General features: G+C 41.8%; 8 protein-coding genes and 1 long non-coding RNA gene across 16 annotated transcripts; 5 read left to right on the top strand and 4 right to left on the bottom strand.

The window, feature by feature from the left end:
* The first annotated feature begins 5,960 nt into the window (after positions 1–5,960).
* LOC131883274 (uncharacterized) lies at positions 5,961–9,808 on the top strand. The gene is made up of 4 exons (XM_059230709.1): positions 5,961–6,224; positions 6,436–6,553; positions 7,648–7,779; positions 7,856–9,808. Exons 1-4 carry the CDS (start codon positions 6,199–6,201, stop codon positions 9,665–9,667), a joined length of 2,088 nt encoding a protein of 695 aa, XP_059086692.1. The 5' UTR covers positions 5,961–6,198; the 3' UTR covers positions 9,668–9,808.
* Positions 9,809–10,936: 1,128 nt separating this feature from the next.
* LOC131883280 (probable dimethyladenosine transferase) lies at positions 10,937–12,564 on the top strand. Its single transcript, XM_059230718.1, has 4 exons — positions 10,937–11,193; positions 11,576–11,734; positions 11,834–12,124; positions 12,194–12,564. Exons 1-4 carry the CDS (start codon positions 11,017–11,019, stop codon positions 12,530–12,532), a joined length of 966 nt encoding a protein of 321 aa, XP_059086701.1. The 5' UTR covers positions 10,937–11,016; the 3' UTR covers positions 12,533–12,564.
* A 48-nt stretch (positions 12,565–12,612) lies between these two features.
* LOC131883271 (uncharacterized) lies at positions 12,613–16,904 on the bottom strand. Of its 2 annotated transcripts, XM_059230706.1 has the most exons (8): positions 16,768–16,904; positions 16,333–16,685; positions 15,879–16,191; positions 14,838–15,814; positions 14,218–14,356; positions 13,275–13,515; positions 12,946–13,086; positions 12,613–12,880 (listed from the first exon to the last, which is right to left on the bottom strand). In XM_059230706.1, the coding sequence occupies exons 2-8, from the start codon at positions 16,609–16,611 to the stop codon at positions 12,613–12,615; spliced, it is 2,358 nt and encodes a 785-aa protein (XP_059086689.1). In that variant the 5' UTR covers positions 16,612–16,685; positions 16,768–16,904. The 2 variants fall into 2 exon arrangements, with proteins under 2 accessions (XP_059086689.1, XP_059086690.1); XM_059230707.1 differs by lacking the exon at positions 16,768–16,904 and having other exon boundaries at positions 16,333–16,727.
* On the top strand, positions 15,595–20,077 carry LOC131883282 (uncharacterized). The gene is made up of 3 exons (XR_009373603.1): positions 15,595–16,627; positions 16,708–16,901; positions 19,582–20,077. It is a non-coding gene; the product is annotated as an uncharacterized LOC131883282 (long non-coding RNA).
* Positions 20,078–34,156: 14,079 nt separating this feature from the next.
* LOC131883926 (uncharacterized) lies at positions 34,157–47,408 on the bottom strand. The gene is made up of 12 exons (XM_059231534.1): positions 47,210–47,408; positions 47,061–47,121; positions 46,855–46,944; positions 46,590–46,732; positions 44,899–45,008; positions 44,733–44,787; positions 42,530–42,662; positions 42,360–42,458; positions 40,804–40,964; positions 34,855–34,962; positions 34,378–34,467; positions 34,157–34,273 (listed from the first exon to the last, which is right to left on the bottom strand). Exons 1-12 carry the CDS (start codon positions 47,358–47,360, stop codon positions 34,236–34,238), a joined length of 1,239 nt encoding a protein of 412 aa, XP_059087517.1. The 5' UTR covers positions 47,361–47,408; the 3' UTR covers positions 34,157–34,235.
* On the top strand, positions 43,803–55,775 carry LOC131883927 (uncharacterized). Its single transcript, XM_059231535.1, has 14 exons — positions 43,803–44,275; positions 49,001–49,179; positions 49,480–49,682; positions 49,748–49,841; positions 49,965–49,986; positions 50,568–50,692; positions 51,018–51,133; positions 53,217–53,427; positions 54,071–54,314; positions 54,378–54,398; positions 55,093–55,136; positions 55,228–55,256; positions 55,324–55,504; positions 55,578–55,775. Exons 4-14 carry the CDS (start codon positions 49,760–49,762, stop codon positions 55,700–55,702), a joined length of 1,200 nt encoding a protein of 399 aa, XP_059087518.1. The 5' UTR covers positions 43,803–44,275; positions 49,001–49,179; positions 49,480–49,682; positions 49,748–49,759; the 3' UTR covers positions 55,703–55,775.
* Positions 55,776–60,984: 5,209 nt separating this feature from the next.
* On the bottom strand, positions 60,985–64,349 carry LOC131883819 (transient receptor potential channel pyrexia-like). Of its 4 annotated transcripts, XM_059231397.1 has the most exons (5): positions 64,191–64,348; positions 63,630–63,747; positions 63,401–63,531; positions 62,981–63,145; positions 60,985–62,806 (listed from the first exon to the last, which is right to left on the bottom strand). In XM_059231397.1, exons 3-5 carry the CDS (start codon positions 63,438–63,440, stop codon positions 61,245–61,247), a joined length of 1,767 nt encoding a protein of 588 aa, XP_059087380.1. In that variant the 5' UTR covers positions 63,441–63,531; positions 63,630–63,747; positions 64,191–64,348; the 3' UTR covers positions 60,985–61,244. The 4 variants fall into 4 exon arrangements, with proteins under 4 accessions (XP_059087380.1, XP_059087381.1, XP_059087383.1 ...); XM_059231398.1 differs by lacking the exon at positions 63,401–63,531; XM_059231400.1 differs by lacking the exons at positions 63,401–63,531; positions 63,630–63,747 and having other exon boundaries at positions 64,191–64,349.
* A 7,887-nt stretch (positions 64,350–72,236) lies between these two features.
* On the bottom strand, positions 72,237–79,816 carry LOC131884378 (GATOR complex protein WDR59-like). Of its 3 annotated transcripts, XM_059232132.1 has the most exons (9): positions 79,660–79,816; positions 79,272–79,410; positions 76,986–77,536; positions 76,588–76,822; positions 76,025–76,146; positions 74,384–75,944; positions 74,165–74,314; positions 73,682–74,019; positions 72,237–73,611 (listed from the first exon to the last, which is right to left on the bottom strand). In XM_059232132.1, the coding sequence occupies exons 3-9, from the start codon at positions 77,303–77,305 to the stop codon at positions 72,453–72,455; spliced, it is 3,885 nt and encodes a 1,294-aa protein (XP_059088115.1). In that variant the 5' UTR covers positions 77,306–77,536; positions 79,272–79,410; positions 79,660–79,816; the 3' UTR covers positions 72,237–72,452. The 3 variants fall into 3 exon arrangements, with proteins under 3 accessions (XP_059088115.1, XP_059088114.1, XP_059088116.1); XM_059232131.1 differs by lacking the exons at positions 79,272–79,410; positions 79,660–79,816 and adding an exon at positions 77,618–78,002; XM_059232133.1 differs by lacking the exons at positions 79,272–79,410; positions 79,660–79,816 and adding an exon at positions 77,701–78,002.
* A 6,256-nt stretch (positions 79,817–86,072) lies between these two features.
* LOC131884376 (CD109 antigen-like) lies at positions 86,073–99,870 on the top strand. Of its 2 annotated transcripts, none has more exons than XM_059232128.1 (15): positions 86,073–86,932; positions 88,372–88,839; positions 88,940–89,473; positions 90,846–91,001; positions 91,129–92,061; positions 92,843–93,123; positions 93,222–93,464; positions 93,579–94,002; positions 97,328–97,747; positions 97,838–98,029; positions 98,088–98,311; positions 98,374–98,629; positions 98,707–98,801; positions 98,886–99,297; positions 99,496–99,870. In XM_059232128.1, exons 1-15 carry the CDS (start codon positions 86,594–86,596, stop codon positions 99,745–99,747), a joined length of 5,229 nt encoding a protein of 1,742 aa, XP_059088111.1. In that variant the 5' UTR covers positions 86,073–86,593; the 3' UTR covers positions 99,748–99,870. The 2 variants fall into 2 exon arrangements, with proteins under 2 accessions (XP_059088111.1, XP_059088112.1); XM_059232129.1 differs by having other exon boundaries at positions 86,077–86,381.
* The last annotated feature ends 4,623 nt before the right edge of the window (positions 99,871–104,493 follow it).

Raw genomic sequence — 104,493 nt, 5'->3', positions numbered from 1 at the left:
ACTTTGGACTCGCATCAAGATGAAATCATGTGACTTCTGTGCTCGGGAGTGGGCGAGTTGTACAGGGTATGTCAGCAAAAACGTCACAACAAGCATTGGGTAAAACTGTGAAACTCTTTTGAAATTTTTGGTGCCGACAAGACCAGTCCACCTCTGGTGAGTAGAACACCACCATGAACATCCTTTGGTGGTAACAATATTGCTCCACGACAATTCTCTATTGCAAATACGACAAACAAGAGTCTGTCACCTAATGGCTGGATGCATGTTGAGAAATGCTAATGCTGATGATTGAGAAGATATAATGTCCTTGATTTCTTGAAAACTTATTATGAAGGAGAGGAGTAAATGAGGTACTATTCTACTATCCAGTGCATTGGGACTATGGGGACGTTTAGGCAAGCTCTGGCAGGTTCGTTTGTTTGCTGGTACCAGTGTCAGTGATGCAAGTTTGGGGCTTTAAACACGTTTTTGAAAAGCTGACCCTTCTTTCGCATTGCTATATGAGGAAAGGTCAGCTTCGTTAAAACCAGTTTGAAACGCCAATTTTGCATCACTTGCATTGGCAGGCAAGTTTGTTTGCTGGTACCAGCGCTTGCCTAAATGTCCGAATTTTCTTTCTTGATGATGATGATATTTTATTTCGGGGACTTTGTTGATATGGTGTGAACGGGAATGATAATAATGACAAGAATTCATATAATATGAAAGAAGAGAAGAAGAGAAAAAGAAAAAAAAAGAAACAACAGTAGTGTCCCCTGGTAACCCTTAAGCCGCGCGGCTTTTTTTCAAGGGCACCAACTCTCATTTGATTTTGCTAGGGATGCATTGAGAGATTTTCCGATTTTGGGCTGGTTGGTGATGTCATGTTAAAGTACTGTCAGGAGATGGAGCGTGATTTGTTGATTTCCTTCGGCTTATCTATGGACCTTGGCAAGAATAACAGTTCTTCGTGTTACATATTGTTTGGTACGTTGAGGTAATTGATTTCGTTAAATGAGAGGTCCAATTGTGTACTGAGTTGCTAAAATCAAAGGTCGTTTTGGTTGAAGTAATAAAATCATTCCAAGTTTTTGGGAACGAAAACCCTGGCAGTTTTTGAAACCAAGTTAGTCTGACTAATGGTAAGTTGAAAACTATTTTTCCGCTTCTTCCTTCTCTATAATGAAACCAGTTTAGACTCGCTGGAAGAGCGCCTTTCACAAACTTGAACATAAACTGGATTATCTTCGTTTTCGCTAAATCTTTAACTTTGAGGATTCGCCATTTCCTAAATAAATCATCCGTATGCGCTCGGGTGTTACTCCCCTCTATCCATCGAACGCTTCGCTTTTGAAGAACGACAAGCTTTTCAATGTCTGAAGACGTCCCGTAATATTCAAGCCCATATATTAGTCTACTTTTCACTAACGCATTATATACCATATGTTTGAGATTTTTTGGAACTGTGTGTTTGGCTAAGAAGAGCGTAAACATTATTTTCCTAACGTTTAAACATACCTGACGAACGTGTTCCTTCCAATTTAGTTGGTCATCAAGATGTAATCCTAAAAACTTCAGGCTTTTTTCTTCATGTTTTGCTCCCACTTGGCGAATAGGGATATCCTTTAAAGATATATTTATATCCGGATCGGATTGGCGAGGTCTAAATACGATGAATTTAGTCTTAGATAAGTTTAGAGTTAGTCTATTTTCTTTGAAATATTTTGCCAGTTCTCCTAACCATTGCGTGGATTCTTGTTCAAGTTTATTCAAGTCAGTACCGTGATGCTGCAAAGTGGTATCATCTGCAAACATTGTAATTTTAAAATTTGTCGTCAGAGGTAAGTCGTTAATGTAGATTAGAAATAACAGAGGGCCCAAGATACTGCCCTGCGGTACGCCACAAGTAATTGCTTTCAGTTGCGATACAGTCCCATCTAACTCTACGTATTGCTTTCGATCTGACAAATAGTTTTGAACCCATCTAATGACATTACTACTGAAACCATATTTTTTTAGTTTGAGCAGAAGAATCCTATGATTCACTGTGTCGAAAGCTTTTCTTAAGTCGAGAAATATTGCTATGGAATAAGCGTCCTGGTTATTAAAGATGTTTTTTAAGAAATTATGCACTGCATCCATCGTAGAATAGCTTGGTCGGAAACCGAACTGAAGGTCACTCAAATGATCACTGCAAAAAGGCGCAAACATTTGTTGATAAACTATCTTTTATAAAACTTTTGACAATGACGATAGTATACTTATTGGCCTATAGTTACTCATATCTTCCCTACAACCCCCCTTATGCAATGGTATCACTTTGGCAATTTTCCAGTCAGCTGGGATATAACCCGTGATTAAAGAGATATTTACAAGCTGAGACAAAGGAGTGGCAATCTCCATTTTGATGCTTTTTAGGACTTTGTTTGATAATTCGTCAAAACCACGACTAGATTTGAAAGCCAGTTTGTTAATTGTTTTTAAAATATCGAGACGGGAAACAGCTTTGAAATAATAATATCGTTGGTGATGAACAGTAGGGATGTGAGCTAAGAAGTCAGTGCTTAAATTACCATTGTTTTGTTCGTTACTAAAACTTTCTCCTATTGAAGCAAAGTAGGAATTAAAAGAGGATGCCATATCCTGTTTGTCGCTCTTGATTGTATCCCCGACATTTAATGAGGAGGGTCTTCCAGTTGTTTCTCTTTCGTAACCCAGTAAATCTTTGGTCCCATTCCAAATTTGCCGCGAATTGCAATGGTTTCTTTCAAAATAGTTATGCCAAAATTCCGTTTTTGCTTTCTTAATCAAAGAGTGATACATATTAGAAAACTTCGTTAGGTTTTGTTTATTCATATGAGACGGATGCTTATGATATTGGGCCATAAGCTTTTGCTTTTGTTTTTTTTTATTTTAATAGGCCTTCGGTCATCCAAGGGTTTCTCCTGATCTTGTCAGTGATATTCTTTGATTGTCTCAAAGGACAAGCTTGTTCAAAAGCATTTTCAAGTTCGGACTTAAAATTCAAAAATGATCCGGCTGGATCTGTCTCGGATATGTTCCAGTTTACGTATCTTAGCATAATGCTCAACTTCTGCAAGTTTTTCGGTCCAGTGCATCGGTGTAGATTTGAAGTTTTATCTGTCGAAGGCACAGAATTCCTGCCCAAGGAGACAAAAGGGGCAAGATGATCGCTGACATCACAGATGAGAATTCCACATTTTAGTTGAATTGAACAATTTGTAAAAATATTGTCAATAAGAGTTTTTGAAAAAGGGGTTATTCTGGTCGATTGATGTAAAAGAGGGACAAGTTCTTGTTTAAGCATAAAGTCATTAAAGCTGGATGTTCTTGGTTTATCAAAATGAAAGTCAATATTAAAATCGCCACATAAAAACAGTTTTTTACTTTTGCAAGTGGTAAGTAAGTGGTCAAGACATGTAATTACTTCCTTAATGATAGCTTTCGGGGGTAAGTATAAAGAAAGTATAAAGAAATTTGTAGTTTCGATTCCGATTATCTCAAGATGATCAGAAATCATGCTAAGATCGTTCCTTTTTTTGTATGGAAGTGAATTGTGTATTAGGAAACATACTCCGCCTACCCTCTTATCGATCCGAGTTTCAAATTCTAAACTATATTCTTCAAAAGCTAAATTTACTCTGTCTACTTGCCAAACTTCTTGCATTGCCAATATTTTTGGATTTTGTGTGGAAAGAAGTTCTTCAATTTTAAATCTATTTGACACAACCGACCTGACATTATTCGACACCAACCAACTCTCACCCGCTTCCAATTTCTCGACGTATCCTTGTTGGTTCAAAGTAGGCCCATAATCACACCAGTGGTCTCCTTTTAAGTCACGCATCCAACCACCAAAATCAAGTAATTCAAGCCATTCCACACGTTCCAGCCCTCTATCAGAAAAAATTGCAAAGAAAACCCGCACATAATAATACAGACCATAGAAATATAAATATGGGCAATTGTTGAATCGAAGGTACGCTTTGCAAACCTAACTTCAACCTATTTCAGGCTCCTCACACCGTATTGGGATCATCGAGAACCTCTTTCCTTTCCTCTCGACAATTATTCCTTGCCAATGGGACGCCTTGAGTAGATGGAGATTTTCCTCGTGTTGTCATCGTATGAGCCGAAATATCGACCATTTTCTTCTTTCTTGGTAGTGTGCTCTTTTTTTCAGGATTGTCCTTAGACGTAGACAGACCGATAGGCCCTGCAGGTGACAGATTTGCGTCCGTATGATCAAAGTTTTTTTGTATGGTGGGTCTCGATGTTCTTTCCCCAATTTCCCTAGTATCTGGTTGCAAGGCGGCCCCGGTACTTGAGAGTTCAATATATTCTTGTTCACTTGAAGCCGCTAAGACGTTTTCTGTGGCTTCCGAGGTCTCATCTGGATTTGATTTTTCTGGGGGATCTTCTGCCTCTCCTTTTGATTCCTCCTGGAGTAGCTTTGCCAATGGACAGTCAGTCATAAAATGTCCTTCTTTCTGACATTTAAAGCATTTCAGGGTCTGATCCCTGTGGATCACGCGGACCTTTCTCCCGCGAATTGTAATATAATCAGGGATATCTCCAGTGGGTAAAAACAAAGCCCTCATATTTCCATTCGGAATTCCGCTCAGGCGTGGATCGTTCCTATCACTGAAAGTCTCTTCCTCTATGACTGACTTGAGATTACCAAAAGGCATGGTACACTTGGCCAGGTCATCCACAGATATATCGTCCGGCACGTTTAGGAACCGGATGGGTGCGAAACGTTGAGCACCCCTGACGACGCATCGCCAAGTTTTATCCCCATAAGAACTCTGGAACTCGAAGTTGCTTTCAAAGCGATCCTTAACACGAATTTCCTTGTAGGTCCTCAATCTCACAGTGGTTGATGAGCTTCCTCTCATCGTGAGGATTCCAGACAATTCAGATTTGCGGAAATCCAATTTCTCGAAGATAAAGTCGGCCAATTCGGTTGAGGTGAGATAGCCTCGCTCATGATTGCAGAAGAAGTCCACATAGACAAACGGATATTTTTTGACGGAGTCCTGCTCCTTCATCAAGTTCAGCGCATTGGCATAAGATGAAGTCGGACTGCTTTCAGTTCTTCCAGGATTGGTCACATTTTCGAACCCATTAGATTTGGGCGGAGGAGACCTCATTGTCGCCATGGCTCTTTCTAGGCCCTGTTGGCCTAGAAACGCCTCAGAACGATCACTGTTTGGCACCGGGGATGGTTATCACGCCCCAGAAACCAAGATTCACGGATGGAACTGGTTAGTTCTTGCCTAATTGAAAATTCGATTCGCCACACGAACAAGGACACATGTATCAACTTTGCCGAAGGGTGACGACGATGTAAGACCAGTATTTAAATTAGTGAAACAGGCCAAGCTGGAATTTCTCAGAATTGTTTGTAAATGTGACAAGCACCACCCACTATCTTTGTGAATTTACTTCAATGAAATTTTACTTACTTCACAAATTTAGATAGTGTTATTTATAGCTTATGAAAGATCATTGACCATTCCTACATGGGCAAACATCTCTGAAGACCTTTGCCTTAGCAACGAGGTGACCAAAGCCTTTTTTTATAAGTCCACAGGGCATTTTATTTGGCTGAACAAGCCATCTTCAGCTTTAAACAAAACAACTGTCCATAATCATGGAACAAGTTATTGACCCTTCAGTTCCTTTTAGCCTGTTGCTGGTTTGGCTTGGTCTTGTAATATTAAAAGTAACAAAGGTGGGGCTTCATGAAAACTGTCAGGGTGTGCATCAAAACCATCCATCCAACGTAATGCCATGTTTTTGTAATCACGCAACAAAAGTACCAAAATCGGACGCTGAAAGTCCGTTTGATATTTTATTACAACGGGATGTTGGTCACTTGCACTCAAGCAACCTCATCTGCTGCTGGGAGAGTTTCTTAAAGGGCTTACCTCCAAGTTTGGTGCTTGGACGTTATTCAGTATAAAAATACGCTAAGGGAAGTGCCCAATAGATGCACATTCTGAGTAACGGCCAAGCCTTAAATCCGAGATAGAAGAGCGTTTCAAAAACAGGCCTCCGGCAACTCAAGTTTAAGATTACCGGGGAAAGCCTTTCCGGGGAAATTGGTCCTCATCTATTTCCTCGCCCGTCATCTCTAATCCATCCATCAACTGGACGGAAAAAGCTGTCGATACCACGACCTCCGACGTTATGGCTCCAAGGCAATTGATTCAAAGGTAATTGGTAAGGATGGGTCCTAGGAGTCCTTGGCTCTCTCTTTGATCATCTTGCATTCAACAAACCCAATAAATCAAGATGATTTTCACGAGGACGAACTCGTCAAGTCTAGTACCTATGGGACTTCTCGCAATTGAGTGGAGGATAGAGGACGGACCAATGCTTCGCAATGTGTAAATAGCTTTAACCTAATCGAACTCTTGTTTTTAGGGGTTGGCAGACAGAGTGCTCATTGGTCGAGTCCATTGCTGCCTTAAGTCATCCGTCTTTAACTGACCTGGCCGATCTGGAGATCCGATGTCGCGATGGCTGCATTCGAGCTCATCAGGTAAGAACAAATATTATATCCAGGACAATGTCATGGTCATCAATGTCATGTCATGCCATGTCATTTGAGCGAGTTACAGTATAGCTAATCATTTAGTTATTTCGGAACAATATTTTTTGATGAGATATTTTTCCTCAGAAGCACCCCAAAAATATGTCACATAAACGTACCTACCTCCTCGAATCAAAGAGAATGGCCCTTACCTTGCCCTAAAACGCCCTAACATGCCCTTGCCCTAAAAGCAGTTTGTCACATATTTGATTGCATTTTCATGGTATGTACTGAGCTTTACATGCAGTTTTGGGAGTTATATGGCTTATTGAACCTACCAAACAGGACAAAACCACAGAAACGCGTCGTTAACCATTTATTATTATGTAATTATTCTGAATACAAATCGTATGTAAAATAATGGGAGGATGTTTCTTCGTATCCATCTTTTGAACGTGTTAAAAATCTCATTGGGTTTGGCCTGATTGCATAGCTCCAAAGCATAATCCTTTATTTCAATCGAGTCCTTTAATCGATTTCGTTAATATAACATATTAAATACCCGTTGCTTTCTTTTGCAAGTTTCTTCAACATTCCGTTTTGTTATATTTTGGACAGTAGTCAATATTATTTTTTGAATCATTTGTCTGTTGCTTAATAAAGTTACGTCATAAATATCTGCAAATCGAAACTGAACCTAATGTAAAACTTTCAACCAATGTGCAGTACTTGTTGTATTATTCTTCGTACAGGCAATGATACCACCAATAAATCAAATGAATTAAAAAGAATCGTCACAACAGGTGCTCAGATTATTTAATGAAAGAAAATCATGTGATATATTGGGTTGATATGAATATGACTTACTGATGCAAACTCACGTTCTACTGACTTCCATTGGTCAAGAATTACATAATTATATTCAGCAGCTAATTTTTCTCACCATTTGCAACTTCTTTTTGTTTTCAAAACATCACAGTCATGCAACATCACTCTTTGATTTGAACAGACCTTTTTCTAAAACTTTGAACTTTATGAATATGAATTTAAGCAACAATGCTCATCAAACGCTTTGATTCATTAGTCATGGCCAAATGTTTCAGGTGATATTCGGCCAACATTCCACGTTTTTGAAGCGCTTATTTGCCACTCGACAAACTCCCGAACTTCAATTTGTATCATTGCAAGATCAAGCTATGGTAGCCGATTTTTGGGGCTCACGCAAAGATGATTCGGTGAGATTACTCTAGAAGTTCCCTGGGTTGACATAAATAAGTGAATGGCTTTTTGTTCAGAGTATTTTTTTTTCAGATCACAATTGTCTTGCCCGATTTTTGTACAAAGGAAGTTAAGTTACTCGTACATTTGTTCTATCACGGCCAATGTATGGTTGAAGGCTCCAGCTCAGATGCCATGCCCGAACTCCTCAATCAATTATGTCGCAGCCTATCCATTGACTCATTTTCCTGCAAGGATCTCAAAGTGTCCATGCATTCCGTCCCTCCGATTCATTCTCCATCCACCAACACTCACCCAAACCTACCTTCGATAAGTCATTCCGAATCGAATACCCCGGCCAAAATCTACCTAAACCCTCTGTTAGATTCAGACAACGTTAGCACCACTTATAGGAAACAACAGACATCTGGAAATGAATCGAGTTGCACCCTGCACACGGAAGCAAACTCACCCCTGGAGAAGATGAGAAGAAAATGTCAATTGAAAACTGATCAATCATGCTCGGCTAAGTCAGGGCGAACGGACGAATCTTGCAATAGATACGCATGTGAATTTTGCGATAAAGTCATTGTCTTCCGACCTCTTCCAGGTGGAAGGCAATTTAATTGTCGTGTGTTCCTCACCCATGCCCTATCGCATTTTGTTGAGACCCAGTATGCCGATGTTCCCTGGTTGGACACATGGTTTTGTCCTTATCAAAATTGTCAGAAACAATTTAGTCAGAGTCGATACCTTTTCTTCCATTTGGCTAAAACGCACCATGAATTCGTCTTGCGCATTGATCGTCGCTTAACCGAGTTGCGGCAAAACCGTGCTCGGGTTGATGGCATGAGCAATGTGACCAAGCGAGATGAAGAGAACAGCCTGAAGAGAATTCTGTATTTTGCTCAACATAAATTGGGACTACCTCTCCCAAAAGGCAGGTTGCTTTTGCGTGATATAGAAAAAGATGTGTTGAAACAGTTCGAGCTCAAGACCAAAGATACCAGTTATGTGGAGTGCGGCATTTGCAATCGTGGCGAGTCTAAATTCACACTACACGCTTTCGCACTTTTGCATTACTTTTTAGAGCACGTTGCCAAAAATTTGCCGGGTGTCGAAGCTCTGCATCTGTCACCCGATGGCTCCCGGTTCATGCCGCACTATCAGTGTGGCGTAGACACCAACTGCAACTTCAGCACAAGTTTAAGAACGGCTTTGGTTTATCACTTAGGCAACAAACATGGATTTTTCAACAAGCTCTCCGTCACTGAACGAATACCGGGAATATCTGTGCATGATGTGAAGCCAATCGTCCAACCTGCAATGGGTAATGAGAAGAAATCCCCTTCCGTATTTATTTGTTGTTCTATAACTTGTGATTACCATCAAATGTTGGAGCATTTTCAAACTGATCACGGCCAGGATCGAGCTATCCTGGTCCAATGTGGATTGTGCAAAAACTATTTGGAATCTGCCACGCCTGAAATGTTCAAGCATGAGAATCACGTTTGCCCTGATTCCAGCCTGACCTCCTATGATAATGTAACAGGCACGGTTCCAACTGCAGGACAAAAAGATGAGACATCCAATTGTACGCTCGAGGGCAAGGTCAACGTGGAGAATGCTATAATAGGTGTGAAAACTGATGTACCGGCCTCCTGCCTAACAAACGAGTTCATGTCCCAGCAATCATTGCCAAAGTCAAGAGCAAATGATAAGAACCGAAAAAGAAAACAGTCCCACAAGAGGAATGACACAAAGGAAGCCCGTGCCAAGGAAGATCCTTCTATGGCAAAAATAGCCTCTGGTCCCGGATTACTAGTGAAACCTGATGGTCATTGGGAAGTGGGGTCAGACTGTGGATCCATTATATGCTTAGATTCTGATGATGACAAATGCTGATGGATGATGATACACTAAATCAGATCAAATTGCTAAATGGACTTTATTTATTAATAAAAAAGCTATACGGGCTGCGAGGTAAGAATTCAACAAACTCTAGCGGCCAAAAAGGGAAAAAGAGGGTTAGTTAGGAATAATCATGACTGCTTGGATTCATTCAAAACCCTTGGAAATATTTGAAGACAGATAGATACAAACAAAAGTGATTAGATTTCTTATGAATGATCTGAGGTTATGTGATATAGTGAAATAAGAGTGATTACTTGAGACTTTTTTGTGTATTAAGTTCAAATATCTGTGTCACTTTTTGTTTTTTTTGTCCACACAGGTGTCTTTTTGACCAATTTTTTCGAAAGAAAAAAAACAGTTTCGGTGTCTAATAATCCTAAAAGGACCTTTTTGTGTCATTGTTTTGTACCAAAGAATTTTAATAGGGCATGTTGGAATAACTGTTGCAGTTTAATACTTTAAGGAGTCATTTTTCATGTACTTTTTGGCCTACAAAATTCAGCCCTGCCTCCAATGTTGCCGTTTTTTGTTGCAATCCTGGTCTTGTCTTGTTGAACTTGAACTTCATCATTAATCTTTAAATTAGCATTGCCTTTATCCAAAATCTTGGCTAAGTTAATGAGCAAGATAAGATATTTGCAAAGTAATTGAAAATACAAAATATGAAAACCGCTCTCTTTCTAAATGTTGAACTAATTAATTCGTGCTTTCTAGTTGATCATTCAAAGGAAATGCCTGGTACCATACCCCTAGACATGACATTTACAAAAGTAGTTCATCAAATCATAAAAAAACAAGAAAAGACTTGAAATAGTTCCTGGCATCTGAAATTTAGGCCTTTGGGAGGATGACATATGTTAAGAAGTTGGGTTATTGGCCTTAGTACAACTTGCAACACCCAATTTGAGATTTAGTAACAAAATTACACTAAGATAGAGGTGCAAAGAAAATAATTCATACAGTACAGCCTCTTTTTAACACAACTTGCCTATCATCAACTAAATTTGTTCATAACACTGTTTTGGCTCAATTGAAAAATTAGTCATAAGCTTAGTGGCGAACAAATTCTCAATTTTCACACCCACCATCGATTTTTTTAAAGCAAACAAAAATAGGAGTTTGAAATATCTGGAATAAAATCTCTTCAATATATATATATACGATGGGCCGTTGCGCAGCCTAATTACAAAAATCACGCAACCTTAGTTTGTTGTTCATTACGGGTGAACAAAAAAGAGTTGGTTACCAGCAGCTGTAGGCAGCAGGAGCTCCCTCCTCACAATCAGCACGATCAGCACGATCAGCACGATCAGCACGGACTTGTTCCGGACTCATCAGTCATGCCAAAAGTGAAATCCTCGCGCAAATCTCGCCGCACGTCCAATTCGGCCCATCCGGCTCAAGGGGGGCGGGAGGCGGCGGCTGGATGCGGTGGACAACAGGGTATGGTGTTTAACACGGGTCTGGGACAGCACATCTTGAAGAACCCGTTAGTGGTGCAAGCCATTATCGACAAGGTACGTGTCCAAGGGGATGGGTTAGCTTCCCAAGCAAGCCCTTCAGGCAGCCAAGCAGTATCACTCTCCCCAGTCTCGCCAATCACCCCAAGTCATCATGATGTTAGTTCATTTCTAGTTTAGATCGGGCACATATTGGTTGGTTGGTTTACATTTGATCCCAAGAAATCCACGCTCTTTTTTTCCCAGCAGTCGTGGGAGAAATGAATGAATGCATGCATGAATGCTTGAATGCTTGGCTGCATTTGGCTTAGATTCTTTGAACAAGGATGGATCGACCAGAGCGTGGGATTGGCCCCTTGTACGTCCTTGTGTCGGTCCATCCATAACCCAATCTATGGTCCATCCTCATGTCTCAGTCTATTTGTCTGTCTGTTTGTAGGCTGCCTTGAGACCCACTGATGTGGTGTTAGAGATCGGTCCGGGCACGGGCAACCTCAGTGTGCGAGCCCTGGAAAAGTGCAAAAAACTCATCGCTTGTGAAGTCGATCCCCGGATGGTAGCGGAACTCCAAAAGCGTGTCCAAGGCACCAATTATCAGGTAAATCCAACTTTATCATTCGCTCGCACCTTCTGTTCAAGCCGGAGGGGTTCAGCTCGCCACCGGTTTGATCTCAACTAATTACGCTGATCACTCCAGTCCAAATTGCAATTGATGGTGGGCGATGTGATCAAAACAGATCTGCCCTTCTTTGACGCGTGTGTGGCCAACGTGCCCTATCAGATCTCGTCGCCCTTGGTGTTTAAACTGTTGCTTCATCGTCCGTTCTTCCGGTGTGCCGTGCTTATGTTTCAACGCGAATTCGCCCAAAGGCTCGTGGCCCAACCTGGAGATAAACTCTATTGTCGCCTCTCCATCAACACCCAGCTCCTGGCTCGTGTAGATCACGTTATGAAAGTGGGCAAAGGCAATTTTCGCCCGCCTCCCAAGGTGAGTGGGGTCGGTTCCAATGCGAAAGCGCCACATGTGCTTGTTAACTTTTTCTCTTCTCTGGAGTAGGTTGAATCAAGTGTGGTCCGCCTTGAGCCTCGAAACCCGCCCCCGCCCATTAACTTCAAAGAGTGGGATGGTCTGACCCGAATCGCTTTCGTTCGCAAGAACAAAACCCTGAGCGCGGCCTTCAACCAGACCACCGTGCTTTTGATGTTAGAAAAAAACTATCGCGTTCATTTGACATTGGCCGATCGTCCTTTGCCCGACAACGTGGACATTAAGGCACTCATCGATGAGGTCCTCACTGAAATTGATTTCAAAGCTAAACGCGCCCGTACCATGGATATTGATGACTTTATGAAACTCTTACATGCGTTTAATGCGAAAGGTATCCATTTTGTCTAATATGGGATTGAAGAAATCGAACTCCAAGTTTATCGGCAAAACATTTATTGGCAAAAGACCCCGTGCTGGAGTGGACCTCCCTATTCTGACTTAGGGTGAGTCAGTGCAATGGAAGGCGTAAGATTTTGGATATCCTCGGATCTCATGTCTGGAGTGATGTTCTCCTTGGGATTATTTAAGGCCACCAATATCTCCTCACTTACTAATTCTGGATGTTCCCGCGCAAATTTTCGATACATTTCTTGGAACCAAGGCAACGGAAATGAAGGGCTGTATTGATAATTGACCAAATATTCTTCGTCTTGTTTCACTTTGCGAGTCGTTTTCATGGCCATGACGATTCCAAATCTAAAAAGGTCATGATCGAAACAATGGTCCACCTCAATCCGATGGATATATTCAATAGTTATCACCTGGCACTGTCTATGGTCGTGAAAGACACGCTAGGAAGAAAGTGGTGATTCACTTTATGCCCGACTGTAGCATTGTACGTCTCGGTCCGTCCAAAGGCAGGAGGTATGTCGATTTTCTTTAAGCAAGTTTCCATATTGAGCCTGTAAAATGGATCATCTTACTCTGCTCTCACTCTCGAAATGATTGTACCACAGGCACAATCGTTTAGGGATCGCGTGTTGATTTTAACATTCATTTCTTCTCACTGTATTTCAACTTATCCCCAACGCGTACCCTGAATAAACAACAACAACAATAGAAACTGTCGACCGATGGTCTTCATCCCTACCTGTATTTATAAAGGTCTTGTAAAGCCGCGTCCAACTGGATATTGGTCAGATTTTTTTCTTTGAGTTCGGCTTTTTGCCTGGATTGGAGGTTCGTTAATTCCGTGTCATTTAAGATACGACCACTATAAAGCGAGAAGGTGGTTTCCGAGGGAACGTCAAACTTTGCAAAAGCTCCTTCTCCTGCATTGTCCAAGTCTTCTGAGGGCTTCAAATGCACGTATCGGACGTCCAACGGATCTCCTAGGATGGAAAAAACTGCATTGTGAGAAAGGAAAAGTGAATCTAAAGTGTCTACTGAATGGTACTTTTTTATAGTTTGTCCTGAAATTCCGTTCCTCTCTATGCCCGACTTCGACAACCGCTCTTTTGATGAGCTCTATCAAAATAAAAGGCCTTGAACAAAGAATGAAATACAGCCATCTTAGATACCAACTTGGATCAGCCATCGGTTTAAGACGCTATTTACACCAGAATACTTTCTTACTTCCGGCCTTAGATTTTAGATTTTATGTACTGTCTAGGTTCGTTAGGCAAAGTGATGTTAACATCAAGACTATTGATTGGCCTTTTTGAAAGCGGATTGGAACTTTTCTTCGGTTTAGGGGAAAGGCTGCCTAACAACTCTCCAAGCTTGTCCTAAATCGAAACCCTATGAGTGTATCACCACAAGAAGTACGTAAATTACTCTGAAGCCTAAAATCAATCTTCGTGGATGCTTTGAACAAAAAAAACTCGTAAAGGGTAGGGAAAAATGTAGACTGAAATTGGAGGAAAAATATTTCAGTGTGACGAATCACATTAAGAGGTGTATTACACTTAGAGTGACTACGTAAATAAATACTAGCCTAACGCATGAGATCTATCCTCACGGTTTTAGGGTAGATATATTGTGGGGAAATTTCAGGACACACTAAATTATCCTTATAATTCCTTGTCTCATACTTAGTAAAGGCTGATCGCCGAAAGAATTTTTAGTTGGAGGATTATAATGAAAATTTGGTCCCGTTGGCGAGGAGAACTTAAGAATCTTGATACCATTCTGACATTTTTCGCCCGTGACTTCACTCTCTTGGGCCGAAATCTGAAATAAAAACCATAACAGTAAGGCAGCGAGCGACCTGTCTTGAAAAAGGAGCAAATGGATGGCACTTATCCCACCCCCCACCCGCCCCCCACTCTTCCTTTTTTCTTGAATTTCCTGTCAAAAAGAGAAAGCATTACTGGATTCAATGCCCGATTGTTGAGCCCAGAAATTTGCGGTACCCCCGCGTGGTTTCGTGAACGCAAATTTTGAAATGCGACAGTACTAAATTTTACCCAGTCGCATTTCAAACTGTGCTTTCCCGAAACGATCTGATACCCGCAGTTGGTGCAACTGGGTATTGATCGCATCTTAAAATATGCGCTCACGAAACAACGTGCGGGTGCCCCATTAACTCGTTCCTTTTTTTAGGGGATAAAATACGAGGTGGTGTTTTGCACGCAATTTTTGGATATTTGGATTCGATTAGATTGATAGACGCTGAAAGCCACGTTGATATTTCGTAAAGGGCCTCGCTTACCATAATTCCTTGTTTGAATTGTCCCACAAAAGCAGTCTTCATATCTGGATAGACGTAGGTGATAGATTCGCCCGTGAAATCCCCGTCAATACCAACCTCCCCATGAATCCAAGCACCTCCAATTAATCCTCGCCAGCTGTGTCCAACAGGCACCCCATCTTTGAATAGGCCGATGTAGGCGAGCTCGCCACCACGAATTTTCGCCCCACAATCGCTGTGTTGGTCGTTGCTCACGCGTCCAAACCCCCTGACCGGGCCATGGAGTCGACCATTTTTCAATCGACCAATTAAGCCGTGTCGGATTTGGTTCTCTTCCGTCAAAAAGCTTGCAGTCTGATCAGAGCCCCTTGTCATACTTTGAAGGGAAGTCTCGAAGGAAATAACGACAGGATTATTCCAGAACTGTTGGAGCTGAATGGCTTGGAAGCGCGGAACTTTGGCCCGAATCACGCCATTGCGCACTTGGCATTTCAGCAACACCATCTTGTGACTGGATATGGTACACGGGAACGAGTTTAAACCCCTTCTGGATTTGTAATGATTCAATTCAATGTATATTGTTGGGTCTTCCCAATTTAGAGCCTGTCCTTCAAATGGACTATCCCAAAAAGGATTGCTCAGATGGGACTGCATAACCAGCAGCCAATGATTCATGGCCACTAATGTCTTGTTAGATTGCCAATTCGAATTGGCACAAAATGACGAATGCAACGGGCCTGCGTCTGCATTTGATCTTTCATTAGTCAAAAGGTTCAAGGCAAAAGATTCGGGCGCTTGTTCGATATCACGTAGAGACAGATCGCATTGCTGCCGATCAATTGTCATATCGAGTACTTGATGGCAGTCTTGAAGATAGACATTGCCGGTAGACTGGCAAGTCAAAAACGATTCAAAGTCTTTCGTCAGCAGAACTCGATCATCCGTCGAAATGGACAAGAGGTGATATCCATTGCTTTGGCTGGAGAGCAGCGGTGTTCCTAAACGATCGCTCAAATGATGACGGAACAACTTATTATGAGTTCAGGTGTTAAAAGATCTCACCATCGATTGCAGAGGCATTTAGGAAGCCTCTCCTCTGCTCCATGTCGAAATAACGCAAGATCCCCACCAAGTGATTATTTTCCGCATGACCAACTAGGATGGTGTCATCTTTGAATTGGAGTATCACTCGCCCCTCCAACTGATCAGCCAGAAAGTTGCCCGAAATTGACCTAATACCCGGGTGGGAAATTGATAGACATCGGCCCGTTCTAAAGCCGTGTTTGAATTTCCCGTGATCGTTGATATGGCTCGGGAAGGTCAGAATGCCATGGCCATTGAAAGGACCTCGCTTGACCTTCGACTTCTCCATGCTCTTCAAGAAAAAAAATGTTAAAATTGTGGATGTCATTGACTGGTTAAGAACAACAAAAAGCAAGAAAAATCAAGCGGCCCTTGATTAAGCCATGTAAGTGTGGCGGTAAATGTATCTGGAGGAAGGGTTAAAAACTCTTACCTGATAATTGTAACCAAAGATAGCTCCACGTTGGGAGCAATCGACGATGGAAAATATTTCTCCACTCCCTCCTCCCGGTCCTTCCATCTTCACGGCATCAACCTGATCCACCGCCACGTCTTTGGTGTCGCTCCTTTTGCAATCATATTTCAAGTCGGTAAAGTCGGCGAACCACGACTTTAATTCCTGTTTGGCGTTAATTGTCGTTGAGTGGACGCAAGCTTCAAAAATGGCAACCGAACAAAGGAATCTTCCAAAATTTGATTTAAGATCCGGCATGGTGCAAATCCGGCAGGTAAAAACTGCCAAAAGCCAACCGTCCTTCTCAAGGGACAATCTCAGAGATACCAAAACTTAACGTTTTATTTATGAAAGGAAATGAGAGTCACTATAACACCACAACTTCACGCGGAATGGCGCTTGTCTCAGAAATACCTAGACCAAGTTAGACAACTACAACACACAACAGCTCTTCCCTCCATTGACGGATAAGCGTAGAAGAGAAGAGAAATTATGCTTCGTACAAGAAAAGCGAGCTCTCCCGATTCGTTCTGACAGCGCCACCACAGGTAAGTACCGGTAACCTTAAAAGATCATCAATAATGCAAATGAAAGTTTAAAAATATATCTATTTGGAAAAACATCAAAAGCATATGCGAGACAAGAGCCTTAACGGGTGTTAGAGTATTGATTGTAGGTCCATTCATGTTATGGTATCACGGGCGGAACAGCTCCGGCTCTGAAATTATTTCGAGCACAAATGTACGTAAATATACCTCATTCGTACAAAAGCCAGGTGAATGGCAATGAATTAAAGGCAAAATTGCCAAAATTAGCTCATTCTTGAAAGAAACATTCTTACCCGTTTGGTCGAGCCCTCCTTACATTGAGTTTGCCTTGCAATTTTTGGGTATGAGTCAGGCCTATGTGTTTCCCAATTTTGGGCGGATTATTCGTAACGGTTAAAGGAGCACCGTGACTTGGATTTGAGGATGGGGACAACGGTATGGAATCATCCTCGACGAGGACCTAAATCGTGTTCCATTAGAGGCTATCAAAAATGGAATGGGTTCTTTACTCACCTGATCCGAGACGCAGCTTTGTGAGGGGGAAGTTTCAGAATTCAGAACAGTCTTGGAAAAGTTGTAATCTTTTGAATTAGTTGAGAACCAAGGGGGAACTTCGGTCGGATGATGTCGATATGAATGAGGTGTAACGGATTGGTTATTTTCAACGCGCTTGGCCTTTAAACAAATAACACAAAGGACGAAGATTCCGGACAGTAAGACAGCAAATGTTGTGATAAAAAGAACCAACACCGCAACAAAACGAGTATCTTGAGAGTGGATGGGCTCTACTCCTGGGTCAGGATCAGTTTGAAGATGATGTATGTTGTCAAATTCTGATTCGGTATCACTTTCTTTTAACATCCCGTTAATGTTTTTTTTCTTTCCTGGAAATAGAAACTTTTTAGTCATGAATCCCCATCTTTCACAGAATTGAGCGTTAAAGTAAACGAAACAATGAATAAGAGTGTTGAGAAAAGTCGTCTCTTTGCATATTTTTCCCGACCTCTGGATGAAACCTTTATGCTCTATGCCATCACTTCTCTGATAACTCAGGCAGACACTCCACAATCTCGGATTTTGTTTTACCGTATTTATTACAACATTTTTGAACACCATTGGGACACAATTATTATTTTACTGATGTTACTGTATCTTCTGGTGATCTCTGAAATTGGAGCTCGGTGCTCCAGAAATCAACATCACACATTTTTGGCGCTCAAATTTTCAATGCTTTTAATCATTACTTTTAAAGTATTGGCAGATAGGGGAGGGATTAGCATCGAAAAATGTCGTTGAGAAAGGTCGGGAAGGAGTCCCGAGCCGGATACCTCTCTCAACCTTTAGATTGCAGGTTTTGAGGTATTCTAACTTTTGAAACAGTACGAATGTTTTGATAACCAGCAGTTCAACGACGAACTCTAACAAAGTTAGGGCTACTAGCATTGAAAAATTTACCCAAAAGCAAACAAACAAGTAAGTTCACCACGTGAACAATCCCGGGATTTCGGGAGTTTTTAAACATAAACTGTACTAATCAACGAAATAGATAAATGTCCTCTTTTATCAGAATAAAATATTTCTGGTTACTAAGTTTTCTCTTACTTAGATGACCTGAACTGGATTCATGTGAATGGCTCAACAGATGTTTTTGCATAAATGGAAAATTAATTTATGAAATTGTGCTGTCCCAACTGACAAATTTCAAACCCTCCCTAAGATGGCCTCAGTTTTCTCTTCTACCAGAATGATTTTTGGAAGGCCAGGTGGCACGATCTTGTTCCAGAGAGTTCCATGTAATTGGATTACTGCCCATTATCCTTGGCGAGGGTGGAGAATTAGACGACTTCCCAAATGAAATCCCAGATTTTGAATCCTGCAACAAAACGCAAAAAAATTAGACTCTTGAGTCGACTTCAACTGTAATCGGAAAGACAGTCAGTACCTCCTTCAAATTTCGAAAAATTCTTTGAATCTCTTCGGGGATGAATTTCATCATGATATCACGGTTCATCTCATCAGTGTTGATTGCATATTTCGGAATGCCGGTCGAATGATGAAGGACCAAGGTACAAAGGACGTGTAACCCCCCAACACGGTTTATTGTTGCCACGTATCTTAAATTGAATTCATTGAACTGACAGATATTTTTTAAACCAAATTAATCCAAAACCCAAACCATTTGACTACCCCATCTCGACAACAAGATAATATGACAGAATGTGACACCTCGCAATCTGTCAGATTATCATGTTCTTGACATTGGATAGGATGGACTAGAGACCCTGGACTAGCGAGTCCGCGTGCTCTACAGAGTAAGACCGGTAAGAGAAGACGGCTTGGCAAAGTTCATGAAGACGAACATTGATCTTTCATTGTAGAAAGGTTAGAATAGTTGCATCTGGTTTCAATTCTGAAACAAGAATAGTTTTTAGACGTAGCCATACATATGAGATGGTAGGTACTAGCTCTGTAATGAATACAAACAGATTCCTCCCGGGTCATGGTCGTCCGGGGAAGGGATGACCTCCAGAAAGAGTGAACAGCGTGTGCATCGAGGCTTGAACGTCTAGACATTGATTTTAAGACCTCGGGAATCAGGATAATAGCCTTACTCGATGTCCGATTTCGTTGGAACTCCCCTCAGATTGAACACCTTAGGATCCATATCAACATGTTTTAGGTGTCATGAAATGAATTCATTGACCATGTCCTGGAGTGATCCTGAGTGTGGCTGAAGACACTGAAGTCATTTTTCCCAAAAAGAGGCCTGCCCAATTCACGCCAATCTTCTCTGTCATTCAGCCACCACAAGCTGGCTTGGTGGTTTCTATCTACCTTAAAGGCAGCCACATCAAGCACAAGGAAGCCCGTTGTGGGACAATTGCTATTGTAATTGCCTCTTCCGGCCTTTTTGAGCCTGCCATCGAACCTGAGCATGAATTGACAAGACACCTGTTCGTGTTATGTCCTTCACTTTTGGAAATGAAGAGATCACGTCGGATATCAATAATCTTTATTCCAGATAGTCCCGGATGCTACAGTATGCGCATTGATTTTTTGCATTTTCAAACAAGGTTATATCGAGCAAAATAGAAACTGAAAGAAGAGTCGTACAATTATTGTTATTTTTGTCCTGTTGTTAAGGAAGAGTTGTAGGGATACCTTAATTACAGCTCTTCATATTCTAGAGAATCTTATTTTTTAAGCCTCGATATTTCTGAGCTTCACCAGTCTCCAAATTAAAGCATTCTCTGATAGTATTTGGACAACATAGCTGAACTAAGGTATGGAGGCCCTTGACGTTGACCTATCATGTCAAATTGATTTTTCATCCAATTCCATTGATGATCCAATTTTCTACTTTGGGTCGGTTTTAGAATCAACGACTCCAAGTCCGTCAACGAAGTTGAAAACGCTCGAATGACCATCAAGACCCTCTATGAGGCCTGCTAACTGGCTAAATACATTGCTAAGAGGGTCAGCCACAGTTTAAATCTTGTTAACAAGGTTATCAGCGTGATTATGGAGCAGAACGGGGACACCAGGGCGGCCGCAAGGTCCGGAAGGCCGAGGTCTGCCATCACACCCACCAACATCAAGAAGGTCATGGTTATGACCTTATGGCTTTTGGCCTGGTTACTTCTGACGGAAATGTGATGCCCGTGTTTATCCCCAAGGGCGTCAAAATGAACGTAATAGTTCATTATAGTAATGAATCTCTACTATTTATTATAATATATTATATGTTATTACATATACGTTAAATAGAATAATTTAGGTTGCGCAAGGGCCCATCCCACGTCATTCATAGCACAAATGCCAAGAAAGAAAATGCAAGCCGTTTGAATACATAACGGCAAAGCTCCGGATTGGCCGCCCTTATCAGATTGGGATGGACCATTGGACCATTGGCGTGCTGATACACTCTAGTCCATAAGTTAGAAGAGGTGTGCAACTGAATGCTGTTTTATCAAGATAGTAGGGATTCATCACTATAATGAATCATACAAATCTAAAAGTCCTGTCTATGCACCTGGCCTTCATGAACTTTGAAAGAATGAAATAAATACAAGAAGATTGTTACCATTCATCAAAAACATGCTTCCAATTGTGCTTGAACTCTTGAACAACTTTTTCTGCTTACTTTTAATGAATGAAATCCTTTACTTTGCGTTCCTACCGCGGTGGACATTGTTAACAAAATCGCAAGATATTTGACCACCAATTGGAGGTACCAATGCCTAATTGTTTTACCTTTGAAATAATGTAGAACAAAAACGAAAAACAAATCAAAGTTTAGTGCACCTTAAAGTTGAGGTTATAACAGACCACAAGAGTAATCAAATATTTACCTATATCATTAACAACTTGACACCCACCTTGACTTACTCAACAATGTGTACTTCCCATTGCAAAACATGAAAGAAATCACACTGATAAGCCATTGGAAGCATTTTGGCGTTCATAATATTAATGTGAAATGAATTAACTAAGCTTAGTTTTCTGAATTCTTGCATATCACACAGTAGAAAACGGGTCCAAATATGAGCATTGGTCACATGCTCATTCATGGGAGTGCATCAAGCTCAATTTGGAAAGCTACGTTTTGATACAGCCACTGATTAAATCAAGGTATGGTGTGTCACCGAGCTTTCATGGTTCGATTTTCCCGCCCAAACTTAGTTTAGGACCCGGTTGATATGGAGCGCACCAAACCGGAAAGAGTAATGTTCAAAATCGACGAGGCAAGAACAGATAATTCTTTGACCTTTATGATTGATAGTGAACGAAAATATGAGTGAACCATTACGGATTTGTGTTGTTTGATTTCGGCCGCTACATTACTAGTAAACACGAAGTGCGGTTGGAGCGAGGGCGTGGTCGTACCTCGATTGATCGTTTCAGGACCTTGAAGAATTCGTTCTCAAATGTGAATAATTGGATCCGGTCGTCTCCGAGCGATCCCCTGGCCTGTGTTGGTTAGACTGTGGTCACGATGGCCACGAACTACGCTTTGGCAAGAGATGGTTCCCATCACGGGTGCCACGCCCACCCCCTAGACGATGGCGAGAAAGAGTTCCTTTGGCAAGAGATCGATGAGTTGGGCAGTCAGTGGTGAAGTGGTGGATCCTCAATCGGATCTTCTCAGCGAAAGGCTAATGCCGAAATTGAGTTGGCCAAGCGACAGGCCAAGCGACAGGCCAAGCGACAGGCCGAGCGACAGGCCGAGCGAGGCCTTTGTCAAAATGGAATTGCAAGAGCTTGAAAGAAATGAGACCCAAAGGCAAATCGAGTTCAAAGCTCGCCGAGATGATCCAATACGCAAAAAGGAGTCCAGCGGGAGGACCGCCGAAATCCAAGCCTTGAACAAGGTAGTGACGGGACGGGCTGATCTGCTTAAAGGGCAACTCGGAATTGATGGTGGTCCAAAAACCCAGATATCAATTCAGACGATTAATGGCGAGTCTCAATCGGTGGCAACCATTCTTTCTGGTCTTCGCGTTCAGGAACTAGATCAATCCCAAGAAGTTAGACTGAAGTCCGTTTATACGAAGCATCAGATTCCCTTGCGATCAAATGAGGTTACCACTACCGAATTTGCCAGGCGGTGGCCTGCTTTTGAGCCGTTTGTGGAAGATATTAAGCTTATGGGCACGAGTCTCCCAGTTATCCTACTCATTGGCGCCGACACTCCGGAGGCATTATGCCCTCTGAACGTTATTGTGGCGGACGAGTCGAAACCTGCTGCTCCTTACGCTGTGCGAACCAAGCTAGGATGGAGTATTTTGAGACCCATGGGAGCCACGGAGATTAGGTCAGTCATGTCTTGCAACAGAATTATCGCAAATCTAGAATTGTTGGTCAAGAAAAAATCAAAGATTTAGGTGTTGTCGAAATGTTGTCAAATTTGACCGATTCTGATTTCAAAATGCCTAAGCCTCCTGCCTCATTTGACTTTATGGGTGTTCAAGATACTGTCTCAGTTGAAGATTTAGAATTCATTCGAATAGTGGAAAAGGAAACTACATTCCATGACCAAGCCTACGTTGTACCATTGCCAATTAAAACTCTGCCCCTAATCTTGCCCGAGAGTCGCAACATGGCCATGACCAGGACAAAAATTGTTTTGAAGCAAATTGGACGAAGTGATGCGAACAAGAAGGATTATTTCGAGTTCATGGATAAGCTCATTGATCGTGGTTATGCTCGTCAGGTGGAGAGGAACAAGCTGTTTGACACAGAGATGAAAAAATGCCACTACATTCCCCATCATGGCGTTTATCACCCTCGTAAGGGCAAACTCAGAGTTGTCCACAATTGTGCTAACAAAGTGATGAACCGGTCTAAAAACGACGCACTTCTTTCGGGCCTGGACCTAGCTAACCAGTTGGTGGGTGTGCTTCTGCGATTTAGAAAGGAGCCAATTGCATTTACTGCCGACATCAAACAAATGTTCTTCCAAGTAAGCGTTCCTGATGAAGGTATGAACTTTTTTTGAGGTTCATTTGGGTTCAAGATAATGACGAGACGAAGAAATTAGCAGACTTTGAAATGACCCGTCATCTTTTTGGAGGTCGAAGCTCACCTGGGTGTGCTAATTATGCCCTAAAGCGCACAGCAATCGACAATGCAACGCATTTTAGCAATGATTCCGTAAAAGCGTCGAGGAACTTTTATGTTGACGATTGTCTCAAGAGTGCACCAACTGTGGAGGAAGCCATCAAAATATTGAAGGAAGTGACGGAACTTTTTGCAAGAGGTGGCTTTTGACTGACTAAATTTTTGTCAAATTCAAGAGCTTTCCTGGAATCCCTACCCGAAGATATTCGAGATCCCTCCCTGAAGAGTTTCCCCCTAGAGGACACAAAACTTGCATCTGAACGGGCCCTGGGAGTGATCTGGCACACTCAAATTAACAGCTTTGGTTTTTCGGTGGATGTTAAGGAGCCTCTGACAACCCTGCGAGCCATGTTGTTAGTCATCTCAAGTATATACGATCCTTTGGGAGCTACGGCCCCTTTTGTGCTGGGGAGGGTCATTCTGAAAGGAGCGCATTCCTTGGGACTGTGATGGGACGAGCATGTGCCTGGGGACGTTAAGACAAAGTGGTTAGTGTGGTTGAGCGACCTCCAAGCCCTTGCTGAAATCACGATTCCCAGATCTTTCAAGTCCTTGCATTTTGGGGCAAGTGAATGCTCAGAATTGCACACTTAAAGTTGTTTCGAATAGCAAACCTGCCCGGATGAAAGCTCATCAAAGGATACTGGCCAAAAAAGAAAGCCCTCTCTCCAGATTGTCCCCGTTCCTAGACCAGAATGACATTTTAAGGGTGGGAGGAAGACTCAATCGATTGTCAATGAAGAGGTTAACCCTATTATCTTACCCACACACGCCAAGGTCACCGAGCTCATCGTAAAACACATCATGAGGTTGCCCATTCTGGAAGGGGAATACCTTTGAATGCGATCAGACTAGCTGGATATTGGGTACCAAGAGGAAATTCGGTTGTCCGAAAATTCATATCCCAATGCTTTCGATGTCGCTATTTGCGAGGGAAACAGGAGGAACCCGTCATGGCGGACTTGCCATTGGACAGATTAAGAAGCGCTCCTCCATTTTCTTACGTGGGAGTGGATTTTTTTGGCCCATTAACGATCCGCAATAAAAGAAAGGACGAAAAAGATGTGGCGTAATGTTCTCTTGTTTGAACTCGAGAGCGATTCATCTAGAGGTCGCAAGCTCTTTGGACACGTCATCCTACATTTCGGTGATGAGACGAATGATCTCCAGAAGAGGACCCATGCAACTCATTCGATTGGATTGGGCTCAACTTTGTGGGTGCGAACCGAGAGCTTAAGGAAGCCCTGCAGGAGATGAATCAGGACGCTGTCGCTGTATTCTTGCAAGAAAGAGGGACAGAATATCAAGATTGGAAAAGAAACCCACCCTCTGCATCAAACTTCAGGGGAGTTTGGGAACGCGAAATACGGTCCGTGCGCTCTATTCTGTCTTCCCTCATGAAAGAGCACGGCCATGTGTTGAATGACGAGATGTTTGTAACTCTTTTGTGTGAAGTGGAAAATATTGTAAATTTGAGGCCCCTAACGACGGAGTACCTAAGTGCCTAATTCCCCTGAAATTTGGCGATGCTACTCACGCAAAAAACACGCGTGATTCTTCCTCCTCTGGGAAATTTTGAGAAAAATGATTTGTACTGTAGAAGACAATAGAGAAGAACTCAGTTCTTGGCGGACCAATTCTGGGCCTGTTTTCGACGAGAATACCTGGAACCACACCAACCAAAGTCGAAATGGACCAAGAACCAAGACAATTTGGGCGTAGGAGATGTGGTTTTACTCAAGGAAGAGAACCTTCCAAGGAATTTGTGGAAAATGGCCAAAATCATTGAAGTTTATCTTGATAAGGAAGGAGTAGCTATGAGCGCTCGCATCCGGACGGGAAATCAAGATGCTCGTAATCTATAGAGCTTCAATACACCAACATATCATCGCCCGGTTAACAAGTTCACGTTTCTGGCAAGAGCCGGTGGCTCCAAATCTAGAGCATAACATTTGATGCCGAAATGGTGTCCAATCAGGACTGGTTTGGAAGGAACCAGATGTTACAGAGCTTTCATGGTTCGATTTTCCCGCCCAAACTTAGTTTAGGACGCCGTTGATATGGAGCGCACCAAACCGGAAAGAGTAATGTTTGAAATCTACGACCCAAGAACAGATAATTCCTCCGACCGTGTTTACGTTTTTGTGGCATCTTTGACCTTTATGATCGATAGTTCACGAAAATATGAGTGAACCATTAAGGATTTGTGTTGTTTGATTTCGGCCGCTACATATGGATAGCATAACCTTTCTTAAATTACATGTGTGGGCTATAGGCCTCATATCTTCATCAAGTGCAAGCCACCCAAACAATCCGGATTTGAGCACAAGAAGCCACATTCAATGCAAATAAATGATATCAAGATCTCCTCCTTGTCTTTGTTTGTTAAACACAAACATGCGTCACCTCAGGATTGAGATGAGTTCAAAAGAGCCAAAATGGGATCGCTTCAAGGCGCTTCCCAAGGGATTAGTTTGCCTTGCAGTGTTTGGCTCAAAGGGACATGGATTTGACCCAGGCCGCAAAATGTAACAGATGGCTTTCTACGGAGAAGCCGGGGGAGGGATGCACAAGAAGTGGAGAACAAAGGTTTCATCAGAATTTTCAAGACTTTTATGATCTGTGTGATCAACCTGAGGAGGGCTTCAGTATGACAAGATACAACCCCAAATCAGTCTGGAGGTCAAACCTATCCCGGATGGCGCGGGAGAAATAGGTTTGTCTTTTTTTTACTAAGCTAGTGCACATTTCGGCCGCCAGTTACCACTAGTGTTTCTAGGTGATGTAGAAATGATTAATTAAGAAAATACTTATTAGCCGGGTTTTTTGAGTTCACGTAATTCCGGATCAAATTCAAGAGGATCTAGGGAAACATGAGCCAATTTGCAGAATGTTCTTAGGATTACTTAAACCTTTCACGGTTCAGAGAGTTATCCTTGAAAAGGCCATTGGTCATCATGTGATTGGTAATCTTCGGTACTGCAAATTCAGATGGTTTTGCTTCAATTTAGTTTATTCCGACGTAGTAAAGATATTTTCCCTTTCAAGTATTTTGGGACTTGCGTCAAGTCTGACGACGACGGGCTGGCTAGCCAACTAAACCCAAGTAATGACCATCTCTGGCTAGCCAATTAAACCCAAGTAATGACCATCTCTGGCTGGCCAATTAAACCCAAGTAATGACCATCTCTGGCTAGCCAATTAAACCTAGGCAATGACTATCTCCAGCTAACCCACGTACCTTGGTCTAATTCCAAAAAACTGGCGCATTTCCGTGGAAAATGGCGGACACTTGGGATCCGTGGCTACCCTTCGATCAGATCCCGGCAAAACCAGACCCCATTCGCGCAAAGGATTGAACCCGATTTGAACCCAGGGTAAGACGAGCGCGAGGTTTGAGTAGACACGGGTCAGTGGCCTGAGATTGCGATGAGTCGTCGAGGGGTTGAAACCACCCTCGAAGGGAGGCGTCCGTCGTCTATGGCTCAACCTGTCTAGAAGGGCCAACAAGATTTGAACCCGTGAGGAATCATCGGGTGAATTCCTCCCTCTGACTCCCCCAGGCATGACGTCGGACAGAGGAGTGCTCGCGCCCTTCTGCTGCACAAAAATATGGGCATCCTTGGATGTGAATTCTCGGGCATGGGAAACCCCCCCTCCAGGCGAGCTTATGACATGGACCATAAAAAGGGGAATGAAGAGAAATCGGATTCGCTCGGTGGCCATAGACTTGATTGATTGCCTAGCCTTATGGTTGCGGTTTTGATCAAAAGGGATGAACCGAGAATTAACTGCTCACAGATGAACACAAAACTGCACGTAAGTGGAGACCCCTGAATGTATTCACCGTTCGAGAGCTCTAGCACAGAGTTACCAGAGCCGCCTTTCTTTGGCAGCGTCGGCCAAATTTTTCGTGGAAAGCAAGCTGTTTTCACGGGTGACGAACAAATCCAACACCTTGGTTAGGATTTTTTGAAACCATGGATACAGATAAAACACAATTGATAAATCGTCATAGATTTTTGAGAGTTAGAACTCGACACTGAGATCGGCGAAACCAGATGTAGAAAACAATGGGCCGATTTCGTTGAATAATGGTATGTTGGTAGGCTCTGATATATAGTGCTCTCGACTGAAGGATAGCTTCATTCCGAGGGAGAGCCCTACACAATGAGAGATAATGATATAAATAATGAAGTTCATGATGAATTGCGAACAACTCACTTACATTTGCCCCGGGCTTTTACTCCAGGGATGAGGGGGTAATGAAATATCTGGGATAATAGGCCCGCGCCGGGTCCAAGGATTTGGTCAGCAATACAAGTGGGTTCCATCCTTGCTTCTGAGGTGCTCGGGGCGCTATTGGATTCCTTTCAGCTGAAAGACTGGGGTATTCTTTGAAAGCCGGCCTGTAATGGAGATTGTACCGGAGAACAACCGGGTACATTTTCCGTCTGCTCCGGTGAATTGATGTTCTCACGGTGGTCCGTCTCAGACTCCCAGTCCGATACTGAATAGAGAGACAAGAAAGGGGGTTCATCAATTAGAGTTTGAGGAAATCGAGAGTCATCAGATGACTCAGCAGGCTTAGCATCAGAAAACAGGGAATATAAATGCGCCTGCCCTTGGAAACACGACTTACTTTGAAAACAAGAGTTGTCTTTCGAACGCGATCGTTCAATTCCCTCCCCTTACCAATGGGACCCGTAGAATTGTCCAAGGACACTAAAGGAGGGAAATGCCACCTTTTTGTGATCACCAAACCTTTCTCGCCAAGTAAGGCCTAAACTTTTGTGGCTGAAATGTTTGAATGTCAATTATTGGCATAATTAATGAACAAAATATGTGACTAATATCATTTTCGTAACCATTGATAGTATGTGCTTAAATCCAGGCATTTAGATAAACTTAAAATGACTTTAAACATGTCTTAAAGTACAACAACTGAAAAGTAGTAATTTTTTTATATCAGAAAATATTCCATCTCCGGCCAGTTTCGTCCATCCACTGGCCGTGTCTGATCACCTCCCGATTTCAGTCACCCCCAAGATGCTCAGAAATTTCCATCATCTGGGCGTGTCTCGAAATGGGAGGTGCGTGGTTAATGTGCAGAAGTGCGTGGCTCAACTTGAGGCCCTACAGCTATCCATCAACACTGGGGTTGTGAGCAATCCAGCTGCAGTGGCCCAAGGCATTTCGCAAGCATTTAAAGAGTCCTCCTCAGTGCAGAGGAGGAGAGGAGGACTCAGGACCCCATAGTTCAGCCCCTACCATCGTGAGCTGAGTGGTCAAATGCTCCAAAAAAAAAGTGCGAAATGCCAAAACAAGCCAAACACCGGAGACTTGGGAGCAATATGTGATATCAAGAATTGCATATCACAAGTCTCTGCGGAGCGCCGAGTCAGCCCATCAAAGGTTGGAAGTGGAGAACCTACTCTCATCGGCCTCGTCCTGGATGGCGGGCTTGTACAAACATGCCAAAAGGCTTGCCACTAACTCGTAGATTCCAGTGAGTAAATTCCTCCTCCACTGTCAAGAACTGTTTGCAGCAACATCGGAAACAGTAGTGGAGGAGGTCCAGGGCTGCCCAGAAGAACACCACCCACTTTTGCAGCCCTTCACGGAACCCGAGATGGACGTGGCCTTCAAGAAGATGAAGAGCAAAGCCCCCTCAACATCAGGGGTCTCTCCCTTCCAACTTTCACTTCTCCGTACCCAAGCTCAGCCACTCCTCCAAGATCTCTTCAGCCTCGCCCTCCATTCTTCTTTCTTCCCACCAGAGTGGACGGAGTCAGCCATCATCTTCATCCATAAGAAAGGGCCCAGGGACATTCCAGACAACCATCGGACCATCGCCCTGGAGAACCCCTTCTTGAAGATGATGTCCACCCTACTAGCTGCCCGCTTCTCCGGATTGGCCGAGGATAGGGATCTCCTTCCCCAATTCCAATTTGGTTTCCGGACAAGCCACTCAAACACCACGGCAGCTACTCTCCTCCATGAAATTGTGCATTCCAACATCAGCAATAAGAGGAGAGTGTACGGATGCTTTGTGCATTTCTCTGAAGCATTCGACAGGGTGGACCAAACGCGGTTATTCCTCAAACTCCAACTGTGAGGAGTTCCGTGTTCAATCTTTGTCCTGCTGTCCAACATCTATGCGGGACTCAGATGCTCCATTCGTTCTGGTGCGGACCTATCCCCCTGCTACTTCACTTCCGTTGGCCTTCCGCAGGGGGATCCACTATCGCCAATTCTTTTCAATCTTTATGTGTCCGACCTGCCCAAAGCCCTCACCCACCAAGGCCCCACCATCAACCATTTTTTGGTACAATATCTTCAATATGCAGATGACCTGGTTCTCTTGGCTGATTCAGCCATGGAATTAAAATGCCATCAATGCACTCCACGGTTATTGCCAAGAGAGCGGCCTTCAAGTCAATATTTTCTGATATAAAAAAATTACTACTTTTCAGTTGTTGTACTTTAAGACATGTTTAAAGTCATTTTAAGTTTATCTAAATGCCTGGATTTAAGCACATACTATCAATGGTTACGAAAATGATATTAGTCACATATTTTGTTCATTAATTATGCCAATAATTGACATTCAAACATTTCAGCCACAAAAGTTTAGGCCTTACTTGGCGAGAAAGGTTTGGTGATCACAAAAAGGTGGCATTTCCTTCCTTTAGTGTCCTTGGACAATTCTACGGGTCCCATTGGTAAGGGGAGGGAATTGAACGATCGCGTTCGAAAGACAACTCTTGTTTTCAAAGTAAGTCGTGTTTCCAAGGGCAGGCGCATTTATATTCCCTGTTTTCTGATGCTAAGCCTGCTGAGTCATCTGATGACTCTCGATTTCCTCAAACTCGGCTTTCAAAGAATACCCCAGTCTTTCAGCTGAAAGGAATCCAATAGCGCCCCGAGCACCTCAGAAGCAAGGATGGAACCCACTTGTATTGCTGACCAAATCCTTGGACCCGGCGCGGGCCTATTATCCCAGATATTTCATTACCCCCTCATCCCTGGAGTAAAAGCCCGGGGCAAATGTAAGTGAGTTGTTCGCAATTCATCATGAACTTCATTATTTATATCATTATCTCTCATTGTGCAGGGCTCTCCCTCGGAATGAAGCTATCCTTCAGTCGAGAGCACTATATATCAGAGCCTACCAACATACCATTATTCAACGAAATCAGCCCATTGTTTTCTACATCTGGTTTCGCCGATCTCAGTGTCGAGTTCTAACTCTCAAAAATCTATGACGATTTATCAATTGTGTTTTATCTGTATCCATGGTTTCAAAAAATCCTAACCAAGGTGTTGGATTTGTTCGTCACCCGTGAAAACAGCTTGCGAAGATTTCCAAGCTCGAGCAAGTTTTCGGCCATTTTCGTGTTTGTACCTGAGTCGTAGTGAGGTGTTTAATATTTGTTCGTTGGATTTTGATCTTATATGGTCTGGCGCCGCGTTTAACGTCGGTGGGTGATTCTTTTATCTATTATTTTTATCATTTCCTGTTCTCTAATTTATGTATTCTTTTACGTCCGAAATAGAAACCGTTCATTAATCAAAGACGAGTCTGAGACCGCGGCTTTCGATAAATACAAATAGAAGAAATTTAACACAAGGTTAATGATTAGGCTGGTCTGTTTTCTATCACTCTATTTCAAATGACCTCTGCACAAATACATGTTTGCTCAAACATGTCGAGAATTATCTCGAGTTTCTCTCAGTCCCTACCATGCCCCGTGAAAAGAGACGGGATTGTCAGCCTTGCGATTGCTACATTAGCAACGGGTATGGGGGCTATATTTTGCTGGACACTCTCATTCTGCTTGTCAATCCGAGGCTGCACTTCTCAGTAATCAAGAGCACCTGATCCAAGTGATGCGAAGAAGCGATTCACAGCTCACAGATCAACCCTATTGTCGTTTACACTGCCCAAGCAGTTTTCATCGAAGCTTATTTTTGTTCTCGATGAAGCGTTTGGTGTTTCTAAACACTGGCAAAAGAAAAGAGCCGGAGGAGTGCAAGAACTAATGAAAAATGATTTTTGTGTTGAAAATGGATTTGAATTGACTAGAATAACTGAAATAGTTGAGTGGGCCTTGGATTGGTGGTAACAAGGATCCAATACAAATTACCATTTAAGAAGGAATGAACCTAATTCAAAATTGATTCGAGTCGAAAAAACTACCATTCATGTGATGTTAGGTCAATGCAGACAAGTCGTTAAAGCGTTTCCTCCCTTTTTCGAACTGTTCGATTTGACGGAAATTTTCTCGGTTTGATCACGCTCGATCGCGTTTGGAGCAATTCTTCCGACGAAGCGAGAAAGTCTCTCACAGATGGCAGAAAGTTGAAGCAGGTTCCAAGTCCAAACTGTGAGACTGAGGCTCGAATTGTGATATGAGTTGCAGTTTTATCGACACACTGTGTGAAAATCTGTGTCGTGTAACTTGACCATAACTATTCTATGGCGGCCAAAAGTGTTTCTGATGCATTTCGTTGTCCTCCGAGTTTTATAGTATTTCATAATGGGACTGTCCGCACTGTTTTTCATATTCCTGCTTTTATCAGTAGTCCATTTATTCTTCTCCAATATAATCATGCACTCATGCTCTTGCAGGCCCCCATGCAAAACTTAACTGGCAACAGTTCATCTTTCACACAACGTCAATGCAGTTTCAGGCAAACAATACGTTACCCTTTCTCAGACGGAAGTTAATAAGTGTTTAGTTATTTCTAGCACCTATTACTGCCATGTCCAAGTGTTGTGCCCCTTCACCTTTGGATCTTATCTCTCTGGGCTTTACACTCAATTTTTTTTCAAATTTTGTCTTATTGTCAGTTGGATGCAGTTGCTTCCATTCCGACATCGTGGCAGCTGGGCAAAAGAGATTTCCTTGTGTACTAACCAGACGTTACCTCGATTAGCGTTTCATGCCAATATGAGGTGATGGCTAATTTGGTCCTTACAGGTTTACGTCTGGTTCACATAACCCCAAATTGTCAATGTATAGGACAAAATTTCTTCTACCAAACTTTGTACATGACCCCGAATACATTACCTTCCAACAAATATTCTCAGTTTCAATTTTTCTTTGGCCAGCAAATTCACTTCTCTAAAGCATAAATCCTTGGATATTCCGGTATACGAGCGACCAGTAAGAATGCTTACCTTTCGTTCTATGCTATTCAAACATTATCTGATACTCTACTCATTTTGTATCTTAATCACTATTTCAGTACTCATGCTGATACTGTTTCTATTTTGTATGTATCGCAAATCAACTAACACTCCTCTCCCTTTGTTTTCGGAAAAACAATAATTTTGTTCAATTATTGATATGTTTATCTATTTCAACCGCGTCTGCATTTCTGAAATATGGGAGGGATGTTGTGAAATGCCTTGGGTGTGGGACGCAATGGATCACAGAACCTCTTAATTTATATATGTATCTTGGTTCGTGCCGCTTATGCCTATACTCGTATGTAGCAAGCGCTCTTCTTGATCTTGATTTGTTTGAAATAATAAACGTATGTCGACGGCAGTTGTCGACAGATCCTAGTTGAGTTTACATCTCCTGAATACATTTTATTAATCAGGGTTACACATCAGAACAAGCAAGTGATTGAATTCGTTCGGGACGATCAAGACATAACAATTTTATTGCACCTTTCTTGTCCAGGTTCACAGTAGTTGCTACTTGGAAATGGTGTGTGGATGCCAACGTTGACATTTCAGTTTGAAAGACTGGCCATATCGGGTTATTGAAAGCCAGTTCATTAAAGTCGTTGAACTAACTAGCAAGTGTAACGTGGCTCTTCTACCCTTGCATGCGGTTCTATCTTGGGCTATCTTCGTATATTTTTTTAAATCTCTACAATAAATTCAAGTCCAACTCATATCGGAATGTCTTGAAAGGCAAATTAAATTTGGAAAAATATCTTACTTTTGGGAGCGAATGTTTTTGAGAAATTCAAGTATTCTTCTATAATTTAAAAAAGGAATATCTCTCCCAAATGGTCTATAAGCTAAGGTCAGAGCCTTATTTTTAGAACCCTCATACCTTGCCCTTTCATGAGATATTAGTCTCATTTCATTCCCTTTACTTTCATGGATCTTATCGTTATGGCTTGTATCGGGTTGACTTGTCATTTTGCCAAAATTTGTTCCAAAATCTACACCTTTCTACGACCTTTCGTAAGGCGAAAGTTTAATCTTTATTAGTGGAAAACTATCTGCAACACTGGGATAAATCTTAACTACAAAAGAACTGTACCAAATATAGATGATCAATAAATAACCGTTTCCGCTACTCGGAACACTCATTTTTACTTCACTTGGAAGCGTTGATCAAGTACCATATCATAAGTCAGATTTGGACAAGATTTTAATCGCATTTCCAGATAAACCCTGTTTTCAAGGGCTAGCCAGATTGACCAACTCCAATTTATTGATGGATCAGAAATCCTATTAATTGAAAGCTAAATGAGATTGTCATTTCATCTTGAACTGTTAGGTATACAATTCCCAGTAGCGGTAGGGAATTCCGTCAGGAATTGCCAAGTGCTTGATTATGAATTAGTATCAAAATAGTTTTCATCACAATTGCCACTATCGATACTCTTGAATGATTCTTTATTTACAAAAACAATCTAGTTCTTCCACGATTTTGAATAAGGTAATGATGAAGTGGCACATCACGGACATCGTATTTGCATGTATTGAAAGCAAATTCCTGAAAGAAGAGCAAACAGAAGCCCTTGAGTATGTGTTACCTATTTCTTTTCGCAAAACCACTTCTCCCTTCTTCACTCATAAATCATAATCAATCGTTCTTACCACGCGAAAGAGCAACAGTGTTTGTATTTCCTCCAGCGATATCGGGCAGAGCATCGGTGACTACCTCCACCCTAAACGGAGCCGAGCAGTCTAAAAAAAAAACAAAATCTAGTCATCAACACAAAGTCGCTTCTGGTCTTGCCAAACCAACTCAAATATCGACACGAAGACACACAGCTTAATTTCTGGCCTTAGGTCCCCGGTTTTCGTGATGGCTTGAAGTGTCTATTTTTTCAAAGTCATAAGGCATTGAGTTCAATTTGTTTATAGCATGTTTTCTTTTACTTATTATTAGTTTGTAATACATTTTTGAATATCAGATATCTAAAAAAGGTAGTGTCCCATGACCCAAAGAAAGTTTAATGGAATCATACATTTCTTGGGTAGTTTTGAAAAACTATTTACAAAATGAGTACCTTAGAGAAACCCCATTTTTGAAATGATAATCAAATTGAAAAGATGAAAATAATGTCTTACCGCAAATAGGAACGTTAACCGCCAAGGGAGATTGATTGAGGTTGATACCACAATATTTATTATTGGTCTGTCCCGTATTACCTCCAGGAAGACATGACGAGCTGGAACCTAAATAAAGCACTTATTTAAAGCTTAGAACATTTTGGCATTCTCATAACATTGGCCATGGACGACAACAGAATACTGGACATATTTGTCCCAAATGTACCCGAATAGTATAGCGGAAAATTAAAAAAAAAATCATTGAACTCAACCTCCCGACTATTCCTTTTTTTATTATTTTTTTGCGGACTTCCTTACCGCTACCGGGATTGGAATCCCAGCAGTTCAAGACGAGAAGATTATTCATTTTACTTGACTTTTATTTATATATATTATTTGATCGACCAACGAATTGGAATTGGCTAATCTGGCTAATCCTTGAATATAAGGTTGATCCGGAATTTTAGTCAAAAGCTTATCCAAGTCTGACTTAAATCCTGCTTTTGGATCAACGCCTACATAAGCCCTACGAATATTTGAGGGCAGCAAATTGAACAATGAAGGAGCCCGAGAAAGAAGACTTCATTGTTTCAACTAGCCTGGATTCTCGAGGGCTTGAAGGTGCTCTCAAAACGCACGTTAAGCCTCTACGGTCATTACAATTGACCCTAAATCCTGGGTTGGGACAAAGCTCATGAATGCTTTTGAAAACGTACAATATCAGATACCTTTCGTACCTTCTCTGAATACTGTACAATCCCAACCTTTCTAACCTCAACCGTCAAAGACATTCAAAATTGAAGGGTGGAACGTGGCAAGTTTTACGTTGTAGCTAAAAGAATTCTTGTCAACCCAGTTTTTTTCTATTATTCAAATTTTCAGTTGTACAAGTTTAGGTTAAGCTAAACAGATGATACAACATGGACGAACAAAGAAATTTAATTTGCGCGAATAAAGATTATGAGTGAGGTGAATTCGTGAAAAGTTCCAACACATTTTTGATGTTAGTGGTTGCCAGAAACATCTAAGCACTCCCTGACACTGAATCAAGGGTGTTTAAACCATTACAGAGTGAAAAAGAGCCAACTATTTCATGATCCTAAATTCCAATGTCAATCATCTTGAATTTATATACAATCAAATGCGTGAAAACTGGAGCATAATGGTTGGAAATGATCTGCAGTAGGCTCTAATAAAAGATCGAGGGTGAAAACCGATCCAAGGAAAGGCTTAAATCATCATTTTAGCCTCGTTTCTTAATGATATTAAAGCCTACCAGGGTATACGACGACAATTGGAAAGACCTCCAGGTAAAGTGCGACCTCCATTTATTGGCCCATCACATTCTGAGGTTTGACACCCGAGTGAACTAGTTGGCAGACGTCTAATGGCGCATTTGAACGACTCTTGTTTCAGCACACATTCCTGTCACATAAGACTTTCACATGAAGTATTCTCGAAATCATTGCCACACATTTAAGTTGCTCCAATTTCTGCCATATGTGAAACAATTGTGGGTGACGTCAGCAAAATTGCGACTTGAAAAGTATCTTGACGACAAAGATAACATTCCTGACAAATTCCTCCTATTTTCATTCCTAACTCATTTTAGCACTCTGACGCAATTAATACAGCAATTTGACGACATAACTGAGAGACTTCAGCATTATGACTGTGTAGACGTTACCTTCCTGTACTTCGCTAAAGCGTTTGACAAACTAGACCATGTTCTACCTCTCAATTATTTAACTGACATATAAGTTCCTCAGAGAATTTCTGACGGGTCGCACCCAAAACGTCAAAGTTGACGAAGTACTTGGACATTTGCAAAATGTAGCTTCTGGTGTGCCCCAGGGACCAATTCTTGGGCCTTTATCATTTATCATTTTTATTTCTCCTTTACAAAAGTTACCCCTTCAATCATCAATCTCGTCTTACGCAGATAACACAAAGCGAGTTTTTCGGAGAAATTTCAATCAAGACTTATAAAGTGATTTAGATCGGGTTAATAAATGGCTACACGGATAAAATATGAAATTGAACGGTGGGAAATTTAAGGCCATGTCTTTTGATCTCAAGGCTATAGGGACACCATCCTATTTAGATAACCGTCAAAACCCGTTAGAGGTACTCTATTAGAGATCTGGGGATAATTATTGAGAACCAGGGAAAATTTGACGAACATTTTCAATCTAAAGTCTATAAGGCATTTCAAACATGCGAATGGATAAACAGAACTTTCAAATGCAGGAATCGGTTTACAATGAAAACTCGTTACAAATCTATAGTGCAGCCGCACCTGGAGTATGCTTCGCCCATCTGGGCCCCGACGACCGCAGCATGGCTAATGAAGATAGAAAAGGTGCAACGGAGCTTTACAAGAAACATCGTTGGTGTAAGCCACTTCAGTTATTGGGAAAGACTCCATCCAGTCCCTTGAACATTCAACGAACATACGAGCGATATCTTATTCTTTATATGTTCAAGTGTCTCCACGTTCTTTGCCCCCAATCCAGGCGTTGAACCCTCCCAGAGTGACAGAAGAGGCATTACTTGTGACATTCGACATAAGGCGATTTCATTGAACAAGAAACCTTTAAAGAGCCTTAAGGCGACTTTCGTTCTGAATAGAGCCCCTACTCTGTACAACCTTTAGCCCCTGCCTCTCCGACAATTCTACGTATTAAATGAACCCTTGCCTAGTTTTAATCGAGATTTAGTTCGTTTCCTGCAAACGATTCCTGGCCAGGCCTACATTCAGGGATGCCTCAAAGCCGCACGTACAAATTCGTTAGAAGACTATTTTTTTAGAAAACATGACTTGACTTGCTGGCAACTCATTCCCAAGCATCGGCTAAAGCACCGTAAAAATAAATAAATCAATGCAAAACTGAACTATTTTATTCTTTTTTTTCCAGCAAAGTTGTTCTTGAGAAACTGATCAGATAGCAAAAGTTTTCTGATGCAAATAGTATATAGCCTGTACTGTTGTACCTCCCAGAGCCAACGTTTGTTATTGTTTACAGGAGTGGGAAGGCAGAGTAGCATCCCCTTTAGCTTTAGTTCTCAAAAAAAAAACCACACATCATAAATCTCAACTTTGCAAAATTCAAAGCATTTTTATACCAAGCGCTCATGAGTGGAAAAAGGATAAAAGTCTTTACAATGCTTCACAATACTTGGACGACTCCCAAAAAACTAGGAATATGAATCGTGTTTAAAATAGAAAAATCTGATAAATCACTCTAGCGTGAGAATTGTTTTGATCGTTTTGACAATATCTAAACTTATTTCAACACTTGTGCACCTTTTTTTACCTCAAAAAATGTGTAACCCCTTAACAGTAAAACTTGTGTTGCTTCCCCCAAAAAATCACTATAACGGGGTTTTACTGTTTAAAGGCCTTTGATGTTGACCTATCATGTTAAATTGACCTTTCCTGAACAATTTGCCCATATCGTCATGGCCAAAAAATTCACCCATGGGGGTCTATGAAGTCATCCAAGCGGTGAGCCCGTTTTGTAAGAAACAAGTTCAACCCCAGTTTCGCTGTTTGTGGCCTCACAAATCTTTGCGTAACTGAAATGTGAAACAGCCTTAATGATGCCCACCTTCGGTTCAAAAAAATTCTTACTTAGTTGAAAATATCCTCCTGGATCATTTTGTTTTTCTCAAAGAACGATGATCGGCTAAACTATTTGTACATCATGTTTGACACACCCCAGGACTATAACTTGTTGGAAATTGTGATCATGAAGCAGAATTTAGACTTGGTAAGTTCCCATCATAAGATACATTTGGTATAGCTGAAATTGCTTCGATCACAAAACATTCCTAATGGGTGTTGCTAAAGAGATAAAAAATCTATCCCAAGCAGGGATGAGAAATTATTAAAAGCCATTTTATACCACCTGGCAAAAATTGGTGGCAGAAAATGGCAGAAATTGGTCTAAAATAAGTGGCAGAAAATGGCAGAAAATGGCCAAAAGTGGCAGAAAATACAATTCTTTGTATTAATCTAAATCATCTTTTTCTAGTAGTTACGATCACTTCCGTTCATTTTTAAGCCTACCTGTATGTAGTTTTGACACGTTGGGATGGGTATTTTGCATCGAATGTGAGATACAACCACTAAACGTAATTGGTGTGTGATCGAGTTTGAATTTTGCCACCGCAATCGATTGCAGTCAGGGATGCCACTTGATCTAAACTTTTTAAAGTCAAAATGACGACAATTGCATTTAAAAAAAAGTTATATCGTATTCAATAATAATTTTGATGAGTGTGAAAAGAAGTGTAAGTGTTGCGGCTAGGCCTTGGATGCTGCAAGTGGTCTATGGATACTGTTATCAATTCAATCAATCATCAAACAGTATAAATATCGCTATTTGAGGAACATTTTGCATTTCAGCCAATGCTATATCAATATGCTTTGTAGCAAAAGACACTTCAAGAACTTATCCAACCCATATGATCCTTCTTGTCCTTGACATATTTTAGAATCAAGATCAGTCATTCTAAACACCGGCGGCCATTTTTGACCACCTTCCAGCAATTTCTGCCATTTTTTGCCATTTTCTGCCATTTTTGAGCCTCTTGTGGCAGAAAGTGGTAGAAATTCGATCAATCTCGATTTTTCCCATCTCTGATCCCAAGACATCCTATTCTTGAACTTGTTGTGGGGAATTTGATGGTACAATGGAACCCGCTTATATCGTCCCGGCTTATAACGTCAATTCGTTTACATCGTCGTTTTCTCTAAGTCCCGATTCAATCTTACAGTTTTTACATGAATTGACAACGCTTATAGAGTCACCTCACTCCGGATACATCATCATTTTGAGGCAAACTTGTATGCACTATTTTTGCTGTAAAAACAACTCTCATTTGTGATCACACACCACAGCTGAATTAGTTTGTTACTTGAACTATTGAAAAAGATTAACTGGTCTTATCAATTCGATCTTGGAAACAAAAACAGAACACGGATAAAAACTGATCACCCTGGCTGCTCATTTGGCTTCCAAGCAAGCCGAATTCAAATTTGTCCGGAGTTTCAATATGCCTCCAAAACAAAACAATATTTCAGTCAAAGTAAGCAAGCTATTTTAAAAGCCTAAGATGATCGTTCAATGATGCCGTTGTAGGGAGCTCAGGAACCTCCTACATTCCAAATAATTGACGCTGCAATGTCATTGTTAGAAAAGGCTCACTCAAATGGAAGTAAAAACTGTAGTTAAGACATTGAAGCTAAGTATCTTTGATAGTTTCCTTGGAAATCTAAATAAAGTTTCAAGAATTGGAGCCTTTTTTGAGCTATATATCATTTAAACAGTCGTATTTTAAGATCTATTTGGTAATCTGACGTCGTTATGCACCTAATAGAGAAAATTCGGTTATATCGTCAATCCGGATATTTCGTCAATCTGGGTGGGTCCCGACAGCGACGATCTAAGCGGGTTCCACTGTATTAACAATATTTGTCTTCACATGTGTAGCACCTGACATGAAAAAGTAATTTCATTGAACAAGTGTGTCTGCATTATGCCATGGTTCATGGCCAGTTCTTGATAGATCCCCCTTTTAAAAGATAAAGCTTTACATCAACTCTTGGCAGACTTTAAAAAGCTAAAATTCTTGTTAAATTTGTGGGAAATTCACACGAGTTGTGGGATACGTCTTGTAGCTTTTTGCATTGATTTTGATGATCCCATCAACGTTTTGGGCGTTTAATTTGGATTCAGCAAGCAGGATAATTGATGGGTTCAGCCATTTCACTTTCCTTTATAATGTTTATGTTTTATGATGTACCTTTCAATACCTGACTTGTATGAAATCAAAGTAGCCTGTCTTGTGTTGGCAAAAGGCGTTTGCTAATACATTCGTTTCGATTGGAGAGAGGCAAAGTGTGAGTAGTACTCCATTGAACACCCACTTGTGCAAATCCTTCTTGGTCAAAGTTCTTACCATCTATGAGGACGTAATCGAAAGTGCAACTCGTTTCAACCAGAGCACCTGTCAACGCACCATCGCCAAGACTTAAGGAAAAGGCTGGGGGACCAACGTCCACGCAAGGTGTGTATTGGGTACAACAGAATCCTGATGTTCGTCGAACACATATCGAGTACCTGCAGGAAATACAACATAATAAAAGGAGGTTGAGTGATCATGGCTATCTTGCAAACCATTTTATTTTTTGACTTCCGTCCTACCAATGAGATTACGATTTGGAACAAGGTGCTATGAAGGAGGAGTACTGTCACTCTGTTGAAAAGTACTTTTTTCCAGCGACAAGGATATAAATTCCAAGCAAATATGTAAAGTAGCATCATATTAAATAACTCAAGTTTACACAACATGAACCTAGCCTCCTCCAATACGAGAGCTTTCTCATGCCTTCAATCTTCGGGTCAAAACATCTTTGGAAACTGCTCAACCTTTTGCAAACCTGCTTAACACATTGGATCCCAAATTAGTGAAGCATAATCAAGATATGGCACGACAATCGACTTGTATAGAGTTAGAATTGTGTTACTATCTCTGGACTGAAACATGCGATATATCCAACCACTTGTGTGAAATGCTTTGCCTACCTTTAACCATAGAGGAAGCAAGGCCTATAGAGTGCGATGTGAGCTAGCCAGGTGGACTCGCTTTCAGAGCGAATGGGTGACAGACAGAGATGAGAAATTATCAAAAGCCATTTTCTACCACCTGGCAGAAAATGGGAGCAGAAAATGGCAGAAATTGATCCCAAATAAGCAGCAGGAAATGGCAAAAAACGGCAAAAATAGAAATCTTCATATCATTTTAAATCATCTTTTTCTAGTATTTACGAACACTTCCGTTACTTTTAAAGCCCACCTGTACTACGCTTGACACGCTGGGAGGGGTATTTTGCATCGAATGTAAGATAGTAACCTCTAAACGTCACTGGAGTAGTGATCGAATTTGAATTTTGCCTCCGCAATCGATCTGAGTTAGGATTGCCATTGACCTAGACTTTTTTTGAGTCAAAATGACGACAATTGCATTTCAAAAAGTCATATCGTATTCAATAGCCATTGTACTGTACTTGTTGTGGCTAGGCCTTGGATACTGCTAGTGATCTATGGATACTGTTATCAATTCAATCAAACCGTCAAACTGTATAACTGTATAAATTCAAGAACATTTTGCTTAGGGCATGGGACAGATTTTGCATTTTATACTGTAAAGTGTTATAACTCAAGTATTACTTTATGAAACAGTACTAAACTTGAAACAATGAAGGAACTTTGAGAGAAGGATTTGGCGGAAATTGTGATATTAGTGATAAGGAGCTTAACTTAGAAATAGCGAAATGAGAGCATCCTAAAGGCCAAGGACAATGAACGTTTTTTTTATGTGGACTAGAAATCCAAAAAAAAAACCAGTAAAATCATATTTTCCGTATGGTTTTTTGAGCTAGAAAAATGCCAAGATGTGTTGGGGCATTTCCGTCAAAACTGTAAAGGGCACTTTAACCACTGTGAACATCTTACCGTTGGTTCGCCAGATGCATTCCATTGTTGTTAGCAAAATTAAAGGTGGTAAATCGTCCAGTGGTGTCAGTATGGTATTGGAGACAGCCATTTGGAGGTCTAAAGCCAAGCAAACAAACAAAACTAAGTATTCCATTGAATATGTCGCCATAGATTTTTTCAAGCATTACGCGTTATCCGAGGCACAAGGAATTTGGGTAACTTTGATATCCCATTGTCTGGTGGGGTTAGTTATGGTATTGTCGAAAGTGAATCCAAGGGTAGCTCCACCTGTTCCCCCGGTTCCGCTAACATCCACATAAACTAAAATGGGATAGTGTAGGTTTTAAAACGACTTCAGTAATACTCAATACTTGATACTTATATAAGGTAAAAGCAGCACGAGACATTGGACAAAGTCACAATTGAAAACGTTATTAAACAATTTTGCCAGGCCCATTTCGTGAATTTTGGGGACAATTGAGGCGAGAGTTCGCTAGACCCCATGGGAAATTTACCTTGATTCTGTTTTTTGGGTACTCAATAGTACTTGGGCGAGTCCGGCGAATGTCGGACTCGTACGAATCCTTCGATTTTCTGACTTTTTGACGGACTCCCCGAGTCCGAACTCGAGTCCGGCAGATGTCTCGAGTCATTTACTATCAAACAAAAACACTCATTTTGTTTTTACAAAGCTAAGCAAGGCTAATGAAATCATCATTCCAAGGCTTCTTTCTTACATGGTCAATTCAGGAATTTAAAAAAAAGCCCGTTTTCTGACGAAATTTAAAGCAAAAAAAAAATGTTTTTTCGACTTGAACTCGAGTCCGGACTCGCCCCAGAACTAATAGTCAACCAACTGCACCTCAATCATTTCAAAAATAAACGTTAAGTAGGAGAATGACTAATGACTGTCAAAGTGTTGGTGGATAACAATGAAGAAGATGCGTTTTATTACATGAAGGACAAAAGTCATCGCGAAACAAGATCGTCGTTGGCCGAACGGCTTTTGCCCCCCGTTACTCTGGACGAGACTAAATTCTTTCACGATTCGCGCCATTCCCAGGTGGTATGCATTTTCACAAAGTGTTCGATCAGAAACCTATTTGAAATCATTTCGCTCTCAGTTGAATACATGGTACTCATCAAAAAGCTAACTCTTCTAATGAGTTGAATACATAGACCACTATATTTACTTTTCTCTACTTCTTTATTTTTAACTTATTCATGCCCAACTCCCATTATACCAAAGCTCCTTTATCTGCCACTACGTCGTGTTGGCTTGGTGATCACAATAAACAAAGAAGAATAGCTATTTATTCAATAGCGGGGGCTTTCTTTGCGTTTAATTTAACAAAGTGAGGCTTGAATAAAGACCATATGATCAAGATACCTTTAGTGCGTTCATACAAATGATTATATGAAAATTATATAAGAAAATTATAGAAAATGAAGATTATACATCTGGCAACAGGTTCTCATAAAAGGAAGCCTTTTTCAATCTCTCCTCAACACAGCTAGGGATGATCAACGATAGGATTAAAAAGAATCCCAAAACCCCTCCCTTAACACAGCTTTTTAGAGCAGCATGAAAAGATGACTCACATCTGCAAATTGTGAATGATGAAGCTAACCATTACAACCAATAAATGATGGTACTGGTGAAAAAGACACAACCTTCCCTCAGTGTGTTTTCCTTTCTGTTTAGTTATATAACCTTGGTGATGCGTACTTGAAATCATCAAAGATTGTTGATGAAGTCTAAGCTAAGCTCACCCCTTGCCGCCACCAACTAGCTTCTGAGTACTATCCAGCACGGCCTCCTTCTCCTCAGCTGTCTTCTTCAAATCCAAGAATGGCAGCCCGGGGTAGCACTCTAAGTCCACCAATCTTCTTCAACGCTCTAGGAGAACGACCAACGCATCACGGAATACACGGTATTTTGGTATGCCATTTTTTTGTTTCATGTGCACATTTTTAAATTTAGTGAGCCCATTTATACTTTTGGTGTGGTGAAAACATTTTTTTTGTGGGCTCACCGTCGTCTACAGCATATTGTTTTGGTGTGCCACTTTCTAAGTTTGGTGCGCTCGTAATATCTTCACTTGTGTTTGTTTCTGTGTGTCAATTTATTCTTTTGGTGTTCTAGTTTTCAAGGGATTGCGAGTGAAGGCGGGATAGAAGGAGGAGATTAGGAGGGCAAGATTGAAGAGTTCAATTTGGCCCCTTGGACCGCTCGGCTACACTAGCTCCTTAAATACGGCTACACTGGGTCCTTAAAAAATGGACATCCATTGTTTGTTTTTGATATTGTCGCCTGCTAGATGTCGAAACAAAACAATAAGTAAGTACTTGCTTTACAAGCACTGAATTTTAGAGAAAGAGATGACTCACTGTGTTGTCCAGAATTGGATCCACAAATTTGAGGAATTGGAAAGGCGGAGCCACTCTACAACAGCAAAATTAATCAGTTGCATTGTCTCAGCAGATACTGGCGGTGCTAATATGCAATGCTTGGTCTGATTGGGTGGGTTGTGGGTATTATGGGGATTAAACTCACCGTGGATGTCACATCAAGTGTATCCGGGCAGACGCCACCCAACGTTTCCGCGGTATCACTTGGTCCCGAAATTGTAAAGGTATCAAAATCCAAACGAATCAAACAGACAGCTAAAATGCAACAAGAATGATTAGAAATCTAGAATGATGTATGAGCTATTCAATTTATCCTGTCAATGGAAAAAATCGAAATAAGAGAACTTCCCCAAATACTAAGAATATTTAGAACTGGAGAAAAATGGTCAAAGTTTTGTACTAATTGCAACACAAGTGTTTTTGTAATTTGAATATATTCGAAAAGAGACTTAGAACTGCTTGCTTCGACCTAAATCAGGCCGACGTTGGCGGGATACCCTTTTTCAGTCCGCATTATTAATCATGGTTATCTCAGATCACCTCAACAAGTTGTAAACAAAGCTCCTCTACAAAAGAGCTGGCAGAAAAAAATCGAAGGAAAAATCACAAAATATCTCGTGGTTGATTCTCTGATGGTTTCGGATTCAAATTAGAGTTGAAATGAGACTTTAGTGGTCCTAGTGCCTAGGTTTGGTGAGGATAGTGAAGCAGACAAAGAAATTCTAAAGGTAGTGTTGAAGTTCAATATTGACTAGTTCTACGCCTTGGAGCCCTCGAGACAAAGCACCGGGATAAATGTCGAATGGGGCACCTTTCTACTGAACAGTAGAAACAACTCCGCGAATGAGCGGAGAATATGGTGCTCTTGCTACTGAATGATTCAATACATATTGGTTTTTTTTTTTATATAAATGAATGATTCTGCCATAAAATGTTTAAGGGCATAAGACGGAATCAAAATTGATCCTTGGGCAAGTGCTATTTCAAGAACATTGAAGAAAAGTCTTTTTTGTCTTTCGTTTTGTGTTTTCTTTTACCTTTAAACCAAATTGACCATAAGTTCTCGCAGTTTTTTTCCGATTCAAAAGATCTTATAACGCATTCCCATACCTTTTTGAAAAATTTTGAACATGAATTATCTCAATTTAGATTCCATTTTTTGTGATTGTCTGCTTAAGTAAAGTGGCGTAATGTCGGATGGCCTTAATACTTGAAATTTGAACATAAATCACATCATCTTTCAATGATTTGTGATTTTGTTTGAAGGTACTAATGCAATACAGAAGCACGTAAAACCCCTAGGCCTACTGAAGCGATGAATTGTTTTTTGTAAAGCGAGCTGGTTTTGGGAAGCTCGAGATCACGTGTCCTGTTGCTCATGAGCTCTTATTGACATGATAACATTGCGAGGGATATAGATCCGCTCTTCATATAGTCTCGAACTGTACCAAAAACAGCTTGAGATACGGATTTAATACGGAAGAAAAGATCTCGAATATTTGCCAAATAGCTTGTTCGAAAATTTGAACACTTGGACATGATCTGGCTTTGGAAATTCCAGACACGAGGTCAAGGTAAAAACTATGAACATTTTCAATCGTCATCCCACATTGGTCAGCGATATAAGTTTTTGACACTATAACTTTTCAACGAAACTCTAAAACTGCGAATGTTCGTATTTTATTTAGGTAATCTGAGTGTGATTACGACTATCTAAGTCTTTTTAATCCATCACATTTTTTTAAAAAGGAACTAAAAGTCCAAGCCGTCACAAATTTTGGGCGGAATAAAGTTCAAAGTCCATGTTACAATCTTTTAGTCCGTGTTTGGGCTTACCACTACTGAGCTTGTTCACGGTGTAAGTGACAGCCGTGTTGTCTGTGTAGGAGTTGGGAAAGCCTGGGTTCGACACATACGAGCAATTCTGGTTGATAGCACTGTTACCGTTTGTTTTGATGAACACGCAACATATTCCAAAACTAGAAAACAAATTAAGCCTGATGCGGAACTCTATTCATAGATGAACAAAACCCAAACGCAACTGCGGTGCTTTTAGTCTTGCGCAGTCGTCGATTAGCTTGATAGTTTTTGAAGGTCTTACCCAGATGCACAATTCCCTGCAGCAGTTCCTCCATTGCTGTCGCACTCAGTACTTGTGAAGCAGGTTCCATTTCGAAAACCATTTGCCGATCTGAAACAAAGCCCAGCACAAACTTTCCATCAGATATTGAATTGAAGGCGACATTTGAATATGAGCTATGTGTCAATGAAGGGTGGAAACTTGGAGGAATTTAAAACAATACTTACGATGCTTGAGTACTTCTGCAAGGTTCGTTGGCAAACGTGACAACATTGAAGAGCGAGAAAACTGGAAGATAAACAGTTTGTTTGCCAGTTATGTCAATCCTGTTCAGTTCCAGAGTTAGAGAATAAAACAAATGATTAGCATGGCTTACGTCTTGGTTGTCTGGTCTTGGGCGGGAAAGCGGTTTTGTTTCCACCCTCTCCTGTTAATGAATAGTTTGAAACGGCAAAAGTCAGTGCCTGGAAATAAAGCAAAGACAACAAAATGGCCAACTTCTTCAAGCCTCTTTCGTTCGACGCCATGGTGTTCTTCCGCCCGTGATTGAACTGTGACTAAACCATTTGCTCATTTGGGACTAAAACGAGAAAAACTCGTCATCATCGTCTCCTTAAAGCTTTAATGTTGTTTGAGTTTGGCCACTTCTCGCATTTGTTGGTTCGAGTCAATGTTTGTTCAACCATTCGAGACGTGATTTTCACGTAAAGGAATGCAAATACTTGGTCAGCGAAGATTATTTGTCACCTGCTAATATTGCTTTTGACCGTGTAGACTATTTGTTCATCATTGAAAAACCTCTTGATGATGTGTGCCTGAAGTGGGTTGATGGATGGACGGTTCACTTGGTATAACTCGACTTGTAGGAAAATTAAGAGGATGGTTGGCCATTGAGGTGAACAAACACTACAACTAAGAGCCCAGTCAAATCCTTAAGCAAAGATAATTGTGACAGGAGAATGCTTCGTCGTCTTATTTTTTTTCGTTTTACAATCCTCTATGCTTGGAAAACTTGTCAATCGAATGAGCACTTGAGCCTGAAATGAGTTGTGTTCTAGTTCTTTCTTACGTATAGTATTTTGAGTATACAGTATTTTATATAGTATTTGTTACAGTAGATTTTGTGTTTTATTGAGCACTTTTAAGGAAGCAACCTTAATGTGTATGAAGCGTAAAGTACAGAAAGATATTTCAACCAAATTGTGCCACGAATCGGGTACATCTTAAGATAATTGACATGGTGTTTCAAATCGGTACAGCCCAAGCTCTGGTCATTGCCACTTTGAATGACTTAAACACTGGAAAGTTGAAGTGACACTATATGATTGAATCCGACTGTTTACCTTTGATGATAAGTAGACAATACTAAGTCGATTATCGAGATGGCTAAGAGTCAGCATTTGAAGAATCCGAAAAGGATACGTCATTATTATTTCAGTTCAATATATCACGTAAGGAAACGATGACAAAGTAGCTCCTTGCTTTTTTATTCGAAATAATAAAATCCATCCTTGACCAAAATCCCTGATCAACCTTATATTCATGGCCTAGCCCAAGGACGACTTCACCACTGGACAGCGACGGGGTGGGGGAAAATGAATGATTCCAATTCCAATCAATCAAATGAATTTCTCTTTACATGAGTTGACTCAATTATAGCCTCAGAAAGCAATTATGGTCAGTTTTGATCTCAATCGAACGTCTGTATCAAAAGTAATGCGCACTTAAAACTCGGACCAGGGAGGGCGCAAATTGAATGAGCTAGCACCACGTTGGTAAGATCTTACCGAGGTGGTGCTAAGCAAGTCATTTTCTGCCCACGTCGTACTGAGTTTCAGGAGTTCATTGCTTTTGATGCAGACCTTCGATTGACGTCAAAATTGGCGAACGCTTCCTGAGCTAACTAAAGTCCAACTTGTGTGAAAGAAAATGCATTCGGTTCAACTGGATAAAAGTTACGTTTCCCCCAACCTACCGTCTCTGTCCAGTGATGACGTCGTCCTTGGCTAGCCAGATCCCCTCACTCTAATTCCTTGGTGGATCGGATGATCGTTAAATTCAAAGCTTAGTAAGAAATACAAGTTGATTTTGTTCATTTCGAAGCAGATTGGATCAGATTGCCGGAGAAAAATCATGTTCTAATTCAGTTCTCGGAATTTTTTCTCAGATTTGGATTGAGCTAACACATCCGCATTCGGATCAGATTGAGTGACACTTTTAGGATCGGAGTCGGATCGCCATAATTCACTTCGGATTGGATTGGGAGACTGTTCGACCTGAAATTCAGCTTAACCCTGAAGGCACACAATTTCATAAGCAGTCAAAACATTTTGTCCACTACATCAAGTAAGATTATGACCCATCTTCAGTACATAAAATATTCAGAATCAGCCTGAAATCTCGATGGAACCATTTGAAACCATCGACGCATGATTTTTGTATTAATTGCTGATTCGTCGTAGCAATCAAGTTTCATTCCTGAAGATGTGTTCAGGTTTAACTTTGTCCGACCATCAGCATTTGTTCAGTCTCAAATATTTCTTGATATTTGCATATTCTTTGAAGTATTTACATTGTCCATTCTTTTTGACTTTTGCTTTGATTGCGGACAGCAAGACATGATTTTCTAATTCTCAATTCTTCTAGAGTGCATTGGTCAATATTGACGTTTTTTTCACATTTCTAAGTGCGTGTATGTGTGGTGCAAATACGTACACTTAAGTACCATTCACACACCTGAGCTTATTGATACAAGTTGGGGAATTCGACATGGTCTTGACAAAACGCTCAGTTGATGATCGATCGTGGTCAAAGGCAGACATCACAGGAGCATCTCTTATCATAAACAAGTTGGTATCAAATACTTCACACATCATCTTCTAACCCAGTTAAGATTATTTTGAACACATTGCAGGTTTTTGCAAGCATGCATTTCGTCGGCTACCTCGCCTTAGGGTTATGCTTGTGCAATTCTTGGACCAAGGGGCAAAATCGACAAGAAAAGTTTTGTAAGCCATTCCTAGTCAAGTTCTCAATTTGGATATCTTGGACACTTTTGCTCGTCTCCTGCTGACTTTAAACTTATTGATGAACTTTTGAACTGATGAATTTTCTTTCTATTTAATTTTCAGTATCGGCTTTTCAAATTGTCTCGTGAGTATGTTTTGTTTTGAACCTAAAGTTGACTCTTAATTTCAGAAATATTTCGCAAGTATAAAAGTAAGTAAGCATTAAGTAGACCCGTTGACGTCCGCTTTTTTATAGAGAAAGCCTTTGTCATCCTGTGCTTACCAATGGATCAAAATTGGTAGCCAAAAACATACGACAGTTAGTTGCTGAATTTTAAAGCCACTTGGCATTCCATCGACGTTTCCTATTTAGTCTACTATCCAACAACTGTCCAAGTCAATAAGTTAAGTCATGAATATTGGTAAAGATTTTTTACTGTACTTTGGGAGAGATTTTGTTAATCAAAAGATAACCCCATCAAATGACATCTTACTTTCGTTTTAGAATTTGTTTCTCCATTTCCAGTTCCTCCCGTCCAGATTTTTGTCATACCGCACTGTAGGTTCTACGTATAGTAAACGAGGAAAAGCGAGATCCACCTCAGAGTCTTGCCCTTCCCACCATATATCATATATCATAATGGCTCGAGCTCCACCATTGCCGCTCAATAGTGGCTACGTTTGATTCGAGATCTGAACTGATGCCAGTTTTTTCACTTCTGATAGGTTCAACAACGATGCTTGCGCTGGAACGGGCAAGAATGGAACATGCTATACGTCAGCGGAATGCGAGGCCAAAGGTGGAACCAATTCAGGCTCATGTGCCCAAGGCTACGGCGTCTGCTGCGTATGTGAGTAAACATTCATTGCACACATGAGTAATAATTGGAGCTTGTAATACCAGTGCGAGAGTTACTTTCAAAATTGTGAGGCTTGTTTAATTCTGGAGTCACAGCACACCTTAGAAGTTGAACACATTTTCGAAATTCGCTTTTAAGGGCTTGCGATCTGTTGTGAACGCGCCTTTTTATTTTTGTGGGGTAGTCAGACTTCTTGGCTGGTCTCCTCAAACACATGAAAAATTGGTCCCTCTTTCCCATATCTTTTCTTATTCTTTCACCTTGGGCCATGAATAGTCAAGTCTAACCTGACCATCGCCCGACTATATTTTTGCAGTTTCTGTGAATTGCGGTGCTACATCGAATGAGAATTGCACCTATTTTGATCAACAAGGGGGAGAAGTTGGCCAATGCGCTGTGAAGATCTGCAAATGCCAGTCTAACATTTGCCAGGTAAAACACATTTTGTACGATACGACGTAGTCACCCACAACTTTCAGAATTTAGTGATATTGATACGAGATAGCAAGTCCGTCTTTCTCATCGGCCATCAAACGGTCGGTGAAGACAATCATCTCTTGGGCTTCGAGTTGCCATCCAACGCGGAGCTTGAAATCGCCCCGAAGCTGAGAGACATATTCCTCCTTAAAAGTGCTACTTGATCACCGCCAACAAATGGCAAATCACCTGACATTGGGTCCATCATGCGCTGAAGGCAGCATTGGAGCGTCATCCAGCATTGGCAAGGCCGAAAGGCATTCTGAGCGTTTGGAAGAGTCCAAATGGCGATGTGACTGCAGTTTTGAAGATATGAGAGGGTTCGACTGGAACTTGATGATATCCTTTATACAAGTGTGATTTGCTAAATATCTTCTTGTCATGTATTAGAGGTAGAGGGATCGGGAAATTATGAGATCCGATCAGTATATTCATAAGCGGTTATTTATCTGGTTTGATTACAGTATTCAGGGCAACCTAATATCTGTGCAATGTACAAGAGCCGTTGGGTTTTGGCAGGACAACGGTCGGGGAAATGAATAATGGCTTCGATCATATAGCTATCTATGCCAAGCGTAACTTTTTCAACCCTGGAGACTCGAGCAGCAAATCTACCACAATCCAAGCGGTTTGGCTTTAGGTAATACAGGTCCATTTGTCTCAACAAAATGAGGGACTCCATGGGGAACGGTGGTGCCATTGAATATTCACGGTGAAAAGTGAAGGATAATCGACCAACAAACCTTGACATGAGTCCTCAGCAATGACAAAGCCCTCCAGGCCACGAACGTGTCCCACTTGAGAGCCAAGTGCAATCAATGAAATTGAAAGGTGTGGTAAATCTCGATGCTAAAGGTGTACAGAAGCCAGTAAAAATCGCCCAAAGAATTGATCGATCAGTATTCAATACAAGAAATTTCCAATGCAACCATCTGGAACCTACAGTAGTTGAAGAGAATGTGGGTGGAAGTCCCAAGTTGAAATCGTTGCTTTATCAGCTGGTCTGCTGTCCCGGTTTCTTTCCCTCAGCAATTTTGGTGGACAAAATGGCGCCATATCAGTCATCGTCAGTTATCCTGAACAAGAATTGTGGTCCACAGCAAAAAGAGAAAATACATCAGACTGCCTCCATCAAGAGGGGATAATGAAGGTCGATCTGATCTTTCCTCAATACAATGCAGCCTTGATAACAGCTCTTATCCAGCCGATATTCAGTTGTATTTATTGCTTTTGTGCATTTGGTGCAATTCATTGAGACTTTGAACACAGGAAGCTTGAGAGACTCGATTAATGACGAGGTGAGTTAGAGTCTCCGGAGCTGATGTTGGCAGTCAAAGCTGCCTACCGTTTGAAAGCTCTGACATCATGGTCAAGGTAATCCCGACATCTCTGGATGTGAGCCTCAACTTAGACTCGTTTTTTTTCCGTTTCCTCATATGTCCACCATTTCTGCCCTAAGATAACCTGCTGTACCGTACATCCGCCTTCTCCGTACAGCAGCGTTTTTTTTCCGTTTCCTCATATGTCCACCATTTCTGCCCTAAGATAACTATCTACACGTTCCGTTCGTACACGCTTCAAATAACCGGTTTGTGCCTAGCCCAGATGCCTTCGTCGGTATGGTCTTTGGTAGCACTGTTTTGAGTGGGTCGCAGAATATGTTGTTTGACCCACCCAAAAGTTAGTCCAAATGCTAGACCAAAAAAAAGCGCTCGGACAACTCGCTCAAACCCGTTTTTTTAAGCTTACCAGAACAGAGGCTTGTCACGGCAAAGGGTTGCATATGGGGTTTGTATTCAGAACTTAGAAGTACCGTCAACCATTCAGATTTACAACAGAGATGGCAAGATTAACTTGACTGTGTATACATATGCGGTAGGATACAGAGGCTGTTGACTCAATAGTATTGAGCATGATGAGTAAAGCGGAAGAAAAAATATCTTCGGGGTCCGCAGTAAACCAACATTACATATTTGTCTTTTCGGTTTGATCGATCATTGTTTCAATATGCAATTTGATCAGATTTATTTGATTCTAGCTTCGCTTGGATTTCAATCAGTTCACCATCACCGGTCCGTCCACTTCGACCTTGACCGAGGTTGCCCTTTTGAATGGAAGCCCAGTTGGCCCTACTGGCAGTGGAGTGGCGGCTTCAGTGGGCTCCCAATGTCTAACAGATTCGTTCAGTGTGACTGATTCCACCGGCGGAAGCCCACCGACAATATGTGGAGTAAATACGAACGAACACAGTAAGCTCGTCTGCAGTTTCTCAAACTCAATGGATACTCAGATCCCTAAGCAAATTGTTATTTAAAACCCCACCGTCTATCACTGATCCTCAACTCTAAGTACATAGTTTGTAGCACACACGAGTCCTTTCTAAACTCAGTCCTCTAAATGCTCAACTCTATTTCTCAAGACTGTTTGTTCATGTCTCTTTGCCAGCACCTTTCTAATAATCTTGGTCGTGATGCTTCTTGAGCATTCATGATAGAAAGGCGGACAAACTCATTTTGTAATGTTCTCATTGCAAAAGAACGTTGTACGACGAACGTGCATATCCTGTATATGTCTCACAAATTGATTGGCTGGCGGTCAACCCCAGTTCGAAAATCCCTGCTCCTTCAGACGGAATTTGTCAATTTTGATGTTGTTTGGAAACTCATTCGATACGTAGGTAGAACAGCAAAGAATCTAAGGTTGGTTTCAACGCAATGTTCCATGCGCTCGGTTTCAAAATGATGCACTGATTAAAAGTTGGCCTTAGCTAACTTTGCTTGGATCTCCTTGGTCTATGGATGTTCAAACTACATGGTATTGTTTGACAGCGTATGAGTTCAATGCTCGTTGGAGACATGCATAACAAATGATTTGCGATTGCTTGCACTTCAGTGTACGTGGACGCCTCTCCGAATTGCAATGATCTCGTATTCCAACTTGGAGCAAACAGTAACGGCGCCGCCATCGTCAACCGCCAGTGGTCCATCAAAGTAACTCAATACTCTTGCGACTTTGCCAACCTGGCCCCTTCTGGATGTACCCAATATTTCTTTGGCGCTGACACTAACAATGTGAGGACCTTCAATTTCTTGGGCGGTCAACATTTGGCCGATCAAAATCAAAACATTTGTGTCCGGTAAGAGCGTTGAAATACTTTTGTGGAACGATTGGATATGCATCGGGTCTGGTTTATTTTCAGGCGGGAATCCCAAAACTGCAGGTGAGTGGAAACGTAATCCAGCATATGCATTTCAAGGATCCTTTTCATTAGATTTCGTTCAAGTGCTAGTGAAGTTTTGGCAATCTGACCTGCTTAGCACCTATTTGTTGGTCCATCAAATGAATCGGACGAACACGTTTTCTTCGTCTGCGAGTTAAGATTAAACTGAAATTTGAGCAATCCGACTGGCCTTTTCTTATTTCAAAATCCAAAATGACCAAAAGTATCTATATTGACGGTAAAACCTAGCAAAAAAATGCAACGTTCTGATCATCTTGCTTTTGTAATCCGCCCCACACTCTGTAGGTTGACAGAAATCTGCCAATTCAACGCTCCACACCCTTCCAAGTTTTTTATCTGAATGCTCATTGGGACCTTTTGCAGTTGGATAGTAGAACATATTGATACGCAAAAGCGCCAACAAAACGACATGTTGGTACATGGATCAAGATATATCAAGGGGAATCATGCGGCTGAATAATTAGAAAAATTATAGATACTCAAAATATGTAGGTAGAGGTTACAATTGCTGTTGCTATTACAAATAAGGAAGTAACTGAAATGTAACTTACCTTACTCTCCAAATGGTGTAACTGTAACGATTGATCTTGGCTATGTAGTTCTTGACTGCATATTCTGAACTGAAAGTAAACATGGTTGTCAAAAATTTACATGACATTTTCTTAAATTTTAGAATATGTTGGGCTCCAACTGCGTTCATTGACTTTGCGGTCTCAGGTAGCTATTGTATTATGTCTTACCAAAAGAATCGAGAATTTTGATTGATTCCATTGAAAGAGTTGTTTTCTTCATGTCTTTTTTCATCAAGGTAAGACAAGCATGATGGGCTACGCTGGGGTAAGATTTTTCCAAAACGATGTTGAATATCTTTTTCTATTAACTTGGCATTCTTTTTATACTCTAGACAACCAACTGTTGTGGTTACGGAACAGATGGGTTGAAAACTCTCGGTTTTGATTGCTTATCTATTCCCGGAGCACAATCAAAAACAACGGGTACGGCGTTTTTCTCGAGATTTTGTGGTAGAAGTGCCGGACTCGTGAATACTGCGACTGGCGTTGCTGCGGCCTCCAAAACCTTTTGTAGTGAGTTAACCGAAATCATTCTAATACAGGTGTTTCTTACCCTCTATATTTTTTATTAAAATTAATATTTCAGCTACGACGCTACCTTTCAATGTGAGGTTCTTGAGCGATAATTACGAATTCATCGCTGTTGCCATTGGCGAAGCCGCAAAAGCTGATGTAGGATTTCAATTGGCTTATTCCATGGACTGCCCTTGAGGGTAGAAAGCCGTGGATCAATATGCTTATTGTAATGATTCTGCTTCTGACCAAATATAACAAAGCATCTGCAACAAAATTCCAAGCATGATTTGAATTGGTCTTCCTTAAAGATCCCAGTTTTTTTCGTTTTATCGGTTCGGTATAATGGAAATCACTTTGGCAGAAACGGTACCTAATCAAAACAAAGTTATAACAGGGGTCGGAAAAATAGCTTTTGATTTTGGTCAAAGATTTATTTAGGTTATGAAAATCAGCCGCCAAAATAGGCAACGAAAACGTACAAATAAGCTTAGAATAAATGAAAACATTTTTAATTTGTTTCGATATTCATGTATTAGTTTGTTACTTAAGGTAAAAGTTGCTTGATTAAAATTCTTCACTATATTCTTGCTCTTTGGGCTCAGAAATAAAATCTTGCCCCTACATCGAGGAAGGATTGAATTTTGATATAGACACAACATATCTATGAATGACCTTTATTACGACTCTTGGTCATTTCAAATTGTAAAATGTATAAAACTACATGTATAAACATCATATACAAAAATCGATACAAGAATAAAAGAATGAAGTGGTCAAGAATGATAAAATAATTGACAAGATTGTGATATCACAACAAAGATGTCTAGAATTGGGTCAGTGTACATGAAAAAGTGAAGAGGGGGATTGCAGATAGTACATAAAGAGGTGGGTAGAAGTAAATGATTAAAATCTTTGTTATTGCAGTAGTGTGGGTGGGTGAGATTGAGCAGATCTTTTGTCAGCTCCCGTCGTTGATGGCATTTGGCCGGAGCCTGACAAAGGTGCGTGACCCCCAATACTCCAATGGGATATCGGGACAAGGACAATAAGGTGTAAGCAAGTCCTTGACCGAGAAGGACATCTTGTGCCCAGACATAACCTCCGAAAAGGTCAGGTTCACAACACTGTTGGACACTAACCTTGCCAGCCCGATGGTGAGGGGCTCAGTTTCGCATAGAAAATGCATCCATGCATTAATGACATATTGGGGCACGGAAAGGTATCGCTTGAGGAATTTGGTGAGGTTACATTGCGGGATTTCAGGGCGGATTGGGTAGAGTTGGGAAGCCAAAAGTGAAGGCCGTGAAGAAAAATTGGGGTAATATAGATTCGGAAGAGTTAGATGACTATTGGAAGGGGAAGATTCTTGAAAGGAGGTCGATTGCAAATGTATTCGATCCTGGCCCTAGCCTTGGTTTTTGTGGAGTGATCGGTGAAAGAGAGTTGGGTGGAGAAGGTGAAACCGAGTTGAAGAACTTGACGATTTCAATCGGACTATTGTTGATATGAAAGGAGGTGGGAGGCAAACGACCTTTATGGAAAACCATGACCTGTTGGAAATGGAATCTGCACTTGATGAAAAGGTAGAGTAGAGTTCCAGATATATTGTTCCGTCATCTGATAACAGTCTAATGTGCTCTCTGCTCTTGGTTGGTGCACATTGAACGCCTATAAATGGCCGATTTTTATGAATAAAGTTACAGTAGATATACACTCATCTTCGCCTCAACTTGAATTACAACAGGCTATGTAACCTCAACGATGTACTTCTGGTTCCGGATTTAACGTTCAACTTGGTCAGCGTGTCAAAGGCTTCTGAGCGTGGAGTGATTTCCAGTTTTTCAGAGTACATCGATTCCCTGAAAAACTGGAAATACTCCACGCTCAGAAGCCTTAGACACGCTGACAAGTTGAACGTTAAATCCGGAACCAGACGTACATCATTGAGGTTACACACCCTGTTGTCCTTCCAACCATGGTCATAATCCTGACACGTCCATACCAAGACGCAGTCACTCTCCGTCCATCACCCAGAGTGATCTCTAGAGATCGATCAAGACGTTAAGGCTCTCAAAAGACTTCCTATTCTTGCACATATGACAAGTTGCACCAGAGTCCACAATCAGAGAGTCCACAAGAGTCCACACAGAGCCCACAATGAGGCGAATTGAGGCGAAGACACTAGAACTTTCACCGGAAACCACGGTACACGCAGACACATGATGTGCAAGTCCAAATTCTTCCCCTTCAAAACGATCCCCAACATGAGCCCCATCCACCTGGCTCTGCGAGTCTTCAACTGAACGTTTTTGAGAAGGACAATTCTTCCGAATATGACCAAAACCACCACATCGGAAACACCTCCATCCTTCTTGACGAGCTGCAAGGCCATTTGCAGCCTCATTTGTTCGGTCAGAGCTCTCAGATTGCTTCTTCTCCTCACTCAACAATCGCTCGGTTACCGCTTCCCAAGCCGGGACCTCTGGATGACTTTCCAGTCCAATGGTTAGAGTGTTGAACCTCCAAGGAAGACTTGCCAGCAGACAAACTACTCGTTTTTCGTCATCAACCGAACTTCCAATGACGGCCAATTCATGAACAATTTCCACCATCTTCCTGATGTGCTCTTGCACAAGGCCATGATGCTTTTCCAAACGACACAGAAACAACCGGCGTCTAAGTTTCAGCTTGTTCGCCCATGTTCTCTTCTAGAATTGGTCCCGCAAGAGGTTCCACACCTCCTTTGGATCCGTCGGGTCACCTACCAGGTTCCACACTCAGGAGGATAATTGCCAATGCCCTGTCCCTCCTGGCCTGAAACTTTTAGCTTGCCTCCACTTGGGTTGAATCCGGGGCAATGTCTACTCCAGACACAATGCCCCATAACGAACATCAAAGAGGTGAATCAGGGTATGGTTCACCATGGAATCCTCGGAATCGTTGGAGACCGTCTGTCACAGGACATGTGAATTCTGGTGTTCCCGTGAAATGGAACGGAACCTGTTTGATTCGGAGATCAAGGCTTCAACGAATCGATGGCGAGAAGACAGCTGGACACGGCCCTTGAGGCAAGCATCATCAAGTGAGGTTGTGTGTTGGAAATGGATAATCTGCACTTGATGAAAAGGTAGAGTAGAGTTCTAGATATATTGCTCCGTCATCTGATAACTGTCTAATGTGCTCTCTGCTCTTGGTTGGTGCACATTGAACGCCTATAAATGGCCGATTTTTATGAATAAAGTTACATTAGATCAGACCGTTCTCTTGGCATTAATCGTGGAGAGCATTGATGGCATTTTGTAATTCCACGGCTGAATCAGCAAAGAGAACCAGAACATCTGCATTCTGGAGATATTGAACCCGAAAATGGTTGATGACGGGGCCGTGGTGTGTGAGGACTTCGGGCAGGTCGGATACATAAAAATTGAATAGAATTGGCGATAGTGGATCCCCCTTTGGAGGGCCAATGGAAGTGAAGTAGCAGGGGCATAGGTCCTCACCAGAACGAATGGAGCATCTGAGTCTCGCAAAGACGTTAGACAGCAGAACACAGATTGAAAGCGGAACTCCCCACACTTGGAGTTTGAGGAATAACCCCGTTTGGTTCACCCTGTCGGATGCTTTGGAAAAAATATGCAAAGCAGGCCGATGAAGAGAGCAGGTTCTCCACTTCCAACCAATGGTGGACTGACTCGCGCTCCGCAGAGACTTTTGATATCGCATATTGTTCCCAAGTCTCTGGAGTTTGGCTCGTTTTGGCATATCGCAGTTTTTGAACCCCTCAGCTCTTAATTGTATGGTTTGAGCCACAGGGTCTTGAGTCCTCCACTCCTCTGCACTGAGAAAGACTCTTGGAATTCTTGGGAAATGCCTGAGGCCACTGCAGCTGGATTGGTCACGATCTCGTTGTTGATGAATAGCAGCAGGGCCTCGAGTTGAGCCGCGCACTTCTGTACATTGACCACACATCTCCCATTTCGAGTCACGCCCAGATGATGGAAATTTCTGAGCATCTTGAAGGTGACTGAAATCGGGAGGTGATCAGAAACGGCCAGTGGATGGACGGAACTGACCTGAGATGGAATATTTTCTAATATGAAAGCATCGTCAAGTACAGAGGTCAAGTACTCGTACAGAGGGAGTAGGTGTGTGTTGGGACTCCCGGGTCGGAGCTCAAAGTGATTCTCCATTGGCTCAGGGTCTGGGAGAGCTCGGAGAATTCACTCGAGTCAGGACGGATGTTGAAGTCACTACTACTGATGATTGCTCCAAATTCTTCACCTTCTGAATATTGGATGTGAGATCTAAGATGAGATCATCATAGTCCGTGGTTGGCTGATTGCAAACGCCCATAATGGTGAAGCCTTGGGCGTCCACGGCAATGTGATGAGGAGAGGACGAGAGAAGGGTGGGCTCAAAGCATTTGGTAATATAGTGCTGGGCCGGCCACGCCCAGTGAGTTTCCTGACTTGGACCACGAAGCCCTGTTTGCCAGGAAAGCAACTCTCGTGTTCCTTCTCGGTGACCCACGTTTTGGATTAGAAGGTGGAGGGTGTCCTCGGATCTTGTCGAGACACCGTCCACCTCCAGCCACTCGCAATGAATTCGCGCGTCCATGGCAGTTGAGGAAGCAGGCCGACACCGGTTGATTCCCTCCTCTCCGCTTGTTCATCCGCTGTTGCCGCCGATGTTGATTCCTCGCGATATCGAGTTGTTCAATTCGATCTCGAAAAGAGAGATCATTTTGTCCCTTGATGGGGGGATAGGGAAGGTATGATTGGGAAGGGGAAGAGGGTTTGAGAGCTAGAAGCTCACGTCTTGAAAAAGACGTGGGTCAGGAAATAAGGGAAGAGGAAGGATTGGGAGGGAGGTTCACTGAACGGTTGTAATCACAGATTCACAGGGGGCCACTATTCGTGGGCGTGGCCAACTTACTAGTATCACAGAAGGAACTGTGTCATCAACTTAAAATCACTAAAAACAATATTTAAGTCGGAGGAGTAATAAAGCACTCCTAAGTGAAAAATCATATTTTCAAGCATCCTGTATGAAATGATGGTCGAGGACAAAGTAGATGAATGGTCTCTAAAATTAATAGTATCATTGCATGAGAATCTAAGGCAATTGGATACAATTAACTTACTTTGTAGTTCATAGAAAAATTAAAATGCACCTTGAGTTGCCTATCAGTGCCCATCAATACCCTAACAAATTTCAATTAACACAACATCAAATAAAGGTGCAACCACGGTAAGCATTTCATAAATCATTAGCCATGTTTCAAAATTTGACCACGGCCCCACCCACTGACGGAGACGGTGGCGGTGGCGGCGGCATCATTATCATTATCATCCTTGCCTAGCTAATTCTATATCTAAAAAAAAGTCGAAAAGCCATATTCAATTTACCCGTGTGTCTTTATCTCGATCGATTGTGTAAAGCACTTAATGGCCAAGATTTTTGTCAAATTTAAAGTGTTTATGTGTGAGTGTGAATGTTGTGGTTTAGGCAACATAGAATTATGTAATTCACATGATGTACAGTGTTCACATACTGTAAATTTCGCATTGTAAACGCCTTCGCCGAGGGTCAGTGGATCCTTTGAATGGCGTCGATCAACTTGTTCATAACTCTAAGGCAGGCCAGGCCGGTTTCAGGAGTGTTCTCCAAGATTACCGCACACACACTGACATGCTCTGGTAATGAAATGACGGCGGAGGCTTGGTTTTTGAAGTGTTCATTTGCATCTTTCCATGCTCCCATCGATCAAGATTTCAGCCAAAGCAGTGAATACATTCGTACTGGATTGTGCCAAACGCTGTTTGTTTTGTCGCCCCAATCTCATCATGGCGTTGGTCATGTCTTCAACGTACCTTTCCTCTGTCGAGCCAGTGGTCAAGTCTTCGATTTCTTTCAAAATGCTTCTTTTGTGAACGATTAGTTTCAAATCTTTAGCAATTTGAGATCGGATCTTTCTTGCGTCACAATTACACAAGTTGTGGGCACAAATCCGCACCTGGTTTGAAATGCGCAGACGTCCTCGAATTTGGGAACAACACCGGAACACATAATCCAAAAGACTATCAATGTGTACCACATGTTGGGCCTTGTTCACCAACTCTTGTAATCGAGCTTGCTCTTGAAGTTCGTGGATGTCCGAGACAATCAAAGCAACGATTAAGTTGATCAACACCAATGAGCCCATAACTGCCAAAGATACTAAAAGTACCATGGTGAACATCAACGAATACTTATCTTCGGAGTGGGCATCATACATTTGTGTGAATTCAAATTCGCCAAATACCATCGTGAGAGTGCGCACAAATGCTTTCAGAGGATTTTGAAAATAATGGTCTTCTTTGTCTTGGAACATGATGAAGAACCCGAAGGAGTATCCCACAACCAGGACCAGGAAATTACTCAGACTTCGGGCCAGGCGTCTTATGATGCTGTAAAACATTAGACTAATACTGCCCCCCAAGAACGGATAGCGGCCCATGAGGAAAATGAGCTGGAGGTAACCTAAGGTGATTCCAAAGGCCGACACCCACTTCAAAGCACCCATATCACTCTGGACTCCGAGGCCAATGCTGGCCAAGATCAAAACAGCGAGTTCGAGGGAATTCTCCAATTCCCGAAAGTACTGTCGCCCACCTAAAGCATAGCACTGAAGTATTTCTTGCGCCAAAAGGAGGAATATGGACACGGCCATGATCACTTCGACAACGCAAGTCCAGTCGAAATGCTCATTGTTTGAGGTCAAACATTGAAGAAAGCTACGCTTCACGAAAGGTTCTTCGTCGGAGTCGGTGGCGACCTCTTGAAAATCGGATGGAAATACAATGCGATTGTTTTGCACTGTTAGGTCACTGAGCTTGACCGATCGATTTCTGTCTTGCCTATAAAACATATTACCCAGAAACAACGAGTAGGACAATAGGAAGATGAAATAGATGGCGAAGTTGATCATGACCAAGTTCTTGATCTTCCTCCATTTCAGATCTAGAAAAGTTTCCATCACCGGATGCTTGAGCACTTCCTTGGCTGGCGTGTTTTTGAATTCCAACATATCTTTCACTACATCAATCTGGTTGGCATCTTCGCCTCCCGCCAAAATTGGACTCAAATCGATTTGAACTGCATACTTGGGATCATTCTCGTCTTCCATTGTGGCTGAAACGCACTCATCCAACACATCTAGAAGGATTTGGTCACCATTCGTGGTGTTCTTTAAGACGGAATAAAAAACTGTGTGCGAGGTGGGATTTTTTCCTTTTCTTTTTAGAGATATCCTGTCGCCTGAAACAATGAGAGGAACCAAGATGAGGGAGGATCCGGTATGAGGAGATTTTGAGCTCGGCGGACAAAGGTCTCGGCTTTAGTTCTAGGTACAGAAATGCCACTCTGAGATTTTTTGGGGTCCAGTGTAGTTTAGGCCAATTGTCAGGAACTTCATGTGCATTATGCACTTACCCAGCGAAACACTCCTTAGTTTACTCCTGATATTCGAGTGATTGTTGCTTCTTAAGAATTCATCCCAATCCGTATCTGTGACTTTTTCGATTGGATCGCTCGATTGCGCTTCACCCTTTTCATCCCCACCCATGATGGCAGCAGGCATAACTTTGCTACTCTCATCTGAAAGCAAAGCAAGGAGAATGAGTCTGTAGTGGAACTTGAATATGTATTAGAACATAGAATAACATGAGCTCCTGAGTGCAAATAAACAAAAGAATCGTAAAGCCAAGTTGTTCATAGCAACATTAAACTCACGGTATTTCTTCCAATATTCACAACTAATTGGGTTTTCTACATCTTGAACAGTAAGAAACGTAGGAGCAAAACTGGCATAGAACGAGGACATCATGGTATAATCACCAAAATCCAACTCACGCTCTGAACGGGATTGACGAGAGAATCGAGATCCAGTCATTAATATTAATTCAGTATAAATGTCACATTGAGAACAGTTTCAATGAACTTTATTGCATGTTGAGCTCCCCGTCGGCTGATTATCGATCAATCTAGTATGATTTGGGATAAAAGTTAGCGCTTTGTTTTCCATTGGATGATGATTGATTTTGAAATTTTATTTGCGAAAAAAAGAAAAATATTCGCTTACCAAGGACCAAGGAGTATTGTTGGTTGTGGTGCATTCTTTTAACTGAGTTTCCAAACCATCCGACAAGCTGCCGGCCAAAACAATCTCCCTATCTCACTCTCGCCAGCGGAATCATTACCTGGAATGTTGTGCAATGACGAAATTGTAAGACCACTTCTTTATCGCCATCTTGTGCTGATTTAGCAAAACAAAGAATCACCAAGTCGAAACCATAGCAAGACATTTGATGGCAAAATAACAAGTGCCGTTAAGGTTGTGTTAGTCGTTCCTCTCAAGTCTGAAAAGTTTCATATTTCTTTCACAGGGCACAAGAAAAGAAGAAAAGGCCATTCTTAGACTGGGCATTAGCTAGAAAAAAAGTCTGAAATAAATGTTTGCCAATAAAATGCCAACATCTAAGGACTAAACCCTGTCGTGATTATCACATCAGGTGCGCAAGATATTCGACGATTTTTCACCAACAAACTAAGAGGTGTGGTCATTTTCTCATTTTATTGTTGTTGTAAGTCTATTGGACTTTATGTGAATCTGAAGTGTCCGCTAGTCAGGGACCTGAATTACCTGTGTCTCTCGAAGGTAGTCAGCCAGTTGAAAACTTCATTGAAGTGCGAAGCTTCTAGAGCATGGCATCGACGTTTTCTGCGAGTGGTTTATTTTCTTCAATTGAACCTTGACTCAACCTAACAGCTCTTTCCTTCCAAGAGGATTCCTCCCACCAGAATTCATGAGGTATGCTTACCTATGCCGACAAGGCAGGGCTCAGGGCGGAATATTTCTGTGCATTCAAAACAAGTTGAGCTGCCACCAACCTCACGACGTTTTGAAATCCAAATAGCTCTTAACATTCTGCGAATCGCCATGGCGTCGTCCAATCACGATCAATACAGACTAGATTGAATACAGTTATGGCTCAAAACAGAATTACCAAAGCCATTGACCTTGTGAGAAGTAATAGGTCCTTGAGATTTCTTGAAGTTGGCGCAAAACTATTTGTGGTTCTATTCACCAAAATATGTGTCTCTAAATTTATCCTCTAATCCCTTAATAGGCAATACGCACCATGACTGATGACAACATATATTTGTACATATCCATATATGCACACTTATATGAAGTTCTTCTACATCCAAAAGGCGTGGATGCAACTACACTCTGACATGAAAGTAATTGCCGGTTGCGATTTCATATTATGATCAATGAGTGATTTATTCAAAGTTTTGAGTAGCTCGTGTAGCCCCCTTGTTTCTCGATTACTTTTTGGATCCTGCCTAGCATGCTCTTTACTAGGTTTTCTAGATAATTTGGCTTAAAGCTACACCATGTTTTCTTTAGCTGCTATCTTAGGGCACTTGAGGTTCGGGAAGTTACCAGGCCATTCCCCCTTCCTTTAATAGGGTATTTGCATCGAGCCGTTCATAATTGGCTATCGTGCAGTGAGGTGAAGCTGAGTCTTGCATGAATATTGATTGCCCCTGACATGGCTGACAACATTTTCTTCTTGGTGACAGGGCCTCCCCTGGACTTTCTGTGCATGGCTTCCAATCCTTCTTTTGCTAAGATGTGTCCTCGATAGTATTCTGCATTGATAAGCTGCTTTTTGGGAACAAAATGAAGTTGGGACAGAGCCTGATGGGAGAACATTTCCCAGACCATAACCTCTGGCGAATGTTTCACGGAAGTGGTATGGCAATTGTTTTCAGCACTGCGACCCCAAACTCGATATGTTGAGGAATTCGACTTTGAAATTCGATGAAAGTAACATTCGTCACTCCATAGAACATTTTTCCAGTCCAAAACTGTCCAATCTTTGCGGTCCTTGGCGAATTTTAACCGCGCAGTCCGCATGCGAAGGGTCAAGTGAGGATGGCTAGGCCTGCTGTAAGACCTGAGGCCAAGTTCAAACTTCATATCTCTTCATATTCAGTCTCTCTCGAGAGACTGGGTAACCACTTCTGGTAAGCTTGGTGGCTAATTTTCTTTTGGATTGCCACCTTTTCCCAACACTTTTGCTGATGACAATCTTGGCAACACGAGTGAGGACGGTTGGCCTTCCGGACCGGGTCTGTTTTCCAAAGATTCTCCGGCTCTTGATCTCCTTAACCAGTCATGAATGGATCATACGGAGACGCCAAGACATCTGGCCACCTCCTCTTGGGTCTAAACCGCTTCAACCATTCCCACAGCCTTTGCACGATCCTCAATTTTGACCATTTTTTAGGTTCATAGACATCAATTTCATTTAACAATCTATTGCTTTCATAATTGATTAGCAGAGTACTCACAAGGGTCTTGATTTGTAAAGGGCTTGTACAAGTTGCTTAGGACTTACGTAGCTTGCGCTTTTGCCAAGAGCGTTATTATCAAGCTTCAGCCAAAAACCCACGAGGAGCAATGGCGGGAAATTCTTAACCAGAAATTACTTTCGTGTCATCGCGTAGTCTTAATATTAACATAACTATCAGTAAAGGACAGAAAAGTAGCACCACATCAAACTCTAAATGCAAAGGCATGTAGTAATGAATGATTTGTACTAATCAGACCTCTGTTGTAATTATAATTGCAACCTGTAGTGAGAAGCTAATTAGAATTAACCAATTGAAAGTACATTTTCATGGAATTGTAATTAATTACATTTTAACTCAGAGTAATTGTAGTTTGGGACGGCCAAAATTTGCATATAGATATGGTCTTTATTGACTGCAAATTTCCATTAAAAAGTCATCTGAATTTGCACAAAAACTTGTAAATAAACTTGTCAAAATATAGGCCCCGACTCCTTCTGCAGGGCTGTAATGGGTATTTTTGCCTTCCAAATCAAGCGATAGTCAATGAAAAGGAAACTTCCATCATAGTAATTATCACCACAATAATTTGAACCCACTATACCTGGAACAAGAGGCTAGCTGTGGTACCTACTTTTTGGCTCCCATTTGCGAATCTGGTATGATCCCAGGCTAGCTTCTTTGCAGCATTCAAATTACAGCTTGGCTTGCTGTACTAACAGCTTAGATGGGCAAACCTGCGGTCATTCTTGAGGGTGAGGTAATAATCAATGTTGGCTGTGATGACAAAGCGAGAAAATCCTTCAATTGGCACACCTATCATTAGATGGTAGGCCAAATGAGAGAGCTGCCATTTGAGTTTTTGATAAACAAACAAACCTTCTTGAATTGTTCAAGCTGCCTCTCAGACCAATCAGCTGGACCAGCATCTTGTAAATATATCTTTAATATTTCATGATAAAAATATACCTGAGTTCTGCAAGAACATATTGATAATATCACAGTGAAACTATTACACAATAGTTTTGCTTTTAATATTATGTTTTATTACATGTTAGAGATAGGAGTACACTGTTTTCTGAAAACCCATGGAAGCATATTAAGATGTGTCTGACTTTTAAAGGAGAAGAATGTTGCACAAACAAAGTGCGTCCCATTTTACGGCGGACTTTTCATTCTTGGCCATTCCTTCAAGCTTGAGTTCGTTCATGGTAGCGTTGCCAACAGGACGCAAGTGACGTAGATTGCGGCGAAATGTGTCTCCAGCAATGTTGATTTCATATGAGCGTCCAGAGGGATGCTTTGATTTTATCATGCCTCCAGATGCCAACCATGCCTTGTCGACTGGATTTTGAGCATGGACTTTCTCCCACACAATAAAAGGTCTTAAAGACCGTCCCGACGCGCTTGCAGTTGCTTTTGAACTGCCTTACGGCGAAATCCTCCAATTGTTCTGGCCCTCCAAAGGTCAAAGGTCGAGCAGGGGGTAGATGTGTTTGGGGATGGTGGCCAAAGAAGCCAAAGCTATTGCTCTTCTCGAGGAGTGAAGCTCGGAACTCCATTATTAAATCAATTCCTTCCATTTTTTGTAGCAGTGTTTTAACGCTTTTAGCAGTGGCTATTGCCAGCCCATTGCTCTGCGAGTTGTGTGGGGCAAAGGGTGTGTGGCTAATTTCAACAGCTGGCATAGGTCAGTAAAGATTTGACGGAACTGTGGTCCATTATATTACCGGGTGCTGTCATGTTCTCAATGGGAGCTATGCGAGAAGACCAAATGTTTTTTTTGACTAGAACGGGTTTTTATATATGTAGTGACTAAAATGAGGTGCGAGCATGAACATACAATCACATCATCTTCCTTTCCGAAGGGATATATATATATAAGCATCCGGGGTCACGGGTCATCAGGGATCACGGGGCCATCCGGGCATCACAGAGTCATCTGCATACCGGTGGGAAATCTTCGCCCTAGCCGGCATTCCTAACTGGTTGGCACACCAGTGGGTAATCCAAACACCAGGGCACCGGGCATCTGGCCTCCACAAGGGGCATCTGGCCTCCACACAAGACAAAAAGGATTGCTCGGCGATTTTTCCGCACCCGGTGGGAAATCCACTCCCATTGGGCTCTCGGCATCTGGTCTCCAACAGAGCTCACGGATCAGCCGGGCTATTGCCAACTGCATTGCGCTCTCCTCTACACATCTCTCACACAAAGAGTTTCTCAATCCTCCAATGGGGAGAGCAAGACAAGGTGGGCAGAGGGCGGCAGGCGGCCAAACAGACTGCGCCATGTCATGTTCTCACTGGGAGCGGGTTTATATAGGTAGCGACTAAAATGAGGCTCGAGCATAAACATACAATCACATCAGATGTATTGAGGGTATCCAACCTCTATAAATGGGTTATCGCTAAAGCAGTCAATGACAATGAATGTCGTACCCTTCAATTCAAAGAGATCAGCACCCACCAACTCCATCAGGTAATTGGCTTTGGTATTTTTGACCAGCTCGGTCTCTTGTGATGGCAGAAAAGTTACACAGGTTGCACAATTCGCAGTGTGGCCATTCCTAGCCAGAAATACAACTGTTTGATCAAGGTCGTCGTTTTTATCACGCCGGAATGAGAAAGGTGTAGGAGTTTAAGGGGATGTCGGCATACTGGAAGTGGGGCAACTAAACGATTATCAACCAGTAAAATATTTTCTTCGACCTGGCGGAAAAGTGAGAGGTTTTCAGGCATAAACGACCAAGAATTATGCAATCTCGTAATTGCCGCTCTTCATTGTCAGTTGACTTCTCGGTGATTTTGAATGAAGGATCATTGGCTGAAAGAGCGGCTACAAGTGTAATGTCCTATGAAGGGTCAGCAGAGAAAATAGGGGCACGGCTTAATGCATCCGCCATTTGGTCTAGGTGAAGTTATATTGGCGTAAATTTTCTCGTAGCCTTTGAAGCTGGCATTGCCCAAAGCTGCCAATGGCTCGTCCAAGATTCCCAGTAGAGGTTGGCGATTGGTTACCTTTTCAAAGGCACTAATTCCTCTGACATGTTGAAATGGACAACCTACTCGCAAATATAAACTTTGAACGAATAAGAGATTCCGTAGTTGTGGGGTTTCCCAGGAGCGATGTATGTTTCTGACCTTAATGATGTTCAAGATGGTGTAGTTTATTTGAATCGGTCCTCGCACTGTATGGCCCGACTCCTCTGGTTTGATGTGTCTTCCTCATTGTACAAGATCCATCTGTGGGGGTGTTATTACCATTCAAGCCCGGATGATCCTTAGATCGGTTTATACACTATACTTAATGTGTTTAAATGAGTTCACGATGCGTTTGATCTATTCAATTCAATGGTTCCCCATGGTGCTAAAATCCATTTATTTAGAAAAGTGGACGAGGGGAGCAAAATTGTATCTCGTACTGAATATAGCAAGACCGGGGCTATTAGAAGATGGTAATCACTAATTGTTTCACTGTTCATTTTTGGGCTTTCTTCATGTTTGAAAGTTTACTATTTTCTAATGAAAGACATACTTTCTCTAACTTTCCCAATTCAGCTTATTTTTCAGATCCACCATTTGCAACAGCTCCCAAGCTGTACTTTTAAGTAGCAAATGACAAAAGTTGACATCAATTATGTGAAATGCATATTGGGTAGAAATGTAAATTAAATCCATAATATTTTGATCCTTTGATCACCATGAGTTGAAAATGATTTATTCTTCGCAACATTTCTGGCTCATTCACAATTGTAAATGCTCGTTTTTGACCTTAATGTACCCAAATAGGCATGCATAATTGGGCGACCTTGGCTGTCGAGGAACAACAGTCAACTAGTTAGATTTCAATCTGAAGTTTGTGATTTGTTCAACAAGGTCCCTATTGACTCTCAAGAAACTGAAAGTAGCGCCTCTAAGAACTGATGAACTTCGCGCGCTCTCTTGAGCACTGCTTCCAGAAAAATGGCGAAGAAAAGCGGCAAATAATTATCAAACAGCGACAACAAAAGCCTCAACTGACGAGACTGTCCCTTTACATGATGCCGCATCGTGCGTCTTAGGGCTTTCTCTTTCTTTCTTAAAATAAACCTGTAGATGCGCGAGGCTGGCTTGGCAAAAGCGGAATCAAGGCTTGTTTGGCAGTAGGCTTTTAAGATGCATTCAAAGCTAATTCCGGCAAAGAACAACCAATAAATGCATTCTTGTAGTACGCGCTTTTTTGCTATGTGACTTGACATACTTCCTTTCCCGTCTCCTCAGCCTGTTTTGTCATGATGACGTGGAGAAATAATGAAATGAATACTGATGATCAGTTGTTTTTTGAGTAGTTTTGAATAAATCATAAGTAGAATTTAGTGTCAAGTGATGCTTGTTATTGTTGCTTCATAAATATTTGTCTCAAATGATATGACATGTGAAGTGAGACAAGAAATCCAAGTAAGTAAGGGAATTGGGGACTCCATTCTGTTTCCACGCGACAGAAAATGATTTCTAGAAAAAAAAACCAATTTAACAGCGTTCATATTTGGTGTAATTTCAACTACCTTCCTTTGTCGGGAAGCAAAGGTCCTCTCAAATGTTATGAAAAATAATTGAAAAGCGTGGGAAGACTAGGGAGGACCAATGCAAAACGTAATGTCAAAGGTGAGGGGTTTCAAGAAGTTTTGCCGAACTCTTAATCCTCTCTACTCTTAACCCTCTCTACTCTCCCTTCAAGTCGAGCTTCACCTAATATTCACATTTCCAACACGCTTCAAAAAGTTCAAGAAACTGACAAGATTCGGTCGGCTCCAACTAGCCAGAATTTTCAGTGCTTTATGATTAGATCCAGCTTTTCCACTAGATCTTCCTTGTACGTCGTCGCAGTAGGCGTCTGTTGTTGACTTAAATTTACACCTACCTACTTGCTTGCTAGTATTCTCGAATAAAGGCCACCCCCTACTAAAGTCAAGAGGTCATGATGACGTTGAGCAATATTATGGAGAAAGGGGATCGAAACTCACACAAACCCAAGGATTGATGGATGATATCAGGAAATGGGGGAGAGCTCTGCCTTTGCCCTTCTGGCTTGCTTTCTTACCTGCAGTCCATGTTCAAGAAGTTAATAGTAACAATCAGTTGTATCCAAACGTGACTGATTTGCAAATTAATGTAATGCAAGACCTTGGGCTAGTTGCATTTTCCTTGATTAAAATACCAATTCGAATAATACAGACGACTTAAGCACAGATAAAAACAGGCGTTTCATTCGCAATACCCTTCAAAAAATGCATTTCATTCACAAATTGCTTGAATCTACGCCAGCCCATTACAAGTTGAAATCATTCATTACTTTTCAATAGTAAACCCCATGTGAGTATTTACATCATAGACAATTTTGAGAATTTGAATACATTTTTGATCAACCATACACTTTTACCTACTTGGCGGCAAATGGTTCTAAACAACCATGGAAAACAACACAGTGCTGCTTTCGGCTTTGTTATGGGTAAGAGCAAAGAGCAGCCAAAACGTTCTTGTCAACTCTTTAAAGGCCAACTAAGACTTCTACAACTAGACACAAAAGCTCTAGCTCGAGGGAAGAGGTATGTTACTAGAGTACAGTTTGGTGCAATCATGTACTTTCTTGTGGTTCATGATCATTCCTTTAAATTCCACGCTTCAGTCACCCTGAATTTCACCCGTAGTCTTATATTATGCGAAATTAATCAGGGAGACTACCAGAAATATTTGATCATCAAAAATCATAAATATCTTACAACAACCTAATTCGCTCTTCCTACAACAAATTAGAGACAGAAATTTTCAATAATAAAGTGGGCATTTGCGATTTTCACCTAACTTGAAAATGTCCTTCTTTGGATCGGAATACGGGGTGCTTTACCACCGTGTAAAGCTTTTCAAGCACGTGGTTGGATATATGGGAAGCTTAGGTCCAGAAATAGTATCACAATGTTATCTAGAGTATATTTTCTAATTTAGCTGTAGATAGAAACCTAAGTGGTGCATCATGAACATGAGAAAACTTGGCAAATTGCTCGAGAGATAAAGAATAAAAGGCAAAGCGCCACAGAAAAGCATATATCCCATATTCAATCAAGAGAGATATGGTGGCTTAATGAACTGTTTAGTTGCCCGGGATTTCCTGCACCGTGGCTATCTTATGACACTGGCCTCGGCTCTCTGGAAAAAAATACATAGTTGTCTCGCTCACCCAAGCTGAGGTAATGAATTATCATGTGGATGGTAAAAATTCGGCAAATACCCAGTGTATGCCATCATTTGATTGTATTTCTGATCCATGTTCTACTTAACTCTCAAGGTCTGTTTCCAAAAGTGTGTTTATTGATGGTGCAGTCTTTCCCGCAACAAATATATAAATTGTGAAAAAGTAGTCTTTGATATTTATGTATGAAAATCCAGAAGATGTTGCAAAGCTGTCTACACAGGACTAGGAAAACAAAGAGGATAATGACGATAGAAAACAAAAATGCAGGCTGGTCTGGCTCAAAGAACACATGGAGGATAAGGTTTTGGGTTCAGCGTTTCACAAACTCCTCGGCTAACATGGTGAATTCACATTTGCATCCACATCCCGCAGCACAAAGGCTACCTCTCATGAACCAAGAGCGAACATGATTCATGTGCCCACCGTGGCCGCAGAAGAAACAATAAATGCTTAATCCCTTGACAAACGTCTGACATATAGCACAAATTGAATGTCGATCTTTGAACTTGCATTTGGAGCATGTCAATCCCAAAACTAGATTTCCACATTGTGTGCATGGATGTTCCATGGTGGTTTTGCAAGTAATGGTTTCATCGCAGAAGTGGATAAACTTTCCCACCTCTGTGGCCTTGAGGTAAAAGCCCGCCGAGTGTAACAATGTTCGGTAAGTCTTTTTGAGTTCATCGTTCCGCCGCACATGGGTTGGATCGATGAGAGTGGCTGCTTGGTCCCAATCTTCATCATCAACATCAACTTCTTTTTGATCAGCACGATCATCGACAAGAGATATCGCAATATTTCCTTCCCTAGTGTTCGGATCCGAGCTATGACGCTGATGGTGTTGGTGGTGGGGGTGCGAATGCGGATATTGATGATAAACGTGTGTGGGGGGTTGGGGGTTGGGGTTGGTGTGTGTGTGGTAGGGATGAGAATTATGATGAGAATGAAGATTATGATTCCCATTTGAAGTGAAATCCACATCATTGAACGCCTCATACTCCATAGCACCATCTCTACCCGTATCCAAATGCGGACACTCCGAGCGACTCCCCTTATGCCGGATCAGTGCTTGAGGATGAGGTCTGGGATGAGGCGGATCGAGTACGCAGAGAATACTAGCAGCGGTCACAATGTCGCAATGTTGAATCAGATGATCGATCATTTGTTCCAACAATTGTCGACCCATATGAAACTTGGCCAAGGGCCGCTCGCTTTTGAAGCTCAGGCTACGGTTCGTCTCACCTTGAAGCACCTCATTTTCAGAGAGTAACGGACAACTGCAACTTTGGTTCGTATTCTTACATCGCCCGCTTGGATTTTGCTGGATTCGCTTTTCAACCAGTTTGGGAAACTTGATGGCGCTATGAACTAACGCCCATGCATTGGCAGCAACCCCTTTGTGCAAGTTTTTTGCGATTCCAGCGTTCATTCCGGCCAACTCGTGCCCTGGTCCCTTCATGAGCCGGTAACTAATAAATTTGAAAATGTGTTATTGAAAGTCATGGTTGTTGCATCATTTCAACATTCCAAATCATGTACCTCATAGCCAGATCCATGTCATAGGGGAGACTTTTCCGCACATTGAAGATTTTTACGCGCGTCCACGGGACATCCCCTCGGCTATCCTTTTCCTCGGCTCCAAAGAGTGCACCACCATTTTTGTTCGAAAGGATAGTTGTTGGACCAAGTGGCATATCAACTTCGGATGTTGACGATCCAGTGGAACTCATTCGGTTCTTGCTATAACGTCTTTCATAAGCCATGCTCTGGGCCGATTTTCGGGATTTGGAAGGCGTTTGAAATAACGAACCGGATTCCTTGTTGGTGATAGTGGAAAAGTTACGTGGAATTTTCTTATCCACACCTTGACACTGAACCTAAAAGTTAAATCGTTCCTTAGATGAGTTCATAAAAGAAAATGCCGAGATGTAGTTGCAAAACTACGACTAGATCAACTGAATTCCTTAACACGACATGGCATGTACTCGTACATCCTGTATCCAATATGACAAAGATTTTTACCTGTATATGCACGTCCTGGGGACAAGTAAAAATCACTAGCTTATCAAAGCCACAAAATCGTGCCCCGGTCACACGTGGAAATGGTACGTTTGCATCCCTTAGTCCACCCAAGACGTTGAATGGCGATACATATTTTTCACCCACGTTGCCCTGTAAAAGACAACAGTATTTCAAGCTTAGTCTTTAAATTTGCTGGAAATCATTTACATTCTACGATACCTTTTCCCCTTGAATGTAAGTATCAATTGCGATCTCAAATTGGCGGACACACATCTCGAGACAACGTCGTCGCCGATCCGTCTGATGTTGGGCAGTCCTTCGAAGACGGGACAAAATGGGATTTACCTGATCCGAAGGCATGGTGGTGTTCCTCAAGGAACGGAATTTTGGTGGAGAAGCCCAAGGGTAGTCATCCGGGAAGTCGACACTAAGGTAAAACAAGTGACGCACGGTTTTGGCAAGAAGCACACAATGCTTGCCCTCGAGATCCAATCGGTCAAAATTGACGTTACTACTTAGAGTAAGGGACTTGATTTCCTCGCCCAAATTATTGGGCTGTGGCTTAGCAAATAATGCCGCCGGAATGGACGATGCTAAATCCATTACCACCTCTACCACAGACTCTTCCATACTTTTACTTCGAACGGTCTTGATAGATCCGGGAACGTAATCTTGCCAAAAGGGGTCGGCGGGGAATTCCGCTCGATTAACCTTCATGGAGGACGATTTGAGCTCGGGCACCGTGTCGTCCTCTTCTAATGAGGCCATAGTTTGATCCAAGTCCGACGAGATGGACGAGTTACCGGTCAGCCGCAACGAAGGAGATGAGGAATTACCTTCTCGTGACAAGTTGTCAATCACAGACAGTGCTGGATCGACGCGGAATATGTTTTCGGATATTCCCGGGATCAGCGAACAGAAATCAATATTGGCCTTCATTGGCGAGCACGTTGACGTCGTTTCCAACGAACCACTAGTGGACATCGGGTCGGTTGATTGAAGTTGGAACGATCCCGAAGTGGGATCCTCTTCAGAATTCATATCCACGCCCGATTCCAAGACCTCGACAGAGGATTCTCGGCTGACTCGATCATCATTGGGTTCTACTGGCACGATGTCATTAGTTTCGTCTTCATCATTGTCCTCGTCAGGGGATCCCACTTTATCCACTATGTAGTTCCCAATCGGCCAGATCTTGAGCAAGTGATCTTTGGACCACGTTACAAGTTGGAGCTCATTCCTATCATTGGACGGGTTTATGTTTCGCCAACAAAACTCCATGACCCGGTCCGTATGCCCGTAAAAGGTATGAACCGGGCAATCCAGATTGTGGGCACTCCACAAGCTCAAGTTATTGCTTTCGTTGTACAAAGCCTTAGTGCAGAGGGTAATTACGCCTTCGCCAAAGGGCGTGTACCTCATTTTCCAAACCGGCGCGTGAGGCACGTTGATGACCTCGCGTGGCTCCTCACATGATTGCCAGACATTCCAAAACTTGACGGTGTAATCACTACTGGAACTAAGTAAATGGCCTCGGCGATTCGCACTGTAGTCCAAGGCCAAGATCTGCTCCTTATGGGCGTTGATGTATTTCTTGCAACGCTGAGGATATCGCAAGTCCCACAACCGAATCTCACCATAGTGAGCACTAGCCAGTGTGTGCGGGTCCTGGCGATCCCACACGGCCTGGGTTGCACCCACCACCATTGATTCGAACTGACATACGGGTACATCCAAATTTTGGCGATAATCCCAGATATTGATGTATTTGTCCGCGCCGCTAAAACAAACAGAATCGACCGGTCTCCGCTAATCAGGGATGACGGGTTTTACAGCGCTAAGATTCCAGCTCTTGCTTACCTGGTGGCCAACAACGAAGTGTTGTGTTCGTGCCAACTTAAATCCGTGACGGGTTTGGCATGAAAAGCGAATTTGGTGAGGCAGCGCAAGTCGCCCGCCGGACCCCAATCGACAATCTCAACCTAGGGAGAAATGAATAGGAATGAAGGAAGACATCACTCGTATTGGCATGAGGTTGGCCCCACAGGGTGCTGAAAAGCCTTATCTTGGGCATCAAATTTGTTGAACTCGCTAGTGCAGAGTATATACCTGGGATACAGTAGGTTCTGCAGCAATATACTGCGAATGCCATACATTTTTTGACTTTTATTAAGTGAAAAGTGAACTAGCCTCATTTTGAGCGTCTCTTAGCCACATTGGACAAAAATCAAAATTGCTTTATTTGCTTTTGAACACATTGATAATCAAAAATGTGTGTTCTTTTGAGTTGAAAGGGAAATGGAGCATGGAGAGAGCTAAAATTGATGGAAACTGAAACATTCTAACTCGGGTCGAAACTTGATCAGGGACCGTGTTTAATTTAAACATTCATTTTTAAGCGACGAGTCAGTTCAATCCCTCACCTTTTTCTCCACGGCCACGGCGGCCAATGTTTCCACGGCGTAATTGAACTGCAGCTCAGGAATGGCCTGTCGAATGGGACGACTATGGATGGCCTTGACTCGATCGGGTTGATCCAGATCAACCAGGATGTAGTTTTGACGTCCGGCTATCATGGCTAGACCCCCGGAGGGATTAACCCCCATGGCATTACATTCGGGCGTGACCAAGTCGTGTAGCTGAATGGATAGCACGGGACTAAAAACGGAAAGCGGAAGAAACCCGAAACATGAGCCAAGCAGCAATCGGGGGCTCTAAAAAAGCCGCAAGGAGAAGTTCTACGAAGAGGACGAACAGTAGGACAAGGACCTTCATGCTCCATGCTCCATGTTCGTCTTAATGAGTTACTAGCCGGCCTTACTTGTCAGAATCCCACTCCAAATCAAACTCATTGACGGATCGATGACCGTAGTGGAGGCGTGAGGCTGGGGGGGACTTGGCCTGGAGCGCCTCCCCGGGGCTGACGGATGGGGTCAAGCTTGGGGACATGCTTGGGGCCGGTCCTTGATGCGTTCTAGACCTGGACCCGGACCACGACGTGGGGCGGATGACCGCAGGTCGAGGAAACGCTTCAATGGGGATTGGACGTTGGGACGGAGGCGAGGGCCGTGGCGGGGGCGAAGTGGTCAATAGGCCCGAGGACGGCTTAAGAAAGCTCTGGATCGAGTTGAACACGGGCATGACGATCGGGGTTTAGGCGCCACACCCCAACGACAAAGAAAGGAACGGTAGTCAAGCTTGGCTTTGAATTGCCATTGGGGGAAGATCCAAGACCCCCTTGATACTGAGACCTCCTGGACAAGATTTCTGGGGTGGTCTGTCCACGAGGTGGTTAGTTGATGGATCCATTATCCCCTATCTATCTCAAAATTCATTAAATGGGTAGGACTGGTTGATGGATTGATCCTCGTACTAGGAACAAAGAGAGCAGATAATAAGCCTTGGCTGAGATGGGCACATGATCTTGATGGGGAAAAATGACGGGACGTTTACCAGATACACCACCTCAGGCAATCAACACAGGCGTCTGTCTATCTATGTATGTATCACATCATAGTGTACAACAACATACGTACATCTACATGCATTATGTAGTACGTTCGCCATCCACACACATTGGAGAAGTGAAGGGAAAACCAACAGCTGCCGCCGTGCTTCAAGACACAGCTGTCTCTTCATTCTTTGAGAGGTTACTGCTCTAATTTTCAAAACAATGAAGGTAATAAAAGCCAAAACACAAGTCATCGGGTTTGACCAAAAAACATTAAAAACATTATTAAGGGTTTCAAAATACGTTTACAAAAAAGGACAATTTCAGATGGCAAAATGGAGTCCAAAAACTGATTTTCAAGTTTTAGAGTTTGTTTCGCAGGAATGAAACTGAAGGATAAAAAAAAAAAAAGGCGGCTGTTATTACAATTCACAGTTAATAGGGCTAGTCAAGTAAACGCGTTCATGGACAACTGACGTTATTCCATGGAGTCAACTCAAAGACAACATGCCCAGCCAAACCGCACTGTGCATGCATCAGATTATGACATTTTTTCCATTTTACATGCTTGTCTAGGCAATGAGCATTGTGGTATTGAGCCAATTTGAAAGTGCGTTCACTGATTAACACCAAACATGCTCATTTAGTAGGGTTTTGAAACACAACTTGCTCACAATCACAAGGTTATTGAAAATTCAATGGGCGAATGGTGCGACTTGACTGTAATGTTTGTCTTAGTTCTCTCTCCCCAAAATGCCCAAAATCAGGGCGCCGGACCATATTTTTCTTTGAATTTACTTTACTTGACATCCCCTATTGAACAGGTCCCCTCAGCAGCTATAATTCAACCCCTTAAAAGAACTATTAAGCCCAAAAAATTCCAGTAACTCCCAAAAAATGGTGATGCCTGTTTTGTGATGGGTGTGCTAAAGCAAAAAATATTTCTGATATTGGGCCAAATATCAGTACTTAATATTAATGCAGTGACAGAGTTGCCTCAAAAATTACATTTTGTGTTGGAACAGACCTTCATTCAATAGGGCATGCCAGTGAATGAAGGAAATTCAAGGAAAAATCTGGTCCAGCACCCTGATTTTGGGCATTTTTGGGAGGGAGAACTAAGACAAACATCAGTCAGGGATGAGAAATTATTAAAAGCCATTTTCTACCACCTGGCAGAAATTGGTGGCAGAAAATGGCAGAAATTGGTCCAAAATAAGTGGCAAAAAATGGCAGAAAATAGAATTCTTTGTATTATTCTAAATCATCTTTTTCTATTATTTACGATCACTTCCGTTAATTTTTAAGCCTACCTATATGTAGTTTTGACCCGTTGGGATGGGTATTTTGCATCGAATGTCAGATACAACCACTAAACGTCAGTGCTGTGTGATCGAATTTGAATTTTGAATAGCGGAAGTGATCGTAAAAAATATGATTTAGAATAATACACAGAATTCTATTTTCTGCCATTTTCTGCCATTTTTGCCACTTATTTTGGACCAATTTCTGCCAGGTGGTAGAAAATGGCTTTTAATAACTTCTTAATTTGAAATATAATTTCCGATTTTATTCGATTGGCGTGAGGTTTCCTCGACAAGATTGTCCTGTGTAAGTTAATCTTAGAACTTAATTTTAACCTAGGGTCAGGCATACCATCGCAGCCTTTTGCTAAGCACTAACAACACTCTGTGCTTTTCTCCTCCCAGATGGAAAGTACAGACCAGCTCCAATGAGTAAGAAGGGCAGGGGCGACATTTTTAGACTCCGCACCTAATCTTTACCCGGACGAGAGCTGAAAAGAAAGAAATATGTTTCAAAGATTGTCGATGACATATATGTGTAAGAAAAAGGCATGGTGAAGGTAAAACTTGTTCGCTTACTCTGGCAAGTTTTAGTGGGATCTACTAGCTTCAAACTGAACCAGGTTTTATTTTAACGCTGCCTCTTAAAGCACAGTGCCTTCGCACACCAAATAGTGTTGTTTGCAGGTTTTTACAGTTCACTATTCAATAAAAGGGAACGTATTTCACGTAGCACTTACCTAACGCTATATTTTGTCATGGAGCAAGTTTGAGGTAGCCAGCCTAATGCAGTCTCGTACAAAGGGCTGATGTGGAACAACCTTCAAAATTGCCTCAGAGCCAACATTGTCTTGATTTGATCGGCCGAGGCGATTGGATTTTCTTGACGAATAGCATCCTGCCACAACAGCCTGAGGATCTCCAGCTGGGCATAGCTCACGCACAACTCCTTCGTCATCTCAACTAGATTGAAATCGAACAATATATTGGCCCACCTCCACTTCTTCAGTAGTCAGTGGGTCGACGAAGTGAGAGGCCGAACGTTCGTCGTTCAGGTCAAACGGCGGATCTTGGTCCGAATTGGCCATGATGAGAAGACAATCTGAAAAAGATCAATTGGAAAGATGAGCCAAGATCCAAGAGGAAACAAATTCCAAATCAAAGCTAGAGGTTCCAAATAATAACAGAAACGTGTTTCAGAATATCTTCAAACCTGGGGCGAGCTCAATCCGAGTTAAAATAGTCGCCCAGATTTAAGCGTCGGCTTATTTCAAACTAATGGTGCGTCTACACGACAAATAATTCGGCAAATAATTAGCCATTTGACAAACATTGTTTGGCATTTCACCAGCATTTCACAAACATTTCTCGATTTGAATATGTTTAAAGTTTGTTTGCCCAAGAGCAAATATTTCAAGGACGACAGCGTCCTCCCCAGCCATTGGAAGAAAGGTGTCCATTTTCAGTAATTATGGAACTTAACTCTTTCGATCCATGATGGTTTATAACAAAGAAAAATGTATGGATTGTGGTTCATTTTGACACAGAATAACCCCAACTTAGAGAATGAAGGGGCCTGGAATTGTCAATTCATGTTCAAAGTCATCAGATGTCATCCTATCCCCTTTTAATTCAGTAGTCACACTTCCATCTCCCGTCGAGAATTGAATGATTGAATGATGATCGATCGATCAACCAACCAACATATCACCTATCTCCGGAATCCGGATTCATCTCCTCACGTCCAGACAATGAAAGTGTCGACCCCAGTTAACCCACCCACCCTGAGCCTGTCCTCGGGCTCAGCTCGGTCATGGACACGGCCCCGGCCATGGTCCCGGCCCCATCTTTTACATCCGTCTTCTGTGAGCCAGACTTGAGCGAGCCAACCCAAAGCTCGATGGATGGATGGATGGATGGATGGATTCCTTGACCTCGTCCCAAGAAGATTAATCCGATACAAGTTGGATCAGATCATCAGAGACAACGGAATCATCGGCCCATACCTGGAGGTTCTTGGCCGGACACACACGGCCATGATCGGTCCTCTACGTACACCCTTGAGACCCAAGCATCAGGACCAGCCAGCCACTTTTGACTGCTCTTTCGTCCATTTCCCGCCCGCCAATTTTAGGCGTGAAAGCCAGATCAGTCGGATCTCAACGGACCGAGTCTTACCCACTGACATGTCATCACTTTAAAGCTGCCCATGACCATCACCTTCCCTGTGAAATGCCGTCTGTTCTTGTGGGTTGGTCCTTATTGGTTCTATAAAATTGAACTCTTTTTAGTCAATGCCATCTGTAATGTTAACTGCATATAAATATCCAAATTGTCTTTATCATGTTTAATGCTCTTACTATATTTGTGTTAACGTTTCTGACATGACCTTTGAACTATATATCGTTGTCATATTTCGACCCGTTCTCGGCTATTAAATAGTTTATGATACTCTTGGAGAACTGTTGTCCATTTATTCACGATTATAATGAGTTGGAAAATTGGTCGGGTTTTCGTTTCCAAACAATTGGGTTAGGATTTATAGTCAAAATGAAGTTCGAAAACCTTTCGAAAAGCATTTTTTGTCAATTACAAATGAATCATCAGGTGGCTTATGGTATAGTTCATAGAACGGGGCAAAACATGCCTTAAAGTAGTAATCGGTTTCAGCCAACATATGACCGCACAGATTGAAATGGGCAAAATAAAGGACCTTTTTGGAAAGCGAAACATTCTCATCATGACAGTGCCCATCGGTGGGTTTTTTTCAAATTTCATTCCTCAGTTTTCCCTATTTTCCATTATACTAATCATATTGTTTACAGTGCATTACATAAATATTGAATGAAAGACCCATTGGGAAATGATACGATCACTTGCAAGGTCATCTGATTAGAAATCTACATCAAAATATTTGTCAAACCGTTTTGATCGGGCAGTTTTACGTGTAGACGGCTCAGAGATGAACTGTTTGTCAAATGCCAAACATTTCCGAAATAATTAGGCAAACTTTGTGACAGAATGTTTCTCGTGTAGACGCACCAATAATTACTGAAAATGGACACCTTGGTTGGAAGGGCTGGGGAGGATGCTGTCGTCCATGAAATATTTGCTCTTTGGCAAACAAGCTTTAAACATGTTCAAATCGAGAAATGTTTGTGAAATGCCTGTGAAATGCCCAACAATGTTTGTCAAATGGCTAATTATTTGCCCAATTATTTGTCGTGTAGACGCACCATAAGCTACGTCACCCAGGGGCGCAAGCCGGAGGGGTGTGTCAACAAATTTGTTTTGAACAAGGACTGTTTATGGTTCCAACCAAGGTGTCCATTTTCACTAATTATGGAGCTTAACTCTTTCGATCCATGATAGTTTATCACAAAGAAAAATGTATTGATTGTGGTTCATTTTGACACAGGATAACCCCAACTTAGAGTAGGAAGGGCCCTGGAAATGTCAATCAACGTTCAAAGTCATCAGATGTCATCCCATCCCCTCTTAATTCAGTACTCACACTTCCTTCTGCTATCGAGGATTGAATGATTGAATGATCGATCGATCGATCGGTCAACCAACAACACCTATCTCCGGAATCCGGATTCATCTCCTCCCGTCCAGACAATGAAAGTGTCGACCCCAGTCAACCCACCCACCTCGGCTCAGCCCGGTCATGGTCCCGGTCCCTTCTTTTACATCCGTCTGTGAGCCAGACTTGAGCGAGCCAACCCAAAAATAGATGAATGGATGGGTGGATGGATTCCTTGACCTCGTCCAAAGAAGACTGATCCGATTGAAGTTGGATCAGATCATCAGAGACAACGAAATCATCGGCCCAAGCCTGGGAAATCAGGATAAACGTTATTCTCCACCGATTAGTTGGCGGTGCTACTTTTTAAATTTGTGACAAACTGTTAAAAGGTTTAAAGAGAGACCTTAAAGGCTATTAATATCGTGTTAGGTTAGGTTGGGTTAGGTTAGGTAAGGTTAGATTAGGTTTGATAAGTTGAGGTTAAGCATAAAAAAGGAGCACCGCCAACTAATCGGTGGAGAATAACGTTTACCCTGCATTATGCGTCAGACCAGGGAGGTAACATTAGGTTAAATCAGGTCGAGTTTGATTACCCATTTGAATCAATACTCGAAACATTTGTTTGTTGAATAAATGTAGACAAGTAAGCCAAAAAAAGATAATACAAATGTAATGAAAATAGGCTCCAACTGTACATAAAATCTTTCACCATCATCATAATAAACAGTCTACCGTTTCCGGCTCATGTGCGTTGAACTTAGAAACTTTTGATTTGCCTTCAGGATTGCCAAAGTGAGCTCCAAACATGGCCCAATTCATCTCTGAAAGGGGCGATGAAACTAGTCATGCAGATCATCCAATTCATTTAACATCACGCACACAAAAATATTTCGGCGTAACAATGAGTTCCTTACATTAGATACAAAGTCTTGACATTTACTATGACAAATGTTTTAAATTGTGGCCTCCCTGTGAACCCAGCCGGAAGCAGGTTTCCGTTACCAGGGATTGTCAATCTTCCGGCCCGACTAATTTGTCATTTTAAAGGCCTTAAAGACTATAGATTGTTTTTTAAATGCACCCGATTCATTCTCTTGTTACGTTTTACAACAATGAAGTATATACATAACACAGAAAATGCCGCCTTGGGGGTGAACTGAAGAATCACGGAAAATGGCGACGACGTTTTGGGACCAAAAATCTCATGCGCGTGGCTCTAGTATGAACAAATACTTCGCTTCTCAAGTCTGGTTAATTCTTTCCCCAAGAGGTTCACCACCTTGATTCACGGGATACTAGAATTCAGATATCCAAATCCGATAATATCCCAGCAATCCAGCTCGAAGGACCATGTATTGATTTTCCCTACTTGCTCAGATTTGCAAAGATGGCCGAAATAGACGACTGATAAATAACGGTATGATGGCTAGTTCAATGAAGACAACGCACGAGGTTGAGGATGTCTCTACGACTGATTATGTGTGGGATAGAATGAGCTTTCTTTATAGACAAAACTCCGGAACGGGCTTGTTCCCGAAAGTTGGCGCCAAAAGCCCCGTTGGCTAGTAAGGCTGAAGAGCCAAGGCCGGTTGGCTATGGCACTGATTGATACTCACTATGTAGATCTTTGGATAGCCCCCATCATAGATATCACGGTTACGACGCACGGCAAGATTGAGGTCCCATTGAAAGATAAACAGGCAAACCTTGAAGAAGACTCTTGTTTGATCGTGAAATGAAATTGTTGCCGCACATATTTATTCTCCCAATGAAATGGAACTTGTGCTAAACTTCCAATGTCAGTAGGGGGTTGCTGCACGAGCAGCAAGTCTTTGGGTCATCGGAGCTTGGATGAAAATGAATGAAATAGTTTACTTGAAGCCTATGGTTCAAGTTATTCAAAGCTTTGGAGTGTCAAAAACAAGGAACAACCAGATTTCTACTAGTTTTGGCCAATAGGGCTTGTCAAGTAAACGCGTTCATGAACAGCTGACGTTATTCCATGGCATAAAATGAAAGACAACATGCCCATCCAAATTGCACTGTGCAATTGAACCCCTAAAAATGAACAAATATTGCGGTCACAATCGGATATTGGGTCTGAGATACCTACCAACATTGACACACCTCACCAACGATGTCTGACGTTGCCCGGGGTTAGTAAATTATATCTCAGAGGAAAGGTTTACCGTTCTAATCCTCTTTTCGACACTCTCTTTCCGCTTTTTCCCTAGCGGCCAAAATATGAACTAAAAGAAGACTCTCCGGCGCAGTGGATCAGGGAGACCATTTTTTTATAAATACTGAAAATCGTAAATGCCGTTTGATTTGACAAACAACCGAATAACTATCCGGTTTTGATATGAAGATAATCCTTGGTGTTGAAATGTAAAGTTCTAGCTCTATTTGCTTCAAAAATTGTATGTTAGTCAGTCCCCTTTGAAGACAGGCATTGGGATTTTAATAGAGCACGTCAGCCTCGACCATCGACAGTTCTGAACCCATCATCCATAGGGCATGTCAAGTGAAGGAAATTCAAGGAAAAATGTGGTCTGGCACCCTGATTTTGGGCATTTTGTGGAGGGAGAACTAAGACAAACATTACAGTCAACTCTCACCATCCACCCACAGAATTTTCAATAATCCAGTGATGTTGAGTGAGTTGTGTTATAAACCCCAACAAAATGAACATGTTTGGTGCAACTTGGGGAACGCACTATCAAAGTGGCTTTAAAACACAATGCTATTTGCTTAGACAAGCAAATAAAATGAAATAAATGTTAAACTAGGGCTGCGTTCGGTTGCGTGCGATGGTGAGAGGTTGCCTCAATTCATGAGGCTGCCATTCCGTACATTTTACGATTAATTGTAAATGACACACAAACAATAAGCAAGAATTTCTTATGCAGATTTCACAAAATGACTTGACAAAAAATCGCAATAACGGTTATTAACTTTCTTGTTATTATTTTTGACTTTATTCTTGGCAGCAAGCTCTCGAAATTTGAAAGACTGAATTACTTTCTCATTTGATGGAGCAAGGACTTCGAGGTCACAATGTACGAGGAGGAGATTCGCATGGTTTGGTTACTCCACTTTAACAGGGTACGCCAGTTGCTTAGCACGACAGGTGGGCTAAGGACCAACAACACCTGGGCTTAGGACCGACAGCACCTGATATACCGGTTTTCGAAGTGGATTGACACGGGTACCAAGCCACACAAACTTTAGCATTTTTTGTGCATGAAGCACATGATAGAACCACATATGTGAAAATACGTACATTAGGTCTCACAGAGAATAGTGGAGCAAAGAAGGAATAAAATGAAGGAGAAAGAGAGAATGTAGTATACCATGTGCTTTAACCTGTGGAACAAATCAAATCAGAGATTTCAGGGACCTTTTACGTTGAAGTTGTTATATACTAACATTTGGAAACGGCATTTGGTATCGTTTGCCGACCCCGACCTTAAACGCTGGACCATTGTTACTAATTTTGAGGCACAGTTGAGCGGTGACGGTGTTGAGTTGCTGGGTGGTGATGGCTGTGTGGTAAGAGCAGCTCTTGGATTTGTACTACAGTGGTTCTTTCACCTACCGTCGACGACTTCATTGGGCATGTGTGGAGAACCGGTATTGAGGTGTTGGCCCGCCACTTGGTCCGTGATTGTTTGTACAATGCAATAGACATTTTCTCCCGCTCTGCGCTCTGGTTTCATGTACTTGGGCTTGGAAATGTGGCTTGATTGAAGATTATTATTCAGTTTAAAGAAGTGTCTACACACGGACCGATGAAGTGCTCAAGATATTGTCTTTTGGTGACTTGCAACTCCTGTGCTCAAATCTAGCGAGACCCACTTGCTTGGCAAATCATTCGTATCATCCCTGTGTTGCTTTCGTTGGTGCTGGTACATCGCCCTTAGTCAAATCCAGGTGAAAAGCCTCTCAACGAAAATTTAACTCAGGTAGTGAGTGAGTGAATGGTGTTTCTAAGTTAGTCGAAAATGTTGGTCAGATGATTACAATGACGGATCTGAGTCAGGTTTGAACTTGGCCGGAAAACTGAACATGTACATGTGAAAGTAGCTAATGGAGTGAATAGTGTTGGTATCAGGTGTTGTGTTCAAAGAATCTAGTGGGTCAAAATGAGGTATCCACTCACAAAGAGCGAGGTATTTCAAGCCTACTTTCTCCTCAACGGCCTTTGTTGTGTAATAGTCCAAAGCCAAAACGGAGTGGAAGTGATTGAGGAATACGAAATGAGGACGAGTCCACCTTCTCCAGATGCATCTATGGCGGCTTTGGCTCCTGCTCCTCCTGCAACGGGAACTAGCGAAATCTTGGAGAACGATGAAGTTCGCGTCACATTCTTTGCCAAGTCTGGCTTAGACGAAGATCTTGATACTCTAAATCCAGTGGCAGCACAAGATTTGGATTACATGATAGTAGCCTCGAAGGTTCTTCGCCCAAATACAGTGTTCCGGGTAATTTGGATATTTTAAGGAAAAAAAATCGAAGTTGCTTTCAAATTTTAATAGGAGTTATTCAGGTGAAAGTAATCTACTTGCCATGGAACTCAGCTGAGCTTAAGGATAAAATGAAGCTCTATTGAATACTGATGGTCATGCCTGATCTTCTCTTAAAATTAGTTATACCACAGGTATATCACCAACAACCAACAACAAATGTATGCAGGGCGTAACAAAAGTAAGGACGCTCATAAACACGTCTCTAACTCCATTAATTACTGGATTAAGAACAACCAAAATTGTGTCATAAGAAGTAAAGACAAGAGTGACCTTGGGTAAAAATCCTCTTCCCAGGTGGGGAGAGTTCAAATTCCAATGTTGGAAGCAAAGGGTTTGGTGCAGTTGTGTAATAATATGAGAGGTCACTGGTTTGATTCTTTACCCACCCTTTCTCAAGGAAACTTCTATATACCAGGAAATAGCCCGTACGCTTTGGGCGCGTAGGGTATACTCGTACAGGATACGAGCAACATAATAGTGCGTATGTACTATGTAATAATGTAATAATGCACTATGAATAGAGTTTCATGGTACAAACAGCCATCTTGCGGGTTCGTGAGGAATTCGATGGCTTTTCTAGATGAAACAAGACAGTGCAATCTTAATAGGTTCATGAATCACTGAAATCCTATCTGAATTTTAGACCAATATACGGCGCCTTTCATAATAAAAAAATTAAGAAATTTACATTGATGAGAATTATTCATGCACATGAGTGTTAGATTATGCCAGCATGAGCTTTTGCCAATGGGAAGCACACTTGCTTGCTTTGTATGAGAGTAACTTACACAAATTGCGGTAGTACCGGTACAAATTTATGTATACCAACATACCAATGAAGTGCACTCCAGACGCTTTCCTCTAGTGTTACTAGAAAATAATTGCTAAAATAGCTGTCTGAGATTGTTTGTCGCACTACCTTCAAGCTGTAATGTGTGTTAAATGACGGCTTATACATTTTTTGGTTTTTGGAGCAAAGTGTTCCAATTTATGATAGTGCTTTTGATGCCTCCAGTTGGGTAGACCAAGGACACTAAAGAGTACTTTAGAGTCCCTGGGTAGACTTACTCATGTAAACGCTCCTTTAATATTTAAACAATTCAAAATCTTGAGTAACGCCAGTTTTGCTCTCATGAATCTGATTAGCAATGAATCATTTTTTCTGGCTTGTTTATTAAAGCACCACAATTTTCAGGAAAACGCTTATTTGGCCAATCTCCTTTTTTGAGCAGGCATAATGTAAAAAGGGCAAAGTTGGCGTAATAACGAAAACAATTATTAATACATTTGTTTCCTTTGCTTATGAGAGAGTAAAACTCACACCCATGCATGATCATTGGCTTTAATTAAATTCAATGTATTTGGATATAATTTCTGATGATCCTTCATTTCAGATAATAGTCATTTTATATGAGGATTGCGCACCATTAGAAATAAGTGCTTCAATATCTCGCGATGGTGTTGCTCTCACCACCAACGAGATCCGCATGCATCCCACGGAGTCCAATAACATTCTGCTCATGGTTCCACCAGATAACAGTAACACTACGGCCAAGTACCAACTCCGAATATACGGATCCTACCAGAAAAAGGACGGTGGGACGGTTTTCGAGCATCAGTCGGAGCTGGAGTTTTCCAAGAAATTTCTTGCCATCACAATCAGCAGCAGCCGTGCGGTTTATTGCGCTGAACAAGTCATTCGTATGCGGATTGTGATGCTTACAACCTCCCTTAAGCCGTACACCGGGATTGTTGATCTTTATATTGTGGATCCGGATGGATATACTATTCGGAAATGGAACTCCAAGGAACTCAATGTTGGAGTACTTACTGAAGACTTTCAGCTCCCTTTATTCCCCAAGGTGCGTGCGCACAATCAAGCTAGCCTTGAATCTGTTGAGTGCTAGTTTAAAATTTATGTTAAGATCGAGCCCAATATCAATTCTTGGAAATATATTTCAGGTTGGGTTTTGGACGATTCGAGTTCAAGCTGAAGGCCAAGTCGAGGAGCTCAAGGTTAAGGTCGAAAAGCATTACCTCCCGAAATTTGAAATCGTAGTCACGATGCCCGCCTTCATCTTGGACTCGGAAGAGCTGATAAATGCCTACGTGGATGGCTCGTTCGTGGTGGAACGTTTGGCCAAGGGCAATGTCAAGTTAGATTGGTACGTGAAGAAAATAGACAATTGGAACCCCATGCATAACGACAGCGTTCTCTATCGTGAGCAATATCGATATCAGACAAAAATATCCAATTTGTATCACGCAGGGCTATACAAGCCCCTCGTGAATGATCCAAACTCTAACGCATCCCAGCAACGGCCTTTCGACGATCCGTATGCCAATGCGTCATTCGGACCCAACGTCCCCTTGCGAAATGAATGGACCTACTTGAGAACGGATTTTCAATACTATCGACCCCAGGTTGAATTCCAGCCATTTACCATTTATCTACAAGAGATTGAAGATTTCATGGGACATCGTGCTGGCATTCAGGTGAGATAATCATTTGCCATAGAACCGACCTTCAAGCGTAGTGAACGTTCGGCATAGGTCATACCGTTTTTTCAAATTTGGAGACTCGGCAACAAGAGATGCTTGCTTTGTTTTTCATGCACAAATTTAGTCGTTCCTTCATAAAAGAACGATTTACAATTACAATGGGGCACCCCTGCATGTTTTCGTGAGCTCATATTTTGAGATGCGATTTGTACCCAACTGCCGTAGTGAGAGTATCAGATAGTTTCGTGAACGCACATTTTGAATTGCGACTGGGTACAGTTTAGTACTGTCGCATTTCAAAATTTGCGTTCACGAAACCACGCGGGGGTACCCCATTACTCTAGCCAAAATGAGGAATTCTTTACACAACCACTACTCGCCAAACGCTGTGATGGCGTTAACTGTTACAATTACTTCTTCTTCTAAAATCTAATTGAGCAATATTTGAGGACTATTGCCCCATCATTTTTTTTCTATCTTTTTTCTGTTTCAAACACTCCTCAAACTTGAAGTATTCCTGTCCATATGTTACACTTATGAGCATTGATATTGAAGACACCTAGTGTACATTGGTAAGGGTATCAAAAATTGAGGAACGTTGTAATATCAATTTTGCTCTTTCGAAAAATCAACCCTAAGAAAAATGACCTTTTAATTTAGGTTGTATTTTTTCCGCTGTTTTTCTTCGAAAACGTATTTTCCGAATATGAAGCCTCTTTTTAAATGCCTACTAAAGATTAGTATTAGTCTTTAGCCTTTTTTGAAACAACTGCCAAGCACTAGTATTATATACTTTTTTCTTTGGAGTAAACATCATTGAAATATTTCATATCGTTAATGTGTACTTTTTTTATAGTCTCGATTAATGATTGTTGCAGGTTTGCACCAATGGCACAAGAAGTCATGCTACAAAAACAGCATTAGGAATTTTCAAGCTTGTAAAACTTCCTAACATATATAGCTCTGCTCTGAATCAGCCTTTTTAATCCAAAGGAATGTGATTCAGTAGATGTAAACAATAAAGCATTGCAAATACAACAAGGTTTGAAACCCCAAACTCCTTCACTGTTGTTAAGAGCAAGCTCAATTTTCAGCCCTGATCTTCCCTATTCAGGATACATCATATGAAATGACCATTTCTCTCAGGATTGCCTAAAAGCTTCAAGTTTCTTCACTTGTCAAGAGAGAAACGAAAAACTGAAGGTCATTCTGGAAGGCCAAAAAAGGAATGGTTAACAAGTTGTTTTGGGGTCGTTACAATTACATCCTGTTAAAATGCAATCGCATTACTCTTGCTTTTTAAAGAGAGGAATGCATTTCTGTCATTGCTTGTAATTTCGCTACCTCTGCCGTGTTTTGTTTTCAGGTACGCGCCAGTGCCGTGTTGACCGAGTTCTTTTACAATGGCTCGCAACCAGCTTTTGCAGAAACACGAATCATACAACAGTCATTGACCTTGAGATTTCTAGGCCACGAACCATATGCTTTTAAGCCAGGGATGCAATTTGATGGCCAAGTCGTTGTAAGTATCAAATAAGTCCTGTGTGTGATGGTTAAACCCCAACTGACAAGTAAATGTTGATAAACGTTCGAACATCAATGTTGTCTGCTTCTCTATCTTTTCTCCCTGGACGTGGGTTTTATCGCAGATCATGTTTGATGACTTGATGCCGTTGACAACCGATGAGTTAAAAGCGTCTACTCTGGACGTGCGCCCTTACGCTTTAACTCGTTCTGGAGAGGCGATTGAAATCGACCCGATTAAAATTCCGATGGAAGATGACAACGATCCCAATCAGACGCCCCAAGACATTAACGAATACGACGAGTTCTTGGAGGAATTTGACGACATTGAAGAGACTTTCCAATCCTTCGCTCTGAAGAGCTTATTTCAGGAGTTCCGCGAAACGGGAGTGCATCAATTCAGCTTTCAAATTCCCGAAGATGCCATCCAAATCAAAGTTATTGCGGAATACTCTCATCCAGACTATGGGAATGAAGTCGCCGAAATCACCGCTTACCCTGCCTATTCAACTAACAACCATTTCGTCAAAGTCATTACGAGTACAAAGAGTCTCAAAGAAGGCGAGTATGTAGTATTCCATGCGAAAACCAACTTTGCCTTCAACTACTTGGACTGGATGATCATAAGCAAGGGCCTGATCCTGGAGAGCGGCAGAGAGATCGGCGAGAACATTCACCCTGAAATTAGCACATTCAGTGCCGTGGTGAGCTCAGATATGAGTCCGGGCTTTCATGTGATTGTGTATGTGGCCACCAAAGACAACGAAGTGGTCACCGACAGTGCTTTCATTCCCGTGGAAGCGATCAAAAGCCATGAGATCGAATTCTACGCCAACCAAGTCAAAGACCACACCATGAAAACCGTGGAGTTAACTTGCCGAGGGGATCCAGGGGCAGTGTTCATGATAGCCACCATGCGGGTAGGGCAATTCCCAGCCCAGGGCATATTTGGCCTGTCCAAGGCCTATCTATTGGAGAATTTGCACAAGTTTGAAGAAGGCTCCAAGCATGTGCACAAAGTGTTGAGAACCGATCGCTCGGGAGAAACCCCAGATCAGGTGGGGAAACTTAAGTTACATTTAAAAATGTGGGAAAAAGATTATTGCAGAGATTTAGGTTCAGATCACAAATCACATACGAATGATCACAGATTTCAACTCCTGTTTCATCGTATTTGAGGCGATGCATTTTGGATCAAGCAAGATTCCATCCTCTGACATAAAATATATTTTTTTTCCTTTTAATCTTTGAAGGGGTAAGCAAGCTGCTCCGAGCTATTATAGGCCAATTTTTCAATCTTCGAATATTGCCAAGGTCGTTGCGAAAGCATGAATGTCAAACTTGTAGAATTTCGGAAAGTACGGTACATAACATCATTCCACTTGGTCCCTGGCCCCAGCACGAATTTTGAGGGCAATCTAGCATGGTTACCAAAAAGACGGTTTCAAGTTAGCGTTATCAATTTCAAAAGCTATCGCCATACACTCTTCAGAAGACTATTTTCATGAAAAGTGTCTTGTTCTAGAGATTGCCAAGAGATGGTCCACCTAACAGTGTTTGTTGCTTGCCAGTATGCACACATTTCATTGTCTATCTTCTCGTGTAAATTTGAGAGATGCCTGAATATGGCCAAAACTTTGTCGTCACATTACATGTATCCTAAAAATGAATTGAAAATCTTTATGCGCGCCGAGGAAACAGACATCATTGTTATAGTTATCTGCAGCAAAAGAAGAAAAAGAAACAAATGTCTTGAAAACGGCACTACGTAAAATGATTGGAGAAATACTGAAAAAAGAGTTGGCTTACATGTTTTTTTTGTGGTTTTGTAAATTACAGGTCCTTTTTTATCCCGCTATGGCCTATGAAACGGATGGACAACGAAGTTTTGAGGAGCGAAATCTTTTGGTGTTTTCCTCCCACAAACGTCTGTCTGTACCTGATTTTGTGAAGACTTGTAATGCTACCAAAGGTGAGAGGGCTTGCTTGGCCAAAGGCTGTTTCACTCTTAGTCAACGTTGCAATGGAATCAATGATTGTGATGACGGATTTGACGAGTCCAATTGCATTGATGAGACCTCAGCGATTCAAACACAACATCGAAACTTTCGAATGTCAAGGTGAGCAAGCACTTTCTCAGGGGTTCAACGTGGTCAATATTTCCCCCAATTAGTGGATGGGTTGTCACGACTGTGTTTCCTTTGTATCTCTTCTGAAGGCAAAGTCGTTTTGAGGACTTTTATGATATTGCCGACGGCGATTGGGGTTGGATCATCACCAACATTGATGAGGATGGTGAGCAATTCCTCACCTTAGACATACCGGAAACACCAGACGACTTCTACTTCAACATATTCAGTCTAAGTAAAGAGAATGGTCTAGGACTCTATGCCGAGCCTCCAGTCTTCAACACTATTCGTCCCTTGGATTTTTATTGCGAAGCTCCAGAAGCCGTTCATCGGTATGTGAATGATGTTGATGATGATTGGAAGTTTTTCCAAAGTCATTCTTAATTTCACTATCAACATCTTACCACCATCTTATTCGCGTCTTTGCTTGAATTTTCCAATGCCAGAGGGGAATCCATAGGCATTCGGTGCATGTTCATCAATCGAGGTCCGCATCCCTTGGAAGCCACCATCATGCTGCCAGGTTCGGAGGACTATGCTTTTATTCACGTGGAGCATTTCGGGTTTGTGTCCAGTTACGCACCCAGGCAATCTTACGGAGACTATCACCACTACGTCGCCATCCAGGGCTACTCAGAGCTGGAAGTTCCATTTCCAATTGCACCCAAGATTGAACAGGGCGTGATCACCGTAGCCATGCAATTGTCCTCTCAAATTAATAATGTGGTCCAAGAGGTGGAGATCGAGATTTTAGGCGAAGGCAGTATTGTTCACCGACATACCTCCCTTCTGCTGGATCTCAAAAACAGAGCGAATGTTCTCAGGTTCATGAATATAATTGTGGATGAGACTCCCATCATACCATACGAAGTAAGCTCAGTTTTTCTCCTAAAAATGTATGTTTTGGCGGTGTTTAACCCCCTCAAACAATCTAATGGATGTCAAATTGATTTAATTCAAAACGTATTGTTTGAAAATAAGTTTGTTGGGAATATCTTTGACGTAATGTAATCTTGAATTGGTCCCCACGTTTTGATAGCATCACCCTACATCGGAGATTGCTACTCAGGCCCAATTTACGCATATACCGGGTGTCGAGGACAAGATTAGACACACATTTTTTTCTTCTAAAATCCTTGAAAACTTTCAAGGTTGCATGAGCTTTTTATCAATTTTTTGTCATTGTCCGCTCTTTTCATTTATAAAAACAAAAATACAAAAAAAAATCAAGCTAAAATTCATGAAAGCAAAGAGATAATTCATTGCACCTTTGCTGTGTGCGGGATACACTTCTACATAAGTATATTTGAACCTTAAATATGGCCCGCCAGACTATTTGCGATGTCAATACTATCTTGATTGGCAAGCTGACCCTCATCCCCCTCCTAGGAAAGGAAGAGCACCAGCAGTTAGAACTGCAAGAGTGGTAGCTGGAATAAAAAGATGCATCAAGGTACTCCAACAAACCAATGCGTCGCATTGGATTGGACCTCCAATCTGGTTCCAGAGGGATTCAGACTAAATGCAGATACCTACATTGAGGTTTTAAAGTCTACTGTGATACCCTGGATGAGAGAAGTAGCATAAAACCAGCCTGTTGTCTTTCAACAAGATTTTGCTCCTGTTCATTCAACCAAAAAGACAATCTCCTATTTGGCTAATTAGGGAATCCTGTTTTGGAGGCCTAAAACTATGGGCCCCCAAATTCTTCAGATCTTAAAACTCTGGTATATGCTGTGTGGTCCTTTGTTGAGAAAGAAGCTGGCAAAGAAAGGCCCCCTTCAACTAAGGTTCTAGGCAGCCAATTTGAAGCACCATGAAAAAATTCCCTCTAACTAAAATCCGCACTTTTTTCACCATTTTCGGATCAGATTGGCTAAAGTCATTGATTTAAAAGGATCCTATTTCGAAAACTAAGCTTAGAATAAAAGATATTAAAAAAACGTAAATCTAACATAGTCTGATCAATTATATGTTAGAATTTTAGATTTCAAAATTATCTTCTAAAAAATTATGATGCTTTTAACTGAAAGCGATAAGTTTATCTAATCTTACCTCGACCCACGGTAGATATAAACATGTACGTATAGGAATATCCCGACGATTAATAACTAGCTTTTGGTGGGTGCTGCTGCTTTCTGAATTGAAAACTTTTAAGATTGGTCATTATTTATGAATTTGAAGTTGAGGGAATTCCTACAAATTATGATAAAGTAGTCATTGTCAACAACCTCCCCATTCTGAATAATAAGCCGATCTTTCCACGGAAGTAAGGTGCGAGCTGTGCAGATCATTTAACGATTAACATTATCTCAAACTCTTGTAAGCATTCAAAGCTAAGGAGTATTAGTTTAGATACAACAATCAAGAAGCTAAAGCACCAAATTTTAGCTTCTTCCAATGAGAAATGACCACCCTCGTCTCCTCACCTGAATCCTATTAGGTGTTATCTTATTGGTTCCATCCTCGTGCTCATCGTTCTCTGGAGGCCCAAAAATACTTCGAATGATTTTAAACTAACTTCTTGGACATTGGTGTGGAGCCTAGTCTAGCACTTGAATTTTATCACCGCTTTCAATTACTGTACGTAGTAGATTGGCATTACATAAATAAGACGGTCAAAAACTTTCCCATTCAAGCGAAGCTTGAACCTCGGAAAGCACCTTAAAATGTTATGCTTTATGGCATATCTATTCGTGCATTAAGATCAGATTAATTCGATGCCAAGAGGGATTTAAATATGACTCAGATACAACTGCAAAAAAAATTATAATCAATGTCCGAATCTAGTTACCATCAAAATAAATTGAAGTGTATTGGCGTTACCATATCTCGTAAAAAAGTCAGATTTTTTCTTCTTTGCTTCTTGTGACGGCACTTAAGTCACTAAGGGACCCGTCAGTCTTTATCAGTCGCTTCCTATTCCGAAGTAAAGATGCTTAATATAGAAAGAACAGAAAAATTCAGCAAATTCTCCTTCTTTCTGATTAAACGATTTTTCTCTTCAGTCCCTTATTCTTATTGGTCAAGGGTTTTCAAGGGCTGTCGATCTATCTTTAACCCGAAGGAAACTTCTTAACCAAGTCTCTACCTTGTTAAGTCTGTTGAATAAAAAGGCCATGGGAAGGGACACTAAAGCTTTGGAGCTCTAGTATTCCTTGGCCATGTTAACAGTCTTGGCAAAGTCAACATATGTAGACTAAATTATCTGACTGACCCTGGACTATTCAGTCCCTCAATGTCCCACTCTATATACTCGATCAATAGGGTAATCGTGCTAGCATACGGTTGAAATTGGGACCCTACAGTGTTCACTGGGTCTGTACAGTGTTCACTGGGACTATACAGTGTTCAGAGAAGGCATGAAAAGTATCTGATACTGTACATTTTTAAAGGGCATCCATAAATTGTGTCCCATCACAGGTTACAGGGTCAATTCTAGTGACCGTAGAGGCTTAATGTGCGTTTTGAGAACACCTTCAAACCCTCGAGAATCCAGGCTAGTTCGAACAATGAAGTCCACATCTCTTCTTTCTCGCGCTCCTTCATTGTTTAATTTGCTTCCCTCTCATAATCGTCGGGAATACGTAGGCATTTTTGATCCAGTAGCAACTTTCAAGCCAGACTTGAACACAATTTTAACCAGCATTCCAGATCAATCCTACATTCAAGAACTAACTCGGTCTGCCAACTCAAATTCGTTGGTAGATAAAATATCATACAAAATTTAAAAGGTAATAATTAGAGGAAATATGACCTTTCATTTTAATAGCACTAGAGATTACATTCCTTGCAGTGGTTAGAAAAGTCCGTGAACCAATGCTAATAGTTTTTACCATTGTCTTTAAAGGGCCCTACAGGGTGTTTCGTTTTCCGTGTAAATTGTCCAAAAGACAGCTTTTGGATCGGAGCCATTAAATGCTCCTCTCGTAGATAATGGAGGGAAAGTATTGGCCAGGTTTCTTCAAGGCCAAAACATTTGTCGGTTGAAAAAGCGAATTTAGACCCATTATGCTGACGTCTCTTCCGGTTCCCTTCATGGAGCAACACGTATTGTTACCTCCCTTTTTTTCTTGGTCAAGTGGCGGATTTTCGTCGAATCTCGTTAAGAGCTCCGTATTACATTAGAGAGGCCAATTTGATCGATTGGATCGATCTTTTTCTGACTGTAAAGTGTTTTTTTGTTTCTCGCCAGATCTATCGTCGTTACGTATCAGGATCGCCCAACGCTCATATTCTCATATGCGGCGATGTGATTGGTCCAATTTTTCCGGACGACCAACCAGTCAGCTTGGAGACCATGTTCCCCACGGGAAATGGACGTTTTGGCAAAGGCACGGACTACCATGCCTTTAATCTCGGAGCCAATACTTGGCAACTCCATTATTTGAGACTAACCAATCAGCTCGTGGGAGTTAACCGAGAATTGGCTAAAACCGTCTTTCAACAAATGAACGTAGAGTACACCGCGGTCATGAGGAGATTTAGTAGTCATGGATGGCTATCGAACTTCGACAACTCGGGACCATCGGTGTGGCTCACCGCGTGGACAGTGAGCATCTTCACCCATGTGTCCTTCCAGGATTGGGAGGACTTTATTTATATAGACCCAGTGGTAAGGGAGATTGAAAAAGAGGAAGAGAGAGCTACGTACGTTCGGTTAGTTTAAAAAAGTGCAAAGTCAGAATTACCTTTGTTGTTCCAGATCATCACTTCAGCTGTGTTGTGGGTCCTGAATTACCAAAGTGCAGAAGGAGCATTCTTTGAAACGCAAGAGTACCAAGATGCACCCCTTCACAAGGTCATGACACCCATAGTCAATCAAAATGTATCAATTCATGCTCCACTCACTGCTTTAGTTTTAATCATGCTTGAAGACACGTCGTCAATCGTTCAAGTGAGTTCCATGTGTCCATGAGATTGCGAGATTACCGTATCATATATGCCGTTTTTAGGGCAATGGCAAGCAATACTCTGCCTCGGCCCGTCAAAGGGCTACCTTGTACTTGGAGCGAAATTTGCCGCTGATAACGGATGGCTACGCTATAGCCATTGTAACGTACGCCTTGGCTTTAAGCAAAAGCGCCATGGCAGATGTAGCTTTCGGGCACATGATGCAAGCAGCCAGACAGGAAGACAGTATGATCTATTGGGGCCGGACCCCCATTCGCACTAACAGGTTCGTCATCGCATTATTTTACGGGTATTCGATTGATTCATTTTTCCCTTACATGCATGTAGGGTACGCTATGAGTTCAATCGACCTTTCTTAGAAGCCAAAGACTATCAAGACAACGATGCACTAGCTGTCGAGGCCACTGGTTATGCCTTACTCTCAATATTTATGATGGAAGGAGGTGGGATCACTTTCACTCAAGAGAAGATTGTGCAATGGCTCAACACAATGCGGCTCGGGGATGGTGGGTTCATATCCACTGTGGATACCATCGTAGCGCTTCAAGCTCTGGTTTTGTACTCTTATCATTCTCGCATTAAGGTAGGGAGATCGTAACGCTACTATACGCTAGTGTATGCACGGACAAATAATACATACAACCCCCCAATCACGTATAGGATATTACGGATTTGCAAGTCGACGTAGACCTACCGGACAGCAACGTGACAGAGTCGTTTTATTTCACGGGACAAAATCTAGCTAAAGGTCAAAGGTATTACATAAAAGACATGACAAGCTATAGCCATTTGAGTATATTGTACTCCCTCCCTAACTAAACGCTCTGGGTTTCTTGAAGGATTGACATCGAGAATGTGTGGGGACATATGAACATATTTGCCCACGGTGCAGGCCAAGCTGTGGCTCAACTAGATGTCAATTATGGCGTGGATTATGAGCCTTTTAAAGACAGCCCTGCCACTGATTGCTTCAAGCTGACCATCCAAGAGTTCTTTCATGGCAGAAATAAGTCTGAAATTACTGTGAAGAGCTGCTTCAGTTGGACTCTAACCATTGAAGGACCGGTCTCCGGTTTAACTATGTTGGTGATTGACACACCATCTGGTTACGTCATGGAGCAGCCTTTGGCTAACGGCATCGTCGAAAGTGGAGTTGTACCTGAGATGAAGGATTCTGATGTCACCAAAGTAGGAAAGACCATCTGGTACTTCAATCAAGTTCCTAACGAGACGCGTTGCTTCGAACATACGGTGAGTGGGCCTGGTGATAATATTATAGTTGTCTACAGGTTCAAAGAGTAAAACTATAAAGATTGATTTCAAATGTCCTCGTGCAGTGCACTTTTATTGTGTTGTTGTGCTAATTTGAAAAGGAAGCGCTACAGTTTTTGAGTATAACATGGTTGCCGTTCAAAGTTTGAATTTGATTTTTTAAGTCCTTAATTTCAGGTCCGCCGCTATCACCCCGTGGCAAATCTAACAAGGACGAGACAAGCCATTCTAGTGGAACCTTACCGACCGGAGAGATTTGTGATCAAGACCTTCAATGCCACCTCGCTCTACATTTTGAGTATTTGTGAAGTGTGCGGCTCATTTCAGTGTCCATACTGTCCGACCTTCAGTGGATCGGGAATAGCCGCTTTCAGCTTCTTTTGTCTGTTTGTGACAACTCTCTTGACAATTGTTCAGACTTTTCCTTAATTCTATTCAATTGCTATTGAAGACGTCATGAGCACAACACATCAATTCAAGATGCTTGCTCAACAATGCAACCTCCCTCACGGCTGTGCAATACTTCATTAAAAGGTGATCATTTTGACTCTATTCATCTTGTTTTACTCATTTAAGGCAGTTGCTCATGACTAGTAAGGACAATGGTTAAACGGTGACACAACTTTCAACATTGTCTAGCCTTTTCGACAATCTTGTTCCGCTTTAGGGACTAACAAGCGCTCATTGGTGAGCCGAGGTCATGAAGCCGAAATCATTGCTCGACTCATAACGCATCGTGAAATACGTGAAATCACATGTACTGAGGCACGGACTTCTAGAGATATGGAGTGCGAACTGGACTGCCAAACTTTCTCATCTGCTAAACTGTTCACTTTATTCAAAATAGGCACTTCATACGACCACAAGATCTTATAGAACCGATGAACTTGTCCAAGTTTGAGCCAAAAGGGAACTCGGGAGATATGGTCAAAGCTATGTTGTAAACACTACATAAAATTCGAATTTTCAGCCTGCTCTTGGTCAGCTAGGTAAGCTTTTGCCACCATAACTTTGAAACGAGCCACTTTACAAAAAAAAGTACAAAAAGGGCCTGCCTTTGATTGACGAGATCTGCGTTTCTTATTTCACTACTTTAATTCGAAAAGTGGCACAGAGTTGCTATGACCAAGAGCAGGCCGACTTGGCGGGAAACTCGTTCGCAGTCCCTATCTCTAGAAGTCCGTGACTGAGGCAACCTCTCACCATGCTCTCCCCCGAACTAGAGCTGTGAATCGGATCCGACTTTTCGGATCCGATCGGATTCGCATCGGATTGACCAAAACTTTTCGGTTTTAGATTCGGATTGGGTCGGATTGAACATTTCATTTGCATTCGGATTGGGAAATGGAAATATCCAATGCAACTCCAAAATAGCAAGATAATCTAACCAAATACAAAATTGTTTGAGAATGGTTTCTTTCACAACTCTCAAAATGTGAGGGAAATCAAGGAACATCAAGTTACTAACTGTGAATGGAACTACCATCTTAAACGTTATCTTGTCAATTGTGTGGTAATCAAAAAGAAATTAAGAAAAAATAAAAACAAATTATAGAAAATAAGAAAAGGATCTCCGCTCTATGGTTACAGTCAATGGTAGGGAAAAGCGAAATTATAATACCTTAGGATATCAAGTCCATTAATGGACAATTTTTCACCATTCTGATAACATAATATTGTTTAATAATAGACAATTGAAACAAACGACGAAAAGACAAGTTATGCTGTTATGGCAATGAGATCTCTTTTTTGAGTAACCCAAGCCAAAATTGTCAAAAAAACTTAGGTTGTCTGATTTTTGTAATTATGTTGGGCGCAGCCCATCCGATATCTTTCTTGAGGGTAAATACCGTGTACCGGCCTTCAGCACCTGATTACTCAATAGAGAGGTCCAATGGCAAAGAGTTGGGAATGCTTTCACAAACTTTAAAGTTCACTGAATATTCATGGTGAACACCTTGTCCACGATAGAGTGTAAGTTGAAAAACTTGATTTTCTCAGCTTGTATTTGACGGATCGCCACGAAATTTTAAAACGATGCTATTAATGACATACCGCAACTTCCTTGTTTACCACTTTTTGATGTGACCCCCACGGTTTTGCCGCACTTTGCCGCGAAGCCGTTGAGGCACCTGGGCAACGGCCGCACGCACGGTGTCCTCCGAGAGACGGTCCCACTCCCGGACGAGGACGACCTTCAGAGCGCTGATACTTTTGTGGGGGACTTTGTTGACTCTTGCCCCCATAACTCCCCACAAACTGAAGTCCAGGGGATTTAAATCCGGGCTGGATGGCGGCCATTCCGTTTTGCGGAGAAAATAGTGAAAATTGTTTTCACACCCACTTTGAGCCGCCCGGCTGGTGTGCGCGGGAGCTTCGTCCTACATGAACAAGTATGGGGCTCCCAGGGACTCTAGCCAGGGCAACACTTCTTCCTAAATCATGCTGATGTACTTCTCCGAGTTGATCTTCACCCCCTGGTCAACCATGACCAATGGGGACTACTTCCCGGACATGGTCGCGCCCGCCCAGACAATGACGGACGCCGACTTCTGCCGGCGGCCCACGATCCGGAACTTGGGGTCCACCTGGCTGTGGTGGGTGGCGTAGGTCCCGTCCGTCCTCCTGTTGAGCTTGGGCTCCACAGTGAAGAGCTTCTCGTCGTCGCTCCACACCAGTTCCTCGAGACCATCCCTCAGCCTCTTGAGCAGGTCCTTTGATCGAAGGTTGCGCTTGTCCTTGGTCGCCTAGCTCGGAGAGCAAGTGCGGCAAGTGGCGGTAAGACTTGGGCTTCCATTTCATGCCCAAATCTTTTCGGATGACCTTGTGTGCCGTGGACTTGCACATGGGCATCGTGGCCACCATCTTCCTCAAGTTGGACACGGTGGGGTTCCGCCTGACACGCTCCCTCACGTTCCTGATCATGGTGGGGGAGCTCACGGTCTTGGCCCTGTTGCGTGGTCTGTCGCCGGAAGTTCCAAGCTCCTGATACCTCTTGAGCGTCCTGAACACATTTACCACGATGCTGATGCTGAGCTCTTTGGCGATCTTGACCATCATCTTCGAAAGATACAAACATCAGCTTGCGAAAGCGGTGTTTGAAAGCGCGATAAATTTAAAATTGTGGGAGCTATGAGTAACAGAAGATAGCTTACACTATATCGTGAACAAGGTGTATTGCCCCAGAACAATCGTGGATAACCAATCACTGAAGACCAATCATTGAATAACAAGGAGTTATCAAGTCAACCATACAGAGGGAGTGTTCTTGAAGTTCAAATCTTGTGAAGATATTGTCCCTTCTGTGAATTTTAAGTGAGCAAGCCATTATATGGAGGGATGAATGCTCACCTTATTTTTAGTTCTTGTTCATCATTGTGTCGAGTGTTATCCCTGAAAGTGACATTTGGATAGCTCAACATTTCAACATTTTCAGGAAGGAAAGACATCAATTTGAGTTAGAGTTACCATAAATGTTGAACTCTGTTACTAGGCTTTACCAATGGAAAAACTCTGTACGTAAAATCTGAGATAATAAAGAAGTTGGTTCAACAGAAAGCCATCACGCAAAGAATTTAACATTTATTGAATCAGCAGCAGTAAGACTAACGTATGCAAGAAAAACAGAAACTTATATTTGTTTAAATTTGCCAATATACGGGAAAGTAAACTGCACTTAAACCTTGATTTAGGTTGGGCTTGGGGACTGAGGTAACTTTTACAATTCGCAGAGTTGTAGAGCTGAGGTTGTAACATATTACGTGATATCTTCATCATCAAATGGGGATGGTGTTTGGCTGAATGATGCGCAGACGTATGAAGCAGGCCGATAATTTTCAGGAGGGATATCTGTTCAACAACAACTTCCAGTTGTAAGGTCCTTGACAACAAGAGTTTTGTTTCTGACCAATACCAATAGAATGGTCATTGTTAAAAAAGGTTGAGTTCTCACTTGACTTTCTTGCTCTCAGAACCATCAATATGAGAGCCTGAAAAGCAATGATGAGTAAAAAGGTGAAAAGTAGTATAGATTCAATGAACGATGATCCTCAGTTAGGTCACATAAAACCCATACATAATGCCTTTGGTCAAAGGCTATTAATTTGATCAAAGTCTGATTGAAGAATATGATCAAATATTGGAAATCCAACCATGAATTGGTTGTATCAGGGAGCACTGGTTGAACTTCAGTCACATTTGTGTGCAAGCAAGTATCACATGGGAATGTAGAATACTTTTAAACTGAAGGTCTTGGTCATAATAGACGGATGGCCGGCAGGAACATTTTTGAACACGAACTTCAGAGGGAAAATCTAACTACTTGATTGTTATTCCTCGATCTCCAAGGTCGCCTAGTTATGCCGCTTTGGATGCATTGAGGTAAAAAAACGAGCTCTCACAATTGTGAGGAATCCAGAAATGATGTAAAGAATAAATCATGTTCAACCTATGGTGATCAAAATATTATGGATTTAAGTTACATTTCCAGGCAACATGCCTATCAAATAACTCATGTCAACTTATTTCATTTGCCACTTAAAAGTACGTCTTAGAGGATATTTCAAATGGCGGGTCTGAAAAATAAGCTGAACAGGGACAGCTTGAGGAAGTCTGTCTTCCATTGGAAAATAGTAACTTTTCAAACTTGAATTAAGCCCAAAAATGAACAGTGAAACAATTCTCGCTTACTGTCTTCTAATAGGCCCGGTCTTGCTGTATTCAATACGAGATACCATTTTACTCCCCTCGTCCATTTTTCTAAATTGCTGGATTTGGGCACGGTGCGTACGAATAAAAATAAATTGCCCCTCAATGAATTCAAAGCTTGACAGCCGCGCACGCTCAAATGCACTGTCTACGGATGGACTAGAGATAGCGAGTGATCGAATCCTGCTGCAATTGAATATTTTCGACTTTTTTCCAGACTTTTTATCTCAGATGCTGGGGTGGTCTTTCAGCCAACAAAATGCTTACTGGAAGTGTTAGAGTTGATTGTTCTCGGGCATAACGTCTCGGCTAGACAAGTGTTGGCCACTGAAGATAAGTGGGTGCAGTGAGCCTTTGTTCATATGATTTCAATAGCTCGAAAATACTTTTTGACCACCATTCAATTTGTTAAAACACAAGTACAATTGAGATTTGAATGTAATCGAGACATCTTTCGTCACTTTGAAT

Source organism: Tigriopus californicus, chromosome 7 (assembly GCF_007210705.1).
Source record: "Tigriopus californicus strain San Diego chromosome 7, Tcal_SD_v2.1, whole genome shotgun sequence".
NCBI classification, from domain to species: Eukaryota; Metazoa; Arthropoda; class Copepoda; order Harpacticoida; family Harpacticidae; genus Tigriopus; species Tigriopus californicus.
Note: the sequence above shows the minus strand (reverse complement) of the source record. Positions and strands in the feature narration are given on the sequence as shown.

Bases quoted from the DNA above. Each gene is read 5' to 3' on its own strand.
- LOC131883819 (XM_059231396.1), bottom strand. From the start codon at position 63,374: ATGATGTCCTCGTTCTATGCCAGTTTTGCTCCTACGTTTCTTACTGTT. The intron at 63,146-63,280 runs GTGAGTTTAATG...CTTTGCTTTCAG, and splicing joins TGAATATTGGAAGAAATACC to ATGAGAGTAGCAAAGTTATG. The intron at 62,807-62,980 runs GTAAGTGCATAA...TCATTGTTTCAG, and splicing joins ACTAAGGAGTGTTTCGCTGG to GCGACAGGATATCTCTAAAA.
- LOC131883274 (XM_059230709.1), top strand. From the start codon at position 6,199: ATGGCTCCAAGGCAATTGATTCAAAG. The intron at 6,554-7,647 runs GTAAGAACAAAT...CAAATGTTTCAG, and splicing joins GCTGCATTCGAGCTCATCAG to GTGATATTCGGCCAACATTC. The intron at 7,780-7,855 runs GTGAGATTACTC...TTTTTTTTTCAG, and splicing joins GCTCACGCAAAGATGATTCG to ATCACAATTGTCTTGCCCGA.
- LOC131883280 (XM_059230718.1), top strand. From the start codon at position 11,017: ATGCCAAAAGTGAAATCCTCGCGCAAATCTCGCCGCACGTCCAATTCG. The intron at 11,735-11,833 runs GTAAATCCAACT...TGATCACTCCAG, and splicing joins TCCAAGGCACCAATTATCAG to TCCAAATTGCAATTGATGGT. The intron at 12,125-12,193 runs GTGAGTGGGGTC...TCTCTGGAGTAG, and splicing joins ATTTTCGCCCGCCTCCCAAG to GTTGAATCAAGTGTGGTCCG.
- LOC131883271 (XM_059230706.1), bottom strand. From the start codon at position 16,611: ATGCCGGATCTTAAATCAAATTTTGGAAGATTCCTTTGTTCGGTTGCC. The intron at 14,357-14,837 runs GTAAGCGAGGCC...TTTTTATTTCAG, and splicing joins AATTCAAACAAGGAATTATG to ATTTCGGCCCAAGAGAGTGA. The intron at 12,881-12,945 runs GTGATAACTATT...TGACCTTTTTAG, and splicing joins ACGACCATAGACAGTGCCAG to ATTTGGAATCGTCATGGCCA.
- LOC131883927 (XM_059231535.1), top strand. From the start codon at position 49,760: ATGCATTTCGTCGGCTACCTCGCCTTAGGGTTATGCTTGTGCAATTCT. The intron at 49,987-50,567 runs GTGAGTATGTTT...CACTTCTGATAG, and splicing joins TCGGCTTTTCAAATTGTCTC to GTTCAACAACGATGCTTGCG. The intron at 55,257-55,323 runs GTAAGATTTTTC...TTTATACTCTAG, and splicing joins GCATGATGGGCTACGCTGGG to ACAACCAACTGTTGTGGTTA.
- LOC131884378 (XM_059232132.1), bottom strand. From the start codon at position 77,305: ATGCCCGTGTTCAACTCGATCCAGAGCTTTCTTAAGCCGTCCTCGGGC. The intron at 74,315-74,383 runs GTATCGTAGAAT...TGTCTTTTACAG, and splicing joins CTTACATTCAAGGGGAAAAG to GGCAACGTGGGTGAAAAATA. The intron at 74,020-74,164 runs GTAAAAATCTTT...TTTAACTTTTAG, and splicing joins CCCAGGACGTGCATATACAG to GTTCAGTGTCAAGGTGTGGA.
- LOC131884376 (XM_059232128.1), top strand. From the start codon at position 86,594: ATGAGGTATCCACTCACAAAGAGCGAGGTATTTCAAGCCTACTTTCTC. The intron at 91,002-91,128 runs GTAAGTATCAAA...GTTTTATCGCAG, and splicing joins AATTTGATGGCCAAGTCGTT to ATCATGTTTGATGACTTGAT. The intron at 98,030-98,087 runs GTGAGTTCCATG...TGCCGTTTTTAG, and splicing joins ACACGTCGTCAATCGTTCAA to GGCAATGGCAAGCAATACTC.
- LOC131883926 (XM_059231534.1), bottom strand. From the start codon at position 47,360: ATGGCGTCGAACGAAAGAGGCTTGAAGAAGTTGGCCATTTTGTTGTCT. The intron at 47,122-47,209 runs GTAAGCCATGCT...TTTATCTTCCAG, and splicing joins CAAGACCAGACAACCAAGAC to TTTTCTCGCTCTTCAATGTT. The intron at 46,733-46,854 runs GTAAGACCTTCA...TTTGTTTTCTAG, and splicing joins GCAGGGAATTGTGCATCTGG to TTTTGGAATATGTTGCGTGT.